At 41.8% G+C, this 144,179-nt stretch overlaps 3 protein-coding genes and 1 pseudogene across 10 annotated transcripts in view; 3 read left to right on the forward strand and 1 right to left on the reverse strand.

Annotated features, from left to right (window-relative positions):
- Nucleotides 1-500: 500 nt before the first annotated feature.
- DZIP1 (DAZ interacting zinc finger protein 1) lies at nt 501-50,234 on the reverse strand. 5 transcript variants are annotated; one of them, XM_055542847.1, is made up of 22 exons: nt 49,989-50,234; nt 49,144-49,241; nt 47,546-48,787; nt 46,856-47,419; nt 43,352-43,436; nt 40,295-40,419; nt 39,645-39,806; nt 37,497-37,634; nt 33,487-33,549; nt 26,674-26,814; nt 26,178-26,226; nt 24,641-24,697; nt 22,182-22,238; nt 16,790-16,849; nt 12,500-12,642; nt 9,436-9,598; nt 9,016-9,145; nt 8,388-8,441; nt 6,562-6,758; nt 4,919-5,049; nt 3,575-3,752; nt 501-1,594 (listed from the first exon to the last, which is right to left on the reverse strand). In XM_055542847.1, the coding sequence occupies exons 3-22, from the start codon at nt 47,579-47,581 to the stop codon at nt 1,518-1,520; spliced, it is 2,610 nt and encodes an 869-aa protein (XP_055398822.1). In that variant the 5' UTR covers nt 47,582-48,787; nt 49,144-49,241; nt 49,989-50,234; the 3' UTR covers nt 501-1,517. The 5 variants fall into 5 exon arrangements, with proteins under 5 accessions (XP_055398822.1, XP_055398823.1, XP_055398824.1 ...); XM_055542848.1 differs by lacking the exons at nt 49,144-49,241; nt 49,989-50,234 and having other exon boundaries at nt 47,546-47,774; nt 48,574-48,711; XM_055542849.1 differs by lacking the exons at nt 49,144-49,241; nt 49,989-50,234 and having other exon boundaries at nt 47,546-47,774; nt 48,583-48,685.
- On the forward strand, nt 49,649-60,576 carry LOC129624254 (craniofacial development protein 2-like; the record flags this gene model as incomplete). The annotated part of the gene is made up of 2 exons (XM_055541912.1): nt 49,649-50,149; nt 59,668-60,576. Coding segments are annotated over exons 1-2 (1,410 nt in total), but the record flags the coding sequence as incomplete, so codon positions are not given.
- Nucleotides 60,577-67,786: 7,210 nt separating this feature from the next.
- Nucleotides 67,787-144,179, forward strand: part of DNAJC3 (DnaJ heat shock protein family (Hsp40) member C3) — an 82,801-nt gene continuing 6,408 nt past the window's right edge. Inside the window, exons 1-9 of one of the 4 annotated variants that reach the window (XM_055542864.1) lie at nt 67,787-67,958; nt 108,705-108,815; nt 118,444-118,568; nt 120,577-120,651; nt 131,457-131,609; nt 133,834-134,015; nt 134,454-134,573; nt 139,441-139,546; nt 139,631-139,751. In XM_055542864.1, the coding sequence (XP_055398839.1) occupies nt 118,500-118,568; nt 120,577-120,651; nt 131,457-131,609; nt 133,834-134,015; nt 134,454-134,573; nt 139,441-139,546; nt 139,631-139,751 (826 nt within the window). In that variant the 5' untranslated portion in view covers nt 67,787-67,958; nt 108,705-108,815; nt 118,444-118,499. Of the gene's footprint in view, nt 67,959-86,834; nt 87,072-108,704; nt 108,816-118,443; nt 118,569-120,576; nt 120,652-131,456; nt 131,610-133,833; nt 134,016-134,453; nt 134,574-139,440; nt 139,547-139,630; nt 139,752-144,179 lie in introns of those variants that run through there. The other 3 variants (XM_055542861.1, XM_055542863.1, XM_055542862.1) reach the window with 3 other exon arrangements.
- On the forward strand, nt 70,701-74,541 carry LOC129624255 (protoheme IX farnesyltransferase, mitochondrial-like; annotated as a pseudogene).

Raw genomic sequence — 144,179 nt, forward strand, 5'->3', positions numbered from 1 at the left:
TTTTGTCATTTTTCTAGTCATATGGCTTTTGGCAAGTTATTGTATAGCTTAGTTTCTCACATCTTTAAGAAGATTAATATGTCTCAAAGTTGTTCTCATCAAATGAATTAATAATGTACATTAAAACAGAACAAGGAGCTCAACAGATCTAAATGGGTGAGTGAGTGAACACAGGAGCCCACGTGCCTTCTTAGGCATCGTTGTAGGTTGCTTATCTGTGTCTTACTACAGTGAAGATTTGATTCAGGGTTTATTTGAGCTTTTAGAAACTGACATTTAAAGCAGGTATATTTGCATTAAATGGCCTTAGTGGGAAGTTTTTAAAAAGGTAAGTGGCCCACAAGTAAAAAGGACCCTGGTAGGGCAGAAACAGATAAAAGAAAAATTGCTCTTTTAGATCAGCATGTTACATGGCATAGCTACCAAGGCAACCTTAAATCCTTGAATGAGATGAGTTTAACTTGAAATCAGCTCTAATAACTCAGCCACAGTCACACGGGTGTCATTGAGGGTTTTACTTGAAAGGCTGACAAAACAAAGACAGGTCCAAATCCCAACAGACCATTTAGTTAAAATATTACTTTTGGGGGGAAAAAGAAGTACAGATAGTACCACGAAGTATAAAAAAAGGCAAAAAACAGTTTCTAGGAATGTGTTGACTATCGATAATGTCACTGTTAAGAATATAACTAGTTTTGAGGTATTTTCTAATGCGGAAAGGGCATTTTAAAAAAGTAAAAAAGAAAAAAAAACTACAGACACATATGAATTCAGGATTGACTCAATCTATTCTATTCATAGTCTGATAAATTAACTGATATTTAAAATGGCTACATTTTATTCATAAAATATCCAAGGTTAAGGGTATGCTGCAGAAATAGTATTTTAAGTTCTAAAACATGCTTACAGAGGCCAAAAGCTGCATATGGTAAAAGTACTTCTGGAAAATGTAGTTAATATGGGCAAACTATATTCTTATTAACTCTAAACTTACTTCTAGATGAAACATAAGCTGTCTACTCTTAAAATTTCACTGATTTCCACCAATTCCATTTTAAGGATACTAACAGAACTTTATAGTGAAACACTTCCAACATGACAATGTACATAAGAAAGATTTTTTTTTTAAAGTTTAAATGCAAACTAAAACCTGCTATTAGTTTAAAAAAAAAATTCACTTAAAAATTAGTTGAAAAAAATACACCTAAACACTAGAGCACTGTTCTGAAGAAAAAACTTTTTATGACTTCAGTGACACATGATTTTTAAGCAGCAGCAGCATTCTTAAACACCTTTATATGCTTCAAAATACTGTTGACAATTTGTGTGTTATTTTTTTTTTAACAGTGCTTTAGGTGCCATTAAAGAGACTCTTGTTCTCTGAGAGCCGGTTTCCTTGTTATTGCAGGAGATACTGTCAGGCAGGACAATTATAGTTATATGTAGGCAGTGCTGAAATACCACGATACCAAATACTGCTGAAGTCTGGACGGACCTCCTGACGCACAGGGTGACAGTTACACGTCTGAAGAGTCACTCCATTCAGTCACGGTTACCAAGCTGCTTTTCAGTGTACTGGACTCATCCTGAGGTCCTGTATGGGAGACAGGGAGGCAGGGAGAGGAGGCCCCAGTGATTAAACGAGCACATTGTCCAGCCAGTAAAAGCTCCATAACTTCACACTGTAATTTGTCACTCAGGCCCAAGTCGGCTTGCCAACCCCACCCCCAGCTCCCACAGGCTGGGGCAGGACGCTGCGGACCATCCCACCACCGCGGGACAGCCGTGTCTCTAAGTCAGCCTCACGGGGCCCTCATAGCAAAGCTTCTACCCGGCCCCCACCTCCTGGCATTCAGCACAGCGCCTGGAGGCGGGCAGCCATTAAGAGAGGAGAATAAAATTAACAAGCCAGGGAGAGACTAAAGGCTACAAATAGGTTCTCTAGCATAGATGAGCTTAAAGGTGAAGTTAGATCACAAGTGCCTTGAGCCACTGAAACAGAGTACAGAGAATTCCACTTGAGCGTGAGTAGGGATGTTTTCTTTGAGGGGCGTGGGGTCATGGCACGGAGGAAATGTGCTCAGCGCATTCTGAGTGTCCCGAGTGTCCCGTGTCCTTCCACAGTCACTGTAGCGTAAACGCGTCTTTTGCTTTTTCAATGATGAGGATGGATGCTGAGACATAGCACAAAAAATTATGATGGTGACAGAACAGGTCAGTGTTAACACATGACACACTGGTGGAGAGAAGAGATCAAGTGAAGACAGAGGCAGCAATGGTTCATCTTAGAAATGCGGGGGGCGGGCTACAAGATCCTGCTATCAACAGACCAAGAGATGTGCATGTATTCATTTAAAATTATAGATGGGGGGAACGAAAGTACCGAAGACGGGGCATGAGAGGTGCAGGCAGTGGAGAAGGAGCCAAATCCTCATCTGTCTTATCAGCACCTAGAAAGTTCACGTCTAAAATCGTTAAGTCTAGAAGCAAGTCTCGGAGAAGGCAATGGCAACCCACTCCAGTACTCTTGCCTGGAAAATCCCATGGACAGAGGAGCCTGGTGGGCTGCAGTCCATGGGGTCGCTAAGAGTCGGACACGACTGAGCGACTTCACTTTCACTTTTCACTTTCATGCATTGGAGAAGGCAATGGCAACCCACTCCAGTGTTCTTGCCTGGAGAATCCCAGGGATGGGGCACCCTGGTGGGCTGCCATCTCTGGGGTTGCACAGAGTCGGACACGACTGAAGCAACTTAGCAGCAGCAGCAGCAGAAACAAGTCTGAGCCGGTTACTTGCAGGGATGTAAGGATGGCTGGGAGGAGGCACTGTGGGTATGTAGGGGGCAGGGGGGGTTGGGGGGACATGGAAAAGAACTTCTCTGATTTAAAAAAATACAAATTATATTTTCTGATTTTAAAGATTAAATGTGTTGAGTGGTTAAGTGAGTGGACTTATTATCCAGACTCTAGCCTGGGTGGATAGGATCAATGGCAGTAAACAGTTTCCCTGGTTCTTCATTCCACTGGCTACAATGTTCCAAGAAGAAGCTTCCTTGGAAGAAAATAACAATATTTAACACATAGATGAATACAGGAAGATAGTCATGAAAAAAGTGGCCTCATTTAGGTATGTATCAGAAATGTAAATTTCTAGGAGGCATCTACGTGAAGAGTATTTGTAGGGGCACTTTCAAAAATAGATATTTAAAAATTTTAAAGACAAAAGATTAGAAACTGAAATTAAAATTTAGAAAATTAGTAAATAGATACTAAATCAGTAAGTTGTTCACATTCAGTCCTTATTAAAATAATGTTTTTTACATCGCTCAGTCGTCTCCAACGTTTTTGTGACCCCATGGACTGTAGCCTGCCAGGCTCCTCTGTCCATGGTATTTCCCAGGCAAAAATACTGGAGTGGGTTGCTATTTCCTTCTCCAGGGGATATTTCTGACACAGGGATCAAACCCACATCTCCTGCTTGGCAGGCAGATTCTTTTCCGCTGAGCCACCAGGGAAGCCCATTAGGGTAGTCTGGTATTTATAAAGGCTTCCCGTAGACACCAAAACTGCAAACCTTCTCCCTTTGGTCCTTTCGGGTTAGCTGCACCCCAGGCATTTGGCACTTGAGTAGAATTTGACTCATTCTTCACAGGTGGAGGAGGTTCCTTCTGTTCTCGCCCAGCTTTTCTCCCTATAGATCTGTCTTCCTCTAAGGATGATATGTCCCAGTCATCATCGTCCACATCTGTACACTAAAAAAAAAAAAAAGCGGAGAAAAATGAATGTTCCCTAAAGAAACTGTGTGTTAGAGCCGCTCAAACAGACTGGGCCACTGACGCTAAATGGTAAGAAGTTGGGAGCCTCAGAGGGTCTCTCATCTGGTCATCTCCGAGGGCGATGAAATGGGTTTGGAAATCTGTGCTTCGAAAGCAGAGGGAACCACATCTTTTTGTCTTTTGCCATGGAAATGTATGTTTCCTATGCAGCAATCATGAATTTAGAAAATTCCAGAAACTACGTTGTAAAGTCAAGTCAGGATGCTCCGCAAGGAGCAGTCAGACCAGCTCTGGGGCTCTTAGTTCTGTGATGCTAAGACATTTAACTGCAGGAGACGTCACACGAGGGCCCTGCAAAAGCAGCCCCGATGGGAAGGACTGTGTATTTCTCCAGTGTACCTTCTAAGGAAGACACAGTGGCTCTTGACTGATGTGACTTTTTGTCATTTTGGGCTTGGGTAACACAAATGGCACTAACTTATGAAAGTAGTTGGACAGAATGCTCTGGATTCCACAGATGAGCAGGGGAAGAATTAAATCTAATGTAAGTGAAGAATTAAAGACAGAGCAACTACTACTGGAAGACCCGGTCAACACAGAGAAGCCCACCCAGGTCTCCATCCACAGGAGCACTTCCGGGGCCTGGTGCCAGACCTTGGAGTGTTCCCGAAGTCTCAGGGAGGAGAGCTCGGCTTGGTCCTCCGCTCGGGTCACAGTCTCTAAAGCATGTCTTATGGACTCCAGCTGCCAAGTGGGGGTAAACTCTAAAAAGTCCCTATTTCCCTTCCAGGTCATGTCTTGGTAGCAAAAAGGTTCCTGGACTCAGATCTGAAAGCCCAGATTCTATTCAGTCACAAGTTTCTGTGAACAAACTACCTAATATCTACCAGTGTCAAATAATACACATGACAGGATTCTGAAAACCTGTAAAACCTGATAAGCGTAAGATGGATTATTACCAGTTATCCTTTCAGTATCTTTCATTCCCTATGGAAATGCAATACTGAAAACAAGATAAAGTAAAAATCTCTACTGTACTAAATAATTGTATTTGTTTTACATTTCACTACAAAATACAATTATTATGATATATTCATTAAAAGATGAATTTGTGTATGTTTAACAAGTAAAAGTGATTTCACCTTTAGATCTTCTTTTAGTTCTTTTTTGATGAATGCGTCAGCAACATTAATTCCACCAACTGGCTTATTCATATTTCTGTGATTTGAAACCATCTTTTCAACTTTTCCAGTTAATGTTTTAATGGAGGTTCCTATAGGACCCACAGAAAACAGGAAACGTTTTAAAAATTAAGTCTTCAGTTCCAAAATAATCTTACAATGTGAGAGAGTCTGTGTGTTAGTTGCTCAGTTGTGTCCAACTCCGTGTGACCCCATGGACTGTAGCCTGCCAGGCTCCTCCGTCCATGGGATTTTCCAGGCAAGAATACTGAAGTGGGTTGCCATTTCCTTCTCCAGGGAGAGTCCAAGCATCACAGATAATGCCTTTTAAAAAATCATGATCCTCTAGACTAGAAGAATAAAATTTTTAGTTTAAATCAAAAAAGGATGTCATTCAGACTCATGATCAGAAACTTTAATTTCAGTGAGGCAGCCTGTGTGAATGGATATTCATATGGTATTTTCAAAAACAATTATTTTAAAAGTTATATTTTACATGATTTTAAAAATACATGGTATATACAAATTCTATACAATAAACTAATTACATCTGATATGTTTAAAATATAGAATTTTTAAGTTGCATTAAACAGAGTTTCTTTCTTTTTTTTTTTTTTTTAATGACCCTTTTGCCTCTTCTCCTTGGCAAATTATCAGCAATCACCAACTTGGACCTCACATTCCTTTAGAATCTCCCCGTTTCCAAAAGGCAGCATGGTGTGTTAGAACAGTTATTTTCAAGGACACACAGTATTAGGGGTTGAATTGTGTCCCAAATGCGTACGTTGACGTCCTAACCCCCATTACCTCAGAAGGTGACCTTATTTGGAGATAGGACCTTTAAAGAGGTAATTAGGTTAAGGTGAGGTCATTAAGGAGGACCCTATTCTAACACAACTGGTGTCCTTGGACAAGAGTGGGAAATTTGGACACAGAGACACCCACAGAGAAAGTCAATGTGAGGAGACATAGGGAGGAGACAGCCATCTACAAGCCAAGGACAGAGACTCGGAGCAGGTCCTCTCCTCATAGCTCTCAGAAGAAACCAACCTTGCCATCTTGATTGTGGTCTTCCAGCTCATATGAGGCAGATTCTGTGGTTTAAGCCACACCGTGTACTTCATTACAGCAACCCTTGAGTTTGTTACTAATACACCCAGACATCCCCAACCCCTTCCTCTCCTTCCACCTAAACATCAACTACTTGCTAAGTCCCTTCCATTTCTCCTCAGGCATCAACAATTTTTAGATTAACCCCATACTTTCTTTCCTGGTGGCTGCCTGCAATGCAGTAGACCCGAGTTGGATCCCTGGGTTGGGAAGATCCCCTTGAGAAGCCAATGGCTATTCACTCCAGTATTCTTGCCTGGAGAATTTCAAGGACAGAGGAGCCTGGCAGCCTACAGTCCATGGGGTCGCAGAGTTGGACACGACTGAGGGACTAGCACTTTCATTTTATGGTCACATCATTTCCTCGAGAACTTTCTCAGCTCAGATGCCCAGTACGGAGAGCTGAGAACCACTGTCCACAGAAGTACTGTGGTTGATAACCACTGTCCTAAAATCAAAATTTCCAGATGGATTTTCAGTAAAGGAAAGCTTACCTGTGGGTTTGGGGGAAATATCAGAGTCCTCAATTTCACTTCCCTCGGTCCAGTCAGTGTCGCTTTTGACGACGGTGCTCTTTCCGAAACTACTCTTGTTGCTTTTAGACGACAGCACAGGAAGTACATCTGGGGAAGTGAACGCCTGGACGAGGTCGTCAGCATCCAGCTCCTCCTCGGAACTGAAGGGAGGAGTCCTAAACAAATCAAAGCCCAAACAGGGGGCGCTGTTTCCGTGTTTCGGGATTTACAGACAATATGGAGAAGGCAATGGCAACCCACTCCAGTACTCTTGCCTGGAAAATCCCACGGACAGAGGAGCCTGGTGGGCTGCAGTCCATGGGGTCTCGAAGAGTCGGACACGACTGAGCGACTTCACTTTCACTTTTCACTTTCATGCATTGGAGAAGGAAATGGCAACCCACTCCAGTGTTCTTGCCTGGAGAATCCCAGGGACGGGGGAGCCTGGTGGGCTGCCGTCTATGGGATCGCACAGAGTCAGACACGACTGACGTGACTTAGCAGCAGCAGCAGCAGCATGCCCCTTAAAGAGGTCGGAACTTTCTCAAGAGAGCCTAACAAACGCCTGCGTGGGCACAGAACAAGATGGCAGCCATGCCGAGGACTTATTATGCAAAAGGCGGACTGGTCATTTCAAATTTACATCTGCCACATGGCCTATTTACCAAAGTGGACTGAAGTTAGGACATTACTCCTCTAAACTCAAATTTTGTATTTTTTTAATATTAGTTTTTACACACCTAAGAAACATTTTAGAGTGGAAAAAAATATTTCTGGGATAAAACTATGCTGTCTTTTAAAATAGTGTCATTTGCAAAGAGTCCACACGACTGAGGACACGCGCAGGCATGCATGCCTGCATTACTTATAGCTTATCTTTATACTGTACCCTCAAGTACTTTTATATGAATACACACACTCATTTGTAATATTATGTAAATCATCACCCCATTTTAAAGTGAAACAAATTCAGAGCAGTATCCATTCATTTAAAAAATATTCACCGAGCACCTAAATTTCCACACCATGTTCAGTTACACTACATCCCATGAAATAAAGCTCTTCCCATGAGATTATTACATGATAAGTGCTTCTAAAGGGTGAGTTATCATTGATAGTGTCTTTATTATATTTAGTCTCTCTACTATGGAATTCAGTTATCATAAAATTAGTTTTACTCATAATTATTAACAATGATATACCTACAACTTATTGAGTACCCACAAGTGCCAAGCACTGAGGCTAAGTCCTTTTCATATGTTCTCATTTTAATTTGTAGAACTATCCTGTGAAAGAGGAAGCATCATCCCATCTTACAGATAGAACAACTGAGGCTTAAAACAGGGAATCACCTGAATCAGTGTCACACAGTTAAGGAATGACTGAGATAGGGTTCTCAGTATCCTAACCGAGCCTAAGAGAGTAAGGTCTAAGGCCGTTAGCAACTTCCACAAGAAGCTGGGACACTAAAATTCTATCCAGATACACCATCATGGATCCAGCCAGTAACAAGCAACATCACACATTTAATTTATCATGCTTATAGAAAATTACTAAACTAGGCAGGGGTGGGGGTGGGGAATAACAAACATGACTCAGGTGTGGTCCCACTTGTCGGGGAGGCCACAAGTGCTACTGACTTAGGATAAAGAAATGAAGGTGTAACAAAGGAATCACAGATTAAATATGATATGTAATAATTATGGTTCTAGCGAACCACAATGAACATACTAATTTACAGTGAAAGGAATGTTCAGTGAAAAGAACTTTTAAAAACCACCTTGCCCTGCTCCCTCAGTACTCACGCAATAGTGGAAGACCTCCTGGGAAAATGATCTTCTGTGGCATTTTTCTTAACTCTAAAAGCAAGAGAAAAATATTTCCAGCATGAGCAAATTATGTAATTTAAAATAGAGTTCTATGGAATTGGTGATTTTTGGTTTATTAGAGGGTGAGCAGTTATGAGTCTCCCCGAACTGAGAGAAGGGTAGGCATTCCAAGTGTGATTCTCTGTTGGGTCATACATTGCTGTGGGGTGAATGTTTGTGGCCCCCTAATATTCCTGTGTTGAAGCCCTAGCCCTCAGTGTGATGGTATCTGGAGATGGGGTGATTTGGTTTAGATGAGGTCATGAGGATGGGGCCCACACTGAAAGGAATTAGTGCCCCCAGAAGTAAAGGAAGAGAGACCAAGGCTCTCTTGTTCTCCTTGGCATATGAGGACACAGTAAGAAGCTGCCCAGCTGTGAGTCCTGGGAGAGAAGCCTCCCAGAACCTGACTATGTTGGCTGGCACCCTGATCTCAGACTTCCACCCTCCAGAAGTGTTAGAAAATATATTTCTGTTGTTTAAGCCACCTAGTCAATGGTATTCTGTTATAGCAGCCCAAGCTGAGACAAATATTAAAAAAAAAAATAGAGTTGAAAATACTCACTTTGGAACAGATGTTCTATCAGAAAAAACAGGTCTTTGTCTAATCAGCTGTCTGCTTTTGGGAGGAAGGTGAATTGCTTTGGGTAGTTCTCCAGCTGAAAGGGTGTCCATCTGAGAAGCACCATACCTGTCTGGAATAGTAGTGTCATTTGTGAGTCTCCACTGCATGAAAAGCAGAAGAAAATGCTACAATATTGTCTACATTGGCACTGAAACAAACAAGCCCATCTCAAGGGTCTAGAGTCCACACTACAGGAGGTTTTTAATTGTAAAAATACAATCTAAAATGCAACATTTAATGGTTCAAGCAGTAACAGAGTTGCCAATTAAGTGCCAAGGTTTGTGAAACATATAAAATCACAAAACAGTTGCTCTATTAATACTTCCGCAGACATGAAATGGCAGTGGGTGACAGGCTTACCTGTGGAAAGCAGCGTTCTCTCTTCAATTTTACAGCTGACCTGATGTTCAAGGAATTCTCGAATTTGCTGAATGTTGGGTATTTGTCTTTCTCGCTCATGTCTTGTTGATTCCACAGTTCTTAGCACTCTATTCAAGTGATCGCTTGGAATACCACGTATATCCTGAAGGAACAAAACATTAAGTTCATCAATTATCCTTTGATGTTTTTCATTTCATGGATGTCTGTCTGCATTAACCGTGCCAATCTTTTGTCCTTACTGCTGCATGTAAGATGGGGATGCCCTGACATATAATACACGGTCCCAGCCCCAAAAGGAGCTCAAGGTGCAACGGGACACATAAGGAGCATGTAAGATTATACATGGCTGGTTAGGGATACTGTGCATTTGGGATCAGGACTGAATGCATGGAAGGCATGTGAGTGACTGATTATGACTGATTAACCAACAATGCAAGATGTGTGATAAAGACTGAATGAGTCTACAAGGGCTGGAGGAATTCAGAGATTCAGGCCATCAGAGGCCTCAGTGGCCCAAGAAGGCTTAAGGCGGAGGCTGGGCTGTGCCCTGAAGGATGGGTGCATGAAACAAGTAAAAAGAAGGGTGGGATCAGATGGGGGCACCTTGTGGGGAAGGCAGGCAATGAGGCAGTACCAGTCAAGGTATCCAGGGGTTAATGCTACAAAGGAACAGGTGAGGAGAGCAGAAAAGGAGACTGATGCCACAATGAAAAACTTCAAGGCTAGTTATGCCACAGGTAAGAGAAAAATCATCAGGCTTTCAATTATGAAAATGCCATAATTTAAGAGGTGACTTGAGAAAATTCTTCAGGATTTGAAAGGTTCTAAGATGAAAATCAGTTAAAGAGTGATTTATTCATTTATTCAACATCAGTGTCACACACACACTCCCATCTCCTCCCCCACCTTTCCCTCAGTCTTCCTCATTCCAGGAAGTGGCCCCACCACCCATCCAGCTGCCCAGGGCAGTAATCTCCATCATCAGATCGACTGCCACCTCCAAGCAGTTTCTCTGACCTCAATTATTCAATCCCTTCTACTTTTCCTTCATTTCACATCCTATAATCATTATGGATCTACCAGCTGTTTGTGTGAGCAGTGTTCAGCGCCTGTCTTTCTATACCCTGATGCTGGATGCAAAGACACAATTCTGTACAAATGTCAATTCTTCCTAAATAATACACAACATTTAAAGCAATTCCAATCAGAATATCAGCAAGGATTGTTTTGGAACTGCAGCAGCTGTTTCTAAAGTTCACTGGAAAACAAAATATGAAAGAACTGCCAAGAAATTTTTGAAATAAGAGTAATAAAAAGGCATGGCCTATAACAGATACTAAAATACAGGACAAAGTTACTAAAATTAAACCAGTATGGTGTTAGCAAACAAATACCAAAAAATTGAAAGGATAAAATCATTGAACATCCAAAAATAAATCCAAATGTATATAAAGATGTCCTTTATGACTGCTATTTCAAACAAACAAAGAAAGGGTGGGTTATTCAACAAAAGATATTGAAACAACAGATCCAACTGGAAATAAGTTTAGATCCCCAACTCAGTGTTTCCAAACTTAATTGTTAAAGCCCAGATAGACAAAAAAGTAAACAAAAAACTATGCATTACATTAAAAAAGGTGTTTTTATACTTACAGGATAAAAGTACATGTCCCAAATAAAACATATAACCCCAAAACCATATGCAGCTACAACAGGAGCTCTCACACACTCATAGGGATATGTCAGTGTTTACACTTTGGAAAATTATTTGGCTACACCTACTAAAACTAGAAATTGCAATCCTAGATATACATCCAAGAGAAAGGAATGTCCATGTCCACCAAAAGACAGTACAAGAATGTAAAGCCCAAAAGCCCCAAACTGGAAATCCAAATGGCCCTCAACAGGAGAACAGATAAAATGTAGTGTATTTATACACCACAATATTATAGTACAAACTATGTAAAATGAAATAATATGAATGAATCTTAAAGAAAAATCATAAGCAAAACAAATGACACAAATACTACACGGTGTAGGATTCCACTCATATTAGGTTTAAGAACAAACAAAACTAAATCTAAATAGCCGTTGCCTCTGGTTGGGGAGTATGGAGCAATATTGACTTAGGAAAGCCAGAGTCTTCTAGGATATTGGAAATGAAGGATGTCTTGACCTGGGTGGTAGTTACAGATCATACACACACACCCCACATACAGACATACAAATCTGAATATTCACATCTTTGTATACACACATACATTTGATACACACAAATGTATGCACATGTGTAGATACACATATACACATGTATGCATACAGATTCATGCACCTATATACACATGAATACACAATATATACACACAGATCAACATACACAAACACAGCACGTGCATCTGCACACATAAACATGCACGCAGTGCATGTACACAATGCACACGTGTCCATGTGCACACAACTGCATAAACCACTCACACATGCATGCATACTTTTGCATTACACATTCACACATGCATATGTAATATGTATACTCATACACAGAAACAGGAATATGTAAATTCAGGTTGTTCAATTAAGTTTGTGTGTTTTATGTATGCAACCATTCAATCTGGCAACACCATGAAATACAATTCATTCACCCATTCATTTAATAAGTGCTGCTGATTTTGTAATAGACGTAGTTTGGAGCTAACATCAGAATGTAAGCAGCTCTGCAACTGCCTAGAGGCAAATCCTGGCTCCTTCATCACTAATTTGTGACCTGAATCAATGACTTTCACCTCTGCAAAATGCAGAAGAACTGACTGCGGCTTACCTCAGAGATCAATCTCTAGGTTTAAATGAGTTAACACTAGGAAAGCTCTCTGAAAGGTGTCAGGCACACAGTGAATGCCAGCAAAGGGTTTAATGAATCATGTTGCATTAGGCTCTGGTCTCCAAATGTAACAGAACTGACATGCCACCTCCTCTTCTCTAATCATTGATTATTTAGAAAACAAAATAAAACTAAACCAGTAAATATTCCCAAAGTGGGTGAACTTACTGCATTAATTCCCAAGGTTTCCAGTTTCTCCACCAAACTCTGCTCCAAGACGGTTCTTATTTCCTTAGTGAGGGAAGGGTTATTCTTCAAAGTTTTCCTTATATGTATCTTGTTGTCATTTAATTTCTGTTCATTTTCTCTTCCTAAAATAAGGTGTTTATAATGTGTTAAAAGGAATTAAACAAATGTATCAAACCTCTAAGCAGAAAATGGCAAAACACAACTTCTAAACAGCAAGCAAGCATTTATAATGTTTTCAAGTCTTTGAATATTTTAGTCATTCAGCACAATATATAATCTGTAAGTATTATAGCTGTTAAAATTATCTTAAGCCTTCTTCAAAACATCAGGATCTTCAAAGACTTTTTCTTGATTACTCAACCAAATTATAGCTAGATAAGTAGTAATGTGAGAAATAAGTCTCTAGAGAAGCAAAATGGAAAAAAAAATTTTTAAGTTTAACGTTTTATCCTAAAATTATTTTTACTACTTCCTAAAGAAATCATCTCTCCTAAATCCAGTTAGAATTTAGGTATCATTTAATGAAGAAAAAAGCCTTATTTCTTTTAAATGATTAAGTTTTATGTAATAAAACTTAATGTTAAGTTCACATAAAATTTCAAAATGTGAAGATTATGATCTCTCTCAAAATACTTACCAAAATGAAAAAGAAATTAACAAAAGTCTTAGGAAAAGTAAATTTTGCTTAAAACAACCTAAAGTTTGAAACAAAAAATAACAGGACAGAGTCTCTTAATGTGTCCTTCCTTATTCCTTTTATTTCCTTCCAGAAAAAAAATGTCTTAAGTTTAAGAAGGTTTGGAGAAAGGGGCAGGACTGTATGACCTTGAACAACCGAGTGCTTATGTCAAAGGAAAATGAAGGCTTAGGAAACAGTCTCAGTGCTGGGCAGTTCAGACCCTTAGTGAACACCACAGGCAGATCTGGAGAAGGTGATGATGGTACTATCGTCACTCTGAAGCCTGTTCTCCTAACAAAAGCATTTCACCCAAAGAAAGTGGCACCAAATGCCACTGCCCAGGTCTGGGGCTGCAGGTCCCCACAGAGACTCCACCCTTTCAAGGTCTCACCTGCCTCAGCAGATGGGACTTTTAGGTTCCCATGGCATGTGGATTTGCAGAACATCTTAACAACATGCCTTTTGGTTAAGATGCTTTCTAAACACTAGTTCAATTCCAACAGTAAAGAATATTTCTGTCCAATGTTAAAAAATTTCAGGCAAAATTAGCCACATTATTATTGGTCCATTATATAGAAGGGAAAAACCTGCATAATGATGCTCTTCTACACTTCGCTACCATGGCTTGCTAAATCAAAATTATGAAATTTTATATGAGTCTATATGGATAAAAGTCAGACGTAATCTTAAATTTTATGTTCTCAGCATTTATGCTGCTGTTTTCCCAATATTCTAAAACTACAAAAAAAAAAAAAAAAAAGAACTTCTGCCCTAGGAACTGAGTCCATCAAAACCTAGAGGGCTTGGCCGCAGACATGGCTGTCACTGACTTTGGCTGCTGGTTGGCCATCAAGTCTGCAACTGTCTAGGGCTGAAAGTAAAAAGAAGTACCAAGAGAGAGCCTGGAAGTCATAGAGCTACTGTTGAAATAGATGCACCTCCTGTCTCAATTAGGCAAAGACAATTCTTTGGCCAGCACCTCAGATATAAAGGAAACAACACAGAAGCCCAGTCCGAAGAGAGACTACGGGACATGGGGCCACAAGCAGGGATCACGTGACACCCGGAACAGACTGGCCACAGTCTAGAAGAGTTGCAAAGTTGTTGATAGAGGTAACTGAATTCATTTGCTGGCTGGTCCAAGTTCACCTTCAGCCCTGATGGCAAGTTCATTTTGATGCCTAAGTTCCCCCAAATGATGGGAGATTTCCCTCTGTCCTTAAATTCCTTCATAAGTGGGTGCTCACTTTAGAAAGTCATTTGTGAATAATTAGAAAAACTTTTATACGAAGAAGTCTTATGAGCCTGCGGCTGGCAAGACAGAAGCAAGACAAAGAAAGTAGAATAGATAGGAAAAGATAATAAAGATAAACCTTTTCTGTAAAGGTGAAATGAATGACTTGAAAGACGATCAGAACTGAAGATTTTAGGTAAAGCACATATTGTCTCACCAAGATCAAGACAAACTATTCTAGAAATCTGCATTTCCTCTAAATAAAAAACATAAAGCATGTCCAAGCAGATGGCCAGGCTAACACATAATAGCCCATACATGTAATCAGTTATATCAGACTCATTAACACACCATACCATTCATGGTAAGCAAATAATTGTAGCGCAAAGCAAGTAGTTAAACAAAACAAAAAGCAACACAACAGAATTTCTGAGTTGGAAGGGACTTGATCGTCTAGTACTCAATTTCCTCATTATTCACAGGACTTTAAAACCAGAGAGGTAGAGAATTCCCCAAAGGCCACCCATCCAGTCCTGCAAAGGTTGGACCTGTTTGCCTTCCTCCATCACTTTGTTCTTTGCATTAAACCATGGAAAACAGAAAACCTGGACGTTAGTCCCAGCCACTGTCACTAATTAAACTCAATGACCTGGAGCAAGCTCCTAATCCCCTTGTGTTTCATGTTTCTGAAAAATAAAATAACCCCTGAGATCCCTCCTGGCCCTCACATGCTAACATTCAATGGAAGTGAGATCAAGTCTGCCTCAAAGGATGAGTTAACTCTTGGTAAAAAGCTGTAGTGTTTTTGCAAATCATTGCCAAAATTCAGCCGCACAAGCATTTGTCTGCAAATGTTAGTACAAGCTGAGGAATTTATTGATGGCAATTAGACTGCTGCTAGCCGGCTGGCTCCACGGAGGCACTAGAAAGATGCAGTCACTGGTTTCTGTAACAGAGCGCTGGGACTCAGTTGATCCCACTGGTCCTCAGCACTCACCCATCTCCACTAGAGCTGTGTCTGGACACATGGTGGGCGGCAAAGATGAGTTTCCCAACTCGGCTCCCTAAGTGTGGCAACAGCCAATGATGGTGTTTGCCATCAGCAATGCAAACCTTACATTGTCTGAGTACAAGAAACCTAAAAGAAGCCCAGGCAGAAGATGCAATGGGTGAAACTTGGAACTGAAATGGTGATGATGGACAAACCAGGATTCCTCTTGGAACCTGGCTGACTCATTTTAAATAGTACGAACTATGTAACTGGAGACACTAGTTTCAAAATTCTGGACCCTATCTATGAACCTCCTGACATATTTCATTGGGATTCTTCCAAGAATAAGGGATCTTGTGTTCCGGACATCAATAAACGATACTTATGAAAGAGCAAGCATGTTATATGCAGGTAAAATGAAAAAATACATCATGCAGATGTTACAGGTATGCGTGATTTAGTCCCTTCTCTATCTGTATCCTTATACAAAAAAAAAAAAAAATTGGGACAAGTCTAGAGAACACAGAAGTTATAACATTAAGAATTTACATATTAGAATGTATAATTTTACTTTTCTTCCTAACAAAAATGATACAACCACAGCCCATATAAATATTAACAATTTTCTTTCTCCTAAAGAAGTAAAATATGGTAAAGCATTACTAAGGAGAAAATTATGATAAACTGATCCAAATATAATTGTTTTAGGATCTCTAAGTCATTAGAAAATACTATTAATAATGTAAATAAGCGTTCACAAACTTTAAAAATTAGTTGATAGGAAATAATTTTTATTATTACTGCCAAATAAAATGAGGAAGCAGTAATAACTTTAATTAACTCCCCAAACCTATAACAGCTCTCAAATTCTGCCATTGAGATATTCTGTATGTAAATATTCCACATTCAGAGCTTAGACATTATGCCTTCGTTGCTATTAAAAACAATTTTTGAAATGGGCACTTTACTTATTCATTTGGTAGATTCAGGGTATGAGAAATGACTACTGTGATATGAATATTTTTATATAATAATTTTTATATAATCTGGCACACAACTGTGTCAATCTGTCACCTGATCAGAAAATCTTGGCATTGACATATGGCTTAAATTTTTTTTTCAAGTTCCCTGACACAGAAAATTCTTACTCATATGCTAAAAAACAGTAAGGCAGGGCAGAACTATAACAGCACATTATGGGAACAGGATGCCAGAATACTACAGACAGACTGGAAATGTAATCCAAACCTAAATGCCTTCCTAATTTTGATACACTACAATAAAGCTCAAGTACTTTCAAAGCTTGGGTTTTAGCATCTAAATGTGATTGATGCAGATATAAACCCTGATCAAGCTCATGGTTACCTTTTTCTTCCTCTGAAAGTTCTTCTATTGGTTCCAGTATGTGCGATGAGAATGCCTGTTCTATTAATGAGGAAAAATAAGAATAGTACAGACAGGACAACAGCAAAGTAAAGTTAGTTCCTTTCAAACAATTTTGAAAGACATTGTTCCATAGTACTTTAACCAGGCCTGAAATAGCAGGCCTGAAATGGGAAAAAAAAATTAAGGCAAGGCAGTCAGTTAAACCTGGTTACTTTTCCACAGTATTCGCCCTTTCTATGTATTTTCTGTTAACTCACTCTCAGGAAATTATATTTTTAAGTAATTAGGTTAAAATTTCTTGCTCATCAACTTAGTGCCAGACATGATTTCTTTAAGGCACAAGGACACAACTGTGGAAGTTCTTCTTCACTTATCCCTAAAAATATTTTTTGACACAGATATATTTTCCTTATATCATATATATATATTTCCCTATATCTTATATATATTTTCTTATATCATATATATATATCCTTATATCTTGTATCTATATTTTTCCTTATATCATATATATTTTTTTCCTTATATCTTAATCAGGTAGCTAAATAGAAAATTATCGAAATGATTTCAATTTCCAAAGATAAAAACATAAAAAATTCCTAGGGCCCTGGGGTTCCCACTTCTTGTTAGCCCCAGGGCCTTCGAGTAAAAGGACCAGAATAGTAGAAGGTCAAGGAGAGGTCTCTTGGGGTCAGCAGGAGGACTTAGACGCACTCTCATCATACACCTCTGTGTCCCTAAACAACGTTTCACGTGCTCCCAGAGAATCAACGGGGTAAAGCTGTCATCAATGGATGACAGACGAAGATGGGCTCTTCCCAATCCCACCCCAGAAGAGTGACTGGGGGAGATGAAGTCTCTGGGTGACTTCCCGGGGAAATGTCACCGTGCACACACAAGAAAACCCAGGGCAGCATGGATAAAGTAAACCCCATCTATCAGCAGAGGGAATAGGAGGTCAGGGTTGGCTGAAGGTCTAACTAACCACAGCAGTCAGGCTTTAGGCACAGAGGGAAACGCAACCAAAAGTCTGGCTTAGGGGGTGCCTGGTTCACTCATTTTCAGCCTGGAGGCTGACACAGGTTGCCTGAACAGAGAGCTGTTCACCGGCTCCCACAAACGGAAGCCATTTCATTCCACCACCAGACCCCAGGGTGGGTGACTGGGGAGGGTAATAGTGGCCAACTTACTTCCTGGGCTTCCAGGCACAGACCTAAGTGCTTTGCATGTATTATCTCAGATTTACTACCTCCTACTTTGAAGGTCTTCTAATTTATTAAAGGGTATTTCTGGTATTCTATTTTAGGCATATACAAATATATATACATATACACACACACACACATATATATTTAATAGCTATATTTAAGTGTTTATAACTAGGCTCTTACAGCTAGTTCAGCAATATAGTCAACATCTCTAACACTGACTATATGGGAGAAATGCATTTTAAACTACTTTCAAATGAACTGTCAGCACACAGTCTATCAGTAAATAGGATTCCACTTGAATTCTGAAACATAAACATGGCCCCACCACAAAGGAACATGTGATTTGAACCCTGTAACGCAAGTGGTGAACACCACAAATGTGCTTTTGAATTTATTATTCAGCATCAAGATTTTAAAATTATACAGATGAAGAAAAAAATGTGTAACTATGGGTGGTGGTGGACGTTAACTAGACGTGGTGATTATTTTGCAACATATACAAATATCAAATCATTATATTGTATACGTGCAAATAATATAATGTTATATGTTAACTATACTTCAATAAAAAGTTTAAAAATTTTTAAAAAAGTAAGGTTACACATGTATTCTCCTAATTTGAACTGCTGAAAACAGAGATTTAAGAGGATAGCTAATTTCATTTTTTTAAGTCACATAGTTTATATTTTATTGTAATTTCTGAAAAAGACAAAAATAAAAGTTATAAGGAAAACTTTTATAATATCTTACAATATCATAATATACAAACTTATTATATTATAGGATAATCCTATGATTTGTCTCTCTTGAGTCAGGATTAATGGTCAAAACCTGACATTTCCTGCGGTGGTGCAGAAGGCAGGGGAAGGACAGATTCCTGAATCTGGACTCCTACAATAATAAAGGCTGAGGAAGCGAGGCTGACCAGACCCCAGAGCACCGAAAGCAGGCTGATGTCCCAGATTTGGGACGGAAGGCCTGCCATCCTCATGCTTTATAAGCCATAGGTCCAGCCTCCAGTTCTGTCCTGAGCTGAGTTGAAATGCTCAGAGGCTTCCAGAAAAATCTTTCTGTCAGTCTCCCACCATTACCTCCAGAAGAAAAAATCCCAGTTCTTCACCCAGCCCTTTCTCCACTGGCTGACTTGGTTGGACTTCATCGCCCCACGCTAGAAGCTAATGTTTAGCCTGTGCATGCTCAGCGACTTCTGCTCCAAAGGCCTTGCCTCATCCACCCTGACCACAGCCCAGTGGAGTAGCCAAGACTCTTCTCCCCATCTGGCAAACAAGAAAACCCAAGTCCATGGTCTCATGACTCAACCATGAATCCAGACTGTTTCCAAACTCCAGGCTCTTGGCCATGAAGCTCCAATGCCTTCCCACTGATGCCCGTGGGGTTTGTCTTCCAGACATCACCCAGCCAGAACCTGAGCTCATCATGTTCTGGCCTTTCTCTCTCCTTTGCTTCCCAATCACTGGTACAGCCTTTCCACCAATCCCATAGAACGGCTGTTATGTTCACTCCCTCCCATTTCGTCACTGTAACCCCAGTCCCTAGGTAAGGAATCTCTTGTTGTTTAGTTAGTCAGTTGTATCCGACTCTGCAACCCCACAGACAGTAGCCCACCAAGCTCCTCTGTCCATGGGATTCTCCAGGCAAGAATACTGGAGTGGGTTGCCATTTCCTTCTCCAGGGGACCTTCCTGACCTAGGGACTAAACTCACATCTCCAGCTTGACAGGCAGATTCTCTACCACTGAGCCACCTGGGAAGCCTGTCAAAAAGGACAGGAGACCATTCAAGGACAGACTAGGTATCTCTCAGACTATGTCTAACATCACCAACTGATCTCCCAGCTCAGATTCTTTGAATTCTTCCTACAGCCCAGCTCTCCAATCCTGCCACGCTCAGTCTCTGAACATTCAGCAGCTATGAAATGCCACAAGAAAGACCCAAACAGCTTCAGTCCATCACTCAGTGGTTGCCATAAGCAACCTCAACCAGCATCCCTCCAATCTCTTCTGCACATTCCCCACTCTGTCAACAAATTCATCCCCACCAATAATTCACTTCCAGTGCTCTCCTGCCACTTTTTGCTGCTAATTTCTGCCTGTCTCCACGGAGAGGAGCAGCTAGTACCCCTCTCCCTAGGGCAACGCATATCTTATAAGTGTTCACCTTGACTCTGGACAACTCCAGAATGCCTCTCCCAGCTCTAAAACCCCCAGTCAGACCTGCTGAGACCTCTACTGCAGCTGCCTCTGAGATCAATGTCCCTTTAACACCCAACCCTGCTTCTCTCACGGGTGTCATCTGAGAGCAGTGCCCAAATCTCACCTGCAAACCTCCACCCCGCAGCCTGTGTCTCGGGGAACCCAACCTCAGCTGGTGAGTAATCCTGAGATTTTTCATGGTAAAGGACCTCATCGAGGTTTATGATAAAACAAAAGGAAAGACAGAGAGGAAGCTGGGCTAATTAATGTTGTGCAATCTGTGACCAACCCTCCCTGTCCTCTCCAACCTCCTGCCCCCCCACCCCCAGCACCTGGGGAAGCTGCCATGCCTGGGGGCGGGGGCAGTGGGCCCCCGCCAAGCCGGCTCCTCACTCCTAACCATTGAGATGCTCACAAATCAGCTTTGATCCCAATCCAAGGGCTGTGGGCCTCATGCCAGGCTGGCATTTAAAATGAGCATTTCAATCGCAGCAGACGCCAGCAAGGGAGCATGGCTAATTCATGCAGCCCCAGCCTGGGCAGGGCGGGATCCACATGGAACACGATGCTCTAAAACTGACAGACTTGTTGGGACCCTGGAATCAGCCCCAGATAGCATTCCATGCCTACCATACGTGTCCCTGCTCAGGCACCAAAAATATAAAACAATGAAAACACGGCCCTCATATAATGTCAGATAGGAAGCTAGCAAAAACAAAGGGGAAACAAAAGAAACTAAAATACATGTTGATATACAAAAAGAAATAGCCAGCAATGCCTTATAAAAATCAACCCTAAAAAAGGAGGCAACAGAGAGATATTAACCCGACATAAATAATATGAATAGACAATAATTGTTAGAAATGATTTCCTCCTATATTCATATATAATTCATATTGAATATATTCATATATTTCTCTCTGTTACTGGTTCAAAGGAAAAAAACCCTGCATGTTCTAAACACTTGAAGATAATAACATCCAATATGTGAAGAATTTATGCATTACGTATTACAAACACACACCCAAGGGAACCAATCCCCCTGAAATGATCTTAGGAAAAAAATCAGGGCCAGTAAACACTTCATGAATCAGTCAGTGAGTAAAGAGAATAATTACAAAAGGCCATCATACATGAACCACAATATTTCTGAAGACAAAAAGTCCAACTCAACTGGCCATGGATTTAAGTCCAAAGTAAAAGGCTAAATAGAGAAGTGGAATAAAGTAATCATTAGATTCCAGAAACATTTGTAGGTAAGACAGGAAAAAGATGGTCCCCCTCCCACTTTAAATCACTTAACACACAGCAGACCACAGGAAAACAATATATTGAAAACATACCATAAAAACTGCTAGCACCTTAGTTGCATAAAGATATGTTTATAAATATTCACCCTGTCTACTGGATCATGTTAATAACAATTATTACCCTGTGACCTGGTCCAAGACCTGGATCCTGGCAGCAATTTCATCCAGGGGTTCCTACTTTTTCCTTTGGTTTCCATCACGTGTCTTTTCTAGATTTTCTCAACCAATCCCTGCAACTGTTTGCTTAAAAAAGGTGACTGGCTGCCACATTCAAAGTTATACAAACAATCACGTATGCCCTGTGGCATGTGCTGGTTGGCTGGTCTAGTAGGAAAGTCACCCTCTTACCCAATACCTACTACTTTCCACCAAAAATCACAAATGCTCCAAGAACTACTCAGAGTTAAAAATCTCTACTTGTGAGCCCAGCAATAGATACATTTTCTACTTTATGGCTGGTAGGTTTGACTAGTTCATAGTAGCATTACATAGGAAGACTGCAGTTTTATTAACTATTTTGCATTCATCAAAATGTTTTGTTTGCATAAATAACCCCCACAGAAGCACTTTTCAGTTAATAAGTTATCTAACTCAGGTGGAAACTGTATATAAAATGCTGAGACTTTGCTGAAACTTACCATGTGCCATTGTTAGACTTGACTTCGTATCCAGTGTCTGGGGGGCTGGGGCATTCACTGAAAAAGCATAAAAATGTAATTACAGGGTCCTGTATTTATAGCATTAACATCTGAACGTGAGGATAAACTGAGTATTCATCAAATTAGTCAAGGTATATTAATACACAGATCATGAGGGGACAAATGTTTCAAATGACAAAGATAGCACCAACTAACCTAAACCAAATTTATAACAATTTGAAATACAATCCACCCTTTTCAAATATACAAGTCAGTGGGTTTTAATACAGTCACAGAGGTACAACCACAGAGGTTATGGTTATGGGACAACCATAACCACTCTCAAGTTTTTGAACATACTCATTACATGTACACCTCCCCAAATACCCAGGTCTATTAGCCTCATCTCTCCCTCCCTGCAGGCCCGGGCAACCAAAGATCTACTTTCTATCTCTATGGATTTGCCTAGTCTTTACTTATATTATAAATGGAATTATACAATTAGTTATGTGACCTTCTGTAGTCCGCTTACTTTAACTTAGCATCATGTTTTCATGTTTCATCCATGTTGAAGCACATGTCAGCATTAGCATGTATTTTTATGGCCAAATAACATCCCATTTCGTAGATAGACCACATTTTATTATCTATTCATTAGTTGATGGCCATTAGGGCTTTTTCCACTTTGGGGCTATTAAGAATAATGCTGTTATGAATATTCATGTACAATAAACCAATTTATAAGACTACCCCAATCAGTGGGCTGAAAGACACCTTTTAAAGGCATTAATTCAGCTACAGCCTTTAAAAGAGTATACCTGATTCAAGTAAGACAACACTCTTTACATCAAAATATCTCAGAAAATTAGATTCTACAGCCTCTCTTCCAATACTGACAATTTCTATCTGAGGTTCCTCTCTCAACTATTTGTCTATTAGTTTACTGACTTTTTCCATAGCTTATTAAAAACAGATCTTTAATTCTAATCCTATCTAAGAAATACTGGTCACAAGCCCTAGCTACCCCTGTAGGCATACAATTTCATCTTTACAATGGCTGGTGTGAAAGTGTTCAACTTCTAACTATGGGTAAACTGCTAACGATTCTGGAAATATGGCCTTCGAACCCATCTGCAACTTGCTAAGCTAGATCCAGGTTTGACAAACTACAGTCTATAAGACACACCAACACCTGCCTGTTTTTGTAAATAAAGTTTTATTGGAACATGTTATCATTTCAATGGGCTTCCCAGGTGGTGTTAGTGGTGAAGAACCCACCTGCTAATGCAGGAGACTAAGAGGTGCAGGTTCAATCCCTGGGTCAGGAAGATCCCCTATTAGGAGGGCATGGCAGCCCACTCCAGTATTCTTGCCTGGGAAATCCCATAGACAGAGGAGCCTGGCGGGCTACAATCCATGGGGCCGCAAAGAGTCAGACACAACTGAAGCAACTTAGCACAACGGTTCCAATACTGTGCTGCTGCTGCTGCTGCTGCTGCTGCTAAGTCGCTTCAGTCATGTCCAACTCTGTGTGACCCCATAGACGGCAGCCCACCAGGCTCCCCTGTATTGTGCTAAGTATAATTAAAATATAAACAATAATAATTGAATGTCTTGTAATTTTTCCATATGTCTTTGAAATGCTTCTGTTCTCCCCTTAGCTCTACTCTTGGCACTTTAACTGCCCTCTCCTTCTCAGCATCTCTCAACCTCTTCAGCTTCCAGGACCAACATCAACAGGCCTCAAGAAGCAGTTGAGCATTTAAAACCATCAGCCCTTTCCAGTCAATTGTGCCCAGTTCCCAAACATGCTCATCAGTGTCCTTTCATCACTACAAGTCCTGGGCCCACATGCATGGCCGTTCTGTGCCCGGCCTCGGGGCAGGCCCTCCCTTAGTATTCAGATCCTGTTCACACGCTTTCCTGAATGGAACAAAAATATTTCAACTAATATTAAGAAGACAATCCATCCATTTCTCAACTGTACAGATGATGTCTTTTTGGATTCTAGCCAAATCCTGACAGCTCTGGAAGACAGCGGTGCTGTGACTTTGTGAGTGACTGACCCAAGGGCCTTGGGTCAAACCCTGCAGCACGGGGTCTCAGAGATGCCAAAATGTGGTGGTCGCAACACACAGTCACATCGTCACAGTGCTTTGCCTTGGGACACCCAGAGCACACACCGGGCTGACGCCAAGGAATCTTTAGCCATTCCTTTATTAGGCAAACTGTCAAGGTAATAGGTATGGCTAACCAAAACCACCACAAAACCACACGGACATTTATAATAGTGGGTTTTAGAACCAGGTCAAGGCCAGGAATCAAAATAGATCATTATGTAATCTCCAAACACACTGATGTTCTAAGAATCGTCTCTAAAAAGAATAAGCAGAAGTTATATATGGGTTTAAGCATTTTAAAACTATCTTTAGAACCCTGAGCCTATCACAGAAACTTACTTGGTACCGTTGGGGCAGTTGGCTTAGATTCAAAAGTTTGCCAGGTTAAAAGATTCCCTGAAATTAAAAAAAGATAAATTAATAACAAAACCCACAAGCTATGGGTTATATTTTGCTAGTGTACATCCTAATATTTTCCCCAAAAATACAATACATGAAATGTACCAACATGTAGCGAAACTTACCCAACAAAGATGTTTAACATAAATCCCTTCAAAGTTAACTTTTTCCTAAAATTATTTTTCAAATATTTATCCCAATTATTCAGGTATTCCTAATTATCTGAACTGTAACTGTTTCAAGAGAAGTTACAGGGAACTACCACCCTTTCCAAAACTTGATCTTAAAACAAGGAAACCAAGTGTGCAGGTCAACATACAGGCCAATCTCATTTTACTACACTTTATTGTACTTTGAAGATACTGCACTTTTACAAATTAAAGGTTTGTGGCAACACTGTTGTCAGGTGACGGTCAGCATTTTTAGCAATACAGTATATGTTCATTTTTTTAGACATAATGCTATTGTACACTTAATAGACTATGGTATAGTATAAGCATAACTCATATACACTGGAAAATAAAAAACAATTGTGTGACTCGCTGTATTGTGATTACCGGTTGTATTGCAGTGGTCTACAACTGAACCTGCAATATTTCCAAGACATGCCTGCATTTCTCATGACCCCAGAAACAGGGAGGAAATGCAACCCATACATATACCCAGTACCAATTCCCAGTTGGCATCCCTCAAGTAGACAAAGATGCCCTACTATCTGAGACAGATGGGAACCAAGACTGGGACCACTCAGAAGGCAATCAGGCAGAAGGCAAGCTTGATGCTATGATGGGAGACTGTATTTCTGACTCCCAGTCCCGCTTCTAGACCAGTTCCTGAATGTTGTGGAGATGGGTGGCTATCATTGCTATTTTCAGTAGGCTGTATATCCCCCCACTATGCTTAGAGCAAACCCTCAACCCCAGCCGGCCATAACAAAGAATCGCGCATCAAGCCTCCATAGCACTTTAGGATAATTAAGAGTTTACTATCAATAACAATAGCCAACACTGATGAGTATTTAACAGGTGCTCTTTACATATTTTCCCATTTAATCCTCATAACAAGTCTATGATGTAAATACTACTAATACTCCAGCTTCTGAGCTGAGGAAACTGGGGCAGAGGCTCACAAAGCTACAAAGTGCCAGAGATGGGAGCTGATCCCAGCCTGCCTGTGGACTCTGCGCTTTTAATCCTAAATCATCTAACTGCACATTCATCCAGGGGTACAGTTACTGAGCACGTATTATGTGCATAACAATACTCTGATAAAAAGCACAGGAGACCATTTGATGACAGATTAGGTATTTGAAATTCTTCAACTCTCTGGGTTGTGGTAACAGAGCTCCCAAGTCAAAAAAACTAGAGGAATGTCATCTTAGCACCCGTGAACCGTCTCAGCCCCACATTCACCAATGTTCAGCACACCATTAGGATGGCCCACCTTGCCTTCAGCACTGGGATCCTGGTCCACTTACCTTTGGGTTCACTGACACTGTTTAACGGTTTACTGGTGAACTCTTTAATCTGCAAAGAAGAACAGTCTTTCAGCGATCCATGTTTGAAACTAGACAGGGATGTACTGGATGATCAACAGATACTCGGCTCAGTAAATGAACCTTTTCACTAAATGCCCCAAAGACACAGGACATGTGGACTTTAATGACATGGAGACAAATGTTTTATAAAAGCAGCATTTGGATTCAGCTGCTTCTCAAAGGAATTAGCGAAAGAAATTCTTAGGTGCCTTCACATTTATCCTGATTTTTAACTGAAAAAAATCTAATTGCTCTACAGTATTTCAAAAATACCTTTTAAAAAATTATTTTATTGACTTGGACACACAACCACGGTGGGGTGGGAATATATTCTATCTTCATCTTATCCAACTTACAAATGCTCTAAAGACATATGTTCTTAAATAAGTTGTACTGGTTACAGAAAAATGGTGCCAATATACAAACACCAAAATACCTGCTGTCTCTGAGTGATGATCAGCTCATTCTGTTCCTGGAGCCTCTGCCCTAGCTCTTCTATCCTTTTCTTGTAGAAGACATTACTTGCATTTAGATCGTCTATCATTGAAGTTCGAAGTTTCTCTATATGTGACAGGAGCTGCAAGAAAATGAGGAAGAAAGGTATGCATATGGAACCTGCATGTAAATTTCTTCTTTCTGCAGTTTGTATGTACAAACCCCGCCTTCTCACTGGCTTACGTCATCTGCACAATGACTAACTCTCTGATCACCGTGTCCCCAAGGCCCTGGCTGTTACAAGGGGCTTCATCTCTGTTCCCAGGGAGCTCACGGTCCAAAATAGACAACACTGATCATGTGAACGGCATAGTAACCCATTACATGAAATCACATGGGGTGGAGTGAGGATAATGGACTGGGCCACCCGCAGAGCAACTCGGACCCCAGGCAGTCCTGTCCTTACAAGTCCACACATATCATCCCAGCTGGAAAGCATACTCCCCCAGCCAGAGAGCCCAACTTAATTATTTTATACACCTAGCAGTCTCTGTCCCTTGGCAGGTTCTCAATAAATATTCATTGAGAAATGAAAGGGGGTTGGGGGTTAAGGAAAAGAGGAAGAGAGGAGGGAGAAGGGTAGGGAGAGGGTAGAAAGGATGGATGGAGGAAGGGAAGAGAAGGAAGGGAAGCACAGGGCAGATACATCCAAAGATGCACAGATTCATCTCTAGAGGGAATATCAGTTCTGGACAAGAATTCAAGAAAAGGGACTTCCCTGGTGGTCAAGGCTAAGATTCATGCTCCCAATGCAGGGGACCTCGGTTTGATCCCTGGTCAGGTAACTAGACCCCACAGACCACAACTAAGATCCTGCATGCTGCAACTAAGACCCAGCCCAGCCAAATTAATTAACTAAATATTTTTTGAAAAAGAATACAAGAATTTGGTTTCAAAAATTCAAGGAAACATTCTTAAAGCAATTTCAGATGTTGCTTAAAAGGAGGAGAAAAAACCCTTGGTAAATGGCACGAAGGATGTTCCAAGCCTGTGGCCTAGGAATGGAGACAGGGACCTGCAGGTCAGAAAAGGTGGGTAACTGTGTTGAGAGGCGCACAAAGAGAGCCTGGAGCAGCATTTCCTAACTGGAGAGGTTCATTTGTTTTTTAAACAAAGACTCAACACATTTTAGGGGCTAAAACATTAAGCACATCTTGTTGAATCTACACCACAGCATCGTGGATACATGTTTTGACCCTGTTGTTCAGATGGGGAAACTCAGGTCTAGAGAGGTAAGTAGCTGACCCACATGCAGACAGCTGGAGGAGGGAAGAGCCTAGACCTCAGCTTTCCTGTCTTCCAAGTCCACACTCTCAAACTTAGTGTCTGTGTCATGAGATGTGTTAAGAAATTGTGCATGCGTGCTTAGCTGCTCAGTCTTGTTTGACTCTTTGTGACCCTATGGACTGTACCCCGCCAGGCTCTTCTGTCCTTGGGATTTCCCAGGAAAGAGTACTGGATCGGGCTGCCATTTCCTCCTCCAAGGGATCTTCCTGACCCAGGGACGGAACCCGTGTCTCCTGCACTTTCTGCATTGGCAGACAGATCTTTACCGATGCGCCACTTGGGAATCCTTATTCACAAGAGTGAACAAGAATGAACCCTAAAATAATGGTGGATTTTGGGGGACAATGACAGATTGATATAGGTTCACCAGTTGTAACAAATGTATCACTCTGGTACAGGGTGTTGATAATGCGGGAGGCTGTACATGGCAGGGGTGTGGGGGGCAGGGTATTTGGGAACTCTGTGTATTTCCTCTTCAATGTTTCTGTGAACCTAAAACTACTCTAAAAACAATCTAATTTACATTTAACAGACACATAACAAAAACAACAACAAAAAGTTAAAGCTCTCCATCAATACATAGCAGGGTCTTCCCTCTGAAGGGCTGTGTGCTCATATGAGGCCAGACAAACAATAGGTTGAACCAAGTTACAAAGGTTACCTGAGTAAAGACTAGAAAGAAACCTTACATATCCCAATGGATGCCAACAATCTCAATGGCAGAAGAACACTTTCAAGAGCCTTCCCCACATTTTCAGAGACCACTGTAAGAGTGCCCCCCACAAAACAGTCTGGGAAATCCTGAGCAGGAAAGTAGAAGGAGAAGCCAATAAAAATGTCCAGGGGCCTGGGCGGAGGTTTAGGATCAACAATATGGGGACTCATTGCAGGACCCAAAAAGAAGGAGGACATAAGAAAAATGATGGGATGGCATCCTTTTGATACTGGAATTAAGAACTGACCAAGAAGGTACAGAAAGAGTCGCTGAGAGAGGAATGTGCTAGTCTAAGATGGGGACTAGCCAGAAGTTATTTCAAAAAGCTGGTGGCCCTGGAGCTCATTTCTTTTCCTTTTTTAATTAATTAATTTTTGGTTGCAGTGCATCTTCATTGCTGCAGGAGGGCTTTCTCTAGTTGGGGCGAGCAGGGGCTACGCTTCATTGCAGTGCCTGGGTTTCTCATTCCAGTAGCTTCTCTGGGTGTGGACCACGGGCTCTAGGCACGTGGGCTTCAGTAGTTGCGGCTCTCGGGCCCTAGAGTGCAGGTGCACGGGCTTAGCTGCCCTGTGGCACATGAAGTCTTCCCGAACCAGGGATCGAACCTGTGTCCCCTGCATGGGCGGGCAGATTCTTATCCACTGTACCACCGGGGAAGTCCTAGAGTTCACTTCTTGTGACTTTCTACCACTGTGAGTTTTACATTTTTTTTCTCTACCAGCCACATCACTCCATTCTGCTGTCCTTTTACCGCATGACCATTCCACAACGTCCCGAGCTCTAAGAGTCTTCTGTTGGGCGGAAAAGGGTGTGCCGCCATTTACCTGTGGTTCCCTTTTAACTCCTACCACTGTTATTTTAAAACAAAACCAAAAAAAAAAAAGACTGCCAAGAATTTAGGTAAAGCAATAAAAAGTTGGCAAACGCAACTTCCTGTAAGCAGAGAAATACAATATGTGCATTGTAGGAACAGTAGGCACCAATCATGTGGAATAATTGATAGTCAGGTCTCGGGCACTGATTACTAAACCTGAGGGAATTCGCCCCTCTGCTGGGGTTTAAGAGGAATAAAGGGAGAAGCAAGGAGCTTCTGAACAAGCAAAGCCAGCAGACAAGGGAGCAGCGTAGCCTGGTGGCAGCGCCAAAACTCCACGCTCCCAGCACACGGGGCGAGGTGCCTCCCTCAGAACCAGACCTTCCCTTCCTCTCTGTCACCACCTGCAGGGGCCAAGTGGAAAACTCTACAGCTTACACAGTAGTCTAGCCAGAAAGCCACTGACATTTCCACAGCTGCCTGGAATGCAAGAGGCTTAAAGGAGCAAGGGCTAAAATCCCCTATTAAAAACGAAACCTGAATTTCTGTCCCTAAACCCCCGTGTGCTAAAGAAGCCATGAAGAATAAAAGTAGGACTTCAAATCATAAGAGCAGTGGTTCAAACCATGGATCTGAAACACAATGATCTGGGGTCTGCTGCCATTGTTATTGGTGTTTATTTTTTTCCAAACTCTGCATGTCCCAGACTTACCTGCTGAATCAGACACTCAGAGAGTGGAGTTGGGCAGGGGCATTTTAGAAAAGAGTCTCAGGAACTGCTGCCTTAGAGCATCTCAAAGGAAAGATTCAGGGTTCTTACAGAAAAGCAACTGCTCTAAGTTGTCACTGGCTATTTCCCTCCCCTGCTGGCTAAGTGCCTCGAGAATGACAGGCGAGCAAGGCAGTGGGGTAGATAAGCAGGGACCCAAGGTTAAGACGACCTGGATTCATATATCACGCTCACACTAAAAGACAGCTCTTTCCACCCTGCTCTTCTGCGCCCTACAATCAGCATCTCTCTCTCCAAAAAAAAAAAAAAAAAAAAAATGGCTGAGTGATCCCCTTGTTGGCCACCTATCAACCTTCTGCATTCATTTAGCAAATATTTAGTAAGCCCCTAAGAATTGATGCTTTCAAACTGTGGTGTTAGAGAAGACTCTTGAGAGTCCCTTGGACTGCAAGGAGATCCAACCAATCCATCCTAAAGGAAATCAACTCTGAATATCCATTGGAAGGACTGATGCTAAAGCTGAAGCTCCAATACTTTGGCCACCTGATGCAAAGAGCCAACTCACTGGAAAAGACCCTGATGCTGGGAAAGACTGAGGGCAGGAGGAAAAGTGGGGGGACAGAGGATGAGATGGTCAGATGGCATCACTGACTTGATGGACATGAGTTTGAGCAAACTCAGGGGGATGGTGATGGACAGGGAAGCCTGGCACGCTGCAGTCCATGGGGCCGCAAAGAGTCAAACACAGCTGAGCAACTGAACAAGAACAACGAGCACATTTTAGGAACATTATTAGATTCTGGGAATACAGTGCAGGAGTAAACAGAGCCCTTCCCTTGAAAGGCTAATGATCTGGCTGGACAGACAGACAATAAACAAGTAAACAAATAAACTACTTTAAATAGTGATCAGTAAGAGTTACACTTGTGAAGTGAAGAGAATAATTAAGAGAGAGGATCGCTTCCCTGGATGGAGGGGTCTTGGGTGACTTCAAGTGTCTTAAAGGAGGAGAATGAAGGCAGGAGCGATGCTCTCCTATTGGCCTTGAAGAAGTCACAGTCAGGTTGTGAACTGCGGAGCTGAGGGTCTCACTCCACCCTGACTCCCACGGCTGACCGTGGGGAACTGCACATTGCCAACCATCTGAACAGGCTTCAGAGAGGCCCCAGAGCCCCAGAGGAGACAACTCGGCTGACACCTCCAATGCAGCTCGTGAAACCCCAAGCAGGAGACCCAGCTAAGCCGTGCCTGGACTCCTATCACATGGAAACTGTGACATACTAAATCTGTGGTAATTTGCAACACAGCAGAGAAAACTAGGGTTTCCCTGGTGGCTCAGACGGTAAAGAATCTGCCTGCAATGTAGGAGATCTGGGTTTGATCCCTGGGTCGGGAAGATCTCCTGGAGAAGAGGAGAATGGCAACCCACTCCAGTACTCTTGCCTGGAGAATTCCATGGACAGAGGAGCCTAGTGGGCTACAGTCCATGGGATCACACAAAGTAGGACACGACTGAGTGACTAACACTTCCACTTTCAGAGAAAACTAAATCAGAGGAGAAGGAGCCAGCCACATAAGGAACAAGGGGAAGGACCTCCCAGAAGTAAAAAAAAACCACGTGTACAAGGAGAAAAAGGCTGGGTGTTCTATAAATTACCAGAAGGCCATCATAGCTAAAATAGTAAGGTGAGAGAGAGGATCAGGACGAGCTGAGCAGCCAGGTTGTTCTGTCTGCTCTGCAGAGAGTAGATTACAAGAGAGGAAGGCTAGAACTGGGAGACTGGATAGGGGGCCCTTTTAGAAATGCTGGGAGCTCAGTGGAGAAGCAATAGAAGCCATAGAAATGTCCGGAAGAACATGGATATGAGATACTCGGCAGGACCCATCAATAGCCTGGAACTGGGAGTTGAGGAGGAGATGGGAATCAATGTCTGCATCTGAGTGGACGAGGATGCCATCAACCAAAAAGAAAAAGATGTCTGGGAATAAACCCAAGGACCTCATTTTAGACACATCACATTTAAGAAGTTGTGCAGATGCCGAGTACCAAGCTGGCTATTGCGTCTGGAGCTCAGAAAGGTGGGTTAGGTTAGAGAAATTAATTGGGTGTTATATCTACTCATAGCCCAGCCACTATTCCCCTTTAACTAACTCTCTCTGTCCAATTGCTGGAGCAATAGAACCATGAGAAATAAGTTTCTGTTGTTTATCAGCCACCCAGTCTATCCTGTTTGCCCAAAAGGGGATACAAAGGACTATAAAACACATACAATTTAAAGTGAAAAAATAAACCGATGTTTTCCTACCTAAAAATCTCAAATAAATTTATTTTATATTTTTGCACTATTATAAAAGCATCTTAACACTTAAATTTCTGATGTACCTAGCAGAAAGGAAATAGGTGTTACAATTAATTTTTGTTTTCATTAAATGACTTAAAAAGTGACTTTAATATGAACAATCCTCGTTTTTATAGATAGACCTGGAGATACTGTGGGTTAAGTTCCAGATCATAGCAATAGAGCCAAATTGCAACAAAATGAGTTGCATGAATTTTTTAGTATCCTACTGCATGTAAAATTTATGTTACACTACATTGTGGCCTATTAAGTGTGCAGTAACATTATGTCTTAAAAAACAATGTACATGTTAACTAAAAATACTTTATTGCTAAAAAATGCATCATCTGACAATGCAGGGTTGCCACAAACCTTCAATTTATAAAAAACACAATTATCTGCAAAGTGCAATAAAACAAGGTAGGCCTGTATTCAAAACTTAGATTGCCACTCTGTAAAGCAGAAAAATTAGAAATATGTATTTAACAATGAAGAAGAGATTAACTGATGATACATCAATAAGATCATCATGGAGTCATGAAAAAAAATTGAAAATGCTTATGATATATTAAATTAAAATGTATAAAGTTATAGATATAAAGCATAATTTTAAAACTGTGAGACAAATTATATATACGGGCTTCTATACCTAAAGAAGCACATTTACAGCATCAAAAAGACTGAAGAAATTATAACAAAGCAGTAGCACTGGTTATCTTTGGTATTCGAATTATAAGTAATTTAAGTTTTTGTTATACATTTCTCTACAAATTGTTTTCAGTGGAAAAATCTTATCTTTATTATAAAGAGAAAAAATACTCTTTTCGGAAAGACCCACTTTTTATGGGCCATTCATTTCTTAATCTTACCCGGCTCTTTTCTTTCTTGTGTTCTTGATGAAGAGCCTGAACACGAGCTGTCCACTTGCTTTCCTGCAAAACAGGAGAAATTCAGGTACAGCTATAATAATGACGGGCTTCCCAGGTGTCACTAGTGGTAAAGAACCTGCCTACCAATGGAGGAGAAATAAGAGACACGGGTTTGATCCCGGGGTAGGGAAGATCCCCTGGAGGAGGGCATGACAACCCACTCCAGTATTCCTGCCTGGAAAATTCCATGGACAGAGGAGCCTGGCGGGCTATGTCCATAGGGTCGCAAAGAGTCAGACATAACTGAAGCCACTTAGCATGCACTCATAATAATGACGTCTACTCAGAACGAGAGCTTCTTTTTCAGTGAGTATCTAGGAAACCCAACTATTTGGGTAACATTTTAGCAGCCATTTTTAAAGATGAACACAGTCAGAAACGTTTGATCACACTTGCACCTGGTTTTCACCTTACACTCTGAGGCAGGGGTCAGCAAATATTTTCTATTAAGGGGCTAATAGAAAATACGTTAGACTCGGGGGGCCAGATGACTCACTACTACTAGGAATGGGAGAACAGCCATAAATAATATGTGAATGAACAGCCACAGATGATACGTAGCAGCAAGGCTGTGTTTTAGTGCTTAGTTGGTCAGTGCAGTCCGACTCTTCGCGATCCCATGGACTATAGCCCCCCAGGCTCCTCTGTCCATGGGGATTCTCCAGGCAAGAACACTGGCGTGGGTTGCCATGCCCTCCCCAAGGGGATCTTCCCTACCCAGGTATAGAACCCAGGTCTCCCGCATTGCAGGCAGAGATTCTTTACCGTCTGAGCCACCAGGGAAGCTCTGTGTTTCAATCAAACTTCATTTAAAATAAACAGGTGGACTCTGTGGGAGAGGGAGAGGGTGGGAAGATTTGGGAGAATGGCATTGAAACATGTAAAATATCATGTATGAAATGAGTTGCCAGTCCAGGTTCGATGCACGATACTGGATGCTTGGGGCTGGTGCACTGGGACGACCCAGAGGGATGGAATGGGGAGGGAGGAGGGAGGAGGGTTCAGGATGGGGAACACATATATACCTGTGGCGGATTCATTTTGATATTTGGCAAATCTAATACAGTTATGTTAAGTTTAAAAATAAAATAAAATTAAAAAAATAAATAAATAAACAGGTGTTAGCCTGCCAACCTAAGAAGTCAAAAGGAAACGTCACGCTCTCTGAATCTATGGGTTATGCACTGACAGAGCACGCAGGAAGGCCTCAGACAAAAGAAATTCATGTGGCACCTGAGAGTTTCATAGCCGAGTCCCTCACCTAGTGAGAGAGAAGCCTGCTGGGAGGCCCAATTCCTGATTCCCTACCGTGTACCTGCACCTGATAGGGCAGCTGCAGCAGGCTGTGTGCGTGCATGCTAAGTCGCAACAGTCGTGTCCAACTCAGCGACCCCCTGGACTGTAGCCCTCCAGACTCCTCTGTCCATGAGATTTCCCAGGCAAGAACACTGGCGTGGGTTGCCATGCCCTCCCCCAGGGAGATCTTCCCTACCCAGGTATAGAACCCAGGTCTCCTGCATTGCAGGCAGATTCTTTACCATCTGAGCCACCAGGGAAGCTCTGTGTTTCAATCAAACTTCATTTAAAAAAACAGGTGTTAGCCTGCCAACCTAAGAAGTCAAAAGGAAACGTCATGCTTTCTGAGTCTATGGGTTATGCACTGACAGAGCACGCAGGAAGGCTTCAGACAAAAGAAATTCACGTGGCACCTGAGAGTTTCATAGCCGAGTCCCTCACCTAGTGAGAGAGAAGCCTGCTGGGAGCAACCATCAGGACCCAATTCCTGATTCCCTACCGTGTACCTGAACCTCGCTGGGCAGCTTCAGCAGGCTGTGTGCATGCGTGCTAAGTCGCAACAGTTGTGTCCAACTCAGCGACCCCCTGGACTGTAGCCCTCCAGTCTCCTCTGTCCATGGGATTTCCCAGGCAAGAATACTGGCGTGGGTTGCCATGCCCTCCTGCAGGGGATCTTCCCAACCCAGGGATTGAACTAGCGCCTCTTATGTCTCCTGCATTGGCAGGCAGGCTCTTTACCACTGATGCCACCAAGCTGGTCGAGGACTAAGAGGCAGGCCCTGCCCTGTCTGGGGGCGGTCGGGGGGAAGGTGGACATAACAGTGGGAGGTTTCCACATAATGTGTACATGGTCAGGTCCAGCTTGGAGGACTGTGGCATGCTTGCATTAACCCAGAGGCCCAGGAGAACTTTCCAGAAGAGATGCCATTCCAGCTGAGTAAGTGACGGGGCCTGAAAACTAGGAGGTACATGACAAAGAAAGCTGGAACCAGGCGCTTTTAGGAGCTGCTGGTGTGTCGAGGTAAAGCCAAGAACTGTGGGAGATAGCAGGACCAGATGCCCAGGGACTCTGAATGCTGGTTAACGGTTCTAGATTTTGTTCTGTGAAAAACGGGGAGTCACCGAAGGATTTTAGGCAGGGTGGTGATGTGGTCAGCCTGGCTGCAATGCAGAAGGTAGATTTGGGGGAGAGAGGCAAGACAAGCTGTGGTTGGAGTCCATATTCACAACACATTTACTTTTTAAAAAATTTTTTTATTTTGTCTTAGGGTCTAGCTGATTGGGCTTCCCAGCTGGCGCTAGTGGTAAAGAACCTGCCTACAATGCAGGAGACAAAACGGATGCTGGTTCGATCCTTTGGTCGGGAAGATCCCCTGGAGGACGGCATGGCAATCCACTCCAGTATTCTTGCCTGGGAAATCCCATGGACAGAGGAACCTGGCAGGCTACAGTCCAGGGGGTCACAGAGAGTCAGACACAACTAAAATGACTTAGCACACACACACACACAGAACCGTTTAACAATGTTGTGATAGTTTCAGGGGAACAGCGAAGGGACTCAACCATTTACATACATGTATCCATTTTCCCCCAGACCCCCCTCCCATCCAGGCTGCCACATAACATTGAGTAGTTCCATGTGTTACACAATAGGTCCCTGAAAAACACATTTACTTTTTAAAATGATGTAATACTGCTTTTTGAAAAAAAAAAAATCGTGACTTCATAAGCTTTAATCTTTATGTTTTCTGGCTAAAAAAAAATTCTCCTAAGTCAGTGTGACCAAAAGAGCCAGGATGAAGGCCGTACTGATTACTGAGGTTCACTTGCAGATGACTGTAATTCATCTGATACGTGTAAAAGATCATCGGTTCGCCAGTGCAGCTGTATAAGCTCTGAAAAAATAGTCTGTGCTTCAAAATGCCTTTCTATGCCTTTTGAAAGTGGGCCTACATCCGAAACATGAAAAATAACTACTAAGGTAATAGGAACTAATTCAAACAGATATCATTCGAGGAAAAATTAAACAACTTTGCCAGATGTTCTGTATCCACATCTATTAGTCAATCAGTAAGTATCTAATTAGTCAATCAGTAAGTATCTAATAAAGAAAGCTGAGTGCCAAAGAATTGATGCTTTTGAACTGTGGTGTTGAAGAAGACTCTTAAAGAGTCCCTTGGACATCAAGGAGATCCAACCAGTCCACCCTAAAGCAAATCAGCCCTGAATAATCATTGGAAGGACTGATGCTGAAGCTGAAACTCACTTTGGCCACCTGATGTGAAGAACTGACTCATTTGAAAAGACCCTGATGCTGGGAAAGATTGAAGGCAGGAGGAGAAGGAGACAACAGAGGATGAGCTGCTTGGATGGCATCACTGACTCGATGCACATGAGTTTGAGTAAGCTCTGGGAGTTGGTGATGGACAGGGAAGCCTGGCGTGCTGCAGTCCATGGGGTTGCAAAGAATCGGACACGAGTGAGTGACTGAACTGAAGTGTCTAATGAACATCTATTATGAATCACACATGCAATAGGAGACAAGAAAAAAAGTAGTCACTGTCACTATCACTGAAAGAGACACCTTTTCTTAGATGATGTCTCCTATAAATTACTTCACCAAGAAAAATCAGTAGTCACTCAATTCTACATACCTGATTGTCAAGTAGCTGCATCACATTTTGGAAATCCTGGGGATGCTGTGGACGTTCTTCTTTAAACTCATGTGCATCTTTTAGCGTGCCGATGTTAGACTTGATCTGCATATTGGACTTCTGGATTTCTGACAATTGCTATAAAATAAAAGTAAAAATCACTGGTAAAAATGTTCATACTTCTATAAGACCAAAACAGAGGGCCTCCCTGGTGGCTCAGTGGTAAAGAATCCACCTGCAAATGCAGGAGATGCGGGTTCAATCCCTGATCCGTGAAGATCCCACATGCCATGAAGCAACTAAGCCTGTGCGCCACAGCTATCAAGCCCGTGCTCTACAGCCTGGGAGCCACAACTACTGAGCCCACAGGCCACAACTACCGAAGCCGGCGTGTCCTAGAGTCCATGCTTTGCAACAAGAGAAACCACTGCAAGGAGAAGCTTGAGCTTCACAACTGGAGCGTAGCCGCAGCTCTCCCCAGCTAGAGAAAAGCCTGCAGAGCAATGAAGACCCAGCACAGCCAAAAAAAATAATGTTTTTAATTTTTAATTAAGAAATAAAGACTGAAACAGAGAACAAAACTAGGGAGCCTGTAGCCACATATTAAATCTGACCGTCCTGCAAGACACTCATCATGCTTCTCTTCACAGTGGTTTTCCTGTTTTACTTCTTCCAATAAAAGAACATGCACAGGGTGTAAAAGGGAAAGGAAAACCTAACTTTCTAATCTTAGGCGATGGGCGATGGGCAGGTTAACAGTTGCCAGAAATAGAGGAATTGGGTGCAGTTGATTGACTGGGTGATTTAGTGAGGAGGCCAGAAGGGGGCGACAGAGGATGGGATGGTTGGAGGGCATCACCGGCTCCGAGTTTGAGCAAACTCCAGGAGATGGTGAAGGGAAGCCTGGCATGCTGCAGTCCATGGTGTCGCAAAGAGTCGGACACGAATGAACAACAACACCTGTCCAAGAGCTCTGATGCTCAGACTCAAGGGAGGTGATGTGGAGACACCTGAACCAACAGGGAGTTGCCTGAAGGAAGCCCTACAGAAAAGACACAATGACCCACCCCGTGTTAATTTCCCCTCAACTTTTTATCTGCAAATTACAACTTACGGAAAAGTTGAAAGGACAGTATAATGAACATCCATTTCACTGCCACCAATAGCTAACTAACCCTGGGCCACATGTGCTTTATAAAGATATGACAGCGGCTGGCAAACTTTTTCTGTAAAGAGCCAGACAGTATTTAACTTTGGAGGCACGTAAGGTCTTGGTCACAGCGACTCAACTCCACGGCGGCAGCACAAAAGCTCCACAGAGAAACTGTAGAGGTTAACAGCACAGCTGTGTTCCAAAATACTCTCTTGTAGACATACCAGAAGGTCAACTGATACCATTTTCATGGCATGAAATGTATTTTGTTTTGACTTTGTTCAGCCACTTTATAGTGTAAAAACCTTTCTTAGATCAAGGGCCATACAAAATCAGGTGGTTTGCTAGATTTGGGTCCCAAGTCATAGTTTGCCCATCCCCATGAGAGGGTTCAGGGCGTTTTAGAGAAGGATCTTTGCAGTTTTCCCAAACTACCCCTCTATTTCAGTTTATAAAACATGTTGCCCCTAGAGGGAGCTCAAGAATCTTCCATGGTCTCCTTTGCCTCCCTGGGACCAAGGCCGCTCCCACAGGGAAGCAGGAGGGGCTGCATTTAATCACATCCAGCTCACCCACTTCACTCAGGCCAAACTGGCCTGTCTTTCTGGGTCAGCTTCTTTCTCCCACATTGGGGATCTGTGTCAGTCTTTCTAGAAAGTTCCTTTGGAACTTTGGAAAGCTCCAACACTTGGGGAAGGGGTTACGGTTTCCGGTTATCCAAACCTAACGAGTTAAGCAAGAGGGCCCTTCTTCTCTGATCTGACCCAAATGTACCAAGTGTTCTGCACTGGGGTTTGGGGCCAGAGAGCCTGCTCTTAAGGACTTACTCTGTTTTCCATATGCCCAAGCTCCCTAGACTCTTAGGGAGGATGGGAGTCTGGGCCAGGGCACGATAAAGGAACTTGTGGATCTGAGGGCCATATTGCCACTGTCACGCCACCTCTAAAGGCCAGAACTCTGTCAATGCTATGAGGACTCCTGGGTTAAATACTCACATATTCTAATGCTGAGTTCTTAGAAGTCAGTTCTTTAAACTCCTTCATAAACATTTCCTTGACTTTTTCCATTTCATCAACTAGTTTCTCCTTTTCTTCTTCTTTCCATCTATCGAATAACTTCAGAAATTCTTCCTCTTTTGTTTTCTGCATTTCATATTCCTGAAATTGATTTAATACATGGCTTTAAAAGCTCTGACATGAAGCAAGCCTGAAGAATTTTAAATAAATGGGCACAGCTTCACCTCACATGGGTCGGCGAGACTTGCAAATTTCACTTAGGCCTTTCTTTGGTTTGTTTTGTTGCAAAAAACACTGCGTATAAAGGCAGGTCTGTGCACAACGATTTTCCCAAACCAAAGGCAGCACATAGCATCCTTCTGTCCTTACATCTCTTAAAGTATAAACACAGAGGTCCAAAGTCTCAAAAATTCCTAGAGACTATACAATCTGCCAAGACTGAATCATGAAGAAACAGAAAATCCGAACAGACCAACAAGGAGGAGAGATTGAATCAGTAATCAAAAGAAACTCCCAACGAAGAAAAGTTCAGGACCTGATGGTTTCACTGGTGAACTCTACTGAATATTTAAAAGGAATGAACCCCAAACCTTCCCAACACATCCCTGCTTCAGAATTCAGCATCCTACCTTAGAGAGCCTGATTGCGTGGGCATGCTGTGCAGCCTCTAGCTGAGACTTGGTGAGCTGCAGCTGCTCCTTCAACATGTCGATCTCACTTTGGAGCTTGTCCGTCTGCGCCCTTGTCTTATACTCTGTTGTAACAGAAATATCATTAAAAAATACCATCTCTTAGAAACCCATTGGAAAATTTACAGGGTACAGTGCTACTAATAAGACAAAGACAAAGGAAACTGCTTTTTCTTGGGATATTACTCTTTTTCATGCTGCACGAGCCAACTTTACTCTTTACTATGTATTTTCAGCCCTTTGCATCATTGGGCACCAAATTATTTTTAAGCAGATTCTTTCAGCCACTGGGTTGAGGTTGGATTACCCTGCAGAGGCAGGGTGAGAGCCCGTTCAGGGAGCAAAGGAATAATCCTGGGCTCTTCTCCAAGACGCCTGTCTCAATCAGAGAAAGGAAATCAACAGCTTCGACCATAGGTACCATGATACTGAAATCTCTACGGTCACCACCTTTCTGGCTCCCACGGAACTCTCCTGAACATGTCATCAGTGCTCAGACAAGCAGAGGCCAGCACTCAAAATGCAAACTGAACTACTGAGAAGTTGTAAAAGGAAGCAACAAGTGAAGGGAAGAACACTTATGTTCATGTACTTACATGCAGATGTACACATGACTGAATGGATATACATGTGTCTGTGAGTGTAGACATGAAAGGTATGGAAACCAAAGTAGAAAGTCAGAATCTCAAAGATGACCTGAAGAAATAATACTCATTTCAGAGTCTGAAATACTCTCTGAAACGAGTATGAGATAGAATAAGATACTGAAACAGAAAAGAAAGAAGGTCAGTTTCACACTGAAGAATGATAGGTTAATTTAAAAAATATTTAATCTCCCCAGTTTCTCCAATACACTGTTAAACTGTATCAGCGATTCATGGCTTATAAGTGGAATTTTATGCTATTCATATTGTTTATACAAAGCTCAGCTGTTTCCTAAATAAATCTATCAGAAATAGGCAGAAATGGAAACAAGCCCAAAAGGGAGGGGAAAGCAGGTACAGGTAGATAGTGAGTAACAAGCTAGAAATATAAACATCCAGCTACCAAAAACATTTAGATCATAATGAGCATTTCCATGGATTACTGTGGCAATCTGTAGAGTTGCTCTGATCTGCTCATGGAGAAACAGGCCTTGCATTCTTTGCTTCTGAGAACATTTAGATTAGTTGCAAACCTGGTTCCTTGCAAGCCACAGAGCCCCTCCCCTCTTCTGCTCCTTCAATTAGCCCCTCTAGGCACTGGTTAATTCACACTGGCACCCAAACACATCTTAGTATCTCCCACTGCAAATAAGACAATACTCTCCCCTTGGTCCCACTTTCCCTCCAGATACTGCCTCCTGTCCCTGCTTTCTCTCCCAGCAAACGTTACTGAAATAAATGGCGTGGTAATCGACATGACCACTTCCTTGCCGGCTCCTCAGCTCAGCTCACTCTAGTCCAGCTTTTGTCCCCAGCAGTTCGCTGCCGCTATGTCAAGGCCACCAACGGCCATTGGGAAAACAATGGTCACTTCTCGGTCTTCATCTTACTCTGTGCCTCAAGATCATTGGGGGTCACTGCCTCCTTCTTGAAACCCTCATGCCCCTTGGTTTCCATGACAACACACTCTCCACTTCCCTCCTGCCTCCATCACTTCAATTTCTCACTGTCAGCTGCTCCTCCTGGGCTCCGAGTGTGGGGCTGGCCCTGAGTTGTCTTCTCTTTTCAAGTGACCTCATCCAGCCCAGTTCTGCTAACGACTCCCAGGTTTTTATCTCCAGCCTGGGCCTCTACCTTGACCTCCAGCATCCTCACATGCATGGCAACTGTATGTGTGACTTGAGTGTACCCACGGCCAACCCAGATTCCCCATCCTTCTTCCTCCCTCAATGTGCTCCCTTCCTGGTCCTCCCCTCAGTAAACATGATAACCATTTACCCATTTGTACAGGACAGAAGCACAGGATCATCTTTACTTCATCTCCAGCTCCCATGTGGAATCACATCTCTGTGGGCTCTGTGTCCAAATAAACCCTCTCCATCTCCACGTCTCCCACCTCCCGTCCTGGTCTGGCTGCCACCCTCTCTCCCCTGGGCTACCTGTTGCAGCCTCCTCACGCTTCAGCCTGCTTCCACCTCCGTCCCTACTGTCTGTTCCCCGCCTACTACTAGATGGGTCGTGTAAAGGTACAAATTGGAGGGAATTCCATGGCCATCCCATGGTTAGGACTTGGTACTTTCTCTGGCAGTGCTTTGGATCCCTGGTCAGGGAACTAAGATCCCATAAGCTGAGTGGTTCAGCCAAAAAAATATAAAAATACCAGTCCAAATTACATCATATCCCTACCCCTCCAACTTAAAATCCTCCAGTGGCTTCTCATTATGCTAGTTAAATCACCCACATTCCTACCCAGGGCATTTGAGGCCCTACGTGACCTGGCCCCTTCCTAGCCCACCTCTGCTCACTCTGCTCCACCAAACTTTTATCTGTTCCCCAAACACACCGGCCTGCCCCCCCTCAAACACAGCTGACAGTGAGAATTCCCTTTGCCAGAGATCTTCATTTCCTAGATTTCCTGCATGCCGGGACCCCCTCATCATTCTGGTTTCTGATCAAATATCACCTCCTTAATGAGGCCTTGGCTGACCACCAGGAGTCACTCTCAGTCCCATTCTCCTACTTTATTTTCTTCATTGCACTTGCCGCCACTTGAAAACATCACTCATTTGTTTAGATGTGACTCCTCCATCCCCTCTATTAGGATGTAAGAGAGCCAGACAGGGTCTGTTTTGCTTATGGCTGCATCCTTGAGCCCTAATGCAGTGCATGGCACATCACAGGGGATCAATATTCACTTAATGAGTGTTCGAACAAGGACTATGACGCTTTCTTTTAAAAGGATTGAGAGATGCTTTGGGCCATGTCTCGCTGAAAAAAGAAAAAGCTACCAGAAATAGTACCTTTATTATAGGGCTAAAGAAAATAGCTCTTTGAAGCAGAGCTCACTACTTACCAAGATGCGAATCTTCAGGGTGGCGGCGCTGAATATGACTTTGTAGGAAAGCTTGGTTCATAAAGGCCTTGTCACAAAAATGGCACTGAAAAGGAGAGAGCAATGAATCCAAGTGTCTCTAACAAGTACCCCTCCACCTAATTTGAATTAAAATCTGGGTACCTGAAGCACTCCCTCTTGGGGGCTTTTCCCCAAGAGATACCACCCTGGCAAGTAATGCTGAAACCATAACTAAAAAGACATTTACGACCAGGGTGTTCTTCCCTAACTGAACACATGCCAGTGAAAACCATCTCTGTTAACAGAGCCCATCATGGTGGTTTCTGGAACCCCTGAGGATGCTCCTGTTATACAGGTGGTTCCCAGCCCAACAGCACCAACTTGTCCATGGCACTCTACCTGTGCCAGCCTTCTTCCTGTCCCTCACGCAGGCCAGCTTCAGACACTCTGCATTGGCCAGTCCCCCGCCTGAATTTTCCCCAGACTTTCCAATGAAAGTCTGGCTCCTTCCCAACATTCGAGATGTCATTTATGGAACCTCTTCCATGCTGGGGCTGTGCTGCACGTCCTTAAGAAATCTTCCTGGATAAGCTCCCTGCCAGGCACTGTCTTGTTTGCATCATTGTCCATCTCACCACTTAATATTATCAGCTTTAGTTACTTCCTTTGCTTCTTATCTCCTGTCCAGTTCCTCTAGGATCTAGCATGTCAGCTTCCTGAGAGTATGAACTCTCTTCTCTTTATTCACAGGTTTATCCCCAGAGCCCAGCATTAACAGATCATTGATCACATGCTTAGGAATATTTGGCCTCCTAAGACGAACTTACTGAAAAAAACCAATCTTACTAATATCTCTATTCTCTACCTTTTAACATAATTTTTAAACCAAAAAAAAAAAAAAAATCAACTTGTTCATCTGTATCCTTCCCCAGGACTATTGTTAGTAAATCCTGAATGTTACGTATTTCATCTGCCAATATTTCAAAATCTATCTCCAAAAGGATTTTCTTGTAACACGATCATAATATTATCATCCCACCTTTTAAAATGTGTAAATTCCTTAATTATTGACAAATATCCAACCATTTATTTTTTCCCAATATTTCACACATTGCCTTAGAAAACATTTTTGCAGTTTTTAAAAAAAATAATTATTTATTTTTATTATTTATTTGACTGTACCAGGTCTTAGCTGTGGCATGTGGAATCTAGTTCCCTGACAAGGGACAGAACCTGGGACCCCCGCATTGGGAGCACAGGGTCTCAGCCACTGAACCACCAGGGGCATCCTTTGCACTTTGTTTTGAATCAGGACCCAAATAAAGTTATATCTTGCAATTAGTTGTTTTGTCTCTTAATTCTCTGTTAGTCTATAGGTTGAACCTCCAGCTCTCTTTTCCTTATAACTTTCTTGATAAAGAAAATGAACATTTGTCCTGCCGAGTTTCTCTCAGTCTGGATTTTGCTGCTTCAATCCTACTGTGTTATTTACATGCTTTCCTATTCAGGTTTTACCTTACGCTTATTCATTATATCACAAAGACATAGATCACAGGTAACCACAGCTCACTATGGAGAAGCCCCTGCGGATATCAACATCCACTTGTCAGATGCTATTTACTGAGCCTTCCTCATGCTGTTGGAGAAGGAAATGGCAACCCTCTCCAGTATTCTTGCCTGGAGAATCCTAAGGACAGAGGAGACTGGAGGGCTGCAGTCCACGGGGTTGCAAGAGTCAGACACGACTTAGCGACTAAACCACCTAAACCGACCACCTCATGCTATACATGCATTATCTCCTGGGATTCTGCTACTAAGGCTCTTGTTTTCCAGATGAGGAAACTAAGGTTTAGAAGTTAAATGACTTGTGCAGAGGAATAGCCGGGATTCAAACCCCAGTAGAATAATCTGGAGTTGTCACCCTAAATGCTCTCACAGCTCAAGAACTCCACAAAGAGACAATGGCAAGTCACTTAATAGAGGGCAGAGAATACCTACACTACATACACTAAGTAGGAAAAGGTGGTGTGGGCTTTCCTGCCTCTTCTTGGCCATCCCCTGGCACACCATACAGCTGCCACTACCACTCAGAGAATCTGTTGAGTGGTCAAGAGTTGGCAGGTTCCACTCATTTGATAGAAGTGTGCCATTAGTTTATTATCCTCATATATCATTAACATTTTAAAGTCTTCATTTACTAACAGCTATTTCTATGATAACCAAAAGAATGAAAAAATGTTTATAAACATAAAATTTTTATGTTATAGGTTTTAATGTTTCACTGCTTAATATCAAAGCCAGTTGCACTTTCTTCAAAGGTTTTAAACAGAACCCATTCTATCCATTTTACAATAATATATTTCTAGAGAACCATCTCAGCACTATTTATCAATATTTAGTTTTTAAATAGCATTTATGAAACAAATAGGCAATTACCGATATCCGGGATCATTGATGATTTCACCTAGGGGTTGTGTACCCAAGGCTAAACATTAAGACTTTCTAACAGGATTCTTTCCTGACTGTTCACCTACTTTAAGTACACTTCTCCCAAGGCTCCTATTGGGATGGTCCTGAGTACAATTCATCACACTGCTTTCTGCACCTACACTCACTTCTCTACACTCTCTCCTGCTTTGGCTCCTCCATTCCCTAAACCCACTAAGGCCTGTTCAGTCCTATTTAGCCAAAATGACTGGGTGTGAAATCAGTCTAATCAGTCTATTGCTTACTTTGATATCTTCAAGGATTCTTCCTTTCTCCACCTAATTCATAAAAGATACATACACTGACTTCATTACACTCAGAAATGACAATATTTATCTTGGGTTCAAGAACAAACAGTTGGAGATTAAGAACAAAAAGACAAGAATTTTAAAATTTTTAAACAGTGCTGTTATACTAGCAAGTATTCTTCTTCTTAGAAAATATATACATTGAAATATTTAGGACTCTGCAACTCACTGCCAGACGGCTTAACAGTAATAGCATGATACAGAGACAGAGGAAATAAAGCCAATGTGGCAAATGCTAATAATTGGTGGATTTAGTTGAAGGGTATAAGAAGTCTTAGCACTGTTCTTGCAATCTTCCTGTAAATTTTAAAACATTTCAAAATTTAAAAATGAGGGGGGTAAAAAAAATCCACAAGATGCAAGCATTCCATATCATCTGCGGCCCAACCTCAACAGCAATTTGCACCTGGTTTATTTTTCATTACACCTGTTAGGAGGAGGAAACAGCTTCTTGAACCACCAGCTTTTAGATAATTCAATAAAGCACTGCAGACAAGGCTGCTCGTTAAATTATTAACCCTGTGTTAGTCTGCACAAGGTAATGAGCCATGTCATCTGTTAGTTAAAAGTACGCTTTCGCTCAAAGAGTACTTTCTCCTGATTTAAACAAATCTTAAACACAAAGGGCAGGGCTATAGGAAAGGACTCTCAATATCCCAGCCAGTAGGCACTGAGGGTTTTACTGGCCAATCGCGAGGCAGCGTCCCACCTGGTAATAGCTGGCTTTGGCCTCGATCATCAGCTGCTGGGTGGAGATCAACTTCTTCCTGCGTTTACACTCTTCCTTGAGCAGCTTGATCTCGCCGGCCTGCTTGGTGAGGAGCTTCTTGCCGTGCTCGCCTTCGGCCAGGCTCCGGCGCAGCCGCTCCTCCAGGCCGTGCAGCTGCGAGGTGAGGAACTCCTGCGAGTGCAGCAGGTACTCGATGGTGAGCTGCGCCAGGCGGATGAGCTTCAGCAGCACCGGGTCCACGCCCGACTGGCAGTGAGGGCACTTCTCATCCTCCAGCTTGCAGAAGGTGATGTTCATGATGTTCTCCTGCAGCGTGAGCACGTCCACGGCGCCCGCCACCTTGTCCACGTCGATGGCGCTCAGCCGCCGCCAGTCCACGCTCTCCAGCCGCGGGCGGAACTGGAAGAAGGGCAGGGGGCCCGAAGCCGCGCTGGGGGGGCCACAGGCCATGGCAGCCCCGCCCGCCGCGGCCGCTGCGGAGGCGTCGGGTTCCTCCAGGCCGCCGGCGGAGGCGAGCGGGTAGTAGACGTGCTTCTGAAAGGGCTGCGGGAAGGAGACAGAAGCGAGGGGAGGCGGAGGGAGCTGGGGGTCCCGCCGCTCCGCCATCGTTTCCCCCCCCCCGCCCCGCCGCATCGGCAGGCGGGCATCCCCGGGTTCCCTTCTCCTTACCATGCTTGGAAGCAAATCCGCCGCCTCCGCTGGCATCGGGGGAGGGGGCAGTCCCGTCTTCCCGGCCCGGGCCGCCGCCGCCCCACCCCTCGGGAGCGGGAGAAGGCTGGGTCCCGGCGGCGGCGGCCTAAGGTCTGGGCGTCCAGGCCGTTGCTATGGCAGCGCCCCGGGCGGGCACCTGGAGCGAAGTGCGAGACGGCCAGCGCGCGGTCAGCGGGCGCCCAGAGTCCTGCGGGACCAGAGGAGAAGTCGTCGTGGGCCCCAGAAGACAGCGGACCACCCTTCCAGGGGACACACTTTCCGGTTCCCCAGACGCCACCCTCCAAGTCCCTAAGGCTTGGGGAACCACATCCTAGCCGCCAGCCTCTGACCCTCGCCTTAGGTTTTGGGATGAGAAATAGCCATTCATCCTCATCTTTCACACGCAGCTCAGAAAAACGTTAAGCCACAATCTTTGCAAAAATCAATGGGATGGAGGAGGGCTGGCTGCCAGAGGGCATGAAGACACTTTGGGGGTATAATAAAAAATGCTGTCTATTCTGATTGGGCTGTTGATTACCCAGGGATATATATACATTTGTCAAAACTCATTGAGTGGTACACTGAAAATTAAGGGTCCATTTTGTATAGTATACTTATAGTTGTTTTAAGAATTAAATTTGTAGTGTAGTCAATTATATTTGATGGAGCATGTGAGTGGGTTAGTCCTTTAGTCTCCTGCCTGACTCTTTGCAATCTCATGGGCTGTAGCCTGCCAGGATCCCCTGTCCATGGGATTCTCCAGGGAAGACTGGAGTGAGTTGCTATTCCCTTCTCCAAGAGATCTTCCTGACCCAGGGGTCAAACCCGGGTCTCCTGCATTGCAGGCAGATTCTTTACCGTCTGAGCCACCAGGAAAGCTCTTACAAACCAGAGAACTTCCCAGAATGTGTAATACTTTACTTGTCTTTTCAAAAGGATACATTTTCAAAACATGAAGATGTAAACAATTATATGGAGGGGAAACTTTAAAGGGCCCTGGTATTTACCTTACAAACCTGTGTGGCAGCTGCATTCTGTTTTCTGGAGGGGCTAAAATATTTCTAGCAGCAGCCTGTAGACCTCAGGCCTCTCATTCTCCAGGTCTTCTGGGGGCTGCCTGTGGCTACCACAGAGATGCATGAACTGAGGAAAAGCCAGCCATCCCTCAGTCCACCAGGGAGTCCCTGTTTGGACCAACCATCAGGAAAATTTCTGTCTTTCCTAACAGCCAAAGAAGAGAAGAAAGGAAAATACAGTTGAGAGTAACTGGAAGCAACGTTGTAATATCAACCATATCCAGCCCTTTCCAAACACTGAGAACTACAAATAAGTCCACATGAAAGCATCCAAAAATTTAAGCATACACTTCATAAGACTTCACAGAAACCATACATCCCAATCATTTTGAATGGGATTTTTGGGGGAAAAAAGAGCTATTATCGATTCACTGCAGCCAGCATACAAATCTTACAGATCTAGCTTCAGGGTCTGATTCTTCCACTTGCAGACCTAGAACAAGTTATATCAGCCCTAGGCCTCAGTTTCCCAGTCTGCTTGAAAGGCCTCAGGACACCAACCTGGAAGGTCTGGGTACCGTGGACTCCATCCACTGGGCTGCAGGATCAGCGGGAACAAGGGCGGTGGTCTCTCTTGCTCACCGTTATATCCCCAGCACCTAGTCAGGCAGAGAAAAGGTGTTAAGAATTTGCCAGAAGGACACGTGGATAAAGGATGATCCGAATGAATTGGGCGCTTGTTTAGGTAAAACGTCAGCTCCCAGCCCCTGTCCCTCGTATTTCCTGTGCCTCTGGCCTGTTAGGGGAATTCACCCGGGCTCTGGGCCTGGCGTGCTGCGATTCATGGGGTCGCAAAGAGTCAGACACGACTGAGCGACTGATCTGATCTGATCTGAGTTCAAGCCCTTGGAAATGAAGGTGGGGGTCTCTCTGCGCGCTCCCACTGCATTCGGGGGAGGAGGTGCGCGGGGCTCCGAGGCGCTCATCTCCACTCCCCGCCACCAGCCTGGCCCCGAGCGCCGCGTGGTTGGCCACCCTGGCCCCTAGGCTGAATCTGAGTCGCAAGATGGCCGGAGCAGGAAAGAAGGGGGCCCGCTTTCCCATTCCCTCTGGCCCCCAAGCCTCAGCGGGGCCGCCAGCCGGGTGCAGCCTCTCCCGCCCCGGGCGCACCGCTGGGCCGACCCGCCGAACCCACAAAGACAAAGGCCCGGGAACGCGGGCTCCAGTGGGGCCTCGGCGCCGCCCCTTGAAGGCAAGACAAACGGGGAGTGAGGATTGCGGCAGGCAGGCCCTCGGGGTCTGCAGCGCCTTAGCTCGCTTCGGCGAAAAAGACGGAGGAGGCCATGGCTTCGCGGGCACCGAGATGCTCCGGCCTTCCCTGCACGCCTGGCGCATCCCGGACTCACCCCAGCCGCGCGCTCCTGGGCGGGCGCCGGGCGCTGCTGTCGGACGGGGGCAAGGCTGGGGACGCAGATTCCAGGGGTGCTGCTGGCGCAGGCGGGCCCGTGGAGGCCGAGGAGCAGCCAAGCGGGAAGCGGTGGGCCGGCTCCTTCTTCCAGGGTGCAGGGTGAGTCCTGTGTGTTCAGGGCAAGTTGTGGCGAGGCGAGCCGCCTGGCGCCGCTCCGGGCCCTCCCAGATTCCCGGGCACGGGCGGCTCCGGATCCCCCACCCCCCTCCCGCCCCCTCCCCTCCGCGATCTCCCTCCAGCCTCTTCTCCCGGCCTCCAGGCTCCTCTGGCAGCTGGGCGGGACCGTGCGAGTCTAGACGGCAGAGCTAAAATGCGCTGGGCCAATCCCGCTGTTGGTGCAGACACGTGGTACCTAGGCGCGCTCTGTTGCTGGCGGGGGATGCTAGCCCCTGGAAGGTTTTTGGAAGAGAGACCATTCACTCCTACCCTGTGGTTAGCCTAAAGCCTCAGCTAGCTAATTTCCCATAGAGGTAGGAGCTTTATGTGAATTCCTTCTAAGAAGAGATAGGTTTTAATCGCAGTAGTCTGCAGATGCAAGAGACCTTGAAGAGTCTAGCTAATACAACCTTGGGAAAACCGGATTAAAGACGATGTGCCAAAGCACACAGTAATTTAAGATTTCTGTGCCTTGGCACGTGATTTCCCTTCTCTTTTGGTTATGCCCATTTTAGGGCGAAAAGCACGGATCTCTGTTGACAGGAAGCTTGTCAGTGGGGTGGAGGGGATGGATGTCCTGGGTCAAGAGCAAGGTGACTATCTTTGAAGCTAAAAATGGAACACAGTCTCTAACAATGGGACAAAATTCCATATTTTTAAATAATGAATAATCCTTAACAACCTTGAGGTTGACCCAGGTTGAGAAATCTTAGTGCATCTTTCGCGAAATCTTAGTGCCTGATGAAGCAAAATTGTTCTTCAGTTAGAAAAGAGTAACTACAGAATTTTTGTTGGATGTTATTCATTGGAAAAGACTCTGATGTTGGGAGAGATTGCGAGCAGGAGGAGAAGGGGACAACAGAGGATGAGATGGCTGGATGCTATCACTGACTCAATAGATGTGAGTTTGAGTGAATCCCAAGAGTTGGTGATGGACAGGGAGGCCTGGTGTGCTGCAATTCATGGGGTCGCAAAGAGTCAGACACGACCGAGTGACTGAACTGATGTTACTGTAAAAGGCCTTTCCTTGTGTTTCTCCTTGATGGAATTTGCTTTATAGACTATTTAGCATGAGGCTTCAAACATAGTAATAGCTCAGTATGTATTTATGTTGAATTCCTTCCTTGTTTTGGTTTTTACTTAAAGTCATAAGGTCTTGGGCTTCCCAGGTGGCTCAGTGGGTAAAGAATCCACCTGCAATACAGAAGAGATGGGCTCGATCCTAGGGTCAGGAAGATCTTCTGAAGACGGGCATGGCTACCCATTTCAGTATTCTTGCCTGGAGAAACCCATAGACAGAGGAGCATGGTGGGCTATAGTCCATGGGGGCACAGAGGTTGGACAGGAAGTGAAAGGATGCATGCAGGACAGCCTTAGCGGTTTTTGTTTTTTTAATTTGTTCAATTTCAATTCAATGCTTAAATTTGAAAGATCCACAATCCCATAAAAATATTCCAAAGTAGTATGAGTAAAGATTTCTAGATAAAAATTTCAGGCAATGTGAAGGAGATATGGTCAGTTCAGTTCAATCGCTCAGTCGTGTCCGACTCTTTGCAACCCCATGAATTGCAGCATGCCAGGCCTCCCTGTCCAGGCCTCCCTGTCCATCACCAACTCCCAGAGTTCACTCAGACTCACGTCCATCGAGTCGGTGATGCCATCCAGCCATCTCATCCTCTGTCGTCCCCTTTTTCTCCTGCCCCCAATCCCTCCCAGCATCAGAGTCTTTTCCAATGAGTCAACTCTTTGCATGAGGTGGCCAAAGTACTGGAGTTTCAGCTTTAGCATCATTCCTTCCAAAGAACACCCAGGACCCATCTCCTTTAGAATGGACTGGTTGGATCTCCTTGCAGTCCAAGGGACTCTCAAGTGTCTTCTCCAACACCACAGTTCAAAAAGATCGGTTCTTCAGCACTCAGCTTTCTTTATAGTCCAACTCTCACATCCATACATGACCACTGGAAAAACCATAGCCTTGACTAGACGGACCTTTGTTGGCAAAGTAATGTCTCTGCTTTTCGATATGCTATCTAGGTTGGTCATAACTTTGCTTGGCCACTGCTTTGCAAAGTCTATATTTTGTAGCACTTCGTGGGGGGTTGGGGGGGTTGTGTTGTGCACTCGAATAGGATGATAACTTCATCAACATGATTTGATGATGCACCTTTTGCGTTATGGGTATTCCCATTTGCAACTCTGAGTATATTATGACACATGTGCAGAATTGGAAGAAGTAAGATGAACCAGTGACATGCCCGGATTTCTCACAACACAGCCCTGTGTCATGACAGGGGCAAACATGATTTTCCGTCTGGGTAATTTATGGCCTTAAAGGCTAGCAGCTTAGCTCCAGGCAGAACCCTCTGCCAACTCAGGCTGACCTGCCACTTAAAGGAAAGTCAATTGGATTGGGAGCTTGAAGGTAAAGAATATTGTTTTGTTAGTCGCTGTGAGACTCTTTGCAATCCCATGGACTGTAGCCTGCCCAGCTCCTCTGTCCATGGAATTCTGCAGGCAAGAATACTGGAGTGGGTTGCCATGCTGTCCTTCATGGGATCTTCCCAATCCAGGGATCAAACCTCTGCCTCCTGTGCCTCCTGCCTTCGAGATGGATTCTTTACAGCTGAGCCACTGGGTAAGCCCTGCAAACTCTCTAGGGCAAACATTAACAAATTTAAAAGAGTAGTATGATTAATATGCTAAGAGAGGAGATAAGTGGAATGATATAAACTGCTCCATTAGAAACAGAAAAGGCAGGAAAAGGGGGCAAAAAGAAAGAATAAGCGGAATGAATAGAAAACAGTTGCAAACATGGAAGATATTAACGCAATGATATTAATAATCATTTTATATGTGAATAGTCTAAATGAAACAATTAAAAAACAGAGCCTTCTCAAAGTGGATGAAAAAAAACAAAACAAAGACCCAACAGTCTGTTATCTATAAGAAAGTCACTGCAAATATAAAACTTAAGATAGTGTGAAAGTAAAGGGATGGAAAAAGATACATCACAATTCAAAAGAATCTAGAGCAGCTGAATTAGTTTCAGACAAAGGAGACCTCAGAACAAGAAAAATGTTCAGGGATTAAGAGGAATATTGTATAATGTTGAAGGGGGTCAATGTTCCAAGAAGACATAATACTAAACAGGTATGTATGTACTTGTATGTACGCAAGAACAGAATTTATTTTCATTTATGAAAATAAATGAGGCAAAACATAACTGCAAAGAGAAATAGACAAATCCACAATTACACTTGGAGATTTCAACATCCCTCTTTAACAATAAATAGATCACCTAAGACAAAATTGACTTGAATAGTATTATCAATCAACCTGATCTGATTGGCAATTATAAAATACTGCATTCAAGCTGGTTTTAGAAAAGGCAGAGGAACCAGAGATCAAATTGCCAATATCCGCTGGATCATGGAAAAAGCAAGAGAGTTCCAGAAAAAACATCTATTTCTGCTTTATTGACTATGCCAAAGCCTTTGACTGTGTGGATCACAATAAACTGTGGAAAATTCTGAAAGAAATGGGAATACCAGACCACCTGACCTGCCTCTTGAGAAACCTGTATGCAGGTCGGGAAGCAACAGTTAGAACTGGACATGGAACAACAGACTGGTTCCAAATAGGAAAAAGAGTACATCAAGGCTGTATATTGTCACCCTGCCTATTTAACTTCTGTGCAGAGTACATCATGAGAAACGCTGGGCTGGAGGAAGCACAAGCTGGAATCAAGACTGCTGGGAGAAATATCAATAACCTCAGATATGCAGATGACACCACCCTTATGGCAGAAAGTGAAGAACTAAAGAGTCTCTTGATGAAAGTGAAAGAGGGGAGTGAAAAAGTTGGCTTAAAGCTCAACATTCAGAAAACTAAGATCATGGCATCCTGTCCTATCACTTCATGGCAAACAGATGGGGAAACAGTGGACACAGCGGCTGACTTTATTTTGGGGGGCTCCAAAATCACTGCAGATGGTGATTGCAGCCATGAAATTAAAAGACACTTGCTCCTTGGAAGGAAAGTTATGACCAACCTAGATAGCATATTCAAAAGCAGAGATATTACTTTGCCAACAAAGGTCCATCTAGTCAAGGCTATGGTTTTTCCAGTGGTCATGTATGGATGTGAGAGTTGGACTATAAAGAAAGCTGAGTGCCGAAGAATTGATGCTTTTGAACTGTGAAGTTGGAGAAGACTCTTGAGAGTCCCTTGGACTGCAAGGAGATCCAACCAGTCCATTCTAAAGGAGCACAGTCCTGAGTGTTCATTGGAAGGACTGACATTGAAGCTGAAACTCCAATACTTTGGCCACTTGATGCAAAGAGCTGACTCATTTGAAAAGACCCTGATGCTGGGAAAGATTGAGGGCAGGAGGAGAAGGGAACGACAGAGGATGAGATGGTTGGATGGCATCACCGACTCAATGGACTTGGGTTTGGGTGGACTCCGGGAGTTGGTGATGGACAGGAAGGCCTGGCATGCTGTGGTTCATGGGGTCGCAAAGAGTTGGATATGACTGAGTGACTGAACTGAACTGAAAAACATGAGAATACACGTTCTTCTCAAGCTTGCATGAAACGTTAAAAGAGATATACTGCATTCTGGGCTATCAAACACACCTTAGCAAACATGAGAGAATAGAAATCATGTGACATATGTCCTCAGACCTCAATAGAATTAAACTAGAAATCAGTAGCAGAAAGATAGCTGGAAAATTCCCCAATATTTGGAGATTAACCAACACTTCTAGGTAATATATGGGTCAGAGAAGAAATCTCAAGAGAAATTTAAAAGCATTTGGAACTAAATAGAAACACAATTTATTTAAATGTGTGAGATGCAGTGAAAATGGAGCTTAGAGGGAAATTTGCTCATTAGAATTGAGTCCCTAGGTTTGACCTTCACCCAAGAGGAAAGGAATCATGTTTGCCTTTTGAAGGAAGGAAGCATCAAAGATTTTGAAGCCATATTTTGAAACCACATTGCAACCAGTACCATCATCTCCCTTTCTTTGTTCCCGGGTGGCTTAAGTAGAGAAAATGATTTGGTGGCAGTCTCAACTTAAGAATTCAATGGAACCACTTATGTGTTGCCTTAAACTGACTTGGACCTGGAAGGTGAGTTAAAAACAAAACCCAAACCTAACTTTCATGGAAGGTTGTGGCTCAGTCCCGGTGTTTTGAGTGGGATGGGAAGGGTCCTACAAATCAGATAAGAACTTGTATTTAAATGTCGTACTTTGGATCCCCTGATGAATTTAATCACAACCAGGGCTTCCCCAGTGGCTCAGTGGTAAAGAATCTGCCTGCAGTGCGGGAGACCTGGGTTTGATCCCTGGCTTGGGAAGATCCCCTGGAGAAGGGAAAGGCTGCCCACTCAAGTATTCTGGCCTGGAAAATTCCATAGACTGTATAGTCCATGGGGTCACAAAGAGTCGGACACAACTGAGCGACTTTCACTTTCACTTGATTCACTTGAATTAATCATTCACTTGAAGACAGAAGTGAGACAGAAGCGATTTTCCTGCTATAATTTGTGCTGGCAAGCAAAGTCATACGCCTCAGGGTGTCCAGGGTGTCCGTGGGTAAAGGGAGCAGCGGAATTCTATGTCTAGTCAAAACTTTCATCATGTCAAGTGGCTGTTGAGACAGTAGTGACTGTACTGGGTTTTTTCAATCAGAGGATTAAACTCCCAAACCTAAAAGTCCCGACGCTACTGTTCCCCACCCCAAACTGCTCTATCCCTTTCTATGATTTTGCAAGTATCTAATTAGGTGCAAATATCCTGAGATGCAGGTTCGATCCCTGGATTAGGAAGATCTCCTGGAGTAGGAAATGGCAACCCACTCCAGTATTTTTTGCCTGAAAAATGCTATGGACAGAGGAGCTGGTAGGCTGTAGTCCATGGGGTCTCAAAGAGTCAGGCAAGACTGAGCCTGCATCCATGCACACACCTTGCTGCTTTAACTACCTAGAGTGGCTTCTACTTCCTACACTAAAGCCATACTGATGCTGTTTTTATTACTAAAAGGTTATATCAAAGATGTGGTAAAGAGGTGCCTGGAAGGCGATGGCACCCCACTCCAGTATTCTTGCCTGGAAAACCCCATGGACAGAGGAGCCTGGTAGGCTGCAGTCCATGGGGTCGTGAAGAGTCGGACACAACTGAGTGATTTCACTTTCACTTTTCATTTTCCTGCATTGGAGTAGGAAACGGCAACCCACTCCAGTGTTCTTGCCTGGAGAATCCCAGGGACCGGGGAGCCTGGTGGGCTGCCGTCTATGGGGTCGCACAGAGTCGGACATGACTGAAGCGACTTAGCAGCAGCAGCAGTAGCATCCAATCCTTTATTCCCTTTCCTGAAATCTTTGAATTCCTTCCTTGTTAAAGGGTCTCTGACTTTGAAGATATAATTGATTGTGGGACAAAGGTCAGTGCACATCTGCTTTGAAGTCTTTCTCCCATCTTTTCATATGATGAATACACAACCTCTGGGAAGGGCCATATCTACCAATACATTCAGCCCCATCCAAATTAGGAACAGTGCTTCTTGATCTAGAAACCTCAAAATCTATTCCCATAAACATTCTCCCAATTTGGGGAGGGGGGTATAAATTAGCAAATTCCTACACCATCTAGATTTCTAAACCTTCCATACCAGTGTTCTTTCAGATTGTCTCACCCACTCCCCACCCCACCCCCAGGCAATGCTAAATTGGTATTCTGTTGCCATAGCAACAGTGTGGCTTGGCTCCTGAGAGGAAAATGATTTGTTCTCACCTGCAATGGTAGCAAAGCTTTCTCTGCCAAAGAAAGCTGCTGCTAAGTCACTTCAGTCGTGTCCGACTCTGTGTGATCCCATAGACAGCAGCCGTCTAGGCTCCTCTGTCCCTGGGATTCTCCAGGCAAGAACACTGGAGTGGGTTGCCATTTCCTTCTCCAGTACGTGAAAGTGAAAAGTGAAAGTGAAGTCGCTCAGTCATGTCCGACTCTTAGCAGAGGGAGGAGTCATTTCTGGATGGCTGAGGACTTCAGCTCTTCTCAAACTTTCAGATGCTCTCGAACTGTCATCAGCATTTCTTGAAAGACTTGCTAAAACACAAATAGCTGTACCTACCAGTAGAGTTTCACATTTAGTAGATCAGGGCTGGAGCTAGAAATTTTGCCTCCATAACAAGTTCCCAGGTGATGCCATTGGTCTAGGGACCCCACTTTGAAAACCAACACTGCATTCAGTTTTACAAATCCTCTTAAATGTCACCCTTTCCACTTGTCAGCATCCACTGTCTTCTCATCAGTTCTCCAACCTTCATAGAATGAATGTGAGCCTAACTCACAAAATCCATTTTGGGGGTAGGTTTCGTATGTTTGCCATCTTACAGCTTTAGGTGAAAATTGATTTTTTTCATCCAAATCATAGAAAGACCTGGAATATTGCCAACGTGAAATGTTGAGATTTGATCCTTTTCTCTTAAGTTATACATAAGATGAAGAAAGGTCAGTATGCCTAGTTGTTCAGCATTCTTCCTTTTAAAGTTGATCACTACTTAGCCCCAACCTTAGTGGACAAACTGTTTCAGTGAATGTTAATCGGAGTCTCAGATTCTTTTTACCTCATTTTAGTCAAATAATTCCAGACATCCCACATTTCCCCGAGTGCCTGTTCTCAGGCACCAATTTCCATATTAGTTAAATTTCTTTGCTCATCAGCAACAGAAAACGATTCTGTTAACTGACAGCAATGATGGACCTGTGTAGCTTGGATACAAATTGGGGACTCTGGATAAAGCATTCATGAAGATATTTTGTACTAGCTATGCAACTTTTTAAAGAATAGGATATATATTTATCTCATTTAAAGACAGTCTAAGGACTTCCCTGGTGGTCCAGTGGCTAAGACTTCACGTTCCCAAAGCAGAGGGGCACAGGTGCAATCCCTGGTCAGGGCACTAGATCCCATATGCCTCAACTAAGACTTTGCACACCATAACAAAGAAATTGTGCATACTGAAACTAAAGATCATGTGTGCTGCAACAAAGACCAGGCACAGTCAAAAAATCAATTAATTAAAATATTAAAAAATAAAATAAGTCCAGAGAGAAGCAATTCGATGATGGGCGGCTCCAAAAAGTTATTAGGCACTCAAGCTTCTTTCAGCTCAACCCTGGTGTGTGGAAGACGGGTGCTGCAGTTTCCACAGTCAGGTCTCATTCAGTTCAGTTCAGTTCAGTCCAGTCACTCAGTCGTGTCCAACTCTTTGCGACCCCATGAATCGCAGCACGCCAGGCCTCCCTGTCCATCACCAACTCCTGGAGTTCACTCAGACTCACGTCCATCGAGTCAGTGATGTCATCCAGCCATCTCATCCTCTGTCGTCCCCTTCTCCTCCTGCCCCCAATCCCTCCCAGCATCAGAGTCTTTTCCAACGAGTCAGTCTCCGCATGAGGTAGCCAAAGTACTGGAGTTTCAGCTTTAGCATCATTCCTTCCAAAGAAATCCCAGGGCTGATCTCCTTCAGAATGGACTGGTTGGATCTCCTTGTAGTCCAAGGGACTCTCAGGTCTCATTAAATGAATTTAAAATAATACCTGAAAAACTATGATCAGAAGTGCAGCCTCCATGAATATTTTTCCTGGAAGCAAATATAATGATACATGAAACCAGAAAAAACTTCAAAAATGACTAGTAGGAGCAATATTCTGGTGTTCTTGCATATCCAAAACTGCTGATCTGTTGGCTTTATTCTTAAATAAGTTTTGCTAATTGCCCATAGCACTGAGTGTTTGGAAATGACTGATCCATTCTAAATGTTTATTAAAGTAATAATTGGCAGAAAAAGAACTCATGTGAAAGATGGGTAAAATATGCAATGGTACACTCATTTCAGAGTTCCCAAGGGAGAAAAGGAAAATAAGGCAAAAGAAGAAATGTATCAACATGTAAGAAAAATTTCTAAGAATAAATTAGAAATTTTTGGAACAATCCCACGTCCAGGGAGCTGTGGCTGTGAGGGCGCAGGAGGGCCTAGAGGAGCTATCCCATGTTGAAGGTCAGGAAGGGCAGTGGTGAGGAGATACCCCTCGTCCAAGGTAAGGAGCAATGGCTGCACTTTGCAGGAGCAGCCGTGAAGAGATACTCAACGCCCAAGGTAAGAGAAACCTAAGTAAGACGGTAGGTGTTGCAAGAGGGCATCAGAGGGCAAACACACTGAAACCATACTCACAGAAAACTAGTCGATCTAATCACACTAGGACCACAGCCTTGTCTAACTCAATGAAACTAAGCCATGCCCGTGGGGCAACCCAAGACGGGCGGGTCATGGTGGAGAGATTTGACAGAATGTGGTCCACTGGAGAAGGGAATGGCAAACCACTTCAGTATTCTTGCCTTGAGAACCCCATGAACACTATGAAAAGGCAAAATGATAGGATACTGAAAGAGAAACTCCCCAGGTCAGTAGGTGCCCAATATGCTACTGGAGATCAGTGGAGAAATAACTCCAGAAAGAAGGAAGGGATGGAGCCAAAGCAAAAACAATACCCAGCTGTGGAGGTGACTGGTGATAGAAGCAAGGTCCGATGCTGTAAAGAGCAATATTGCATAGGAACCTGGAATGTCAGGTCCATGAATCAAGGCAAATTGGAAGTGGTCAAACAAGAGATGGCAAGAGTGACTGTCGACATTCTAGGAATCAGCGAACTCAAATGGACTGGAATGGGTGAATTTAACTCAGATGACCATTATATCTGCTACTGTGGGCAGGAATCCCTCAGAAGAAATGGAGTGGCCATCATGGTCAACAAAAGAGTCCGAAATGCAGTACTTGGATGCAATCTCAAAAACGACAGAATGATCTCTGTTCGTTTCCAAGGCAAACCATTCAATATCACAGTAATCCAAGTCTATGCCCCAACCAGTAACGCTGAAGAAGCTGAAGTTGAACGGTTCTATGAAGACCTCCAAGACCTTTTAGAACTAACACCCAAAAAAGATGTCCTTTTCATTATAGGGGACTGGAATGCAAAAGTAGGAAGTCAAGAAACACCTGGAGTAACAGGCAAATTTGGCCTTGGAATACGGAATGAAGCAGGGCAAAGACTAATAGAGTTTTGCCAAGAAAATGCACTGGTCATAACAAACACCCTCTTCCAACAACACAAGAGAAGACTCTATACATGGACATCACCAGATGGTCAACACCGAAATCAGATTGATTATATTCTTTGCAGCCAAAGATGGAGAAGCTCTATACAGTCAGCAAAAACAAGACCAGGAGCTGACTGTGGCTCAGACCATGAACTCCTTATTGCCAAATTCAGACTGAAATTGAAGAAAGTAGGGAAAACCACTAGACCATCCAGGTATGACTTAAATCAAATCCCTTATGATTATACAGTGGAAGTGAGAAATAGATTTAAGGGCCTAGATCTGATAGATAGAGTGCCTGATGATCTATGGACAGAGGTTCGTGACATTGTACAGGAGACAGGGATCAAGACCATCCCCATGGAAAAGAAATGCAAAAAAGCAAAATGGCTGTCTGGGGAGGCCTTACAAATAGCTGTGAAAAGAAGAGAAGTGAAAAGCAAAGGAGAAAAGGAAAGATAGAAACATCTGAATGCAGAGTTCCAAAGAATAGCAAGAAGAGATAAGAAAGCCTTCTTCAGTGATCAATGCAAAGAAATAGAGGAAAACAACAGAATGGGAAAGACTAGGGATCTCTTCAAGAAAATCAGAGATACCAAAGGAACATTTCATGCAAAGATGAGCTCGATAAAGGACAGAAATGGTATAGACCTAACGGAAGCAGAAGATATTAAGAAGAGATGGCAAGAATACACAAAAGAACTGTACAAAAAAGATCTTCATGACCCAGATAATCACGATGGTGTGATCACTCACCTAGAGCCAGACATCCTGGAATGTGAAGTCAAGTGGGCCTTAGAAAGCATCACTACGAACAAAGCTAGTCGAGGTGATGGAATTCCAGTTGAGCTATTCCATATCCTGAAAGATGATGCTGTGAAAGTGCCACACTCAATATGCCAGCAAATTTGGAAAACTCAGCAGTGACCACAGGACTGGAAAAAGTCAGTTTTCATTCCAATCCCAAAGAAAGGCAATGCCAAAGAATGCTCAAACTACCACACAGTTGCACTCATCTCACACGCTAGTAAAGTAATGCTCAAAATTCTCCAAGCCAGGCTTCAGCAATATGTGAACCGTGAACTTCCTGATGTTCAAGCTGGTTTTAGAAACGGCAGAGGAACCAGAGATCAAATTGCCAACATCCGCTGGATCATGGAAAAAGCAAGAGAGTTCCAGGAAAGCATCTATTTCTGCTTTATTGACTATGCCAAAGCCTTTGACTGTGTGGATCACAATAAACTGTGGAAAATTCTGAAAGAGATGGGAATACCAGAACACCTGATCTGCCTCTTGAGAAATTTGTATGCAGGTCAGGAAGCAATAGTTAGAACTGGACATGGAACAACAGACTGGTTCCAAATAGGAAAATGAGTTCTTCAAGGCTGTATATTGTTACCCTGTTTATTTAACTTATATGCAGAGTACATCATGAGAAATGCTGGACTGGAAGAAACACAAGCTGGAATCAAGATTGCCGGGAGAAATATCAATAACCTCAGAAATGCAGATGACACCACCCTTATGGCAGAAAGTGAAGAGGAACTCAAAAGCCTCTTGATGAAAGTGAAAGTGGAGAGTGAAAAAGTTGGCTTAACGCTCAACATTCAGAAAATGAAGATCATGTCATTCGGTCCCATCACTTCATGGGAAATAGATGGGGAAACAGTGGAAACAGTGTCAGACTTTATTTTTCTGGGCTCCAAAATCACTACAGATGGTGACTGCAGCCATGAAATTAAAAGATGCTTACTCCTTGGAAGGAAAGTTATGACCAACCTAGACAGCATATTCAAAAGCAGAGACATTCCTTTGCCATCAAAGGTTCGTCTAGTCAAGGCTATGGTTTTTCCTGTGTTCATGTATGGATGTGAGAGTTGGACTGTGAAGAAGGCTGAGCACTGAAGAATTGATGCTTTTGAACTGTGGTGTTGGAGAAGACTCTTGAGAGTCCCTTGGACTGCAAGGCGATCCAACCAGTCCATTCTGAAGGAGATCAGCCCTGGGATTTCTTTGGAAGGAATGATGCTAAAGCTGAAACTCCAGTATTTTGGCCACCTCATGCGAAGAGCTGACTCATTGGAAAAGACCCTGATGCTGGGAGGGATTTGGTGCAGGAGGAGAAGGGGACGACAGAGGATGAGATGGCTGAATGGCATCACTGCCTCAGATGTGAGTCTGAGTGAACTCTGGGAGTTGGTGATGGACAGGGAGGCCTGGCATGCTGCGATTCATGGGGTCGCAAAGAGTCGGACACGACTGAGCGACTGATCTGATCTGATCTCTGATGTAATGTGTTTGCTCTTTAAAAATCATTATATGAATGAATTTTTCAGTTTTATTTTTTTAATCCACTCTCCTTTTGATGGAGGAGGTATGTTCAATTTGTGGCTCTTATACATAAAGCCACATTACAGTACAAGAGGTTTTGTGGACATATGTTTTCGTTTTTCTAAGACCAATACCTAGGAGTGGAATTCATTGCTAGGTCACTGAGTCCATATAGGTTTAACTTTTTAACTCATTATCAAAGTTTTCTGAAATGGTTGTCAGTCAGTTCAGTGGCTGAGTCCTGTCCGATTCTTTGAGATTCCATGGACTGCAGCACGCCAGGCCTCTCTGTCCATCACCAACTCCAGACTTTACTCAAACTCATGTCCATTGAATCGGTGATGCCATCCAACCATCTCATCCTCTGTCATCCCCTTCTCCTGCCACTTTCAATCTTTCCTAGCATCAGGGTCCTTTCAAATGAGTCAGTTCTTCGCATCAGGTGGTCAAAGTATTGGAGCTTCAGCTTCAGCATCAGTCCTTCCAGTGAATATTCAGGACTGATTTCCTTTAGAATGGACTGGTTGGATCTCCTTGCAGTCCAAGGGACTCTCAAGAGTCTTCTCCAACACCACAGTTCAAAAGCATCAATTCTTCGGCGCTCAGCTTTCTTTATAGTCCAACTCTCACAGGTGTACATGACCACTGGAAAAACCATAGCCTTGACTAGACGGACCTTTGTTGGCAAAGGAATGTCTCTGCTTTTTAATATGCTGTCTAGGTTGATCATAACTTTTCTTCCAAGGAGCAAGCATCTTTTAATTTCATGGCTGCAGTCACCATCTACAGTGATTTTGGAGCCCAAAAAAATAGTCTGTCACTGTTTCCACTGTTTCCTCATCTATTTGCCATGAAGTGATGGGACCAGATGCCATGATCTTAGTTTTCTGAATGTTGAGCTTTAAGCCAACTTTTTCACTCTCCTCTTTCACCGTCATCAAGAGGCTCTTTGGTTCTTCTTCCCTTTCTGCCATAAGGGTGGTGTCATCTGCATATCTGAGGTTATTGATATTTCTCCCGACAATCTTGCTTCCGGCTTGTGTTTCAGCATTTCTCATGAGGTACTCTGCATATAAGTTAAATAAGCAGAGTGACAATATACAGTCTTGACGTACTCCTTTCCCGATTTGGAACCAGTCTGTTGTTCCATGTCCAGTTCTAACTGTTGCCTCTTGACCCGCATACAGATTTCTTAAGAGGCAGGTCAGGTGGTCTGTACCATTTCATAATCCTGCCAACAATGTATGAGAATTTCAGTTGTTCCAGATGCTTGCAACACTTTGGCCTTCTGTATCTTACCGTCCATACTTTGCTCCAGCTGAGTATTCAGGCAGTTATTCTTAGTTTCTTATGTTTAATTTGTGTTCTGATGCTCAGAAACTTTAGTCCAGGTACATAAATTCCAGTAATGGGTCCTAGGTCCTAGGACAACACTTGGTATTGTCAATCATTTTTCCTGGTAAGCCCTTCTGGTGGGTGTGTAATGAGATCTCATTATAGTTTTAATTTGCATTTCTCTGATGATCAATCATGTTGAATATCTTTTTATGTGCTTATTGCCTATTCGATTCTTTCATTTATGGGTACGGTTGGCTTTTGAACAATGTGGAGAGTTAATCTGAGTACAACTTATACTTGGCCTTCCATATGCATGGCTCCTCCATTTCCACAGGTTCAATGATCCCGGGTCAAGTAGTACTTATCATTATTGAAAAATATCCACGTATAAGAGGACCTGGGCAAACCAGAAGTCAACTTTTTTTTTTTTTTTTTGGCTTCACTGGGTCTTAGTTGCAGCATGTGGGATCTCTGGTCTTTGTTGGGACATGCGGGATCTTTAGTTGTGGCATGTGGGATCTAGTTTCCCGACCAGGGATTGAACCTGGGCCCCCTGCATTGGGAGCTCAGAGTCTTAGCCATTAGACCACCAGGGAAGTCCCTGTACTCACTTTTGAATAAGGTGATTTTTTTCCTAAAGCTGCTTTTGTAGAAAGTTTGTACAAAGGAGGAGATTAGGTTGTGTTCCACACTAGCCTTAATTTTTCTTTTGATCCAAGTTTTTGTTTAATTTGATTTAGCTTTTATTTCTCCTCTGCAAAGGGTGACAGGTAGCCACAGAGTTGTTCATCATGTCACATTTCTCTTCTTCTGCCATGGGGACAAATTGTTTCCTGGAGATGAAAATTAATAAATAAATCATCTTTGAGGACCATACATTTTGTTTCTTGGAACCAAAGTATGTCCTAAGTAGATTCTGTCCCTAAGCATTGCATCTCATTCTTCTTGTTGCAAATAAGATATTTTGAGTTTTTTCACTACAGAATATGCTTCTAATTTTGTAAGACAGGCTAGGACCTAGGACCTATTACTGGAGTTTATGTACCTCGACTAAAGTTTCTGAGCATCAGAACACAAAATAACCATAAGAAACTAAGAATAACTGCATGAATACTCAGCTGGAGCAAAGTATGAATGGTAAGATACAAAAGGCCAAAACCCAATTGCCACTTCTGAGGTACCAGGAGCAATACCAGGGTACCACAGATAATCCCTACACACATCTCCACCAAGGGGCTGGCCGACCACCCAAGCCACCCCTTCCACCCAACCCACCAATCCGCCTTCACCCTCACCCTATTTGCCCCCTCCACTCATCTTGGGGAGTGAAAAAGGGCACCTGTTACTTGTTCCCACTGCCTCGTGCTACAGCGTAAGTCCCAGTAGAGCCTTGACTACATTCCTGGTCTGGCCTCTTATCAAGCTTTACTGATTAAAGAGTCCAAGAACCCAGGCTGGTAACACTTGGAGGAGTAGCTTCCTGAATTTTTGTGAAAGGAGCACTGGCGGACATTCTCTCTCTGATTCCTCTCTTATTTGGCATCCCTCCCCCTTACTTTGGGAACTGGAGTTTTCAACATTTTGTTGAGGTTGTAATTTGTTTTTCTGTGTTTTATTTGTTGCTGTGGCTTTGGTGATTTCCAAGAGGGAAAGGAGGCGATACTGATCTGACACTACCATCCTCAAAATATAAGGTTTGGAAAATACCAAGTTAAAGCAGTTTGCTTCCTTTTTTTTTCTTTTGGCCGAGATTTTTTCTTTTAAACCTGAATGAGTGCTGTATTTTATCAAATAGCTGAATCTGTTCAAATGATTTTTCATCTGCCTGTTAATTTGATGTATTTCATTAAAAGATGTTTCAATGTTGGTCTGTCCTTGTATTTCTGGTTAACTTCTTGGTTTGTTTGTTTTTTTAGCTGCTGAGTTGGTTTTGGAAATAGTCCATTTAAGATTGCTCTATCTACCCTCATAATTCATTTCATGGTTTTCTTTTCTTTCCAGTTTTAGCATCAAGACTTCTAAATTGAGTTGGAGAGGTTTTAATTAAAAAAAAAAAATACTCTTACTTTATATAAGCTAGGGATTACAAATCTGTGAGGGCCAGGCAGATTTTTTTTAGGTTAGAATGCACAACTACTAATTTATGTTCTTTTTTAGTTCTTGGATTATTTGGGCATTCTGTTTCTCACCTCTGTTTTCAAATTTGGCATAAAGACACTCAAATGTTTTATCTTACACATTAAAACATCTCTACTATATTTGTAGCTGTTTGCCCCCCTTTAAATGCTAATATACATCCTTTCTCTTTTGTTAAGCTCGCTCTATTTTTGTCCACTTGGCTTTCAATGTTTAACTTTTTGGTTTGGATCCTTCATATTTCTTTGTCACTCTCATCACAGTACATTTTATTCATTTTTCATTAGTTTTTTTTTTTCCTTTCTGTTTCTTTATTATTGTTCTGTAGTGTTTATAACATCCTAAGCTAAGTACATCTCTTCTTTCCTTTCTTTGTTAACTGACAGCATTTAAGGCTCTGAATTTCTTTCTAAATACTTGCTTTAGCAGCTTTCCACGAATTATGATAACGTAGCATTTTCATTATCCTCTAGTTTTTCATAATCTGGAATTTTCATGATTTTTTTTTTTTTACCATGACTAGTTTAGAGATACATTTGGGTTTCTAGGGCTTCGAAAAATCTGTTAATTATTGACTTTCAATTTAATTGCATTATGGTCAGAGAACATAATATATATGATAATGGTGGTTAGGGATTTTTAAAACTTCCCCTGTGAACGACTACTTGGTCAGTTCTCTTCAGTTGCTCAGTCGCGTGCGTACAAATCTCTCAGGAGGCAGGTAAGGTGGTTTGGTATTCCCATCTCTTTAAGAATTTTCCAAAGTTTGTTGTGATCCACACAGTCAAAGGTTTTGGCATATTCAATAAAGCAGAAATAGATGTTTTTCTGGAACTCTCTTGTTTATGAATATTTGGTAGATTTTTCAAAATGTTTCATACATCCTGGAAAAAATATTTACCCTAATATTACCCTAAATAAAATATTACCCTAAAAATAGTACCCTAAATAAAAAAATATTTACTCTAATATTTAAATATTAGAGAGAGATCATCACCTCTCTCTGTACATATAGAGCTATTAGATTCAGTGTCTTTTTTGGGGGGTTGGGGGCTACTTTTAACTTCAAAGATTATTTATTAATTATTGTGGTGGGTAAAATCATGCTCCTCACTCCAAAATTCATGTACACTCAGATCTTACAGTGTGCACTATTTGGAAAGAGGGTCTTTGCAGATGTAATTAGGAAGAAAAGGAGAGGACGCACAGAAGAATGTCATGCAAAGATGGAGGCAGAGGTCAGGATGATGCAGCAACAAGCTAAGGAAAGCCAAGCGTTGCTGGGAGCCACCAGAAATGAGGAAAAAGCAAGGAGGGATTCTTTTCTAGAGCCTTCAGAGAGAGAGTGTGGCTCAATCAAGAGTCTGGCAACACCTTGATTTTAAACTTTTAGTTTCCAGAACTATGATAGAATAAATTTCTTTTGTTCTTAAGTGAAACCACGGGTTAAATCCATTGCACTTATAACCTGCCTTTGTTGATCAAAGTCATTTTGATTGTTACCACCAAAAACTTGCCTGTCCTCCAAGATGCTGCTTATACAAGATGTTTGCCTGCGTTGTTTTTCAGGAAATTGGAGTCAGCTGTGTCTCCTTCTAGCTCAAGCCAGTTAAGACTGGTTAGGACCGCCTATCCTTCAACTTGGCATGCACCAGTGCCCACTATTTGACCTTTTGATGTCAGAGGGCCTAAAACTCTGCCCTCAGATCTTGAGCTCGCTGCCATTTTCTGAACTGGCATCCTGTGAAGACTAAGGTAGCTTATTGCACCCCTGGAAAATGGTAATTACCTTACCCTTTTCTTATTTCCAGTCACCTTTTCCCACAATCCCCACACCTCAGACCACTCTGCTTCCTTATCTCACAAACCCCACAGCCCCTCACCTTTGGGGAGGCAGGTCTGAGACTCACTCTCTCCTTGCTTGGCTGCCTTGTAAGTAAATGTATTATTTGCTGCAGAGCTTGTCATGTCAGTGGTTTGGTTTGCTACAAGTGGACAAACCAACCTAATTTGGTAACAAGACCATCCAGTTTGTGGTAACTTATTATGGCACACCCTAGGCAACTGTTCTTGTTTTGTGTATGCCAGTTTTAGCCCATTCTTTTTTGTAAGTATGAATGAGATTTCCTTATCTATGTCTGGAAGCCTCCTTAGCCTCTTTAATTAACTTCCTTTTAGGTGTGTTCAGCTCAGTTATTGAATCATTGCCTTTTTTGGCTTTACAAAGAAGAAAGTGTTAGTCACTCAATCCTGTGTGACTCTTCACGACCCCATGGACTATATAGCCTGCCCAGCTCCTCTGTCCATGGACTTCTCCAGCAAAAATACTGGAGTGTGTAGCCAGTCCCGTCTCCAGGGAATCTTCCAGACTCAGGGATTGAACCCTGGTCTCCTGCATTGCAGGCAGATTCTTTACTGTCTGAGCCACCAGGGAAGTCCTTTTTAGCATTTGAGTTCTTGATGTTTTACAATTTTATTTTGTAGTTCCATTTAGAGTGGAAAAGACAGTTTTTGTTTATTTGCTTCTTGTTGTTGCTGTTCAGTCAGTAAGTCGTGTTCGACCCAATGAATTGCAGCACGTCAGGCTTCCCTGTCCTTCAGTGTCTCTCAGAGTGCGCTCAAACTCATGTCCACTGAGCTGGTGATGCCATCCAGCCATCTCATCGTGTGTCGCCCTTTTCTCCTCTTGTCTTGAATCTTTCCCAGCATCAGGGTTTTTTCCAATGAGTTGACTCTTTGCATCAGGTGGCCAGAATATTGGAGCTTCAGCATCAGTCCTTCCAATGAATATTCAAGGTTGATTTCCTTTAGGATTGACTGGTTTGATATATCCACGTTTCTTTCCCTAGGGTGCCTCTTTCCTGTCCTGTACTGGCAGTTCCAGGCTGAAATTGCAGAGCCAGCCAGAAGCAGCTTGATTCCCCATTCCTAGGTTTCTACAATCCATGTAAACAAGAAGCTATAACAGAGCTGCTGCTGGTGGTGTCAAGCACCCAGGAGAACAAGAAAACTATTTCTGGATTACTTTTGGTCTAAAACAGTGGCTAGCATCCCTGTGGGTTCTGCTGACACATGATTTTGTGATGTTTTTCCCATTTCTAGTCCATAGAAACACTTATCTTGGCTTAGGCTCCAGCAAGTTTCTTCTTCTTCTTTTTTTTTTTTTTCTGTTTGTTTTCTCGTTTTAGTTTCCATATCATTGCTATGAATTTGTAATAGAGGCTCAACAATTGAACGCTTTGAGTCCAATTGCCAGTTGGTCTTTCCAGAGCCTAAGTAGCTATCAAAAATGTTTTGGCTATAGCCAATGGAGCTATAAATGAACAGGTCACTTCTGGATTCAAATTCTATTTTTCTTTCCATTCCTGGGCAACCACAAGACCTTGTATGTTTTGGCAGAGTCACAACACCTTGAATATATTATAACCAGGTAACCTGATGACTCACTTGGTCCTAATCAATCCTATTTATTACCAACAAAATACATGCCATATTTATTTGCGTATCTCAGTCTCCATCTCTTGTTATCACCATAGTTCAGACTACTATCATCTTTTACCTGGTCTACAGCAGTAGTCTCCTAACTGGCTCACAGTTTATCCCTCTCTTATTTATATGGGAGCCAGCAGGATTGCTCTTAAACCTAAAGCTAATAATGTCAGCCCTTTGTTTAAAATCCTTAAAATCCTTTAAAATCTTTAAAACCAGGGACTTCCCTGGTGGTCCAGTGGCTAAGACTCCATACTCCCAATTGGGTTTGATCCCTGGTTAGGGAACTAGATCCCACATGCTGCCACTAAGAACTCGAATGTTGCAACTAAGACTGGCACAACCAAATAAATTAATTAAAAAAAATTCCTTTGGTGACTTCCTGTTTTCAATGGGATGAGATAAAAACTCCCTTTTAACAGCCTAAATGGCACCATATGATCTGATTCCTTCCTACCTCCTGACATCATATTCTACTACTATCCCCCAAGTTTATTACATTTCCACAGTCTGTTCCTAAAACACCATAAAACTGCTTTTATTTCAAGGTCTTTGCACTTACTATTTTCTCTGTCAGGTTTCTAAGGTGACTGACTCATTTTCATAAATCAGGCCTCTTTCTTGCCTTCCCCCATTCTTGTACCCCAGCATCTATCAGCAGTCCTATCGGCTCTGCCTCCAAAAGTGAAAGTTGCTCAGGCATGTCCAACTCTTTGCGACCCCATGGACTGTATGTATAGTCCTTGGAATTCTCCAGACCAGAATACTGGAGTGGGTAGCCATTCCCTTCTCCAGGGGATCTTCCCAACCAGCGGATCAAACCTAGGTCTCCCATATTGCAGCAGGATTCTTTACCGACTGAGCCAATATTCCAAATCCTCACATTTTCTTCCGTCTTTGCCATTATCACCCTGGTCCATGGAACCCTGTTACACTCGCAGTCACTGTAACAGATATATTGATATTAGGGCTCACTGATTATCCGGGTGCCCCAACAAACTTCTGCAAACTTCCCTTTCAAGTTACATGAAGTCATGTCACTCACCATAGCCAATGGAGATACAAATGAACAGGTGACTTCTGGATTCGAGTTCTATTTTCCTTTCCGTTTCTGGGCAACCACAAGCCCTTGTATGTTTTGGCAGAGCCACAATACCTTGGGTATATTATTCACTACTTGTAGATATCTGCACAGGACCTGCATTGGACTTTGTGTACTTTAACTGTAACCCAGAAAGTTTGGTATGTTGTAGTTTCATTCTTATTTGAGTAAAAATATTTTCTCATTTTCCTTGATACTTCCTTTTTAACCCATGGAGTATTTAAAAGTGTGTTGTTACAAGTATTTGGAGATTTTCCTTTTGGAGATTTTTCCTTCCTAGTTTTCTAACAGAAACGACTTTTCTGTTACTGATTTCTAGGTTAATCGTATCATGGTTAGAGAACATACCTTATGTAATTTAAATTCTTCTAATTCTTTTATAATATTAATTCTTTTAAATTGGTTAGGATTTGGTTCATTTTATGACCTATCTTGGTGAATGTTTCACATGTGCTAAGAGAATGTGTATTGGGTAGAGTGTTCTATAAATGTCAATTAAATTTAGTAGTTTGATGATCAATTCTACTGATTTTTTTCTTGCTGATTTTTCGTCTATTCATTCTATGTATGTATTACTGACAGAAGAGTATTGACCACTCCAACTAAAATTGTGAATGTCTCTTCCTCCTCTCTGTTCTGCCAGTTTTTGCTTATATATTTTGAATCTCTGTTGTTAGAAGCGTATCATGTAGGATTATTGTCTTCTTGGTAAATGGATCGTTTCATCACTATGTAATGTCCCACTTTATCCCTGATAATTTTCTTTGCTTTAAATTCTACTTTGTCTGATACTAATGTCATTGGCCCCTTCGTGGATCATAGCATTATGGTGAAGGGGCTTGCATAACCCAAAGAAGCTATGAGCCATGCTGCACAGGGCCACCCAAGATGGCAGATCATAGTGAAGAGTTCTGACAAAATGTGGTCCACTGGAGGAGGAAATGACAAACCACTCCAATCATGTACAGATGTGAAAGTTGGACCATAAAGAAGGCTGAGTACTGAAGAATTAATACTTTGGAATTGTAGTGCTAGAGAAGATTCTGCAAGGAGATCAGAGCAGTCAATCCTAAAGAAAATCAACCTGAATATTTGTTGGAAGAACTGATGCTGAAGCTGAAGCTCCAATACTTTGGCCATCTGATAGGAAGAGCTGACTCATTGGAAAAGACCCTGATGCTGGGAAAGATGGAAGGTAAAAGGAGAAGGATGAGGATGAGATGGTTAGATAGCATCATCAACTCAATGGATATCAATTTGAGCAAACTCTGGGAGTGAGTGGACAACAGAGGAGACTAATGTTTAGAGCATGGGGTTGCAAAAAATCCAACATGATTTAGTGACTGAATAACAGTAGATGTAGTTGGCCACTCCAGCTTTCTTTTTAATGTGTTTTTTCATAGTTGTGCTGAGATCTAAAAACGTTCTTTTAAATTGTGGTAAAAAATTTACCATCTTAACCATTTTTAAAGTGTACAGTTCAGCAGTGTTAAGTATATTCACATTGTTATACAACAGTTCTCTAGAACTTTTTCATAGTGTGAAACTGAAACTCATAGAAACTCACAGAGCCCACTGAACAAGTCCCCCTTTCTTCCTCTTCCATCCCTCTGACAACCACAGTTCTGTCTTCCATTTCTATAGGTTTAACTATGTCAGGTGCCTACTCCAGCTTTCTTTCAATTGGTGTCTGCATGATGAATGTTTTTCCATTCTTTTAAAACTTTTTTTAAAGTGATAATTCACGTAAGAGAAAATTCATTCGTTGAAAGTCTGCACTCAGTGGTTTCTAGTATATTCACAGATACGTGTACCCATCATTGTTACCTAAATATAGAGCATTTCATCATCCCAAGAAGAAACTCTATACCCATTAGTATTTCTCCATATTACCACTAATATTTCTGCCTTTATGGAATTTCCTATCTTGGGCATTTCACACACATGGAAGCATACAATTTGTGACATTTTGTAAGCAGCTTCTTTCACTTAGCATAATTGTTTTCAAGGTTCATCCATGTTGTAGCATGCATCTGTACTTCATTCCTTTTTTATAGCCAAAAACATTTTATGATTTTTAGCACAGTTTGCCCGTTCTCTTATTGATGGACACCTGGACTGTTTCCACATTTTGACTATTGTGCACATATAATAGCTAGGAAGGTATGGATACAAAGTTTTGTGTGAACACATTTCCAGTTCTGTAAACTATATACCTAGGAGTAGAATTGCTGGGTCACATGGTAACTCTGTTTAACATTTTGATGTTTAACTGTTTTCTAAAGTTCCTGCACCATTTTACATTCCCTATAGCAATCTGTGAGTGCTCCCATTTCTCCATACACTCACCAGCTTTTGCTAATGTTCATCTTGATTATAACCATCCTAGTGAGTATGAAGTTGTCATTGATTTGCATTTCCCTATTTGCTAATGAGGGAGATGTTTGGATAGCATCACCAACCCAATGGACATGAATTTGAGCAAATTCCAGGAGGTAGTGAAGGACAGGGAAGCTCAGCGTGATGCATCCATGGGGTTGCAGAGTCAAACATGACTTAGTGACTGAACAACAACAGCTAATTATGTGGAACATCTTTTCATGTATGTCTTGGCCATTTTTTCCCCCCATTTTTCTTCTTTTATTAGAATTTTTGAAGGAAGATGGCGGCACCTGGCAACCCATGAGGAGAGAAGACACGGGGCTCCCAGGGTGTGGCTGGACTCTTGCGTGATGGCCGCATCCCCGCACACTCTCTCTCCTAACACCTCCTGACAGGCTGGGGAGGAGGATGCATCTGGTATCTAGAAAGAAGAGCCACGCGGGAGTCACCTCGTAGGTTCCTGCATCTTCTCAGGAACGTCAATCAGCAGTGGGTCACATTTCAACACTTTAACTTCCTCCGGCACATGTATGTCACACAACTAAATAGAAGCCTCAAGCAGCAAATAAAACCGAAGCCAAAACCAGCAGAATCTCCTTTCCTTGAAAAAACTTCTTTGGATGAGGCCAAAGCCAAAATATGTGAGATGAGACCTCTTGTACCCTCCAGCCTGTCTGTCCAGAAAGCCAAGTGAAAAAGCATTGATAGAACTAGAACCCACCTCAGTAATTGAGGGCTCCATAGCTCTGGAGAAAGAGACCAAAGAAGAGAAGCAGTGGAAACAGATGAAGCTCCGTGCGGATGATTTGCCAGGAATTCTGGCCCGGCCGTCCCGTTCCGTCCCCTCACAGCCTGGTTGTCAGCACCACCTCGGCCAGCTTCGCCCTGGCTCCAGCGCCTTTTGACTGGTCCTGCTTCCTGCTTACCTTTGTTGGAACAGGCCTGGCTTCCTGTGTTGCCAACTCCATCAATCAGAACACCCAAGAGGAGTTGGCTTGGTTTTAAAACAGGAATTGAAGTTACCAGCAGGAAAACAGCTTGGCCAAGTGGATGCATGTGCTGGTAGTCTGCAAAGCATGAGCCTTTTCATTCGGGAACATCTAGAATCAGTGTGTTTTTACCATGTGTTATCAGCTGCTTGGAGAAGGGTCAATGCATTTCAAATAAAGTTAATTTTCTGTTCTGATTTTACATCAAAACAGAGCTACAGGAGGTTCAAGCAGCTCTACCCCGCCCCCACCCACCACGCCCTCCTGTAAACCACAAGCCGTCTCTTCCTGTTGCACCCTCCCGTGTTCCCCAGCGAAGAGATTGATGACGGTTTCACAATGAACACGTTTTTAATGACGATTTGAATAAAAAGCAGTATAAGTTAAAAAAAAAAAAAAGAATTCTTTTCTTTTTTTTTTTGTCTTGGCCATTTTTATATCTTGTTTGGAAAAGATGTCTATCCAATTCCTTTGCCCATTAAAAAAATTGGGCTATCTTTTTATTTTTGAGTTCTAAGACGGTACTTTATATATTCTGAGTAAGGAAGGTCCCTTACCAAATATGATTTGCAATTTATTTCTTCAATTCTATGCATTGTCTTTTCTTGATGGTGTCTTTTTTTTTTTTTAAGAGAAATTTTATTTATTAATTTATTTTTGGCTGTGCTGGGTCTTCATTGCTTTGCTTGGGCTTTCTCTAGTTGCGGCGGGTGGGGGCTACTCTCTAGTTGTGGGGTGTGGGCTTCTCATGTTGGTTCAGTTCAGTTCGGTTGCTCAGTCATGTCCTACTCTTTGTGACCCCATGGACTGCAGCACGCCAGGCTTCCTTGTCAATCACCAACTCCCAGAGATTACTCAAACTCATGTCCATTGAGTCAGTGATGCCATCCAACCATCTCATCTTCTGTCGTCCCCTTCTCCTCCCACCTTCAATCTTTCCCAGCATCAGGATCTTTTCAAATGAATCAGTTCTTTGTATCACGTGGCCAAAGTATTGGAGTTTCAGCTTCAGCATCAGTCCTTCCAATGAATATTCAGGACTGATTTCCTCTAGGATGGACTGGTTGGATCTCCTAGCTGTCCAAGGGACTCTCAAGAGTCTTCTCCAACACCACAGTTCAAAAGCATCAATTCTTTGGCACTCAGCTTTCTTTATAGTCCAACTTTCACATCCATACATGACTACTGGAAAAACTGTAGCTTTGACTAGACGGGCATTTGTTGGCAAAGTAATGTCTCTGCTTTTTAAAATGCTGTCTAGGTTGGCCATAGCTTTTCTTCCAAGGAGCAAGCGTCTTTTCATTTCATGGCTGCAGTTACTATCTGCAGTGATTTTGGACCCCCCAAAATAAAGTTTGACACTGTTTCCCCATCTATTTGCCATGAAGTGATGGGACCAGATGCCATGATCTTGGTTTTCTGAATGTTGAGTTTTAAGCCAACTTTTTCACTCTCTTCTTTCACTTTCATCAGGAGGCTCTTTAATTCTTCACTTTCTGCTGTAAGTGTGGTATCATCCGCATATCTGAGGTTATTGATATTTCTTTCCAGCAATCTTGATTCCAGCTTGTGCTTTATCCAGTCTGGAATTTTGCATGATGTATTCTGCATATAAGTTAAATAAGCAGGGTGACAATATACAGCCTTGACATACTTCTTTCCTGATTTGGAACCAGTCTGCTGGTCCATGTCCAGTTCTAACTATTACTTCTTGACCTGCATACAGATTTTTCAGGAGGCAGGTCAGGTGGTCCGGCATTCCCATCTCTTGAAGAATGTTCCACAGTTTGTTGTGATCCACACAGTCAAAAGATTTGGCATAGTCAATAAAGCAGAAGTAGATGTTTTTATTGAACACTCTTGCTTTTTCGATGATCCCACGGATGTTGGCAATTTGGTCTCTGGTTGCTCTGCCTTTTCTAAGTCCAGCTTGAACATCTGGAAGTTCACGGTTCATGTAGTGTTGAAGCCTAGCTTGGAGAATTTTGAGCATTACTTTACTAGCGTGTGAGATGAGTGCAATTGTGCCGTAGTTGAACATTCCTTGGCATTAGAATGAAAACTGACCTTTTCCAATCCTGTGGCCACTGCTGAGTTTTCCAAATTTGCTGGCATTTTGAATGCAGCACTTTCACAGCATCATCTTTTAGGATTTGAAATAGCTCAACTGTAGTTCCATTCACCTCCACTAGCTTTGTTAGAGGTGATGCTTCCTAAGGCACACTTGACTTCACATTCCAGGATGTCTGGCTCTAGATCAGTGATCACACCATCGTGATTATCTGGGTTATGAAGATCTTTTTTGTACAGTTCTTATATGTATTCTTGCCACCTCTTCTTAATATCTTCTGCTTCCATTAGGTTAGGAAGGGCTTAATTTCCATTAGGTCCATATCATTTCTGTCCTTTATTGTGCCCATCTTAGCATGAAATGTTCCCTTGGTATCTCTAATTTTCTTGAAGAGTTCGCTAGTCTTTCCCATTCTATTGTTTCCCTCTATTTCCACTGATCACTGAGGAAGGCTTTCTTATTGCTCCTTGCTATTCTTTGGAACTCTGCATTCAAATGAGTGGATCTTTCCTTTTCTCCTTTGCCTTTTGCTTCTCTTGTTTTCACAGTAAGGCCTCCTCAGACAACCATTTTGCCTTTTTGCATTTCTTTTTCTTGGGCATGGTCTTGATCACTGCCTCCTGTATAGTGTCACGAACCTCTGTCCGTAGTTCTTCAGGCACTGTATCAGATCTAATGCCTTGAATAGCTCTCTTATTGCAGAGCACAGTCTCTAGAGCTCAAGCCCCGTGGTTGTGGCACATGGGTTTAGTTGTCCTGGGGCATGTGGAATCTTCCTGGACTGGGGATTGAACCCATGCCCTCTGCATTGGCATGTAGATTCTTAACCACTAGAACACCAGGGAAGTCCAGTGGTGTCTTTTGAAGTACAAAATTTCTAAATTTTTGTGAAATTCATTTTATCCAATTTCTCTTCTGTGCTTGTGCTTTTGGTTTTGTACCTAAGGTTTTATTCAGTTTAGGATTATGAAGATTTATTCCTGTTTTCTTGCAAGGGTTTTATAGTTTTAGATTTTTACATTCAGGTCTGTGACCCTATTTGAGTTATCTTTCATATATGGTCTAAGGAAAGGGTCCAATTTCACTCTTCTGAATACATTGAATAGATATCCAATTGTCCCAGCATCATTTGTTGAAGTGACTACATTTTCTCCATTGAATTATCTTGGCATCCTTGTTGAAATTAGTTGATCAGTGTGAAATTTTACCTTTCCTGTAGACAGCTTATAGTTGACTCATGTTATTTATTTTTGAATTATCCATTTTGACACTCTTTTAATTACCATATTTATAACATTTACATTTAATGCAATTATGTATATATTTGGATTTAAGGTGTAAGTATTTGGAAAATAAGCATTAAGCCCTTATGATTTATGTTATAGAAGTTTTATAAGTCTTTTTCAAGACATTGGTTATTATAACTTCATTGAGTTAACTTAGACACTTACAAGGTTTAAGTTTTTAAGTGTTTATTATATATAAAATATCATGTATTATAACTGGAGAAGACATATAACTGCTTTTTTGTTGAGATATAATTGACACATAGCATTGTGTTAAAGTGTTTAACATAATGTTTTGAAATACACATGTAAAATGGTTATCACAGTAAGTTTAGTTAACTTTAATCACCACACATTTACAATTTTTTCCTTATGATGAGAACTTTTAAGATTTACTCTCTTAGCAACTTTTAAATATACCATACAGTATTGTTAAACATAGTCACCCTGCTATCCATTACAGTCACAGGAATTTTCAATCTTGTAACTGGAAATTTGTACCTTTTGACCACCTTCACTATTTCACAATCCTCCCCCACCCACATCTCTGGCAACCACCAGTCTGTTCTTTTATCTATGAATTCAATTTTTTTTTTTTTGTTTCCACATATAAGTGAGATCATTCAGTATTTGTCTTTTTCTGTTTGACTTATTTCACTTAACATAATGCCCTCAAGCTCCATTCATGTTGCCTCAAATGGCAGGACTTCCTTCTTTTTTTTATGGATGAACACTAGTTCATTGCATATATAGGTATCTAAACACACTATATTCATCCATTCACCTGCCGATGGACACTTAGATTGTTTCCACGTCTTGGCTATTGTAAGTAACGCCACAGTGAACATGCTGGTGGACAAAGAGCTGTCTTTAAGTCAATATTAACTCATCCCAATTGTTGAAAGATTCACCTATTTATCAGAAATAGTACATTAACCTTTAAAAATACAATTTTAAACCTTCTATTCCAGAACCAAATATTAAAGAATCCCTGTCATGCTTCAAAATTTTTATCTTACAATTATTATAACATAGGCTATCATTTACATGCACTTGTTCATATTTAAAAAACAAAGTACAGTTAATGAACTTTTTCTTATAGACATTTTGATTATATGGACTATAATATTCTTAGAGTGTATATGTAACAGATATTAAATCAAGTAATTAGCAATTTGCCAAGTGAAGGGAAAAGAGGGAAAATAGGAAAAAACCAAGAGAGGAGCAGGTTTTAGACAACTAAGAAACTGTCTCCCTAAAGTGCTAATTCTCTTTCTTCTGCAAGGAAAAGGAAGTTTAGATGCAAAAAAACTTATTGGATACAACCACTCATTACTGTTGATACTGTAGTCCTTCACATTTAAGTACACTTTATTTCTAAAATAATTTTAGAATAAAGCTGCGAGGATGCTACAGAGAGGTCCTAAACACTCGTTTATTTCCCCTACTGCTAACATCTTACATATAATCATGGTACATTTGTCAAAATTAAGGAAGTTAATAATGGTCCCTTACTATTAACTACACTTGAAACTTTATGTGGATTTCAGCAGTGTTCCCAGTAATATCCATTTTCTCTTTCTGGATCCGGTTTAAGATAGCACCTTTTAGTCATCATGTCTCCTTAGTGTCCTCCTGTCTATTAAGTTTTGAGGAGTACTGATCAGGTGTTTTTAAAGTCTGTTCCTCGATTTTCTATTAGGTGATTTTTTTTTCATATTTACACTAGATTATAGAATAGAAGGAATATCACCGAGGTGAAGTACCCTGCCCATGACTTTGAATCAAGAGTATACAGAATATCTATAGCCTCACATTAGTAATATTTACTTTGACCACCTGGCCAAGTTAGTGTTTGCGTATCTCCACCCTAGTCTTTAAAAGTTAGTCAGTAAGTCCACATTCAAGGGACAGGGGAGTTCAGGTCTACCTCCTGAAGTGGGGGGGGGGAGGGCAGGGGGGAGGGAGTATCACATTAAGTTGAATAGATTTCCCCCCTAAAGATATCTATGTTTTGAATCCCCAACAACGTTGTATTTTATGGCAAAAGGGATTGCGCACATGTGAGTAAATTGAGGTTGTTGTAGGCAGAGAATATTCTGGATTATCTGGGAGGATTCTAAATAATTTATTACAAAGATCCTTATAAGATGAAAGAGGAAGGTCAATAAAGAGAGAAAATGGTGTGATGAAGGAGACAGGTTGATGTGGTCAGAAGCCTGCTGATAACATAAAAGAAGGTGGTCAAACAGACAGAGGACTGGCTTTAAAGCCAAATTTCTACACGAGAACACCGAAGTTGGATCAGAGTCTTCAAATTGCTGCAAAGAAGTAGTAAACTTAGAGAAGGGTAATGTTTTACCATCAGGTTGGCAAAAACTATGGAAATCAGTTATATTTGGTGATGGTATGTGGGGACATAAATAGTTGTTAGGAATGCAAATTACCCTGACTTTTAGGGAAAATAGTCTAACAGTATATCTTAAATATTAAATGTGCAGTCTTTGACAAAGTAAGCCCATGGTTAGAAATCCCTTTGATAGAAATGAAAGCTCAAGTTCATAAAGATAAATGTAGAAGGATATATACTACATCATTCCTTATGTGAATTACAATGCTGCATATTTTGTTTTTGAAGTGAAGTGAAGTCGCTCAGTTGTGTCCAACTCTTTGCGACCCCATGGACTGTAGCCTACCAGGCTTCTCTGTTCATGGGATTTTCCAGGCAATAGTACTGGAGTGAATTGCCATTTTTGGTTCAAAAAGATGTTATAAGTATCATACTTGCTTTTGAACCATTTATTTCTCCCCATGGCTAATCCATCAGCAAATCTTATGTTCTTTACCTCCAGAAACTGTGTTCTAGATCTGTCCATTCGTCTTTGCCAGTATTATTTTACTGGACAGTAAACACAAATCAATATATTTTTATGTATTACAATTATATAATATTGGTGGTTTTGCATATACCACAATTTATTTTTTTTTTCATATACCACAATTTAAATATTCTACTATTATTTTAAATCTTTTACTCTCATAGTGAAAAGGTGCTATTAATTACTGTAGGGTGTTTATGTTTAATTTTTTAAAGTACTGTATAAACGTTGTTCCACTGTTTCCCCATCTATTTCCCATGAAATGGTGGGACTGGATACCATGATCTTCGTTTTCTGAATGTTGAGCTTTAAGCCAACTTTTTCATTCTCCACTTTTACTTTCATCAAGAGGCTTTTGAGTTCCTCTTCACTTTCTGCCATAAGGGTGGTGTCATCTGCATTTCTGAGGTTATTGATATTTCTCCCGGCAATCTTGATTCCAGTTTGTGTTTCTCCCAGTCCAGCGTTTCTCATGATGTACTCTGCATATAAGTTAAATAAACAGGGTAACAATATACAGCCTTGACGAACTCATTTTCCTATTTGGAACCAGTCTGTTGTTCCATGTCCAGTTCTAACTGTTGCTTCCTGACCTGCATACAAATTTCTCAAAAGGCAGATCAGGTGGTCTGGTATTCCCATCTCTTTCAGAATTTTCCACAGTTTATTGTGATCCACACAGTCTAAGGCTTTAGCATAGTCAATAAAGTGGAAATAGATGTTTTTCTGGAACTCTCTTGCTTTTTCTATGATCCAGCGGATGTTGGCAATTTGATCTCTGGTTCCTCTGCCTTTTCTAAAACCAGCTTGAATGTCAGGAAGTTCACGGTTCACATATTGCTGAAGCCTGGCTTGGAGAATTTTGAGCATTACTTTACTAGCATGTGAGATGAGTACAATTGTGCAGTAGTTTGAGCATTCTTTGGCATTGCCTTTCTTTGGGATTGGAATGAAAACTGACCTTTTCCAGTCCTGTGGCCACTGCTGAGTTTTCCAAGTTTGCTGGCATATTGAGTGTGGCACTTTCACAGCATCATCTTTCAGGATTTGGAATAGCTCAACTGGAATTCCATCACCTCCACTAGCTTTGTTCATAGTGATGCTTTCTAAGGCCCACTTGACTTCACATTCGAGGATGTCTGGCTCTAGGTGAGTGATCACACCATCGTGATTATCTGGGTTGTGAGATCTTTTTTGTACAGTTCTTCTGTGTATTCTTGCCATCTCTTCTTAATATCTTCTGCTTCCGTTAGGTCCATACCATTTCTGTCCTTTATCGAGCTCATCTTTGCATGAAATGTTCCTTTGGTATCTCTGATTTTCTTGAAGAGATCCCTAGTCTTTCCCATTCTGTTGTTTTCCTCTATTTCTTTGCATTGATCGCTGAAGAAGGCTTTCTTATCCCTTCTTGCTATTCTTTGGAACTCTGCATTCAGATGTTTCTATCTTTCCTTTTCTCCTTTGCTTTTCACTTCTCTTCTTTTCACAGCTATTTGTAAGGCCTCCCTAGACAGCCATTTTGCTTTTTTGCATTTTTCTATGGGAATGGTCTTGATCCCTGTCTCCTGTACAGTGTCACGAACCTCATTCCATAGTTCATCAGGCACTCTATCAGATCTAGGCCCTTAAATCTATTTCTCACTTCCACTGTATAATCATAAGGGATTTGATTTAGGTCTTACCTGAATGGTCTAGTGGTTTTCCCTACTTTCTTCAATTTCAGTCTGAATTTGGCAATAAGGAGTTCATGGTCTGAGCCACAGTCAGCTTCTGGTCTTGTTTTTGCTGACTGTATAGAGCTTCTCCATTTTTGGCTGCAAAGAATATAATCAATCTGATTTTGGTGTTGACCATCTGGTGATGTCCATGTATAGAGTCTTCTCTTGTGTTGTTGGTAGAGGGTGTTTGTTATGACCAGTGCATTTTCTTGGCAAAACTCTATTAGTCTTTGCCCTGCTTCATTCCGTATTCCAAGGCCAAATTTGCCTGTTACTCCAGATGTTTCTTGACTTCCTACTTTTGCATTCCAGTCCCCTATAATGAAAAGGACATCTTTTTTGGGTGTTAGTTCTAAAAGGTCTTGGAGGTCTTCATAGAACCATTCAACTTCAGCTTCTTCAGCGTTACTGGTTGGGGCATAGACTTGGATTACTGTGATATTGAATGGTTTGCCTTGGAAACGAACAGAGATCATTCTGTCGTTTTTGAGATTGCATCCAAGTACTGCATTTCAGACTCTTTTGTTGACCATGATGGCCACTCCATTTCTTCTGAGGGATTCCTGCCCACAGTAGTAGATATAATGGTCATCTGAGTTAAATTCACCCATTCCAGTCCATTTCAGTTCGCTGATTCCTAGAACGTGGACATTCACTCTTGCCATCTCTTGTTTGACCACTTCCAATTTGCCTTGATTCATGGACCTGACATTCCAGGTTCCTATGCAATATTGCTCTTTACAGCATCAGACCTTGCTTCTATCACCAGTCACATCCACAACTGGGTATTGTTTTTGCTTTGGCTCCATCCCTTCCTTCTTTCTGGAGTTATTTCTCCACTGATCTCCAGTAGCATATTGGGCACCTACTGACCTGGGGAGTTTCTCTTTCAGTATCCTATCATTTTGCCTTTTCATAGTGTTCATGGGGTTCTCAAGGCAAGAATACTGACGTGGTTTGCCATTCCCTTCTCCAGTGGACCACATTCTGTGAAATCTCTCCACCATGACCCGCCCATCTTGGGTTGCCCCACGGGCATGGCTTAGTTTCATTGAGTTAGACAAGGCTGTGGTCCTAGTGTGATTAGATTGACTAGTTTTCTGTGAGTATGGTTTCAGTGTGTTTGCCCTCTGATGCCCTCTTGGAACACCTACCGTCTTACTTGGGTTTCTCTTACCTTAGGCGCAGTGCCAGACTTTATTTTTCTGGGCTCCAAAATCACTGCATATGGTGACTGCAGCCATGAAATTAAAAGACACTTCCTCCTTGGAAGGAAAGTTATGACCAACCTAGATAGCATATTCAAAAGCAGAGACATTACTTTGCCAACAAAGTTTCGTCTAGTCAAGGCTATGGTTTTTCCTGTGGTCATGTATGGATGTGAGAGTTGGACGGTGAAGAAGGCTGAGCGCCGAAGAATTGATGCTTTTGAACTGTGGTGTTGGAGAAGACTCTTGAGAGTCCCTTGGACTGCAAGGAGATCCAACCAGTCCATTCTGAAGGAGATCAGCCCTGGGATTTCTTTGGAAGGAATGATGCTAAAGCTGAAACTCCAGTACTTTGGCTACCTCATGCAAAGAGTTGACTCATTGGAAAAGACTCTGATGCTGGGAGATTGGGGGCAGGAGGAGAAGGGGACGACAGAGGATGAGATGGCTGGATGGCATCACTGACTGGATGGACGTGAGTCTGAGTGAACTCCAGGAGTTGGTGATGGACAGGGAGGCCTAGAGTGCTGCGATTCATGGGGTCGAAAAGAGTCGGACACGACTGAGCAACTGATCTGATCTGATCTGATCTGATAAATGTTGATAAATGCAAACAATATTTATAATTTTCTCTATAATCACTGGATTAATTTGATTTTATTGGCAGGGGTGATCAGGTGAAAACCATGCCCAGATGAGCACTGGAGAAAACATGCCTAAGCATTTTATACATAAAGATAATTTTAGCCCTGGACACTAACTGCAGTCTAAAATAATGTTTCCTTTCTTTGTTTTAAAGTTCTCTCTTCCACGGGATACTTTGTAAATCTTAGTTTTAAGATTTAGGCGTCACTGATATGCAAGTTGATCAGTTAATTTTTAAAATCACTCAACATTGAAGGCTCTTGTTATTTATTATCTATGGAGAAGGAAATGGCAACCCACTCCAGTATTCTTGCCTGGAAAATCCCATGGACGGAGGAGCCTAGTAGGCTACAGTCCATGGGGTTGCAAAGAGTTGGATATGACTGAGCGACTTCACTTCTGCACAATGTCTATCCTCTCCTTAATCATTTTTAATTTCCATTCTTAGAACTTCTTTAGCACTGCTTTTCCTTAAGATCAAAATCACAGACAGGCAGCATTCTGGTGATAATTCATGGTATAGTATTATTTGTTTGGGCTCCCCGTGGTGGCTCAGTGGTAAAGAATTTACCTGCCATGCAGGAAACTTGAGTTCAATCCCAGAGTTGGGAAGATCCCCTGGAGAAGGAAATGGCAACCCGCTCCAGTATTCTTGCTTGGAAAATTCCACGGACAGAGGAGCCTGGAGGACTACAGTTCATGGGATGGCAAAGATTCAGACACGACTGAGCGACTGAACAACAACAAATTATTTGCTCACAAAATTCTGTCCTCATTATGTTCAACATTTTGTTAGCTGCCTTGGCCACAGTACTTTATCCAGATGATGTCTTCACTATTTACTTGTGGACACTAAAATCATCTGCTCTTTTTTCACTAACACTGCCTTGTGATGGTTGATAAGGAAAAGTGAAGTGAAGGCGTTAGTTGTTCAGTCATGCCCGATTCTCTGCGACCCCATGGACTGTAGCCTGCCAGGCTCCTCCTGTGTCCACGGAATTCTCCAGGCAAGAATACTGGAGTGGGTAGCCATTCTCTTCTCTACATCTTCTCAACCCAGAGATTGAGCCCAGGTCTCCTGCATTGCAGGCAGATTCTTTACCATCTGAGCCACCAGGGAAGCCCTATACAGGAAAGGACAAAATAAAAATTAAAAAAAATTCCAAAGAGGAGCCTCATGATCTCACTTTTGTTAGAAGTATGAATACCACTTGTTTGCATGTGTGTGTGCTAAGTCCCTTCAGTTGTGTCTGACTCTTTGCAACCCTATGGACCTTAGCCTGCCAGGTTTTTCTGTCCAAGGGATTCTCCAGGCAAGAATACTGGAGTGGGTTTCTATGCCCGCCTGTAGGTTAGCTTCCCCACCTAGGGATCAAACCAGCGTTTCTTACATCTCCTGAATTGGCAGGCTGGTTCTTTACCACTAGCCCCACCTGGGAAGCCCACGTAATATTTTATAATTTAGAAAAATTTGTACCCCCTTCATGAAACCTCAGAACAAACCGTTGAGGCTATCAGTGTCATACCCACTTTACAAATGAAGATAGCTTTAGCTAAGAGGTGCGGTGTGCAGCAAAATTTCGTGGATTTGAACCCTCCCCTGTTCATATTATATTGTATTGCTTTCCACCACAACTACTAAGGGACTGTGTTTTTGGCTTGTTTTTCCTTTCTGCAAACCATTTCCTTTGCATTAGTTCCCTCTGGAATAAAAGCTTAGAAAGCTTTTTAGCCTCTGAGTGTATTTTTTAGGAAATCACAAATTCACTATGCTATTTATCATTCATGAGTTCTAAAGTGTACAGTACCACCAAGGAAGCAAATGTAATCTGGAAAAGTAATAACTTTACACTTGACAACGCTTAACACAGAAAGGCATTACTGTCTCACCCAATGGGAAGCATCACTGGTGTAGAGTGTGCGTTGTGTTGGGGATGCCAGAGGAAGTGGATGTGAACAAGTTTAACGCCCAGACTGCATAACTTGAACTTTATCTTGTTCATGTCTCTCAAGTTTCATCTCATGAGCACAAGATACAAAATCCAGTCCTAACAGCTCTTTCTTTTTTTCCCCCTTATAGTTGACGTCGGCTGTACTCTCAACAGCCCTTTGCTCTCTTAGTTGCTGTGCTTCCTAGGTTTCTTTTGCACAAAATCTTCCAGAATTGCTCTTTTCTGGACACGCTGGTCCCCTGGACGGTCGGGGGTTGGGTCCCAGGCTTCCATGCCATTCTCACTTAACCTGCTTTAGGACCCTAACGTACTTGATTGTGCCTGAAAAGCTCCCTGAAATACTCCTGGCTCCATCGGTTAACCCTACTTTACTGCGCTCCAGGTTCTCCTGATCGTTTCTCGAGCCCTCCTCAGGGTTCGGTCCGTATTGGTTCTGAGACGCCCAGCGCGAGGGCAGCAGGCTCTGCGACTCGTCCTGTTCCGCGATCCAGTCCCGCAGACTTCCTGGCACCAGGTCTGGCTTCTCATCCCTGACGCGGCGGCTTCCCTTCTCTCTCTCTCCAAACAACACACAGGAAAACCTCGGATTGCTGAGAGCCTTCTCCTCCTAGCCAAGCCGGCGCGCTGGGGGCCGACCCAAAAAGAGTTGGGCGGCCTGCGCATGCGGACTCGGCGGCCGCCACACAAGCCTCCCCGGACCGCCTCCCCTCAGCCCGGCCGCGGCGGTTTAGAGCTCCTGACAGCTCCGCCACCGGCGGACGCAGCCTCGTCTCGTGCTTCCACGTTATCCTATCAGAGACGGGGCGGGGCGGCGGCCCCCGCGGCCTATCAGCGCGAACCACGATCCCGGCGAGCCCAGTAGAAGCGCAGCCAGGAAGGAGGCGATTGGGCCGCAGCGGCGCTGGGGGCGTGGCGTAGCCAGGGCCCCGCCCGCCGCCGCCGCTGCCGCCTCCCTCCTCTAGGCGCCAGCCGCCTTAGGCCCAAGCGAGAGCAGACTGCGGGCGGGTGGCTGCAGCTGCAGCCTGAGCGCAGCGGCGGGGGGCAGGTGAGCCCCGCAGCTTTGCTCCTCCTCTGCGCCCGCGCTCTCGGACATGGTGGCCCCCGGCTCTGTGACCAGCCGGCTGGGCTCGGTGTTCCCTTTCCTGCTGGTCCTGGTGGACCTGCAGTACGAAGGTGAGTCGTGTCCCGCCCCGGCCCGGAGGAGGCGCGCTCCGGGTGTGGTGGGGGGTGGAGGGGCGGCCAGGCCTCCCGGCGCTTCCCCGCCGAGCGTCTCGGGGCGGCCGGGGCGGGAGCCGGGGACTCCGCGGCCGGCCTGGGCCTGAGCCCGCCCCAGGGCGGGGGCCGGCTCCCGGTTCCGGGTTTGTCTGGGGGAGAGGTGTGGGCAGCGGCGGGCCGCGGAACCGCGGGTATGGACTGAGGAGCCGGGCCGGCGACTTCTGGGGAGTCCTAGGGCGCGGAGACCCGGGCGGCTGTCCGGTCCCGGCCTCGCTTGGGACCCTCGATCGGCGCCGGGGGCTCCGGGTCAGCGGTGCTGGGAGGAGGCTGTAAAGGTGGCCCGAAGGGAGGGTGCTTTGGCTTTGGAGTTCCGGGAGGTGGAGGGGACAGTGTCGTGTTGGAAGTTAGAAGTGAGTAACCGTCACCCCACTCTGCTCTGGGTTGTGTCTCGAAGTTGTTAGCTTGGTGCGTTAAGGAGCCGCTGCTGAAATTCAACCTCCCGGCGGGCAAGGCACTAAAAGTTTGTGGCTTTACAGTTTCCAGTCTGGTGTCACTCAACCTTTCCTTTTACGAGTTCCCTGGGGTGGGGGTGGGGTGGTAGGGAATCCATTTTTAAGAAGATACGAACGCTAATTTTCACTTCAGTCCTACAGTTTGGCATGTTGGCTGCTCTTAACAGGAAACTGAGGGTTGTCCCGTCTTAGTTGTCAACGGGCAGGAGTAAGAATGAAAGCCGCGAGTGCCCATTGATCTGATGCGCCAGGCATGGTTACCCTGCGGAATATTCGAGTGTAGTGAAGTTATATCGTGCACTCAACTTTCCAGCCCCGTGAACAGGCTAGTAGTTACGGAGGTCAAATTAAACAGATTAATATTGGATTTCGTATTAGAGGGAGTGAGGAGCTGAAGGCAGGAATTGTTGCTGGTAAAATCTCCTCCAGATTTTCAACTTAGAAAAAGAGTGATACTCTCCAATTTTTAGGTCTTATTCATAGCAGCGGTTTTTTTTTTGGGGGGGGGGTGGTGTTCCGGAGGACCATATATATATATTTTTTAATCAGAAAGCAGAATATGTGGCATGGCAACACTGGGAAAAAGAATTTGACAGTGATGCTGCCCCAGAAAAATACATGGAATTGGAACTGCAATGCCTGGACCATGACCTTTAATATAGGTCATGTATTCCACTTCTTTTACATATTTTAATGTTAAATATCTCCTACCCTATGAAGTGTAGTACAGTTAGCATTAATTAATTTTGGCCACTTAAGAGAAAACTGAGCTTCCTTGGTGGCTCAGATGGTAAAGAATCCGCCTGTAGTGCAGGAGACCTGGGTTTGATCCCTGGGTCAGGAAGATCCCCTGGAGAAGGGAATGGCAACCCACTCCAGTGTCCTGGCCTGAAGAATTCCGTGGACAGAGAAGCCTGGTGGGCTATAGTCCATGGGGTTGCAAAGAGTTGGACACCATTGATGGACTGATACTTCACTTTGAAGAGAAAGTTGCCTATGTTCTGTTTAATGTGAATTATTATTTTAAGTTACACAGGTATACACTTGTGTAAGGTTTGCCTTTTCCACTGGCTTATAGGCTGCCTTTTTAGAATCACTGTTCTGTATATGATTCGGTAGAACTTTAACACTTCATTTCTATCTTGTAGTATTTTCCAGAAGGAAAACCTCACCCGAGAGCTATTCACCTAATGTGGGACGCATGGTGACATTTCACAGAGGGGTGCCAAAGTGCTGTCTTCTTTAGGGTATTGTCTGTGTGAAGTAGCCAGGACTTGGTCCAGGTGGTAGAGAAGAAAGGAAAAAGTTCTTAAACTTACTGATGGTGCCTGGCACTCTCCTGGCCACCTTTCTGTAAGCTGTCTCCTGTTCAAGGAGGTACAAGATGTTGTTTCTACTCTCCAGATGAGGAGACTGAGGCTCTAAGAATTTAACTTGGATAAGGTCACATAGCTGTTAACTCTAAGAGACATAAGTTGAACTTACATTATTTGACTCTAAAGTTCATCTTGCTTATGGACTGGAGACAGAAGTTAAGTGGCTGAGGGTATCCTGTGGGCCCAAGCACTTGTAAGTACTGGCAGCTGAGAAAATTCAGCCTTTCTATTTGTTTATTTGCCACCAGCCGTAATGAACAGGAAGAGAATTTTCCTGACGTCTTTAATACAGTGGTTCTCAAGCTTGAGTGTGTGGTCACCTGGATTCCTTTTTAAACAAAGTGCTGAGCCTCACTCCCAAAGTCCTTGATTCAGTAAGTCTAGGTGGGACCTGAAATTTTGCATATCTAAAAAGGAATCACTGGTATAATGAGTTATGCAGTGGAGTTAAATTAGGTATCTGTTGTGTAAATCAGGTATCTATTTTATTTGATGGAGATGTAAAGATAGGCAAGAACCTCTGACAGCAAGCTGTTAGCTCCAGTTTTCCCAAGTAAGTTGTGCGTCTGAGTTTTCTAACCTAAGTCTTTCTGGAGGCATTAGGACTGCGTGATTCCACTATTGGGCCCAGGCTTGGAGACGGAAGATACAGAACAGGTGTGAGAAGAGTGAATATGAAAGAGTTGTATTGCAGAGTGTCCCCAGTAATTAGCTTAGGGGCCCTAGTTTTGTCTGATTTAAAAATACTTATATTTTTTCCCTAGGCTTTTCGGTTAATTGTAATTCAGAGAAATAAACTATTTAATAGGCTCATGAATTGAAAGGTTAAATCTTTTAGCACCCCTTTTCAAAAAGGCCTTTAATAGAAGGAAATCTGAAGCACTAGTTTAGGAATAGAATTTTTGGAGCAGAAGAAAAACTTTTGTATTATCTACTTTAGTATTCTTACGTTACAGATAAGGAGGCTATTTTAATTCTCCGCTAATGGTGTGTTCTATTTGGTGATTTAAGTGGGAACATAACCTGGGAACCAAACCTTCTTTTATCTCTTTCTTCCTTAACATTCTTTCTGAACTCAGTTTATCTTTATTTCACTGAACTGACCTGACAAAACCATATACTTTGGACGCTGGGAAAAGAATAGTTACAAAAGATGGTGATACTTTTTATGTGAACTGTGCTCGCTAGGATTTTCTTGACATTATTTAAATATGAAGGTAATAAATAGCAAAAGCAAAGGACTTTCAGTAATTTATATACCCCCTACCCCTTACCTGTGGTTTCTCTTTTCTTGGTTTCGGTTACTTGTGGTAAACTGTGGTGTGAAATATTAAATGGGAAATTCCCAAAATAAACAATTCATAAGTTTTAAATTGCAAACCTTTCTGAATAGCATGATGAAATCTCACTCGGTCTTGCTCTGGCCATGAATCATCTCTTTGTCCCCTGTATCCAGCCTGTCACTTAGTAGCCATCTGGATTATCAGCACTGTTGCAGGGCTTGTGTTCAGGTAACCCTTCTTTTACTTAATAATGGCCCTAAAGTGCAAGCCTGGTGATGGCTGACAATTCAGAAGTTTGGATATGCCAAGAGAAGCTGTAAACTGCTGCCTTTAAGTGAAAAAAGTCTGTGTCTTAGTAAGGAAAGAAAAAACAAAACAAAACAAAACTGTATGCTTGGTTGCTAAGATCTGTGGTAAGAATCAGTCTCCTATCTGTGAAATTGTGAAAAAGGAAAAAGTAATTTGTGCCCAGTTTAACTGTCGCACCTCAGACTATGGAAGTTGTGGTCACAGTCTGTGTGATAAGTGCTCAGGTAAGATGGGAAAGGCATTCCATTTGTACAATAAGATATTTTGAGAAGAGGGCACAACATTCACATCTTTTATTATAGTATATTGTGATAATTGTTCTTTTACTATTGTTGATCTCTGTGTCTAATTTATAAATCAACCTTATCATAATGATAAGTGCGTATGAATAGGAAAATATAACATGTACTTAGTGTGTGTGTGAAAGTCGCTCAGTCATGTCCGACTCGTTGCAACCACATTATACAGTCCATGGAATTTTCTAGGCCAGAATACTGGAGTGGGTAGCCTTTCTTTTCTCCAGGGGATCTTCCCAATCCAGGGCTCCAACTCAAGTCTCCTGCATTGTGGGCAGATTCTTCACCAGCTGAGCCACAAGGGAAGCCGAAGAATACCGGAGTGGGTAGCCTATCCCGACTCCAGTGGCTCTTCCTGACTTAGTAATTGAACCGGGGTCTCCTTCATTTCAGGCGGATTCTTTACCAATTGAGCTATCAGGGAAGCCCTAAATGTATATATAGGGTTCAGTACTATCCGTGGTTTTGATAACCACGGGGATTTTGGAATGTATGCTCTGAGAATAAGGGGTAACTCCTGTAAACTAAGTATTGTAGCAGACTATCAGAGAGCTTCTAGAAAGTTATTTTAAGTTCATCTAATGATATAGGCAATTATTTAGCAGTAGTGTCCAGGTCCCAATTCACTTGACTAGTTAGTACTTACTGAGCGAGTGCCCAGAAATGGAGTAGTTTAGTTACTGTGGGATGGGGGGAGTTGTGCTGAAATGGAATGGCCAATAGTCAATAGGCTTTACTTTCCCATCTGAAGTTAATGAATTGTGGTTAAGTTTAATTTCTCTTGCTATAGTGTTCCTTTGATTATTGTCCAGTTATTAATGTTTCTTTGTATGGAAATATCTTGGGAACGCAGTCACTTGCTCTTTTTTTTTTTTTTTTTAATTTTATTTTATTTTTAAACTTTACATAACTGTATTAGATTTGCCAAATATCAAAATGAATCCGCCACAGGTATACATGTGTTCCCCATCATGAACCCTCTTCCCTCCTCCCTCCCCATTCCATCCCTCTGGGTCGTCCCAGTGCACCAGCCCCAAGCATCCAGTATCGTGCATCGAACCTGGACTGGCAACTCATTTCATACATGATATTTTACATGTTTCAATGCCATTCTCCCAAATCTTCCCACCCTCTCCCTCTCCCACAGAGTCCATAAGAACAAAAACATCATGTCAGCCATAAATTGATTTTTCAAGATCTTTGGCATACTGCTTTTTAAATTTTTGAAGATAAGTTTTAAAAATCTGATGAGTTTGTGTTATTCGGAGATCTAGAATACGAAGACTCATTTAATCGGCTAGCAGAGGCTTCACCGTAGTGCTCTTTATAGGTGAGATACATGCAGTATAGAACTCTTGGCTTTTGTCTTTGCATTTATAGACAACTTGGGGATATAACACATGTTTTGTGAAGCATCTGTGTTCTCTTGCTACTTGCTCAATGTGGATTTCATGATCTATCTTGTAGTCAGTCCATTGGAAGCACCCTTTAATTTTCTTGTCCATGTAATCTTTGGTTTTATTCACTTGCCAAAATTTGAACTGATTTAAATTCAACCTGGCCAACTGGTTTGTTGAACCTCAGAGCTGATCATGGATGGAGAAAAATGAAGATAACCTTGCTGACAGGTCTCATTTTAAGCATATAGTCTCTTTCCAGTGCATACTCAGTACTGCTAACATTCCTACCTACAATTCCTACAGTTCCCTAGTGTTCTTGAAAGTTAGTGTCTCAGACCTTTTCTTCTTTCCTTAAATCTCCAGTTGAAATCCTCCTTTCTTTTCTTCCTCATTCTTTGTTTTTGGCTGCACAAGGTCTTAGTTGTGGCATGTTAGATCTAGTTCCCTGACCAGGGATGGAACCCAGATCCCCTGCATTGGGAATTCAGAGTCTTAGCCACTGGACCACCAGGAAAGTCCCTGTTGCTCATTCTTTGTGACCAGGGGTCCCCAACCTCCAGATCTCATGCCTGTTGATCTGAAGTGAAGCTGACGTGATGATAAAAGAAACAAAGCACGCAATAAATGTGGTGTGCTTGAATCATCCTGAAACTGTCTCCCCTCCCAACCCTACCCGTGGAAAAATTGTCTTCTAGGAAACCTGTCCCTGGTGCTAAAAAGGTTGGGGACTGCTGTTTTAGACTTTGTCTTTATTGAGAAAATGAAAGCCGTCACAGGGAAGTTTCTTCTATGTACCTCTGAATTTAGTAGCCTACCTACCTGCATCTGTACCCATTCTGCTACTTAATGATTAAAAACATTAATGATTAAAAAAAAAAATCCCTCCTCTTGGTCAAATCCAATTTTATCCTTATGGCCTGGATTCCGTTTCCTGTCACCATCTGAACTACTGCTTCTACAGTTGCTGTTTTTCTCCTGCACCATCACTTTCTTCCTCTACTGGGGCATTGACTCAGCACTCCAGTATGCTATAGTGTTTCCGTCTTAAACTGGGCTTTGATGTTACGTGTTGCTGTAGCTACTGAACAGTATCATTGTTTCTCTTGAGAGGGGAACTTCAGAGAGTCCTTGGTAGTCTCTCTTGCTACATCCTCATCTTCTATTCTCTTCTCAACACAGTAGAGCCTGCAAAGCCTTATGTATCTGACTCCTGTTTACTTAGGTCTTTTCTCATCTTAATCTTCTCCTTCACTGGGCTCCTGCCACATCAACTTGACTTCCACATGCCCATCTCATTTCTGATGTAGGTGTCTTTATTCTTATTGTTCCTATACTCTGAAGGTTTCAGAGAACAGCTTTCCAAATGAGCATTCATATTTCAGCCCTGACATACTGTTTAAGAAGCATGCTCTAGGTCAGTTAATAATCTCCCTTTCCCTTTTTGTGTTTTCTTCATAAAACTTAATGTTGTCCTCAATTACTTGATTTGTAGTTCTTGTCTGTCTGCCTCTCTAGAATATAAGCTTTATGGAAAGTGCTCTTAATCTCTATACCTAAACTATGTTGACATGAAGTAGATTTACAATAAATGTTTTCAAAATGGATGAGTGAGGTTGACTGTTCTAACTTTTTTTTAATATGAACGCTTCTCAACTGATTTTCCAAGTTAAAATTCATTGAAAAAGGAAACCCATCACAACATTTATGCTTTCACATTTAACTGAAGCGAAGACTAAAGTCCATTGGAATTGAGCAAACGTGGTTACAATAGATTTTGTTTTCCTAGTTTACCCAGGAAGATTTTGGTGCAGACATAGTTCGTATGTACTTGCTACATAACTTAGCCTTGTCTTCCTTTAAGTCTGTGTGTGTGCGCGCGTGCGCGTGCTCAGTTGTTAAGTCTGGCTATGTGTGTGTGCGCGCATGTGCTCCGTTTTAAGTCTGGCTGTGTGTGTGCGCATGTGCTCAGTTGTGTCCGACTCTTTGCAGCAACGTGGACTGTAGCAGAATCCTGGAGCAGGTTGTCATTTCCTCCTCCAGGGGATCTTCCCTCCTCCGGGGAATCTTCCTGTCCCAGGGATCGAACCCGTGTCTCTGCTGTCTCCTGTATTGGCAGGTGGATTCTTTACCACTAGTGCCACCTGGAAACTTTTGGCTTTGAATACTAAAACAGTTTTTAGGTTAGGGTGATTGGAAAGAGATGCTTGCAAGGTCTAGGGGTTCCAGCTCAGTGTATTTTTATTAAAACTGTTTTGTCATTGGTCCTTACTCGACTGTGGAATTGTGAAGATAATGAACTTCCTGTTCTTGGGAGAAGAGCCAGATTCCACTGTGTTCTGTGTTTCTGTCTTGAGACTTCTTTCTCTGACCCGTCTTGCTCTGATCTTGGATTTAGATAGGACCTTTTACAGACAGTACTTTTTTTCCCCCTGCGTTGTGTTCTTTTTCCCCGCCTATGTTCGGTTTTAGAATAATCTTAAAGTTCTCTTTCTTCCTGACACTCAAAAGTGCTCCAGCCTGAACAGCCCCCCGGGCTAGCTTCCCTTCTGCCACCTGGCCTTGGCTTGAGCCTTAGCATCTCTAACCTTTTGTTTTTGACTTTTTCAGTCTGGTTGTTCCAGTCTTGGTTGTGACTCTCAGCACATCATACTTTTTAAGCCCTCAACTTTGTTTTTTAAAATTGTTTTAGTTTTTGCTCTGTAAAAATATGACAGATCTTGGGGGAGCCTGGTGGGCTCCTGTCTCTGGGGTCACACAGAGTTGGACACGACTGAAGTGACTTAGCAGCAGCAGCAGCATTCAATAAATTTTGAGTACCACTTTGTGCAAGGTACTGGACTCGGTGGTATATAAAGAAGAAAAGGCAGTTCATTCTCTCAGGCTTGTTTTGGTCAGGTTTGGGACTTGGCAGGCCAGCTGTGCAGGCCAGCTTATTGAGGCTGGGGGATTGCAGAGTGAAGTCCTGTGCCTGTGAGTGGAGGGATGCACAGGGAAGTAGTGTAGGAGGAGCTGTCCCCGCCTTCTCACCCAATAGTGAGGGAAAGTTTCACAGGGGAACTGCGTGTGAGGGCAGAATCCTGATGGAGGAGGGAACTTTGCCAGGGGGGCAGGTGGGGAAGGCGTTTCTGTGGAACAGCAAGTTGAAAGGGATGCAGCGTGAGAACTGGTGTGTTCAGGGAGGTTCCGCCCGTTCCCTGTGCTGTCTGTGTGTGTCAGTCACTCAGTCATGTTTGTCTCTTTGCGACCCCATCGACTGTAGCCCACCAGGCTCCTCTGTCCATGGAATTCTCCAAGCAAGAATACTGGAGTGGGTTGCCATTCCTTACTCCAGGGGATCTTCCCGACCCAGGGATCGAACCTAGGTCTCCCACATTGCAGGCAGATTCTTTAGTGTTTGAGAGTGAGGGGTGAGGAGGCTGGACCCAGATGAGGGACCTGATCATGCAGGATCCTGTTTGCCTTTAGATCTGAAAGGAGTTGGACTGAATCTCTCCAGCGCTGTGCAAACACTGCAGAATTGTTATTAGGAATGCATTTTGGGAGGATTTCTCTGGCTGTAGCAGGGGGCTGGCCTTGGAGGAAGGTGGGGAAATAGCCCAGTTAGGAGGCATGCCCTCTCTCTTGGGGGGAAAGGGGCTACACAGCCACCACTTACACACTGTGGCAGGTTCTATTACAGAAAAGTGACCGAGGTGCACCGGGGGAATAATAATTAATTCTCCCTGGAAAACTGAAATTTGTATAGAGGAAGTGGAACTTATCACATTGTTAGATGGAAGTGATGTTAGATAAGATAGTAACATGATAAGGATCTGAGTTTTAGGTAAAAGGCACAAGAAATGCTGGATACCGCTTTCAATCGTAGAAGGCAAGAGAAGCTTAGTTTGGAGAGGAACTGGACCTCTGGGGTGACAGTATACAAAACTCTTTGGAGAGACACCTCGTTGCTTTATTTGAAGGACTAGTATGAAAGAGCCTAGGTGGATGTTTTGGTCCAACTTATAGAAAAGGTCACGGTAAACCCAACATGGATGCACGGCCTCAGTGACCAAGAAAGTGGCCCTGTGGCTGTGGGAAGCAAGCCTGGGGCTCAGCTCTCAGTGTTGCCGACCCCCAGGGTGTGCTTGTCAGAAAGATCCTCTGCCATGCCTGATTCGCGGGCCCCCATCTGGTGCACGCTGGTGTCGTGGTCATCCAGGTCTTTGGATTTCATCTGCTCATTCAGGTAAAGAGTCTCGGGGAAGTCGCCCAAGTGGGTATTGTCTAGTCAGTAACCAGCTTGTGCAGTTCCCTTAGGCGCTTTTCAGGAGTAACACGTGTTCTGTTGTGTTCCACTGGCTTGCTCTCCGAGTCCTCCTGGTTTAGTTTCTTGATACCCTGAAGAATTTGGGATTCAGCCGCCTTGTTGGCTTGTAGCTTCATCAGTGTCTCCGCATATTCTCTGTCCTCATGAGACTGCTGAAGAAGATATTTGGCATATCCCTCACAGGCACACCGTCAGGATCAAAGCAGCAAGACATGGCCAGGGAGATGCAGGAGGAAAGGAGCGCCAGCTGGATCTGGCAGTTGATGGCGGCCCCGGAGTCCTGGTGGTCGCTTGGGCACATCTGCGAGGGGCTCGGTCGTCGGGCAGGTGGCCGAGGCACCCTCCAGGGTGCCGGGCGGAGGTGTGGCAGTGCGGGTTCGGCCCAGCCTCTGGCAAGCACTGTTGACGCAGGAGACGGCAGTGGCTCTCTGTAGAATGTGTGGCCCGAGGCATCTGGAATAAATAGTTGAAAGAACTTGGCAAATGTACCCTTGGCTCCCACTAAACCTCAGGGTCTACCTGTGAGATTGGAACAGATTGTGGTTAAAATGTTCCATTAAATGATGGGTTGGGTGAGTGAAGCATGCAAGGCTGAGCAACTGTGGAGAGAGAGCTTAGCCTGGTTTATGTGGCGGAAAGGTTTCTGAGTTGTGCTGCAAATAAAGCTAGGCTTTGAAATTGAGTCATGTTCTGACAGTTACCATGAGTCTTCAGGTAGCTTGGGTGACTTCTCTGAGCCTTAGATTCCTCAGTTATCAAAGTATGAAAGAGGTTTACTTTCTAGGTTTGTTGTGAAAATTAAGTGAAATAGATATTCTGAAAATATTCAGCATGTTTTTATTTTCTTATTTCTTAATTTCCTTCTGTGTTACATCTTTCCTGTTAGACATTTTCATGACTGGATAAGGAAGGTGCTGTGACTAATGGTTTAGCTCCTATCCAGATTTCTTCCTCCAGCAATCTGAAATCCTCTACTGAGTACATTGATCTGATTGTCCCTTTGAGAAAATTAAATGGGAGATGTTTGAAATCTTCTTGATAATTGGAAGACTACTTCCTTTACGTGTTGTGAGCACATAGATAAATCCAGCAGCTTGCCTTTGAAATTAATTTAACCAACTGTAATAGACTGGATGGTTAGAGAGTTTAGCCACAGCATTTTCACTGTTCTTACTCGATCCCTAGTTCAGTCTCTTTTTAGTGTCATTTTAACATGTTTTCTGTACACACATTTGTACATGTGATGCACACAGTCTTTTAAACTTTATACTAGCAACTGTAAATATTTATGTGGAGGTAGAGTTTATATTAGAATTTATCTTTAAAAAATCGAAATGAACTGCCTTTAATTGTTTTAACTTCCCTACCCCTATCCCTTAAAAAGATTTAAGTAAGTGAAAGTTGCTCAGTTGTGTCCGACTCTTTGCGACCCCATGGACTGTAGTCAATAGAATTCTCCAGGCCAGAATACTGGAGTGGCTAGCCTTTCCCTTCTGCAGGGGATCTTCTCAACCCAGGGATTGAACCCAGGTACCCTGCATTGCAGGCAGATGCTTTACCAGCTGATCCACAAGGGAAGCCCAAGAATGCTGGAGTGGGTAGCCTATCCTGTCTCCAGGGGATCTTCCCCACCCAGGAATCGAAAACCGGGGTCTCCTGCATTGCAGGCGATTCTCTACCAGCTGAGCTATCAGGGAAGCCCAAAAAGATTTAAAGTAAAACCTTACTGTGTGAAATTTTCTGCATTTACCAAGGTGGGGAATGATATTATGAACCTCCCTGTACTCATCTTCCATGTTAACAATTAACAGCCCCTGACCAATCTTATTCCATCTGTACCTGTGGATTATTTCGGAACATTTTACATGACATCATTTTGTTTATAAATATTTTAGTGTTTATGAAAGATAAGGACTGCTTTGAATTTTAGAATCTATATCATCTAAAAATATTCCCTGCAGTATTTGATTACAATGCTATACCTTTGAACTACAGTCTAACAGAAATGTTTGAGACAGGGTTATTTTGCTGTTCTTTCTTGACTTAACTGGCTGCTTAGTTATAAAATATGTCTTTAGTGTTAACAAATATTCTCTAAAAGTTTTCAGTTTCAAGTGATAATCAGTACATCTTTAACAAAACACATTGCTCAGTTTGTTTTCTTTTTATTGTATAAGCACAGGGATACATTCTTACCAGAGGAAAAAACTAAACCGCACAGAAGTACATACTGTGTCCTTGTTTTAAAGCATCAGTGAAATCTGAACACGTTTACTCTAACGCAGCTTGCTGTCCGTGGTTCACACCACTGCTGTTCTTTCCATTCCTGCCCGCCACTAAGCTGTTTTCCACAAGGCCAGCCAAAGTGATCTTTTTAGAATGTAAATCAGATCGTCAGTTCCTTGCTGAAAACCCATCCAGTGACGTCCCTCTGCTCTTGGAGTGAAACCCAGATTTCTTACCATAGCCTGCAAGGCTAAGTGTGACCCATCCTGCCGGCCGGGAGCCTCTTCTTGATGCCTGAATGTTGAGCTTGGTTCTACCCAAGCCCTCTGCACTTGTTTTGTACTACTTGCCCGATCATATTTTGGCATGCTGGTGGCTTTTTGTCATTTAGGACTGCTCTCCTGCCTTTTATGTTTTAACTCAGGGAGAAGTTATTTGACTCCTAAGCACTATATTAAGCACCGCTTCCTTTCCTCTGGCAGGTGATTTGCTTGTCTGTCTTTATTACACTGCATCCCCACTGCTAGAGCAGTCTGCATGGACACTGGTCTGTTTTTTAATGTGTGTTGCATCCTGTGGATCTGTAAGGATGTCAGTTATCTTCATTTTTAGAATTTTTTGCCTATTTGCTCCACCAATTTTGGTTCCTTAATTCTCTTGTTTGGTATTGGTTTCATAAGGATAGGTTTTAACGCTCATTTTTGTTTTTCAGAATTGCTTGTTGCCTGTCTTTGAATTCTGATTGTGAGAGAAGGCTGACTGCCTGTCTGGAGGCTAAGACGTCTTCAGGACCTCTTCCTTCCTTTCCCTGGTTTCAGGTCTCTGGGTCCCCCAGAGAGCTGCAGCCACCTCACGGCATACCTCTCCTGAGAAGGTGTTTGGATATGATTTTGCCCACCAGTCTTATCCTGTCCGTTTTATGTTTTGAGAATTTTTCCAAAATTTCTGTTTTTTAGATGGTCCTCTTCTTCTTAGAAAAGAATTTTGTTTTTCAGTGAGGTTATGGATGTATCTCCTTAAATAAATCTTGTCATTTCTAGAATTTGAGCCTATTGGGAGGTAGGCTCATGTGCTTAGTTAGGTGACTGTTTTTTTCTATTTCCTATGGACTACTTTCTTAAAAAAAATTTTTTTTTTTAAAGATAAGAGGTAATTTCTATCAGGGAGTCATTTCTTCATTGAAAGGATTTAAGTTAAATTTTGTTCTTGGAAAATCTTAAAAATACACCAAATTATAGAAAATAGTATCGTGTACCACTGTGTCCTGTCTGTTCAGTTCGGTCGCTCAGTCGTGTCTGACTCTGTGACCCCATGGACTGCAGCATGCCAGGCCTCCCTGTCCATCACCAGCTCCCGGAGCTTACTCAAACTCACACCCATCGAGTCAGTGATGCCATCCAACCATCTCATCCTCTGTTGTCCCCTTCTCCTCCTGCCTTCAATCTTTCCCAGCATCAGGGTCTTTTCCAGTGAGTCAGTTCTTCGCATCAGGTGGCCAAAGTAGTGGAGTTTTAGCTTCAGCATCCATCCTTCCAATGAATATTCAGGAGTGATTTCCTCTAGGATTGACTGGTTGGGTCTCCTTGCAGTCCAAGGGACTCTCAAGAGTCTTCTCCAACACCACAGTTCAAAAGCATCAATTCTTCGGCACTCAGCTTTCTTTATAGTCCAACTCTCACATCCATACGTGACTACTGGAAAAACCATAACTTTGACTAGACTGACCTTTGTTGGCAAAGTATGTCTCTGCTTTTTAATGTGCTGTCTAGGTTGGTCATAGCTTTTCTTCCACGGAGCAAGCGTCTCTTCGTTTCATGGCTGTGACCTTGTCACCCCACTTCAAAAATTACCAGCACCTGGTGGATGCATTTTGTCTGCACTTTCATCCTCCTCCCCAAGATTAGTTTGGAGGCAGTCCCTGCACATGATATATTCTGTAAATACTTCATTATGTGGTGGAAACTCCAACATGATGCTGGAAAATAGCCTCTCTCCAGAGTCAGTGATTGCCCTGTAGGCTGGGGAGTTCTCATAAAGCTAAAGCCTGTAGGATTCTCCTCGATGCTTTCTTATTCATTTCTGTTAAGGCCACGATTTTATACAGTGTTCAGTAACGTCTGTTAAGTAAAACGTTAATTTCCATAATCTTCATTATGAAAAGCAGGTTGTATTTTAGGATATGATATGGAATTAGGTGAAACTACAGTTGACTCTCACATTCTGAATATAATCAGTTTCTAAATCTATATAGCATACTGACTTTCTCTGAAGATACAGGTTAGGAGCCTGTGTCTTCATTTTAAATGGGAAAAATAACAGTGCTTTCCTAGTTCACTGGAAACCCCCAACTAATTTCTCCAGATTATATCCACATACTCTTAAATAGGTTAGGCGTTTTCACATTATTGCCCCCAACAAATAGGACTTTGTAGGATCCTGAGTTTTGTTTTTTCTTTTAATTTATTGTATTGAAGTATACTTGATTTACAATAATGTATTAGTTTCTGCTCTACAGCCCAGCGATCCAGTTATACATACATATATATGTATAAATACACATTCTTTTTCATATTCTTTTATGGTTTATCACAAGATATTGAATATAGTCCTCTGTGCTACACAGTGGGGGCCTTTTTGTTTATCCATTTTATATATAAAATGGTAATCCCAACGTTCCAGTCCATCTGTCCCCCTTGGCAACTACAAGTCTGTTCTCTCTCCCTGTGAGTCTGTTTCTGTAGAAGTAGATAAGTTCATTTGTGTCATATTTTAGATTCCACATTTAAGTGTATGGTATTTGTCTTTCTGACTGACTGCACTTAGTTTGATAATCTCTAGGTCCATGCATGTTGCTGCAAATGGCATTATTTCATTCTTTTTAATGGCTGAGTAGTATTCCATTGTGTATATGTACCACATCTTCTTTATCCGTTCATCTGTCGATGGAGATTTTTAGATTGTTTCCATGTCTTGGTTATTGTGAATAGTGCTGCTATAAACATAGGGGTGCATTTTATCTCTTTGAATTATAGCTTTAGGACCCTGAGTTTTTGAGACCACCAATTTAAGGTTTCCTCCTTCATTCTTTTTTTTTCCCTTCTTCTTTCCTTCCTTATTTAGAGGGCTCCAGCAGGCAACCAGTGTAATAAAACACTACACAGAAACCCAGAAAATGCAGACTGGGCATATGAAAAGCTACTTTGTTTAGTAGGGCGAAGAGTAAGGTAAAGTGTATTTCATTTGGCTTTTTGCTGTATTAGATGAAATCAGAAATTCACTAGCTTTTGGTGATTGAAATGGCAGGCAGTTGTTCATATAGTTTGCTCTGGCTGTCTCCCTGGGCTCCATCTCTTTCTTCACTTGACCCCCGTTCAGACAGTTGACGTAAGTCGCGTGTAGCCTTTTCCTCTCTGGTAATTTTTCTCCGCAGTCTGTTTTCTCTGTTTCCACTGCTGCTACTACATGGTCTAGTCAGCATCATGTTACCTGAGTTACTGTCACTGGGACTTTATTGATTTCCTTCTTTCCTTCTGGCTGTTTACTGGCATCTTCTAGCAGAGAAAGTAAGAGAAAGTAGTGAGAAAGACCCACTCAGTAACGAAGGCATGGTGGAGAGGAGAGCTGGCTGCGGTACTGGACTTTGAGTTCTCGGAAAGCCTCATTAATCTTGAGTTCTTGGCTTTTATAAAGATACGATGTTCTTTGTGTTTGGAATGCTGGATTCCCTCTTCAGGCTTGGCACATAGGTCCATCCTTCTCACTTGTCCTTCAGGGGAGACCTCAGGGAACACCGTGTCCCCCCAACCCAGCACTGTCCAGGAGAACTTTCTGTGATGCTGAGAAATGTTCTCTATTACCCTTACTGTCCCACACACTCGCCATTAGCTAAGCGGCATTTATGCTGTGAGTAGTGAGGCTGACAAATTGAATGTTAAATTTTATTCAGTTTTAACTGTAGGCATTAGGTGCGTCTACTTGTGCCCTCTCAGAGCCCTTTGTGTGTTCCTTCCATCCCAACACTTACTGTATTGTATGCTTTTCCAACATTTTATTGTTAAACATGTTGTAAAGTTGAAACAATTTTATTGTGTACAGTCCTGTACCTATCACCTAAATTCTACTATTAATGTAATTACTACACATGTTTTTAATACATATCTATCTGGGCATTTTTCTATCCATTAGTCCTTTTGAAAAAATAATTTTCAAAATAATATCAGTGCACATGTCCCTAAGTACTTTAACGTGTATGTCATTAGCATTTGTTTTTTGCAGGGGTAAAATTTGTATACAATAAAATGTCCATTTTAAAGTATATACTTGCTGGGTTTTGATAACTGCATGTGCTTGTGCAGCCCTCGCCTCCATCAGGGTTGGAGCACTCTCAGCACCCCAGAGACATTTCTGCTGCTCCTTCCCAGTCCTGTCTCCCACCCTCTCGAGTGATGGCTGTTCAGATTGTTTTCCCTGCAGTGTCTCCTTAGCACACTGAAAAGCTCAACATCACGTTCATTGTGAAAGAGAAATGCTGTGGCCTTTAGTTTCCATATGCACCGTCTACACGCATTTAAACTTTAGAACAACAAAAAGAGCCTATATTCTACCTAACAAGGTGCAGGTCTTCTTGCAAATGAAGAAACGCTCGCCTATATCCTGGTTAAGATGTTTTCAACAGTCACTGGGTTCATTACTGACTGTATTAATTACCACTGTCCTGTTCGGTACTTAGTTATATAAAAACTAAATTGTAAAGTTAATTTCAACAGCTTGTAAATAAAAATGGAAACTGGAGAAAATATGGTTAGTACAGTCGATTCTCTTTATTCATGGTAGTTATACTCCATATGTCATTATGAACGTTGAATTAGCAAATATTAAACCACTGCACGTGGGAGAAAATTCGGGCTTAGGATCCTGCAAGGCCTCAGGTCACTACATGTTTGTCAACAGATCAAAATGTAACCTTGTTTTGTGTGACTTTCTGTTTAAAAATATTTTGTTTAATATAATTGACTAACATTGAATTCATGGCCAGCAGCGTTATCATTCATTTCTGAGTGAAGCTTATCTGACAAACATGTTTTCTTTTCTTGAAAGTGTTTTGCTTGTACCATGTAGCTTGCAGGATCTTATTTCCCCTACTAGGGATTGAACCCACATCCCTGACAGTGGAAGCTCAGAGTCTTAACCATTGGATCACCAGGAATTCCCCAAATGTATTTTTTTGAAAGGCCCAGTATGGTCTCTTGTGTTTAGGAACATTAGGAAGTACTATGCTTGGGGGCCAGTTTTAAACAGTGAAATCAGTGAAAAAGAAGGAAAGTAAAAACCACAGAGGACACTTGTTTATAACACGAGAGCTGACACAGGAAGAAGGAGAATCACCTTGTTTGACTTCAGCTCGGAACACGCTCTTCCAGTGTCCCAGTCTGTTACCGTTCTGCACATACACATGTCCTCAAATGACTGCTAAGGGGCCCTGAATATTAGTTTGGAGATTACAAATGAGTTTTAGGGGGTTACAAATTAATTTTAGTGAGTGGGCCAATTCTGAGACACAATCTGAATTGTGAGGCTTGACTATTTATATACAAATAAACTGATGCTGCTAAGTCACTTCAGTCATGTCCGACTCGGTGCGACCCCATAGATGGCAGTCCACTAGGTTCCTCTGTCCCTGGGATTCTCCAGGCAAGAACACTGGAGTGGGTTGCCATTTCCTTCTCCAATGCATGAAAGTGAAAGGAAAGTCACTCAGTCGTGCCCAACTCTTAGTGACCCCATGGACTGCAGCCTACCAGGCTCCTCCGTCCATGGGATTTTCCAGGCGAGAGTACTGGAGTGGGTTGCCATTGCCTTTTCCGATACAAATAAACAGATGTGTATAAACAAGCAAAGAGAACATGTGCCAAGCCGCTGCATCTTGAGTCTGTAATTAGTCATGAGGTCATAGTTGATATATATGGCATCCTTTGTTAACTTCCTGTCCCATACTTCTCGTGCCTTCTGCTGGAACCTCAGCTCCTCTGGCTTCTTCACCAGATGGTGTAACCGAGACCCTCATTTCTAAAGGGTCTGAGTGCTCAATTGCTCTGTTTTTTGGTTGCTGTAGTTTAAAATTAATCTTTAGTGTTGGGCATGGAAGGACTAAGGCCCCAGAGAGTCCCCTAGGGTCCAGGCATACCCCTCTTTGCCACCATAGCAGCAGAGCCCGCTTCTCCTTGATCAGAAACTCCCTGCAGCTGGGTAGCTTGCTGCCGCTTTATCTCAGCTTCACGCTGCTGGAGGTTTGTATCTTGGAACCAAAACACTCAGCAGCCATTCTAGTGAATTCTAATTCTATAATCCCTTTTGGGGATAACATTTAAAATAAATATTATTTGCTATTTAAATAAAATATTTTAAAATATTGACCAATTCTGGGTGAAATAGATTAATAAATACATAATGTTCAATGCATATTACCCAATATAAGGATTTTCCATGTAACTGAGACTTTTAACTGTAAGTACTGAGAAAAATTTAAGGTAATTTTGACAGAAGATTTTTCTCAATATATTATAGTTCTCTTTAAGTTTGGTGGGCTATGTGGTTTTTGTCAAAACTACTCAACTTTGCATTATACCCTGAAAGCAGCATTAAGCCAGGTACAGTGAAGGGGCATGACTGTGTTCCAGTAGAATTTTATTTACAAAAGCAGTTTGCTGACCTCTATTCTAGAAGGTGGGCACACATCAGTTAATGAGACCAGATACAGTATTATATTCTACTCTTCTTGATCTAAAACCTTTAGAATCCATTCCCACGCATGTTCCATCGGTTTCTGCTAGTTTATCAGTAAAGTCTTGCAGTTCTTTTGGTGTATAAACTTTTTTCTTTGAGTTTTTATTGGACTATCATTGCTTTACAATGTTGTTAGTTTCTGCTCTACCTCAGAGTGAATCAGTTACACATATATCCCATCTTTTTTAGATTCCCTTCCCATTTAGGTAACGACAGAGCATTGAGTAGTAAATTGTTTTCTATAGGTCACAGTAATATATGTGCCTGGTGACATCTGGAGTGGTTAGCCATGTCTGAGTGAGCATCGCCTTTCATGGCTTCTGCTCTGAGTGGTTTTCCTTGGAATTTTAAGCAATTGAAGCCGAGGTGCCACTGACGATGGAAGGCAAGCTGCTTCTGTGGGTAAGGCAGGCTCAGAAGGTCTGGGAGGTTAAATTGGTCCGTTTCATATAGGTTACAACCAGATGTCTCCATTTTAAGTTTGAAGGTCCCATTCTTTACTAATATGTTCTAAATACCTTAGGAGAGACTTGGAGAGGCTCTGAATTCAACTCTTGTTTTAATTCAGCGATCCTAAAAATTAAATTTTGTGTTTAATTTCCAGCTAAATCATCGCTATGGCTACAAAACATTAAGAGTTTGTTTTAGGGGCTACCATGGAATCTCTCAGCTAGGAGTTAGCCCTGAGCTTTTCTTCCCTCTTTAGGTACTCCAGTGTGCTCCGAGGAGTCCATCCCACAGTCCTTATTCTCATCATTACTGCCATTATGGTCAAGTGCAGCAGCCACTTGGGTTTCCCAGCCGTGTGTCTCAGTTTGCGGCATGTCAACAGCAAATGATATCTTCATTAATTGATTCTATACCTGCTATAAATTACTAACTCATTTCTCATTGACACAGAATTCAGCAACAGTGCTCAAGCTCAAGGGCATGACCAAACCATTCCTTAAATCCCATTTTTGTGGCTCTGTGTCTTGGAATCACTCCCAATACCAATTGTGTATGAAAGTCTGGTTCTTTTCAGGAGACAGAAACCTCATGGTTATTTTAAAAGAGGAAGTTTAATGTAAAGAACTGTTACGATAGGAGGGTGACTGTAATGGTGTCAAAGGAACTCTGTGGGATAGATAGTCCAGGACCGAGAGGCGGTCCCCCAGGGAAGGGCCAGCCTGGAGGGGGTCCCCTCCCCAAGGCTGGGGTTCACACCTCATTGGAGACAGTGCAGTTGCAGTCCATTTGTTGATAGAAAAGTTTGCTGAGTTGCCGGGGCTAGAGCTGGTCCACAGCAGCTGGGGAAGCAAGAAGCCACCTTCTCAGGTGTGTGGTGTCCTTGTGAGAGGTGGTGTGTGACCGAGGCTCCAGGTGGCCGAGGGACTGGCCCCTGGATGCGTGGCTAGGACAGGGCCCCTCTGGAGGTGGGCCCCCCTGCACACGCCGCGGCAGGGGCCAGAAGAAAGGAACCAGGAGGGGAGCTTCCCACAGTGCCCCTTCAGCGCCCTTTACTGTCAAAGCCCAGCATTGTGCCAGTGTAAAGAAAAATGCTTACCCACCCCAGTCCATTATTACAGTCCGTACTGGAGCATGGATGTGGACCTGAGAGGCGGCACGTCGGTTGATTATTGGCCTGTCGGTCAGATGATGCTGTTGTACTCCCAGCTCCTCACTAGGTCCGCATTTTGCTCAGAGTGAAACCAAAGCTGAAATCAGGCCCCTTTACTACTCTGACCTCATCTTATTTGTCATCTCCCTTGTTGGCTCTGTGGTGGTCATCCAGACCTCCCTGCTGTTTCTGGAACATACCTGGTAGGCGCCTGACCCCAGGGCCTTCGCACTAGGTGGTCGTCCTTCTTGGCAAAGTCTTTTCCTAGATACCTGCATGGTGAGTCCTTGACCACCTTGTTTAATACTGAAAGCCCCACTGCTCCTGACCCCCCACCCAGGCAGCTCTCCTTTTCACCTGCCCTACTTATATCTGACTCCTGCTGCTGTAATGTCAGGTGCCACGAGTGACTGAGGTTTTTGTTTGTTTCGCTCACTTATCCCAAATACATAGAACAGTGCCTGGTGCCCTGTAGTTGCTCAATAAGTTCTTGATTATTATGCTGCTGCTAAGTCACTTCAGTCGTGTCCGACTCTGTGCGACCTCATAGACGGCAGCTCACCGGTTCCGCCGTCCCTGGGATTCTCCAGGCAAGAACACTGGAATGGGTTGCCATTTCCTTCTCCAATATATGAAAGTGAAAAGTGAAAGTGAAGTCACTCAGTTGTGCCCGACTCTTAGCGACCCCATGGACTGCAGCCCACCAGGCTCCTCCATCCATGGGATTTTCCAGGCAAGAGTACTGGAGTGGGGTGCCAGTGCCTTCTCCGCTTGATTATTATAGTGAATTCTATTTTTTTGTTTGTTTTATTTTTTATTTTTTTATATAAATTTATTTATTTTAATTGGAGGTTAATTACTTTACAATATTGTATTGGTTTTGCCATACATCAACATGAATCCACCACAGGTGTACACGTGTTCCCCATCCTGAACCCCCCTCCCTCCTCCCTCCCTGTACCATCCCTCTGGGTCATCCCATCGCACCACCAAGCATCCAGTATCATGCATTGAGCCTGGACTGGCCATTCGTTTCATATATGATATTATACATGTTTCAGTGCCATTCTCCCAAATCATCCCACCCTCTCCCTCTCCCACAGAGTCCAAAAGACTGTTCTATACATCTGTGAATTCTAATATTCATTAAAGTGAGATTCTAGTTAAACAAAGCAGTTCTAATTTTGTTGTTGTTGACCAAGAAAGTTTAAGTATTTTTGCTAGTTACTGTGTTATCCAATTTTCCTTGTATTTTGTAGAGTAGGTATGTTCTTTGGACTGATGAGGTTATTAATATGGATATATTTTCAGGTGGCTTATACACTGTAAAATGAAGCCCTGTACTTGATTGTTGCTTTCTTTAGCTCACTTTCAGCTTCTGTGACTTTTTTCATCTGAGTAGATGACTGAAGCAGACAACTATATTTTTAACATTGTATTGGTGAGAGTTCACTTGTGGTTCATGGAAAGTTAATTTGTTATTTTTTTGTTTGACTTTAGGTGCTGAATGTGGAGTAAATGCAGATGTTGAGAAGCATCTGGAATTGGGCAAGAAGCTGCTCGCAGCCGGACAGCTCGCGGACGCGTTGTCTCAGTTTCACGCTGCAGTAGGTTTGTGTCTCGGCGTCCAAACACGCAGTGGCCGTCTTAGTGAATTCTGATTTGTAGCGCTTTTTTGGGATTACGTTTAAAATAAATAGTATTTATGGTTTAAGTAAAGTATTTTAAAATGTTTACGGGATTCTGGGTGAAATAGATTAGTAAAGTAAATACACAACACTTGAGTACATATGGGTCTAACATGAGAACATTTTCAATGTAATCGAGACTCAATAGTCATCCCTGGATAGCCTCAGGGGATTGCTTCCAGGACCCCCTTGGAAGTCAAGATCTGTGGATACTCAAGTCCCTCATATAAAAGGAATGCAGTATTTGGATGTAACCTACACACATCCTCCTGTATACTTTAAATCATCCCTACGTTACTTATAATACATAATATAGTACAAATACTATGTAAATAATAATGCAGATGCTCTGTGAATAGCTCTGAGAAAATTTTTTCCCAAATATTTATATCCGTGGTTGTGGAACCTGCAGGTATGGAGGTACTGTATATATTTTTCTGCCTTCTGAAATAGATTTCACTGAATACAGTTTAATTTTCTTGATGATTTGAGAGCAATGATGTAATAGTTACTTGGAGGTCTTTGGGGGAATCCTGCACTTCATTGCCTGTTCATTGTTGGTTAGACTCCCTCTGCCCCTAAATCTGTTACTTTTTATTGCTTGCTTGTGTCTGCCTGTAGCATCAACTGTCTTTGTAGTGTTTAATCTTACAGGACTATGAGAGATGAGATGACCAGAATAAATGTTAATAGGGTGTGAATGAGGTCTTAAAGGTTTTCTTATGAGTCACTATATAAGCTTTTTGACATTGATACTCTTCATTCCTTTTTAATTTACTTATATAGTCTCACCTTTATTTGGGGTGGTTAAGAGTGACAAGTCTACCTGCAGAGTAAGGAGTGAAACGTTTTTAATCAGATACAGTTCTGCTCACTAAAAGAATTACTCTATTATAATTTACTATATAAGTAAAAAGTAGGTTTTGGCTTGGTGATGTTTTTCTTCATGCTTTTTAGATTTTTATTACTGATGTTACTAACTCTCTGGAATAATAGGAAACCCAGATTTTAATCATAGCTTTGCCACTTGATAATTCTGTGACATTGGTCAAGTTATGTAAGAAAATGTAGGCTTAAATAAGAAGTGACCTGCATGTTCCCAGCAGTTTTTACCCTGCCACTCAAAAAAGGGCATTCTGTGAAGATTAGATGAGAGAACTGTGTATAAAGATTTCTTTGAAAATATGGGACAATCACATGTGTAAGGAATATAGAAATACTGTGTCTTTGAAAGTTAAGACGTTTCTAAAAACAGAGTTAGTGTGTTAATAGGGTTTTCTTAACTATGTGCACTTTTGATGATGAGCTGGCCTTGGAAAGTCACAGTTTGTTGGCGTGACCGACTGTACTAGTTAACTTTTCGCTAGAGGCCTGTGCTGTGTGGCCGGGTGTCCCAAGCCCACACTTTCCCCGTGATTTGAGTTGTCTTCATTGCTGCAGCATGGCAGTTATTGCCTTAGATAATGCAAGTCTTAAAAAATATTCTTTCTTGCTACTGCGAGGATAGTTGCAGAAACATGTATGTCTGCCGGGGTCCAGCCCCAGCGGATCCAGGGAATTCAAAGGGGAGACGGCATCGGCGATGAGGAAACAACAGCTTATTTAAATGTTAATTAAAGATATAAAGAGTGGTTAAATAAGGATAGCTCAGTGAGGAAATTCAGCAGAGAAAAGAGGCTGAATAATTCAGCCAGAAGGTGAGAGAAAGAACGACATGGGGAGACCAAGCTTTGGTGAACAAGGCCCGCACTTTATTTTCCAAAGTAGTTTTTATACCTTAAATTATGCATAGAGGATAATGGGGGAAGGGGTAGAGTCAGGCAGTAAGCCAGGCTTTCTTCCTGCAAACTTATCATATGCAAAAGTTTAGGTGATTTGCATCATCTTCTGGCCTGGAGGCCTGTTAACATTTTAAGACCCTTTCTTCAGAAAACTTATTTTTCTCTAAAGGTGATTAGTCAGGCGCCACCCTCAAAGCATTAGATAAAGTTGCATTCCTACAGGGCAAAGATGTGGTGGGCTATAACAATAAAAAGAATTAACTCAAGGGTCCAAGGTTACAAACATTAAAGCTACTACTTACACCAATTATATAAATCAATACACTTCCAGGGACACAGCCGGTAAGGGATATGGAAACTTAGCAGTAAACATTGGCCCAACAAGTGAAAAACCCTTTACCAATACAATTTCTAATCTATCTTTTAACTGCTCAAAGGAATCTGTATTTAGACAGTTTAGAACATCTCATGCCTCTCACAGTTGGGAGGCTCTGAACAGTCACATGTGGCCGGAAAAACCTATTCAGGCAGGCTAGAGGACTTCCAAAGGAGTTTGTAGGTTGAAACACTATCACACCCAGGAACTTTATTAACTGGAGCTGTAAGTTAACTCTTTTTTCAGAGAGAGGTAGTGGGGGACAGCCCCCCGTAAAGTCAGAGGTGTAGGTGAGAGCACAAAGCAGAAGGTAGGCAGACTCTGGTTTTGGGGGCAGATGCGCGAGAACTTCCAGGGGGACTCCTGAGGCTCGATCCTGCCTTTGCGTATGCCAAGCCTACTTCCTCGTGACCTTTGCCACTGGCGGAGCTCCTCACACCGGCTCCGGCAGACGTCTACTTATTTTGTACTTTATTATTTGCTTTCATTAATCTCACAAATTAATAGGAACATTAAGGGCCATGGCATATTGTGAACGTCGTTTAAAATGACTGCCTGTTTTTCTTTAGCTTCACTACCATACAAGAATTCCACGGATGGCTCTTCTCCAAAAATACCCAATAGAATATTTATTGTCTACACTGAAAGGCATAAATTAGTAACGCTAAAACATGGTAATTTATTTGTGAAATTCAGAAAAGGGATAGGGTGAGACACTGCTAATGCATTCAGAATTTGAATAGTAATGTCATTCTCTTCATGGTAATTTGGCAAGTAGCAGTGATTCTCAAATGGTACACTTCCTAGAATTTGAGGAAGACCTGTATGTTTTGAGACAATCATCATTTTAGTTTATATAAAACACTGATGTTTTATAATTAACTGTAGAAAATAGACTTTAAATTATAGTTGATGGGAATATATAGTAGATTGGGATGGGGTGATGTGGTATCATGGCCTGTTGAATCTTTGTAAGAGGTGTTTGTTTATGAGAAAAGAGCTGTAGGTCTTCTATTTCAGTTATCTTATTTACAAAATATCAAATTTAGTGTGGCCATGTTCACTGCTTCAGATAACCAGTGACTTAGTGAGAGCCTCTTACCAACAGTGAGTTAGTCCAGGTCTCCTGACCTTTAGACCAGCAGGTTGTGCAGTTACTGTAGTTACTGTTGTAGATCAAAGAGCTGTCCTGCTCTAAAAGGTACAATTTTTGTATGTGTGTGTGTGGTAAAATATCACCCATAATTTTAGTTCAGTTTAGTCACTCAGTTGTGTCTGACTGTTTGTGACCACATGGACTGCAGGACACCACGCTTCCCTGTCCGTCACCAACTTCCGGAGCTTACTCAAAATCATGTCTATTGAGTTGGTGAAGCCATCCAGCCACCTCATCCTCTGTTGTCCCCTTGTCCTCCCACCTCCAATCTTTCCCAGCCTCAGGGTCTTTTCAGATGACTCAGTTCTTCGCATGAGGTGGCCAAAGTAGTGGAGTTTCAGCTTCAGCATCAGTCCTTCCAGTGAACGCCAAGGACTGATCTCCTTTAGGATGGACTGGTTGGATCTCTTTGCAGTCCAAGGGACTCTCAAGAGTCTTCTCCAACACCACAGTTCAAAAGCATCAATTCTTCGGTGCTCAGCCTTCTTCACAGTCCAACTCTCACATCCATACATGACTACTGGGAAAACCATAGCCTTGACTAGCCAGACCTTTGTTGGTGAAGTAATTTCTCTGCTTTTTAAAATACTGTCTAGGTTGGCCATAGCTTTTCTTCCAAGTAGCAAGTGTCTTTTAATTTCATGGCTGCAGTAACCATCTGCAGTGATTTTGGAGAAAATAAAGTCTGTCACTGTTTCCATTGTTTCCCCATCTATTTGCCATGAAGTGATGGGACCGGATGCCATGGTCTTAGTTTTCTGAATGTTGAGTTTTAAGCCAACTTTTTTACTCTCCTTTTTCACTTTGGTCAAGAGGCTCTTTAGTTCATCTTCACTTTCTGCCATAAGGGTGGTGTCATCTGCATATCTGAGATTATTGATATTTCTCCCAGCAATCTTGATTCCAGCTTGTGCTTTATTCAGCCCAGTGTTTCTCATGATGTACTCTGTATGTAAATTAAAGAAGCAGGGTGACAATATACAGCCTTAACATACTCCTTTCCCGATTTGGAACCAGTCTGTTGTTCCATGTCCAGTTGTAACTGTTGCTTCTTGACCTGCATACAGATTTCTCAGGAGGCAGGTCAGGTGGTCTGGTATTCCCATCTCTTTAAGAATTTTCCTCAGTTTGTTGTGATCCACAGTCAAAGGCTTTGGCATAGTCAATAAAGCAGAAGTAGATGTTTTTCTGGAACATTCTTGCTTTTTCGAAGATCCAACAGATGTTGGCAATTTGATCTCTGGTCCCTCTGCCTTTTCTAAGTCCAGCTTGAACATCTGAAAGTTCATGGTTCACGTACTGTTGAAGCCTGGCTTGGAGAATTTTGAGCATTACTTTACTAGCGTGTGAGATGAGTGCAATTGTGCAGTAGTTTGAGCATTCTTTGGCATTGCCTTTCTTTGGGATTGGAATGAAAACTGATCTTTCCAGTCCTGTGGCCACTGCTGAGTTTTCTAAATTTGCTGACATACTGAGTGCAGCACCTTCATAGCTTCATCTTTTAGGATTTGAAATAGCTCAAATGGAATTCTATCACCTCCACTAGCTTTGTTTGTAGTGATGCTTCCTAAGGCCCACTTGATTTTGAATTCCAGGATGTCTGGCTCTAGGTGAGTGATCACACCATCATGGTTATCTGAGTCATGAAGATCTTTTTTATATAGTTCTTCTGTGTATTCTTGCCACCTCTTCTTAATATCTTCTGCTTCTGTTAGGTCCCTACCATTTCTGTCCTTTATTGAGCCCATCTTTGCATGAAATGTTCCCTAGTCTCTATTTTCTTGAAGAGATCTCTGGTCTTTCCCATTCTATTGTTTTCCTCTATTTCTTTGCACTGATCACTGAAGAAGGCTTTCTTATCTCTCCTTGCTATTCTTTGGAAGTCTGCTTTCAAATGAGTATATCTTTCCTTTTCTCCTTTGCCTTTTGCTTCTCTTCATTTCACAGCTATGTGTAAGGCCTCCTCAGACAGCCATTTTGTCTTTTTGCATTTCTTTTTCTTGGGCATGGTCTTGATCACTGCCTCCTGTACAGCGTCACAAACCTCTGTCCATAGTTCTAAAATATCACCCATAATTTAGTACATTGCTTTAAACTGACTATATAAAAAATTCATTAAATGTTTATGCTTCCAGACTTCTAAATTTCATAATGTACTTTATCTTTTTAACTTTTCCTGTGATTAGAAATTGATGTTAGAGTTTGTAATGTAATTTGGGTAGTGGCATCAGGTGTATCAAGGCATCATTTTTTATTATAATGTTATAGCTGACAGTATTTATGGTTGTGGCATCCTTTTCTCATTTTCATTTTTGAAAAATTACGTGGTTTACATTTTGAAAATTACTTATGCATGGTGTATTTTATAAATGCATTTTTACACAGAAAAATGTTTATGTATTAAAACTCAGTAGCAGCACAGATAACTATAGTACAGATCTGTCTGTGATGTGGTTTCTGCATCTGGCATATAGATATTTTTTGGCAGGAGTTTTAAGATTTGGAACTGTTTGGGTTGGAAACTGTGATTTAAGAAGAGTGTTGGTGTCACTTTTTAAATAGTCTTCTGAAACAGTTGCATCTATTTCACTTTTTTTTTTTAATATTTATTTATTGATTTGGCTGCATCAGGTCTCAGCTGGGGACACATGGGGTCTTCATTGGGCCCTCAGGCTTAGTTGCTCTGTGACATATGGGATCTTAGTTCCCCATGAGGGGTCAGACCCACATCCCCTGCACTGCAAGGCCGATTCTTAACCACTGGACCACCAGGGAAGTTTCGCCTCTGTTTCAGTTTTATGGAGTAGTCAGACACAGGTTTTGTTTCGAGATTTTATCCTTAAGAAAGCGCAGTGCGGGTTTCCTGCAGTGAGGATGCTCTGCCTCTCATCTCTGCAGCGTGGTCTTAACGTGGACAGTGACACTAGGGGCTGAAGCATTTCTTTGGTAGACCCTGCAGAATGTCTTAGGTATATCTGGTATGAATGAATGTCTAAAGTGGTGGATTAAATGGTGGACACGAATGAAATGATAGATTTCTTCAATTGCTTGGTAGGAAAACCAGTATCACACTTAACATAATTTTGCTAAATCCATAGCTGCATTCATTTGGTACTTAAACATATTGTGGTGCTTTCTCATTGAATTTAAACTCCACTTGTGAAAAGGGGATGAACATTACTCTTCACATTTACACAAAAGAGAGCAAAGAGTATTCTAGTGACTTGCCGAAGGTCACATTCCAGTGCAGAAGATTGTAAACTTCTTAAGGATAGGTATTACCTTACTGTTGTTACTATTATTACTATTTTAGTCTCTGGTGGTGCTGAATAAAAGTTTGAATGAATGAAGGGATAGAGTTGGGTTAGCTGAGAGCAAGAATGAAAAGGTTTTTTTAAAATTAATTAATTTGTTTTAATTGGAGGCTAATTACTTTATAATATTGTGGTGGTTTTTGCCATCCATTGACATGAATCAGCCACGGGTGTACATGTGTCCCCCATCCCGAACCCCCCTCGCACCTCCCTCCCCACCCCATCCCTCTGGGTCGTCTCAGTGCACCGGCTTTGAGTGCCCTGTTTCATGTGTCGAACTTGGACTGGTGATCTATTTCACATATGGTAGTATACACATTTCACTGCTAAGGAATGAAAAGTTTTTGTACCTCCACAAGGGTGGTGTTGTTTCTGCCTCCTGTGCCCCCATTTACAGCATCATTTGTAATTGGCTTTCTGATGTTTTTCTCCAGATAGTAGTTGTATTTTTCTTTATTAGAGCTAATTTTCTCATATTTGAATTGTTCGACAGTTTTAGGATTAGACTTTCATTTCTCATATTCAAATTTTGAATAAACTAGTAAAACACTTGACATGTTTTCAAATGAAGTCTAATACTTCCAAATGTAGGCTTGCATATAATTTAAATAATGAACTGTATTGTATTTGGATGGATAATAGGGCAAGTTATTATTTTCAATGTTATCAAATCTTATAATGTGAGAAACTAAGCATGTTTCTTAAACCAGTTCTTGTTCAGCTGCTCCATCATGTATAATGATATAGAAATGGGCACGGGTTCTGGGAAGTGATAGTATTTAAGATGAAGAACCAGGAGAGGCTGCTTCGATTTGCCATTTAAGTGACCCTGTATCACTGAGCACATCAAATCTTGATTCCTAGGTTGAGCCACTGACATTTGATTCCTTATTTTTAATAGGTTCAGTGTTATAAATTGGGCTTCCAATCCCATTTCATATCTTAAAATACCTAAAAACTGAATAGTAAAATAAGGGAAAGTGAATGCCCCCAAAAATTTTTATATAGACTTTTTATATGGGGATATCAAATACTTAATAAAAAGCTTTTTCACCCATAATCTTCTCTGAAGGTTTTTCTGCATAAAAACATTTGACCATGTTTTTCCCTGGCTGCCTCATTGTTTCACTTTTTTATTGTAGTAAAATACACAAATCAGAATTCGCCATTGTAACCATTTTTAAGCATGTGGTTCAGCGGCATGAGGCGCATCGGCATTGTGGTGCGGCCATCACCACCATCCATCTCCAGAACTTGTTCATGATGTCAGAGTGAAGCTCTGTGCCCATTATGCAGCTGTTTCCATTTCTGATCCCTCTCTCTTCTCAGACTTGGGCAGCCACCACTCTAATGTCTGTCTTTCAAAATTTGACCACTCTCGGTACCTCATAGAAGTGGAAACATACACTATTTGTCTTTTGTGTCTGGCTTATTCCACTTAGGATAGTGTCTTCAGGGTTCATTCATACTGTAGCATTTGTCAGAATTCCTTTTTGAAGGCCGAATCATACTCCGTTGTCTGTATATGCCACGTTTTATTTGTCCACTCGCCTGCCCGTGGGCATTTAGCTTGTTTCCACCATTGGGCTGTTGTGAATAATGCTGCTCTGAATATGGGTAGACAGTTACCAGCTTTCAATTCCTCTTCTTCAGGGTTGTACCTAATAGTTTGTACCGCTTGGTCCCCTACCTCTGTGTTGCCCCTCCCGTCTTCCCTCTTCCCGCTGGTAACCGTTAGCTTGTTCAATGTATCTGTGAGTCTAGTTAGAACTAGTTCGTTGTATTTTTTAAGATTCCATATGTCAGTGATATTATACAGTATTTGTCTTTCTCTGTCTGACTTAGTTCACTTAGCCTAATGCCCTCCCAGCCCATTCATGTTGCTGCAAATGGCAAGATTTCATTGTTTTTTACACCACATCTTCTGTATCCATCATCTGTTCATGGGCACTTAGATTGTTTCCACGTCTTGGCAATCAGCTTTCATTTCTTTTGAATAGGTACACCTAGAATGGAATCGTTGGTTCACATGGTAATTTTGTGTTTGGTTTGGAGGCCCCTCTCTGCTGCTGTTCACAGTGGCCGCACCATTTCACATTCCCTCTTGCAGTGCACAAGGGCTCCCACCTCCACGTCCTCGCCCGTACCTTCCACCTTTCTTTCCTTCCTCCCTTTTTCCCTCCCTCCTTCCCCCCCTTCTTCTCTTTCTTTCTCCTCCTCCTCTTTCCCTTTCCCTTCCTTTCCTTTTTCTTTTCTGGCTGCTTGCCTTCTTTCAGATGTTGTTACTGACTCACCTTGCTCTCTGCTCTCACTCTCCTGTCCATTCTCCATCCTGTGGTCCATACCCTTATTTCTTCACTGCCGTTTTAGTTGGAGTTTGGGAAAGAGCAGGGATTTGCACATTCAGTGTATCATTGTAACTGGGTCTATACTATTCTAAATGTGAATAAGTGTAGAGTCTATATTCTCAGTCAGTATTTCATTTAAGAAAATTTCAACAAAGACAAACATAATTGCATATTTATAAAAGTTGAGTTGAATATAGTTAATATTCTAGATCAGAAGTTGGCAAACTTTTCCCCTAAGAGGCCAGATAATAAATATTTTCGGCTTTGCAGCTATATAGTGTCTATATTTTTCTGTTTTTTGGACAGCTCTTTAAAAGTGTAAAAAATATTCTTAACTTAGTCTGAGGCTTGTTTTTGGCTCAGAGGCTACAGTTTGCTGAACCCCTGTTCTGGATTTATTTGCAGTGATCTTATTAGGCAAAATGACCCAGCATTAGGCAAAATGACCCAGTATTGATGAAGAAATTCTTTCCTTAATGTTTTTCTTAGTAGAAGTGCAAGCTTTAATACTGTTAAGGTGATTTGGGTTTTTTGAATAAAGTACTGCAAGTTAATATTTATTATTTTAATTTTCAGATGGTGACCCTGATAACTATATTGCTTACTATCGGAGAGCTACTGTCTTTTTAGCTATGGGCAAATCAAAAGCAGCACTTCCTGATTTAACTAAAGTGATTGAATTGAAGATGGATTTCACTGCAGTAAGTGCACCTAAACTTTCTTAAAAGGAAAACTTAAGGAAACTTGGAAGAGGTAATTTGTTTCTTAAGGTGAAAGTTGGCATGCTAGGCATAGCTGGAGGGTGTAGAAAGCCACTGGGATGTAGTGGACTGGGCAACAGGAGAAATTCAGTCCTCAGAACACAGTGTGTGAAGGAGGCACAGTGGAGTGGGACATTAGGTGATTTTCAGGAGCGTTGCAGGCAGATTCTTTACCATCTGAGCTACCAGGAAAGGCCGGGAATACTGGAGTGGGTAGCCTATCCCTTCTCCAGGGGATCTTGTCAATCCAGGAATCGAACAGGGATTTCCTGCATTGCAGGCAGATTCTTTACCAGCTGAGCCACCAGAGAAGCCTGGAAGTGTGGCAGTGATGTCAGCTCTGTGGTTTGGAAAGGTATCTGGGTGGAGGATGGGGTGCAGGCTGAGAAATGAGCTGATTGAGAAGCTGTTGAATTAAGAGGCTGTCAGGTGACTGACGGCAGTTTCAATTAAGGCCGTAGTGGGAAGACTGAAGTTTTAAAGAGGGAGCAAGGCAATTAAATAGTGGTCTGTGATGAGGATACAGTGTGAATTAGACAGAGTCCTGCCCTGAACCAACACTCAAGCTTCAGAAGTGGAGGAATTTATGGTCTAATAGGATATCTTGACAGTTGGCAGGTCACTGTAATGGCTTAAAATAATAGGACCCAATTATATTGTCTCACAATTAATTTGGCAGTTCATTTATTTGTGTGTTTGTGTCCTGCTGTAATCCAGAAAGGATTTGAGATGACTGATTAGATATGGATGAATGTTTGGCTTGAAATAATTGTATTATTTTAAGATGGAGTTCACAAGTGTCAAATTTTGTTTATTACTTTACCTAACTAAGCATAACCGTCCACAAAGGTTAAGTAGCTCATTTTCCTAGTATTATAGTATTTATTAGCCAGTTGAAGTGGCTTTAACTTTGCTTTTTATGTGTGTTGATGCATTTAACAAAGGATTAGGGAAATTTTTATGTACTGTGAAAGTAATATATGTCTTAGTCAAATATTGGTGTGGTTTCTGTCTTATGGTAAACATTCATCATCTGAGAGTTGGTATTCTTGGAAGAGATGGGACTGTGCACATCAGAAGAGGAATATCAGAGTTGACTGATGGATGTTAAAGAGGCATTGTTATTTTGGTTATAGTGGAGTAAATGTGTGCATTAAGAGTTAATAAAAAAACAAAAACTATGTCCAGAGCTTTGATTGGTAAAGTCCCAAGTTAGACAAGTTTTATTAGAATTGCAAAAAGTTATTATGATGGCTTAAAATACTTTTTAAGTGAGATATAACTTACATATCATCAAGTTCACCCTTTTTTAAAGTGTGTAATTTGGCAGCTTTTATTGTAGTATATTCACAAGGTTCTGCAAACATCACTGTTATCTAGCTCCAGAACATTTTTATTAGCCCCAAGGAAGCCCTATTCCCATTAGCTGTCACCTCCCACTTCTGTCCTAGCCCTTGGCAACCACTTCTCTCTGTCTCTATGGATTTGTCTGTCTTGGATATTTCATAGGAACAGAATCATACAATGCATCGCCTTTTGTGTCTGACTTCTTTCACTTAGTGTAATGTTTTCAAGGTTCATCAACATTGTGGCATCTGTCAGTACTTCATCTCTCTTTATGCCTGAATAATATTCTGTTGTATGGACATATCATATTTGCTTCTTAATTAGTTGATGGGAATTTGTCTTGTTTCTACTTTCTGGCTATTGCTTTGAGCATTCATGTCCAAGATTTTATTTATTTGATATAATAAAAAATATTTTTAAGGAAGCAGACTCTAACAAAATTTATAAATAGTCATTGGTTCTAGGAATTATTCTCAGAGGGCCAAGTGATGTGGGTGTAAGAAAAATTAGTATTTCATTAGCCTATTTAGTTTTATTCTTTGGGTTTGAAGAAAATTTAGTATACTCAGTATATATATATATTTTTTTTTTTCTTTTTTAGGCAAGATTACAGAGAGGTCACTTATTACTCAAACAAGGAAAACTTGATGAAGCAGAAGATGATTTTAAAAAAGTGGTAAGTTCAGTTTTTATGTGGCTTTGCTAAGATTTATTTTGAGTGAACATACTGAACTTATTTTTTTTTTATATATTAAGACATTTTAATAGTTTTATACCTGAGAGGGAAAATTGTTTGGTTTGTTTATGTAAGAATCATAGTTCCTGAATTAATATTTAGTGGCTGACATCAAAGAATCACTTTAACGGATGGAAGATAAAGTGTATGGAACAGATAAATAATCCTCACTCAGTTTATACAGCTCATGTTCTGCTTTGTCCTCCATGAGATCTAGAGATGTCAGCTGAGCTATTCTGAAAGTTGCCTAAGTGACCCAGGAAACCCTTTATCTGATTTGAAAGGGATAGTGAAACAGATTTGCAACAGGAAATTCTGTAATCAGCCACTTAGCTACTTTGCAAAATGTAAATCATTTTGGATTTGTTGAGGAGATGTTACAAATTACATGGAATTGAAGGGATTATACCCTGAAAAAGGATTTGAAGAGACACAGCTAGCTGATGTCTTTATACCTTCATGGGGCTTGTTTTAAGACCCACTTGTTTTGTTCCACATGGATTTGATTCTGGAGTGTTCTAGAAAAGAGATATGTATACACATATGTATGTGTGTGTGTGTGTGTGTGTATGTGTGTCTTTCATTGTTCATTATTTGCATTTTTATAGTTTATCAAAATGCTTAATTACTATGATGATAACCACTATGAAAATAAAAGTAAAACTTCTGTTTGCCTAACCTTTGTCACAATACTCAGTCACATGCAGACAAATCCAGAACACATTAGATATTAATTGTATTGAATCAGAAGCTGACACTCTTGGTCTTAATAAAATTCAATGTCATTTTCAGCATTTTGCCATCATTTATCTTTTGTGCTGTATTGAGTCCTCAATCCAAAACCCTGTGGTACACTGTTCAGCATCGCACACCGATGAAGTCTGCCTGGAGGGCACCTGACACATTGCCATTTTGCCCCCGTCTTTCACTGAAACACGTTAGCTGATCGGCAGCTCTCTGTCCAGAAGGCCCTGTGCCTTCAGAGGAGGCTCCAGGCCTGCAAGGTAGTCAGCATGCCCGTGGGACAGATGCTCCGGGTCAGACGGTCTTTAGCATACGGGAGGTTTCTCAGACTGTGAGCTTCATAGATCAGGTGCCGTAAAAGAAGGCATCTCCTGACCTGAAGAGAGAGATGTGACAGGGAGGGAGGAAACAAGTGCCCAGGCCTCAGTGGGCACTGGGGCAGGAGACGATGTGTCCAGTCTTCTGAGGAACCTGGAGCAAAACGCAGAGGCTCCGCACTGCCTGCTGCTGGCTGGACACTTGATCCTCGAGGCCTGCACTTAAGCCATGTTTGTGTGCTCTTCTGCTTAAAATAAACAAACAAAAAAATTCAGTGTCATTTTATGTTTATCTAATATTCCCTGCTGCTTGGGAACTTGTTAGAGAGGAGCTTGAAGGACAGGTGGCAGGGAGTCAGTTCAGTTCAGTTCAGTCACTCAGTTGTGTCCGACTCTTTGTGACCCCATGAATCGCAGCACACCAGGCCTCCCTGTCCATCACCAACTCCCGGAGTTCACCCAGACTCACATCCATCGAGTCAGTGATGCCATCCAGCCATCTCATCCTCTGTCGTCCCCTTCTCCTCCTGCCTCCAATCCCTCCCAGCATCAGAGTCTTTTCCAATGAGTCAACTCTTCGCATGAGGAGGCCAAAGTACTGGAGTTTCAGCTTCAGCATCATTCCTTCCAAAGAAATCCCAGGGCTGATCTCCTTCAGAATGGACTGGTTGGATCTCCTTGCAGTCCAAGGGACTCTCAAGGGTCTTCTCCAAGACCACAGTTCAAAAGCATCAATTCTTCGGCTCTCAGCCTTTTTCACAGTCCAACTCTCACATCCATACATGACCACAGGAAAAACCATAGCCTTAATGGTTTTTCTAGATGGACCTTTGTTGGTAAAGTAATGTCTCTGCTTTTGAATATGCTATCTAGGTTGGACATAACTTTCTTTCCAAGGAGTAAGCGTCTTTTAATTTCATGGCTGCAGTCACCATCTGCAGTGATTTTGGAGCCCCAAAAAATAAAGTCTGACACTGTTTCCACTGTTTCCTCATCTATTTCCCATGAAGTGATGGGACTGGATGTCTGAAAGATGATGCTGTGAAAGGGAGTCAGTAGTACTGGGGAAACTTTACCTGGCCCAGTCCTCTAGACACACAGCAAGTGTTGTGTAAAGATTTGTTAAATGGATGAGTGATAAAACATAATAATTAGTTTCCTTCTTTTTAATAAGTGCTTAAACTTAGAGTTCTTTTTCCAGTTACAAAGACTGGAGTAGCCTTTTAGAAATAACACACTTTAGAATAAAGCTTTAGCACAAATTAGTCCTTACCAGGCATTGGATGTATCCTTTCAGCAGTGTGGATGTATCTTGAGTTAATGTCTTTTCTGTCATCAATATTAAAACCTCTCAGGAATGAGAAGGGGACTTTCATGAAACTTCACACTTGTAATTGTTCTCTGACAGTCACACTTCTGCTAATGTGTTCTTAAAACTGCCCTTGCTGCTATTGTCACAGGGTTCTTCCATGAGAATGTATACCTGTATTGAATGATCTTTCCTTTTTAATTGAAATCTTTATTGAGAGAATTATAGATTCCCATGCAGTTGTAGTCAGTAGTACAGAGAGATCCTGTGTACCCTTTACTCAGTAACCAGTTTTCCCCAATGTTAATATCTTAGGAAACTATTGTATGATATTGTATCCAGGATATTGATGTTGACACAGTCTACCAGTATCTTGACTGTGTTAATGGATACAGGGAAGTGTATAGAATTAAATACACAGAGATAAATGAATATTCATTTCTTAGATTTTTGTGCATTGATTTTGTATCCTGCAACTTTACCAAATTCATTAATCAGCACCAGTAGTTTTCTGGTGGCCTCTTTAGGATTTTCTGTATATAGTATCTTATTTTCCAACTTGGATTCCTTTTATTTCTTTTTCTTCTCTGATTGCTGTGGCTAGGACTTCCAAAACTATGTTGAATAAAAGTGGTTAGAGTGGGCATCCTTGTCTTGCCCCAAATCTTACAGAAAATGCTTTCAGCTTTTCACTGTTGAGTATGATGTTAGCTGTGGATTTGTCAGATATGGCCTTTATTATGCTGAGTTATATTCCCTCTATGCCTAAAGCCGGGGTCCAGCCCTGGCTGATCCAGGGTATTCGAAGGAGAGACGGCATCGGCGATTTATTTAAATATTAATTAGAGATATAAAGAGTAATAGCATGAGGATAGCTCAGTAGGAAAATTCCGTGGAGAAAAGAGGCTGAGTAGCTTGGTTTACACGGAAAATCAATATAACCTGTGACACCAGGTTAGCTCTGACCACAGAGGCTGCAGGTGCCCTCTCGAATAGCGGAAGGTGCCCCACCTTAGACACCTTCTTGAGTGGGTCTTAGAAGCCCAGGCAAATAAATAGTCGCAGAGGACCTCCGTGCTCCAGATGGAGACTCAGCCGGAATGTGAAAAGAAAGAATGACATGGGGAGACCAAGCTTTGGTGAGCAAGGCCTGTAGCTTTATTTTCTTTTTTTTTTTTTAATTTTATTTTATTTTTAAACTTTACAGTATTGTGTTAGTTTTGCCAAATATCAAAATGAATCTGCCACGGGTATACATGTGTTCCCCATCCTGAACCCTCCTCCCTCCTCCCTCCCCATACCATCCCTCTGGGTCATCCCAGTGCACCAGCCCCAAGCATCCAGTATCGTGCATCAAACCTGGACTGGTGACTCGTTTCATATATGATATTATACATGCTTCAATGCCATTCTCCCAAATCTTCCCACCCTCTCCCTCTCAGTCCATAAGACTGTTCTATACATCAGTGTCTCTTTTGCTGTCTCGTACACAGGGTTATTGTTACCATCTTTCTAAATTCCATATATATGCATTAGTATACTGTATTGGTGTTTTTCTTGCTGGCTTACTTCACTCTGTATAATAGGCTCCAGTTTCATCCACCTCATTAGAACTGATTCAAATGTATTCTTTTTAATGGCTGAGTAATACTCCATTGTGTATATGTACCACAGCTTTCTTATCCATTCATCTGCTGATGGACATCTAGGTTGCTTCCATGTCCTGGCTATTATAAACAGTGCTGCAATGAACATTGGGGTACACGTGTCTCTTTCCCTTCTGGTTTCCTCAGTGTGTATGCCCAGCAGTGGGATTGCTGGATCATAAGGTAGTTTTATTTCCAGTTTTTTAAGGAATCTCCACACTGTTCTCCATAGTGGCTGTACTAGTTTGCATTCCCACCAACAGTGTAAGAGGGTTCCCTTTTCTCCACACCCTCTCCAGTATTTATTGCTTGTAGACTTTTGGATCGCAGCCGTTCTGACTGGCGTGAAATGGTACCTCATAGTGGTTTTGATTTGCATTTCTCTGATAATGAGTGATGTTGAGCATTTTTTCATGTGTTTGTGAGCCATCTGTATGTCTTCTTTGGAGAAATGTCTATTTAGTTCTTTGGCCCATTTTTTGATTGGGTCATTTATTTTTCTGGAGTTGAGCTGCAGGAGTTGCTTGTCCATTTTTGAGATTAGTTGTTTATCAGTTGCTTCATTTGCTATTATTTTCTCCCATTCTGAAGGCTGCCTTTTCACCTTGCTAATAGTTTCCTTTGATGTGCAGAAGCTTTTAAGGTTAATTAGGTCCCATTTGTTTATTTTTGCTTTTATTTCCAATATTCTGGGAGGTGGGTCATAGAGGATCCTGCTGTGATGTATGTCGGAGAGTGTTTTGCCTATGTTCTCCTCGAGGAGTTTTATAGTTTCTGGTCTTACATTTAGATCTTTAATCCACTTTGAGTTTATTTTTGTGTATGGTGTTAGAAAGTGTTCTAGTTTCCTTCTTTTACAAGTGGTTGACCAGTTTTCCCAGCACCACTTGTTAAAGAGATTGTCTTTAATCCATTGTATATTCTTGCCTCCTTTGTCAAAGATAAGGTGTCCATATGTGTGTGGATTTATCTCTGGGCTTTCTATTTTGTTCCATTGATCTATATTTCTGTCTTTGTGCCAGTACCATACTGTCTTGATAACTGTGGCTTTGTAGTAGAGCCTGAAGTCAGGTAGGTTGATTCCTCCAGTTCCATTCTTCTTTCTCAAGATCGCTTTGGCTATTCGAGGTTTTTTGTATTTCCATACAAATTGTGAAATTATTTGTTCTAGCTCTGTGAAGAATGCTGTTTGTAGCTTGATAGGGATTGCATTGAATCTATAGATTGCTTTGGGTAGTATACTCATTTTCACTATATTGATTCTTCCAATCCATGAACATGGTATATTTCTCCATCTGTTAGTGTCCTCTTTGATTTCTTTCACCAGTGTTTTATAGTTTTCTATATATAGGTCTTTAGTTTCTTTAGGTAGATATATTCCTAAGTATTTTATTCTTTCCGTTGCAATGGTGAATGGAATTGTTTCCTTAATTTCTCTTTCTGTTTTCTCATTATTAGTGTATAGGAATGCAAGGGATTTCTGGGTGTTGATTTTATATCCTGCAACTTTACTATAATCATTGATTAGTTCTAGTAATTTTCTGGTGGAGTCTTTAGGGTTTTCTATGTAGAGGATCATGTCATCTGCAAATAGTGAGAGTTTTACTTCTTTTCCAATTTGGATTCCTTTTATTTCTTTTTCTGCTCTGATTGCTGTGGCCAAAACTTCCAAAACTATGTTGAATAGTAATGGTGAAAGTGGGCACCCTTGTCTTGTTCCTGACTTTAGAGGAAATGCTTTCAATTTTTCACCATAGGATAATGTTTGCTGTGGGTTTGTCATATATAGCTTTGATTATGTTGAGGTATGTTCCTTCTATTCCTGCTTTCTGGAGAGTTTTTATCATAAATGGATGTTGAATTTGTCAAAGGCTTTCTCTGCATCTATTGAGATGATCATATGGTTTTTATTTTTCAATTTGTTAATGTGGTGTATTACATTGATTGATTTGCAGATATTGAAGAATCCTTGCATCCCTGGGATAAAGCCCACTTGGTCATGGTGTATGATCTTTTTAATGTGTTGTTGGATTCTGATTGCTAGAATTTTGTAAGGATTTTTGCATCTATGTTCATCAGTGATATTGGCCTGTAGTTTTCTTTTTTTGTGGGATCTTTGTCAGGTTTTGGTATTAGGGTGATGGTGGCCTCATAGAATGAGTTTGGAAGTTTACCTTGCTCTGCAATTTTCTGGAAGAGTTTGAGCAGGATAGGTGTTAGCTCTTCTTTAAATTTTTGGTAGAATTCAGCTGTGAAGCCATCTGGACCTGGGCTTTTGTTTGCTGGAAGGTTTTTTGATTATAGTTTCAATTTCCGTGCTTGTGATGGGTCTGTTAAGATTTTCTATTTCTTCTTGGTCGAGGTTTGGAAAGTTGTACTTTTCTAAGAATTTGTCCATTTCTTCTACGTTGTCCATTTCATTGGCATATAATTGTTGATAGTAGTCTCTTATGATCCTTTGTATTTCTGTGTTGTCTGTTGTGATCTCTCCAGTTTCATTTCTAATTCTATTGATTTGATTTTTCTCCCTTTGTTTCTTGATGAGTCTGGCTAATGGTTTGTCAATTTTATTTATCCTTTCAAAGAACCAGCTTTTGGCTTTGTTGATTTTTGCTATGGTCTCTTTTGTTTCTTTTGCATTTATTTCTGCCCTAATTTTTAAGATTTCTTTCCTTCTACTAATCCTGGGGTTCTTCATTTCTTCCTTTTCTAGTTGCTTTAGGTGTAGAGTTAGGTTATTTATTTGACTTTTTTCTTGTTTCTTGAGGTATGCCTGTATTGCTATGAACTTTCCCCTTAGGACTGCTTTTACAGTGTCCCACAGGTTTTGGGTTGTTGTGTTTTCATTTTCATTCATTTCTATGCGAATTTTGATTTCTTTTTTGATTTCTTCTGTGATTTGTTGGTTATTCAGCAGCGTGTTGTTCAGCCTCCATATGTTGGAATTTTTAATAGTTTTTCTCCTGTAATTGAGCTCTAATCTTACTGCATTGTGGTCAGAAAAGATGCTTGGAATGATTTCAATTTTTTTGAAATCATTTACCAAGGCTAGATTTATGGCCCAGGATGTGATCTATCCTGGAGAAGGTTCCATGTGCACTTGAGAAAAAGGTGAAATTCATTGTTTTGGGATGAAATGTCCTATAGATATCAATTAGGTCTAACTGGTCTATTGTATCGTTTAAAGTTTGTGTTTCCTTGTTAATTTTCTGTTTAGTTGATCTATCCATAGGTGTGAGTGGGGTATTAAAGTCTCCCACTATTATTGTGTTATTGTTAATTTCTCCTTTCCTACTTGTTAGCATTTGTCTTACATATTGCGGTGCTCCTGTGTTGGGTGCATATATATTTATAATTGTCGTATCTTCTTCTTGGATTGATCCTTTGATCATTATGTAGTGACCATCTTTGTCTCTTTTCACAGCCTTTGTTTTAAAGTCTATTTTATCTGATATGAGTATTGCTACTCCTGCTTTCTTTTGGTCCCTATTTGCATGGAAAATCTTTTTCCAGCCCTTCACTTTCTGTAGCTTTATTTTCAACCGGGGCTTTTATACCCTAAGTTACACATAAAGGATAATAGGAGATGTGAAATCATGCAAAGTCAGCAGTCTTTGATCCTTATCGAAACCAGGGTTTCTTTCCTGCAAATTTATTGTATACAAATGGTTTAGGTGATTTACATCATCTTCTGGCCAGAAGGCCTATTAACATTTTATGACTCTTGACAAAGATTTGTCAACCGTAAGACTTACTTTCTCTAAGAGTAATTATTTTAAGGTTTGGCGCCATCCTCTGAAGGTGTTAGATAAAGTTGCATTCCTATAGGGCAGAGGTGCAGTGGGTTTACAACAAAGGAAAGAATTTATTACCTTAAGAGTCTAAAGTTACTAACACCAAGGCCACTACTTATTTTTTCTTCATACCAACTATATTAATTAATACACATTCAAGGATACAATACAGGGGATGTGGAAACTTGGCAGCAAGCATTGGCTCAGCAATGAAATCTTTTACTAGTTTTATTCTGACAGTTTCTAACTCTCTGAGAGGCTCTAAGCTATTTGAATATCTTAAGCTTCCCGTGCCTCTCCAGGCTGGGAGACTGTAAACAATCGTTTGCATAGCTGTAGGAGTTCGGGTAAACTTGTCAGGCGAGTTAGAGAGCTATCTGAGGGGTTTGGATTTAAACACTCCTAATGCCCAGGAACTTTATTAATTGGAGCTGTAAGTTAACTCTTTGTCAGAGAGAGCGAGATGGTGTTGGGGGACGGCCCCCAGTAAAGTCAGAGGTGAGAGCACAAAGCAATGAAGTAGGCAGACTCTGGTTTTTTGGGGGTAAGATGCTCGAGAATATCCAGGGGGACTCCTGAGGCTCGATCCTGCCTTTGCGTATGCTGAGCCTCCTTCCTCATGACCTTTGCCACGGGAGGAGTGCCTCTCGCCGGCTCCTGGCAGCCTACTTTATGAAGAGTTTTTTTTGTAATTATTAATAAATGTTGAGTTTTATCAAAAGCCTTTTTTTGCATCTATTGAGATGATCATATGGCTTTTATTCTTTAATTTGTTAGTGTGGTATATCACATTGATTTGCAGATGTTGAAAAGTCCTTGTATTCCTTGAATAAATCCCACTTAATCATGGTGTATGATCCTTTTAATATGTTGTTGGAGACAGTCTGCTAGTATTTTGTTGAGGATTTTTGCATCTGTGTTCATTATTATTTTTTTCTCTGTAAGATAGTGACCATGGTAAATAAGAAATAAAGTATTGTAAAATAGGTAAAGGTTTGCCTGAAATGTAAAACACCAAAGAAGAGAAGGGATATCAAGAGACATGACAAAAGGAGGGAGGGAAATGCCAGCAGGATTAACATGAGAGGGTAGTTGAGAAGAGTCAGCACCCTTGGGAAAAGAGTTGAAACTCTCCCGAGTTATAAGTTTCAATCTTTAGTTTGTTCCTCAGACTTCTTTCTTAAACCTCTTTGGAGGAATCCTGTCTCTCTCATCCCCGGCTCCCGGCCCTGACGAGGCCCCGATGCCCTGAGCCCTCCTCTTTTCCCGTCCCCACTGTCTGACCATGAAGTGAGGCCAAGTCCTCCACCCTCCCCCTTCCCCTCCCTCACCTGCCAGGGAGGATTATTAAAGCAGAAAAAATAAATCCCAGGGAGGATTGCATGGAGGAGAACAGACTCTACCCTTTGGGAGAGAAGAGATGCAAATCCCATCCAGAAGCGGCAGTTACCAATAAGCATCTACCTTTACCCAGAGCAAAGTGACGGTACACACGCATTTAATACCCCCTCCAGTGTGGTTCATCGGAAGGATTCGGCTACCCCGAGGATGGTAAAACAAAGACAAGCATGCCATGGCCCAGAGCAGAGCAGCCTCCTTCAACTTGGACAGTTTAGTCACGCAGGGAAAACCCACCCCAGAGTGAGCTGAGGTTACCAGTTTGTAGTTAGCTATGAATATTTGGAGTCCTAGCCATTCCTTCAAAAGCCAAAGATTAAAACAACAGAAAAAATATCTGAAGTATCCTCTAAGAAACAAAATGGAGAAATGCAGACCCTTTACCAAGAATTAATATTCTTAAGGTTTCTAATCTGAGTATTCTCTCCTACCAGTTAGCTAGTGGAGGTGTTTTTTAAACATGAGTCCACTAAAAGGGGAAATGGTGTGATTGGAGAATTGAAGGAGAGACATTTCTAGAAATAACCTACTGGCATTTGCCCCTCACCCAAAATGGGAGAGAGCCCATTAACTACAATTTCCATCTTAGTAGAAACACTAGATTTCAGGAGTTAAATATAACTGTAATCTCAAAAAATTTTGTAAAAAATGAGTAGTTTCTTAATGTAGGCACTTTTTTTTCCTGAGCGATTAGGCTTAAGATTTTTCCATCTGGAGGAAGAAACTGTTAAGAGTGACTGCTAGAGGCCCGGCTGGGGGCAGGAATGAGCTGTAAGCAGACACAGGGATCTTACTGAGGTGGCAGAAACAGTCTAAAACTGTGGCAATGGTTGCATGCTTCATAAGTTTGTTAAAAATCATAAAATTGCACATTCAAAATGAGTGAATTTTATGGCATATAAACTATACCTTGGTGAAGTTGTCTTAAAAAAAAGAGATACAAACCTCCTAAAACCACTTCATAGGCCTTTTAATAAGCTGTTACTCTCTTATTTTTCTCTGTAAAGTCTTTCTTATTGTGCCTCAACCCCTCTGGCATCAGATCTTTTCTTATATACCTCTAAAACACTGCCCTTCCCTTCAGTTTCCCTATGCCTTTCAGTATTGTGGTACAATTATTTTATACTTAAAAAATAAATCCTTAAGAAACGTAACTAGAAACCAGAACACATGAAGCTCGAGCGTTTCTGCAGAGCCGTACATCAGAGCGTGAGCGCGGCGCGTCCCCTCGTTCTCTCCCTTTTCACAGTCCTGAATCCATGTGCTTCCTGGAAAGTTGTGGTGCCCCAGTCTTCTGACTCCAGCTCCACTGCCCGCTCTCGTCATCACGTGGGTGGGAATAAAGATGCCTTGGCTGCTGCTTCCCACAGTGATCAGCACCCGGGGCTAGTTGTGGGGGAGGCTGGGTGTGCCCGTGTTTCCCTACTGATCCTCCAGTAAACTCGAATGTTCGGAAAGTTCAGATCATTGTGTATGATTGTTAGTATGAAAAAAAACCAAAAAAAGCCCTGTTTAGTTTAACTTCTTATTGTTACAGCTCAAGTCAAATCCAAGTGAAAATGAAGAGAAGGAAGCTCAGTCCCAGCTTGTCAAATCTGATGAAATGCAGCGTCTGCGCTCACAAGCACTGGATGCCTTTGAGAGCTCAGATTTTACTGCTGCTATAACCTTCCTTGATAAGATTTTAGAGGTAAGTTTCTTTGCTCTTGCAGCCGACAAGCCTGACAGTTACTGCATTTTCCTGTGAGGTATGTTTATATGCTTTGACATGTTATATACCACAAAAATCCTAGGTAGCATAAAATCAGATCAACTCTGGGGTTTTCCACTCTTAATTGAAAGGTGGCGTTTATACAGAACAGAAGTTGGGCCTGAAATTTTCAGTAAAAATACTGAAGGTGTGATGGAGTGGGACTTGCGTATTTTTATACATCGTTTGCTTTGCTGTGTTTGTTTGCTATTGCATTTTTTGTGGGGTGGGGCAAGAAAACTCTAGAGGTTAGATAATGGGATAAAAGATAAAAGTTGGTTGCAGAAAAAGGAGAAATGATGTTTGGGAGGAAAGATGACTGTTTAGAGTGAGAAGTTTTTAGTGAAGAAGGCAATTGAAGAGTTGATAGGATTCAGAGGGTTCTAGATACAGAAATCTACATCTGCCTCAGCAAGGACTTAATGACAGGGTGTGAGGGTGTCAGAAGGAGGTCTAATAACGTATTCAAATGGAAGCGATCATAACTCATACTTATCATTTTCACAATGCTTTGTACAGTCTCATTTTATCTTGGTGATAAACTCGTTATGTGTGTAGAATGTCCACTTTCTGATAGTTTTATAGAGGAAATCATGTGAAGTGCAATTTCCAGTGGAAATTCCAGTGAAATTCACAGTTTACTAGATTATTTTGTTAATGCTTTATTAAGAAAACATAAAGTTATGATTTTTACCTTCTAGTAATTATCCGTCTTGACCTGGCTCATTGTCCATGGTGTTTAATTTATGTACAATGTCGATTTTGATATCTTCACATGAAAAGTTGACATGACTTTAAAACAGCTCTACGAAATATGTAAAGACACTTACATGGGTCTTATTGGTGGTGAGCTTTTGGATGTATATTTGGAAGAATAATGGTGGTTTACTAAACATTGCCAACTTTTTGATAAAATGGAAATTGGGATACTTCAGCCTTCTCACATTTTTTTCTCTCTTTTATTTTTGTGATATGAGGATTTAATTTCAAGGAGGTAACATTTTATAAGAGTTCATTTAATTTAGTTACTAGTAGAATAAAAATTGTGAACTTAGAACCTAGATTATATTTTTTTGAGACTAGAAATTAGAATTGTTGATTAAGTATAAAAATCCAATTAGATAATATTCTCTTCAAAATAAAAAATGCTTCACTGGAAACCACTTTCTAATAATAAATGCCCTGTTTTCTTATTGTCAGTGTTTTAGAATTATATAATTGAAAGGGGTTTGGAAAAGGGCCTTGTTAGTGTGTGTATATATATACACATGCACACTCCTTACCCCACTGGAATATATTTAAGACATGTTTCGGGACTTCCCTGGTGGTCCAGTGGCTAAGAATCCACTTGCCAGTGTAGGGGACGTGGGTTCAATCCCTGGTCTGGGAAGATTCCACACGCCCTGGGGCAACTAAGCAGTTGTGCCGCAAACACTGAGTCTGAGCTCCGGAGTCCATGAGCTGCAGCTGCTGGAGCCTGCGCACCCTTAAGCCTGTGCTCCAGGGCAAGAGAAGCCACTGCACGGAGGAGCCCCCTCACCACACCTAGAGAGGAGCCCCCTCACCACACCTAGAGAGGAGCCCCCTCACCACACCTAGAGAGGCGCCCCCTCACCACAACTAGAGAGGAGCCCCCTCACCACAACTAGAGAGGAGCCCCCTCACCACACCTAGAGAGGCGCCCCCTCACCACACTAGAGAGGCGCCCCCTCACCACACTAGAGAGGAGCCCCCTCACCACACCTAGAGAGGCGCCCCCTCACCACACCTAGAGAGGAGCCCCCTCACCACACCTAGAGAGGAGCCCCCTCACCACACCTAGAGAGGAGCCCCCTCACCACACCTAGAGAGGCGCCCCCTCACCACACCTAGAGAGGAGCCTCTGCTCGCCACAGCTAGAGAAAGCCTGTGTGCAGCAACGAAGACCAGTACAGACCACCCCCCACAACAAAAAAAAGTCTTTGGAGAAATTACTTTATCACATCTCATTATTTTTGTCACATTTAAATTGTATCAGACTTTTTAACATTTCTTACAATATAGAAGTCATCACAGTAATTGAGGATGTTCTATGTTGATAAATGTGTAGATAAGGTATGTGCGGGGCAGGGATGAATGTACGTAATTTACTGTCTCTTTAAGTCTAGTTCTTTTGTTTCTCAAGGTTTGTGTTTGGGATGCAGAACTTCGAGAACTTCGAGCTGAATGTTTTATAAAAGAAGGGGAACCTAGGAAAGCGATAAGTGACTTAAAAGCTTCATCAAAATTGAAAAATGATAATACTGAGGCATTTTATAAAATCAGCATACTGCACTATGAACTAGGAGACCATGAACTGTCTCTCAGGTTAGTTCTAGTAACGTGCACATCTCAGCATCTTTTTAGTGTTTGCTGTAAACGGGATACTCCCATTTTCTTTTTAACTTGAATAAAATTAGGGTTAGGGCTTTTTTCATATCTATGATTTTGTGTTATTTCTAAGTTATTTTGCTTTTACATAGTCATTTTCATGAAGTATACTCTGTAAGGTAAATAGGAGGGCTATTACTTTGCAGAAGCAAAATAGAGTGTTTAATATATTATCTCTACTTGAGTCATTTTGAACTTGAATTAATTTATGTGTGTGCCTAATACAATGCCATATGTAAAAGTGTATGATAAATTATTAAGTCAGTGTTAACAGATAAAAAAATACCTTTTGTTGTAATTTCTGTATCTACTATGGAAAACCATTTATTAATTATTTTGACATGCAGTATTTTCCTTCTTTAAATACGTGAACAGTGAAGTTCGTGAATGTCTTAAACTTGACCAGGATCATAAAAGGTGTTTTGCACACTATAAACAAGTAAAGAAACTGAATAAGCTGATTGAGTCAGCTGAAGAGCTCATCAAAGAAGGCAGGTAAGGCTGTGCTGTGTGGAGGCCTCCACTTGCCCTCTGATGTCTGGTCATGGGCACAGAAGAACTGAACTACTTAACTTTTTCACTCCTGGAGGGTGGAGGATCTTAGATGGCATTGGGGCTTAACAAAACTATCACACTCTTACACTTTTTGAACAGGGCAGAATACAGATGATGCTAACTGCATAGTATTCTTTTCAGCAGATTTATTTATATTTTGCCAACTATTTATTGAATTTCTCCTATGTCAGGTACTGACCACATACTGGACAGGGAGGGAGGTTATAAATGAACATGACTATAGTTTTTGGTCTAAGCTTATAGTGTGGGAGACAGGCATATAAACTGAGTATTAAAAGGTACTATATTAATATATCTAGAGTGATGGTGATGTATACAGAGTATGCGGATATTTTCTCTCAGTATAGGATTCAGGGTTAATAGTTCTTTTCTTACAACATCTGAAAAATATTGTATAATTTCTTTCTGGCTTCCGTGGGTCCTGATGAGAAATCCATTGTCCTTCTAATTGTTTTTTTTCTTCTAAAGATAAGGTGTCATTTTCCTTGGACTGGTGTTAAGATTATTTCCTTATCTTTAGTTTTCAGAAGTTTAATTATGATATATCTCGGCATGGATTTCTGTGTGTTTATACTGTTTGGAGTATCCTTAGCTTCTTGGATATGTATGTTTATGTCTCTTGTCAAACTTGGCAAGTTTCCAGCCATTATTTCTGGGAATCCCTTTTCAGCCCAGCCCTCTCTCTGTTTTCCGTCTAGGACTCTGACTGACATAAATATTTAGTTCAGTTCAGTTCAGTCGCTCAGTCGTGTCCGACACTTTGCGAGCCCATGAACCGCAGTACGCCAGGCCTCCCTGTCCATCACCAACTCCCAGAGTTCACTCAAACCCATGTCCATTGAGTCGGGGATGCCATCCAACCATCTCATCCTCTGTTGTCGCCTTCTCCTCCTGCCCTCAATCTTTCCCAGCATCAGGGTCTTTTCAAATGAGTCAGCTCTTTGCATCAGGTGGCTAAAGTATTGGCATTTCAGCTTCAACATCAGTCCTATCAATGAACACACAGGACTGATCTCCCTTAGGATGGACTGGTTGGATCTCTTTGCAGTCCAGGGGACTCTCAAGAGTCTTCTCCAACACCACAGTTCAAAAGCATCAATTCTTTGGCGCTCAGCTTTCTTCACAGTCCAACTCTCACATCCATACATGACCATAGGAAAAACCATAGCCTTGACTAGATGGACCTTTGTTGACAAAGTAATGTCTCTGCTTTTGAATATGCTGTCTAGGTTGGTCATAACTTTCCTTCCAAGGAGTAAATGTCTTTTAATTTCATGGCTGCAGTTACCACGTGCAGTGATTTTGGAGCCCAGAAAAATAAAGTCAGCCACTGTTTCCATTGTTTCTCCATCTATCTGCCATGAAGTGATGGGACCAGATGCCCTGATCTTCATTTTCTGAATGTTGAGCTTTAAGCCAACTTTTTCACTCTCCTCTTTCACTTTCATCAAGAGGCTTTTTAGTTCTTCTTCACTTTCTGCCATAAGGGTGGTGTCATCTGCATATCTGAGGTTATTGATATTTTTCCCGGCAATCTTGATTCCAGCTTGTGCTTCCTCCAGCCCAGCATTTCTCATGATGTACTCTGCATATAAGTTAAATAAGCAGGGTGACAGTATACAGCCTTGACGTACTCCTTTTCCTATTTGGAACCAGTCTGTTGTTCCATGTCCAGTTCTAACTGTTGTTTCTGACCTACATACAGGTTTCTCAAGAGGCAGGTCAAGTGGTCTGGTATTCCCATCTCTTTCAGAATTTTCCACAGTTTATTGTGATCCACACAGTCAAAGGCTTTGGCATAGTCAATAAAGCAGAAGTAGATGTTTTTCTGGAACTCTCTTGCTTTTTCGATGATCCAGTGAAGAGTTGGACACGACTGAGCAACTTCCTTTTCACTTTTCACTTTCATGCATTGGAGAAGGAAATGGCAACCCACTTCAGTGTTCTTGCCTGGAGAATCCCAGGGACGGGGGAGCCTGGTGGGCTGCCGTCTATGGGGTCGCAGGGGGTCAGACATGACTGAGGTGATTTAGCAGCAGCAGCAGCAGCGAATGTTGGCAATTTGATGTCTGGTTCCTCTGCCTTTTCTAAAACCAGTTTGAACTTCTGGAAGTTCATGGTTCACGTATTGCTGAAGCCTGGTTTGGAGACTTTAAGCATCACCTTAGTAGCATGTGAGATGAGTGCGATTGTGCGGTAGTTTGAGCATTCTTTGGCATTGCCTTTCTTTGGGATTGGAATGAAAAGTGACTTTTTCCAGTCCTGTGGCCACTGCTGAATTTTCCAAATTTGCTGGCATATTGAGTGCAACACTTGCACAGCATCATCTTTCAGGATTTGAAGTAGCTCAACTGGAATTCCATCACTTCCACTAGCTTTGTTTGTAGTAATGCTTCCTAAGGCCCATTTGACTTCACATTCCAGGATGTCTGGCTCTAGGTGAGTGATCACGCCATCGTCATTATCTGGGTCGTGAAGATCTTTTTTGTACAGTTCTTCTGTGTATTCTTGCCACTGCTTCTTAATATCTTCTGCTTCTGTTAGGTCCGTACCATTTCTGTCCTTTATTGAGCCCATCTTTGTATGAAATGTTCCCTTGGTATCTCTAGTTTTCTTGAAGTGATCTCTAGTCTTTCCTATTCTATTGTTTTCCTCCATTTCTTTGCATTGATTGCTAAGGAAGGCTTTCTTATCTCTTCTTGCTATTCTTTGGAACTCTGCATTCAAATGAGTATATCTTTCCTTTTCTCCTTTGCTTTTCGCTTCCCTTCTTTTCACAGCTATTTGTAAGGCCTCCTCAGACAACCATTTTGCCTTTTTGCATTTCTTTTTCTTGGGGATGGTCTTGATTCCTGTTTCATGTATAATGTCACGAACCTCTGTCCATAGTTCATCAGGCATTCTGTATCAGATCCAGTCCCTTAAATCTATTTCTCACTTCCATAAATATTAGATTTTTTTTTTAGTTTTAGCCCCACAGTCCCTGCGGCTCTATTCATTTTTCTTTTTCATTTTCTCTGTTGTTCAGATTTAGTTATTTCTGTTGTTTGAATTCACTGACCCTTTCTCAGTCCTCTGCATTCTGCTGTTAAGCACATGCAGTGAGCTCTTTATTTCGGTTTTTATACTTTTCAGTTCTAAAAATTCTATCTGGAATTTTTATATCTTCTATTTCTTTGCTGAGACTTTCCATTTCTTTGCCTGAGGCATTGTATTTTTCCATTTGCTTTAAGCCTGCTTGTTAATTGCTGCTTTTTTTGTGTGTGTGTGGCTACTTTAAAATCTTTGTCATAATTCTAACATCTCTGTCCTCTTGGTGTTGTTTGGAGATCCTGTTTCTTGGTATGATGATTAGTTTTTAATTGAAATTGGATATTTTCATTTATAAGATTCTGGTTTTTGATTCTTCTATTTTGGGTGGCTTTTTCTGACATTGTCTCTGTAATGTGAGCATCGGGCTGGAGGGTGGGCACCTCCTCGTTAACTGGAAGATGAAGGCAGACGTTTTGCACTCGGTCTTTGTTGCTGCTCGAGCTGTGGGATTCTCCTACTAGTGCTTGGTGTAGGTGAGAGTTTGGGGGACTCAGTTCTGATCAGGGCTGAAAGTTCTGGCACCCAACTTGATGTTCTCCAACACCACCTTGGTTGGGATGTGGACACACCTCATTAGAGGCTCCCCAAAGTCTTAGCTCTCCAGTTGACCTGCTGATGTTGGTGGGGGTTGGGACCATAATTTTCTTACCTGAGTCTTCTCCGACTAAAACAGTATAATGTCCAGGGTGTTTACACGGGTGTCTAGCTCGAGGAGTTGGGGAAAATATCTCTACCCCACCTTCCCAGAGGTTTTTTTTTTAAGTGAAGCACATTATTTTCTAACTGAACTTTCTTTTTGATGCAAAAATAGTTTATTATGATATCATTTATATAAAAAATAGATACTATTTGTAATTGAACTTTTAATTTCTAATATTAGTTTCATGTGTAGTTTTAAGAGATAAAGTGAGGCCTCACACACACTGTAGTTTCCCACCATCTTAGAAATCTACAAAACAGCATCCCAACTAGGATTTTGACATTGATGGCTAGCTTTTGCTTTAAGTGTTATCTTTAAACCTGTATTTTAATAAAGCAGCATTTAAATGTGAAGATTGTAGCACTTTTGGAAAAATCTGCCACAGCAGCATGTAGATATATCTTATAGTTTGTTGTTACTGAGGAAAGTAACACTGCATAACATGACTAGTATTTTTCACCAGTTTAAAAAAATTCTGAAGTAGCTTTTATTGTTCTTAGAAAGCTAGTAAAGTTGGGGGTTTCTTCTGCAAGAAATTACCTTGTACTCAGTTATGAATATTGATATTTATTATATAAAATAACATGAAATGGGTTCTGTGATTTTATAAAACATGTAGTAACCACGTGTGTAAAACCTGATCTCTGTTTTCCTCAAGGTGCTTTGTGGTAGTCTGACTTTAACAGTGTTTTCCTCAGCTTCAAAATCAGGAACCTTTTTCTATAAAGAATCCATCATTTGATTTGATCAGTTAGTACTCAGAACGGGTGCTTTCATTTATGCATATCCTTTTTCTGTGGTCACATGTTTCAGCTCTTACTTGCAGAGAGAACCCTCGTTGCTACTGTAGATTACAAGGTAGAAGGAGTCTTTGAGGGCATGTGCTCATTCAGGTTACTTGATGAAGCAACATATAGTGATGAGCAGAGGGTCCTTTTCTTTAGCTCTGGAAATAGAATTCAGTTTACTCATCATGATTTGCTCATTTAATAGGTACACAGATGCAATCAGCAAATATGAATCTGTCATGAAAACAGAGCCAGGTGTTCATGAATATACAGTTCGTTCAAAAGAAAGGATTTGCCACTGCTTTTCTAAGGTAAATTGCTGACTCATTTCCAGAATTGTAAAACTTGACATATAGGATAACAACCATAAGTTCTTTTCTCATGTTTACCTTTAGGATGAGAAGCCTGTTGAAGCTATTCGAGTATGTTCAGAAGTTTTACAGGTGGAACCTGATAATGTGAATGCTCTGAAAGACCGAGCAGAGGCCTATTTAATAGAAGAAATGTATGATGAAGGTAAATCTTTAAGGAATTTGATATGCAGTACCTCAAGTTGATGTATGTGCAGTTACTCTGTTTAACATCCCTTTGTTTAGAACAAGTTTACCTGGAGATGTTGGCGATTTTAGAAAAATGGCAGAGAACCTAAATATCATTTTCTTAGTAAATCATTCTTTCTTGGTGGAACATGAGAGGTATACCATGTAAGGAAAGAGTTCTGCTGTTGAATCCAGTACACTGGAATATAAAAATAAAAATTTTAGCTTGCTTTATTGTAGACAAGTTAGATAAAATGAATAACAAAATAGAAAACTCAAATTACAGATCTCATATCATCCAGAGGTAATCACTGCTCACTTTGGATTTATATCTTTCAGACTTTTATCTATGCATATATATGAGTGTGTATTTTATGCTTATATATGTATTTTTGCATATACATGTTAGACATACAGCAGACATATATGTGATATATATGCCCAAATATAAAATGACCCTCTATGATCCCTAGAAAGTGTGAAAGTGTTAGTCACTCAGTTGCTCAGTTGTGTCCGAGTCTTTGTGCCTCCATGGACTGTAGCCGCCAGGCTCCTCTGTCCATGGAATTCTCCAGGTAAGAATACTGGAGTGGGTTGCCATTCCCTTCTCCAGGAGAGCTTCCCAATCCAGGGGTTGAACCTGGGTCTCCCGCATTGCAAGCTGTTAGTAAATGTCAGGACTGCTGCTTATCCAACTTTGTTCAAGTAGCAGAGAAAGTTTCCTGCTAGATGTTGTAAGCACCTTGAATAAAAGCAGTGCTCTATTTTTGGAGAATAACTCAGGCCAATACAGTAGTCGTACAGAATCCTTTCATATATATTGTTTTGTGACCTTTTTCATGTGACATTATACTATGAACATCTAAATGAGATGATTTTAAAAGAAGTGAGCCTTATAGCCCTTAATGACAAGTTTTGGTTTCAAATCAAGTAAAGCATTTAAGATCGAAAACAGTAAGGGTATGTTTCTGGGGAAACTTGATTTGTGGTACTCTGGTTTTTCCCTCTAATAATTGCTGCATATTTATTTAATGAAATGTGCAGTTATTTTAAGCATAGTAAGAATGCATTACAGCAATGATAAAACTGTACTAAGAAAGAGATAACTGAACTTATAATTAAGAAAGATTCGTGGTACTCATTTTTAAGGCAAACTGGTCGTTTACTTTCTTCCTGCTTTCTTCAATTTAAAAAGAATCTTCTAAGTGGTTTCCTGGGAGTGATGACAACTCGAGGTACACCGTGGAACATTTCTATGGTATAGTCCTTGAGGTCTGATTGAGGCTTGAAATGTATGTGAGCAAAATGTATGTGAGCAAGATTTTCAGATTCAGAAGAATGTGTCAGTAAGGCAAGTGATTCACACAGATGCCTTTAGCCTGCTTGCTCTTTCCACTCTTGGGCTCCCAGAAGGCTGTATTCTAGGAATTTGCATTCCAGTTAGTTACTGGAATGCTTCATCAACGTGTGCTTTTCTTCTCTGTATGTAAACCTTGAGCTCTAAATGTGAAATTAGTGAAGCTGCACAAGCTTTTAAGCTTAGCTGTTAAGATAAGTAAAAGGTTCAATTTTGTAGGCTGCTACATATAAGTTGAAACATGCCTTTGTATCTCGAATGTTAAACCCACTTATTTTTTAGAGATATTTGACAGCTCGATTCCTGAAGAAAAAGATGTTTGATAATAATTTAATAGATCTATCTTTGAAGTCTTTTTCCTTATATGAAGTCTTTCTATATTTTGTTTGCTGGTTTTACCTAGTGGATGTGAAGTGATAACTAGTGGTTTTAACTTAACTTTTCCTAATTATTAGTGAGTGATGTTGAGCACCTTTTCATATGCTTGTTGGCCAGTTTTATGCCTTTGGAGTGTACCATTTATTTTTGCAGTGTTATTTCCATCAAGTAACTTAGCCCGTAATATCTTACTTTCCTTATATGTACAGTAAGAATGTGAACGGTACATATTGCATAGGACTCTTGTGACAGAGAAAGAACATGAGAGGGTAGGTGAGGAGTCAGCAGACTTGAGCAGAGAGTAAAAAACTTCATTCCATTTAACCCTCTTTGAAACTCTCCTGAGTTACAAGACAAAGAAGATGGTGCTCAGAAAGTGATGCTTAATGCAGTGCTTCTAGTAAATGGTTTCCACTGTACTTATTTTTAGAGTAGTTGTTGGTAACTTGCATTGACTTTGCTATATAAATGGTACTTAATGGGATAGCTTGCTTCTAGCTCTGACCTATGGTGGTTTAGTTGCTCAGCTGTGGTCTACTCTTTGTGACCCCATGAACTGTAGCCCACCAGGCTCCTCTGTCCATGGGATTTCCTAGGCAAGAATACTAGAGTGGGTTGCCATTTCCTTCTCCAGGGGAGCTTCCTCCCAGGGATTGACACTGCATCTCTTGAGTCTCCTTCTTGCCAGGCAGACTGTTTACAACTGCCTAGGTGTGACCTGTGATTGCTGTGCTAACTCCATCTGACATGGCTGTTACTTTAGTGTTACTAATAATATCTATAATTCTGAGAACAGGAGCCAGGTAACACTTTTTCTGGGTGAAGGGCCAGCCTGACAAAATTGTGGAAAAGATATATTTTATGTTTGACATCCTATCATGTCCTGTAACCAGATTCCTATGCTTTCTCGCCTATTCTTGAACTCTACCTAGTGACGCTAAGTCTGCCCTATTCCGTGAAAGTATTCTGTGTTAAAAGATCATACCTTCATTTTCTTAGAGTGGTATAAAGTTGGTGTTTCTTCTTTAAGTTTAGAATTCACCAGTGAAACCATCTTAGGTTCCAGAGTTTTCTTAGCACGAACATTTTTGATGATGAATTCAGTTTATCAGTATAGGGTTTCTTGTATTTTCTATTTTCTCATTTTAGTTTTTGTAAGTTGTGTGCATCAGTGAATTCGTCCATTTCACCTACATTGCTCCTTTTGGTTGTATCACATTTTTAATGCTTTCTTACTATTCTTTTAATGTCTGTAAGGTCTGAAGTGATAATTTGTTCATTTCTAATAGTGACAATTTGCTTTTTTTCCCCTCTTGATCAGTGTAGTTTGGTCAAATTTGTTGGTCTTCTGAAGGAACTGACTTATGGATTGGTTAATGTTTTCTATGACTTTTCTTTGTATTTCATTGATTTCTTTCTTTCCTTTGACTTCCTTTGGACTTATTTTTTGCTTGTCCTGCTTCTTAACTTTAAACTGTCATTGATTTTAGGCCTCTTTTCTTTTTAAATATAAGTATTTAAAACTGCACTTCTCACATTTATTTTCATTGTCATTTGATTTGAAATATATTCTAACTTTCCTTCTAACTACTTTGATGCATGTATTATTTAGATATTTTGTCTAATTTTAAAATATTTCAGTTTCCTAAGCACCTTTTTACATCAGTCAGTTCAGTTGCTCAGTCGTGTCTGATTCTTTCTGACCCCAAGCCTGCAAAATACCAGGCTTCCCTGCCCATTACCAACTCCCGAAGCTTGCTCAGATTCATGTCCCATCAAGTCGGTGATGCCATCCAACCATCTCATCTTCTGTCATCCCCTTCTCTTCCTGCCTCCAATCTTTCCCAGCATCAGAGTCTTTCCAATGAATCAGTTCTGCACATTAGGTGGCCAAAGTATTGGAGCTTCAGCTTCAGTATCAGTCCTTCCAATGAATATTCAGTACTGATTTCCTTTAGGATGGACTGGTTGGATCTCCTTGCTGTCCAAGGGACTCTCAAGAGTCTTTTCCAACACCACAGTTCAAAGGCATCAATTCTTCAGCACTCAGCTTTCTTTATAGTCCAACTCTCACATCCATACATGGCTACTGGAAAAACCATAGCTTTGACTAGATGGACCTTTGTCAGCAAAGTAATGTCTCTGCTTTTTAATATGCTGTCTAGGTTGGTCATACCTTTTCTTCCAAGGAACAAGCATCTTTTAATTTCATGGCTGCAGTCACCATCTTCAGTGATTTTGGAGCCTAAGAAAATAAAGTCTATCACTGTTTCCATTTTTTCCCCCATCTATTTGCCATGAAGTGATGGGACCGGATGCCATGATCTTAGTTTTCTTAATGTTGAGTTTTAAGCCAGCTGTTTCACTCTCCTCTTTCACTTTCATCAAGAGGCTCTTTAGTTCCTCTTCACTTCCTGCCATAAGGGTGGTGTCATCTGTGTATCTGAGGTTATTGATATTTCTTCTGACAATCTTGATTCCAGCTTGTGCTTCATCCAGCCTGGCATTTTGCATGATGTATTCTGCATATAAGTTAAATAAGCAGGATGACAATATACAACCTTATTATATATTTCTATTTTAATTCTGTTGTGCTTAGAGAACATACTTATGAATTCTTTCCTTTTAAATTTATTTAGGTGTATCTCCTTTTGAATTTATGTAGACTTG

Source organism: Bubalus kerabau, chromosome 12 (assembly GCF_029407905.1).
Source record: "Bubalus kerabau isolate K-KA32 ecotype Philippines breed swamp buffalo chromosome 12, PCC_UOA_SB_1v2, whole genome shotgun sequence".
Taxonomy (NCBI): Eukaryota; Metazoa; Chordata; class Mammalia; order Artiodactyla; family Bovidae; genus Bubalus; species Bubalus kerabau.

What these genes read in the sequence shown, in the direction of transcription:
- DZIP1 (XM_055542847.1), bottom strand. Translation starts at nt 47,581, where the DNA reads ATGCCAGCGGAGGCGGCGGATTTGCTTCCAAGCATG. An exon ending in AGGAGGTCTTCCACTATTGC is followed by an intron (nt 6,759 to 8,387) that starts GTGAGTACTGAG and finishes TGATTTGTTTAG; the next exon opens with GACTCCTCCCTTCAGTTCCG. An exon ending in AACTAAAAGAAGATCTAAAG is followed by an intron (nt 3,753 to 4,918) that starts GTGAAATCACTT and finishes TTTTTTTTTTAG; the next exon opens with TGTACAGATGTGGACGATGA.